Below are 144179 nucleotides of genomic sequence, written 5' to 3' on the forward strand. Positions count from 1 at the left end.
CAAATGTTTAACAAAAGCAAACCTGGAGTTTCTCTGTAGACTTTAAAGGAAGTGAGAGAAGGCTCTGAATTTCCCCTTATGTATAGAAAAAATGTAATACTTTATTGTGAGAATTCATTAGGACATGCTAAAAGAATATAGAGAAAAAGGTGAGGTTTGCATATATTCATACGACTCCAGCAACTAGTACTTCAAGAAAAATACTGGTTATTGTAAGAACTGAGCACAGGACGACCATGAGAGTTGGCAAGGCTGCTTCACAATTAATAATGCATGACAGGTCCAGTAACTAGCAACAGCTACTTGTTATTCTTTTGTTAGCCATGAAACCATGTTACATTTAGATTTAGTTTTCATAAATATCTAAGCTTATGGGAATCTGGATTTGGATTTTGGCTTGGATTCAATTATAATTTGGATGTTATTTATCTGACTAGATGAAGCCTCTTTAATCTGTGTCATTTAATACAAGGCAGCCACCTAACATAAATACTGCTGTGTGATTGATGACATTTTGGTAAAGTGTTTTTAATCCCTAAATATTTTTAAAGACTTGCCTATACTCATCCTTGAATAAGTTCACTTTAAGCCAGCAATTTCACCAAACTTTTTGAAAAGGTTTCCTGAGGAAAACATTTCTCTTTTAATAGGTATTTGACTTCCTTTTAATCAACAATGAATGATTTAACAAAGTCGTCACATGTATGGTCACCTCTGAGGGATAATGTAGGATTGATTTCTCTGATGCATATTTCTTCATTCTTTCCATAAATTTTAGCATATTTGCTGCATTGGTGAGAACGCTGCATGGGTGAGCGCATAGCTTCTCCACTTGTATGAATGCTGAGAATAAAAAATGCAGTCCTCAGGATGCAGAAGGATCATTTAGGAAAATGCAGGGCTGATAGTGCTAATTACATGTGCAGAAAGATCAGAGTGCTGGAGGTGAGCCTGATGCTGCAGAGGTGTGCTCATTCATAAACATGAGAGGCACCTTTCGCATTGCGCTTAATAGCATTTTGTGTCAGAGGCAATGGGGATTATTCTGCTATGTTATCCTGTCAGATCTAGCACAGGGAACAGGGCAGGACTGGCTTGGTATCAGAGGCTGAGAGTTCTTGGAAAACACTTAAAATATTGCAAGAAGTACTTTCAGTACGAATCTCTCAGGTCTGAGAGGTGATTTTATCAGATTTCCTGTACTTCCTGCTTTTCTCCTGTCCTGGTAATATATATTGCTGTCATGCTATATCAAGATATAGATATCGTCATGAAATCATCATTACATCTGTACCAGCCCTCCCGAGCTGGTAATGCATGGATGTCAGAGCTTAAAATGGTACTGTTAGAGCTCCTGGATTCTGGATGAATATTGTACTGAGCTCTTGACCTTGTATTTCTTTAAGTATGGGGATACTAATCCTTTTTTCTTGGCAGAACTCCTCTTTGGATAATTTTATTTACCCATTTAAAATCCCCCGTCATTTCATTTGAAAACAGAATCGTATTTAACTTTCTCTCCTGTTACACTACATACTTCCTTGTTCCAATCCAGAAACAAACCCTACATTTTGGTGATGGTGGAATCATTCTAAGACAGAAATACCCTTTAAGTGGCAGTTTCAGGAAAGCACTTTGGGTATTTTGAGGTTTATCCTCATAAAAGCTGCCCTTCCACTATTTTGATTGTGTGCTTAAGTACCTTTAAGAGAGTATGGGCACAGATCTAAAGCTAAAACATATTAACTGCTCTCCTGAATACTGATGTGTTCCTAGTGTTGGACCTGAGCTTATAAATTGCATTGGGATTCTTAGAGATGAAAGAACTATTGTTCATGTTTCATTGTGTCCTCTCCTTTATGATAAAAGCCACACTACATAATAATAATATAGACATCTGTTAATTTATGTGGGCATGTTAAGACATATGAGCTCCAATAAACCAAAAAGATCAATAAAAATTCAGAAATAATGTGGAAAACATATTCAGAGATGAGTTTGTATCATATACAGCTGGTCTGCCATGTCGGGAAAATTGCATACATTTAGGAAGTGCTATTACATGTATTTTCGAAAACGCTTACTTAAATCAACCTCTACTCCCCCCGCCCCCCATCCCCCAAGAAAATCCTGAAATCCTTCAAGCAAAAGCTTTGAAATTGGACAAATCGTTCTCACGGCCCTCATCAATAAAGCAGTGTTCTGGCTCTGCTTTAAGCAAAGTGCAGGAAGTTTAGAGCCCGAGCTGTGAGCGGAGGCCCTGTGACACGGCGAGGTGTTGCGGCTGATCCGCATCAGGCACCGCAGCAAAGCCAGCGCCTGTGCCTCCGCTGCCAGCGGCTCGTTAGCAGCGGGTGGGAGGACAAGCTACAAACAGAGATTTGCCTTCGTGCCTGGGCATTTTGACTCTGCGGCTCTGATGACCAGGGCCTCACCAGTGTGCCAGCGGAGGTTTAGATTCGATATTAGGAAAAAATTCTTCACGGAAGGAGTTGTCAGGCATTGGGACAGGCTGCCCAGGGAAGTGGTGGAGTCGCCATCCCTGGAGGTGTTTAAAAGGCGTTTAGACGATGTTCTCACAGACATGGCTTAGTGCTAGAGTTAGGCTAGGTTATGGTTGAAGCCGATGATCCTGAGGGTCTCTTCCAGCCTAAATGATTCTATGATTCTATGAAGGGAAGGGCAGTGCCTCTGAGCTGCCCCACGGGCTCAGCTGCACCGCGCCATGACGGCGGCTGCCAGGGCCGGCTGTGACACTTCAGCTAAGCAAGTCATCGATAGAGAGTTGAAAGTGTTTAATAGCCCTGTGCTAGAGAACAACATCATTATTACAGCAGGGCTGCAAAAATAAATACGGGAACATAACCCAAATTACCTCATAAAATGGAAGAAAATGGAGCGCTCAGTTTGCCCTGTTTGAAGTACTGGAGGAAGCCCCAGGGCCTGGCTCTTCCCTCACACGCACCGGGGCTGCTGAAGCCGGTGGTGTTTGGCCGATTTAAAGGTGACTTGAGACTAAACAGGGCTTTTAATGTGAGTGGACACGACTGGGTTAAATTAATCTCGGGTGCAACTGCAGGGACTGGAAGTGGATTAAGCTCTGGATCACTTAGGCGCTGCAAGAGCCAGGGCGCTGGGGCACTGAGCCCCGCAGGCTGCCCAGGGCGCATGGCCGGCCGCGGGCTGCCATGGCTTGGGCTGAGCGGAGCTGGGCCGGCCGGGCCGTGCCGCCTCGGTGCAGTTGGACTGGATCACGCCTGACACCGGCAGAGAGGGAGCAGCCGCGGCTCCAGGCTGTCGGGCCGCTCGGCAGGTTGATGGATGTGCTGGGCTGCGAGCGATCACCACCCCGGCCAGTCCAGCCCATCCACAATGAGTTACAGTTTCCCAGTCTCCCTCCCGCCACCTCCTCCTCCACCCCTGCTTCCTCCCCGCTGCTGCTCAGCCCGCAAAGCCCTGTCCTCACACAGCAGTGCCCGCCAGGGCGGGCTGACATCACCCCACCGCACGGGCCCGGGCGAGGGAGCAGCACTGGGCCGACCTTTCTAATCGGGAGACATTTTCCTCCGTGATTGGACTGAGGTTTATAACTGGAGAGGGGACGGGAGCCTGGCTGGGGAGCAGGACCCGTTGCCATCCCGCCTCTCGTTTCCCCGGCCTGAGGGAGCTCGCGGCGCGGCCATTCTCCCAGGGAAAATGTGCTCCAGCCCCACCGTGTTCCCACCAGCTTCTCTTTTCCCCTCCACGCATCTGTTTTCGTTTTCTTCACGTTTATACTTTAAAGATGATGTTCGCCCCTCCACATCCCTTCCCTCTCCCCTTTTCCACCCCCCCCCCCGCCCTTCCGAGGAAGATGAATTTCATCTGCACCTTGAAACAGGGCAAGAAACAAAAAATATTTATGGGTACCAGGGGAAGGTTGAACTGTAAACCACCACTTATCCCTACATCTCTTATGAAAGGAATTAGCATTGCGAAATTTACATTAGGAAAGAGAAAAAAAAAGAAGACATGAGAGAAGCATTTCTATGATGTGAAAATGCTATGCCTCATACCCATTGAAACTGGAGTGAACAGCCTCTTAACAAGGCCAAATCTGGGGCACAGCCTTTTTACTGTAATGGTCAAATTAAAACAAACGGCCAAAATTAAACACTCCAGGCCTTGTTGAATGTCAGAGTTCAAGTGACGAGGAAATATGCTTATAGCAGATTGCTTTTCCTACAGTTTTATTTGAATGAAGTCTTAGGGTGTTTTTTTGAAACAGTTTTAAGTGTATTCAGAGATACTGTACAGATAAAGATACGTAAGAACATAAAAATACCAATGTATGCAGCCAAGCACAAACAGCTTATATGCCTCTAAATCCAGAAGGGGCCATAACAACAGTGTGTTCAGTATGGGTTGTTAGAAGCCCAGGCAAAGATAAAACTCCAATAAAAAGTACATTCTTTTATGTTCAACGTTAAAGGAAAGGCAACGTAAAATGAGGATTTATGTTCATGGAGGCAGGCAGAAGAATACAGGCCCTTTAATAAGCTGGTTCTGCAGGAGTGGGAGCAAGCCCCAGCGAGGTTTCAAGAGCTTTCGCTGGCAGGGTAGAGGGCCTGAGGGAACCCAGCTCTTTCAGAGTGAGGCTGAAGCGTTGGGGCTGGGTAAGGAGTACAGGGATGCTCAGCATATTGGCTGTTTCCTCGTAGAACACCTTGGTGTAAAGACCTAATTTCTTCATTTTTTCCTTTTTTCATTTTCCCTGTTGAAGTCAGTTTTGGAGTTTGCTTCTTGTGACCTTTACCCTCTGGTTTTAATTTGAGCAAGGGTGATCCCCAAAGAGCCTTCACACCAAAATCATGTTACTGTTGCCTTCAGTACAAGCAAGATAATGTTTTAGAATTGCCCATTCTGGTATTACTGTAGACTTGCAATAGCTCATTGAAGTGGTGGGAGTGCTTAGCTGGTATAAGGAGAATAAAAAAGGCTTTTTCTTCCCTGTGTTGGTATTCCCAATGGAATAGTACATAACTGCTGGGGATGCAGCATTTGGTATTCTAGTGAACTTGGGCTGGTGGATCCTAACAGATAACAGACTGAAACTTGGATTTTCTCTGGCTGAGGCTGTAAAGTCTCCATCTCTGCTGCTTCCTCAGAAGAGGTGGAATTGGAAGAAACCTCAGTTACTTGATAGATTTTCACCTTTGTTTATTCATCATACTTATAAGTTCTCCCAAAATCTTCCTACATTCTTGGTTTTTATATGCATCTAGATACTGTTTTCTTGCTTCTGTGAAAGGCCAACTGAACTGAAACACCGAATAAGTCAAATTTAATTGTCTCAATATAAGATTGATAACAGCATTTTCAGAAGAGAATGGTTCACGAGGAATGGCTGGCAAGGGTGTAGGGCTTGAATAATATCGTGCTAAAAAAGATGGTGTGACAAGGTTTCTTTGTTCCTTCACTTCTCTCCCAGAGACAGTCAGACTTGTCATTTGTTCAGTGGGCTTACTAAATTAGTTTTCCTCCTGAGTATGAAAACAACCGGTAAAATACGCTCTTACACTGAGTCTCTGTAAATCTTTTGGAGGATGGAAGAGGAGAGGAGGTTTTTTGTCTTGTCTTGACGCCAGCATTTTTATCCAGGTCACTTCTTCAGCACAATAGGATTCAACAAGCCTGATGAAGTGAAGCTTCTGGAAATGCAGTCCATGGCAGAGAGCTGAAGCTGATATGGATATCAACAAAAATCATAAATGACAAGAAAATGTCAGAATAGCTGTAGTACAAGATTTTATAATTAAAAGTTTGTTCTCAGAGCTCTTAGGAAGTTCCTGATTGTCTACTGGTACATTTAAAAACAGTTTTCCTAAATTCAGGGCCAATAGGTGTTGGACAACCCACTTACATGTTTGGTTTATTTTTTTTCCCTCAATAGTGTTCATATGAATTTTCAAGGGCTTCAAAGTAGCTTAGGAGACAATGTATGAGACTATTGTGTGAGGACACCAGTTTTAGAGGTGACATTTCTAAATTCAGCAGCAGAGGGAGAAGAGGGTCTGACTCAAGACGTATTGTCTACCAACATCCATCTGCCTAGTGATTTTATTTAAGAGCACAAGTATCACAGGAGAGGTTTTCAATGATTTGTGTGAGTGATGATAATCCATTAAGTGATGTATCTTGAAGTTCAAATGACTCCACTGAGCTCGGTCTACCACTACGATCAGCTGGTAGCCTGCAAGTGAAATGGGGTGGGTGCTTTGATGTTGTACCAGGATTGTTGCACTGTGCCTGGTGCCCACTTGAAACTTAGTGCTCTGATTCTGTCCTGCATTTCTATATAGGAGGTGCTGGTAAGATGTCCACAAAATGAAACAGATTTTATATGGCACATGGAAACTCTTCCCAGTAGTCTTTTCTTTGGGGTAAGATGATCTGGAGAAAGATAGTATAAAGAATTGCCATTTTTTTCCAGCTACATGAGACCATTTATTTGGATAATTTTGGGGTGGTCATTCCCAAATGGAGGCTTTCCCTGGCATTGGAGGTTAACTGTGTGTAAAAATTCAGCTCTGCCTCCAACTATTCCGATGCTACCTTTAAGATCATGGAACAAGAGCAATAAAATCAATTAACTCTCTCTAGATTCAAAGAACTTTGAATCAAGACAGATTTAGTTTGAAGTATCTGAGTAGTCTTGAGTTTGAGGGTGGTTGAAATTTTAGTGCCAAGGCACATTTGCATAGATATATTTATGTGTGTTATATGCCTAATAAAAATCATGAAATAGCAATTTTTCATTTATTTCTGATAAATAATATGTAGGAGTTTTAACTGGTGTGTTTAGTATAAAAACAACTAATTTCTGGCGCACAACTGTACTTTAGAAAATTAAAAAGAATAAGCATAAAGGAAAATGAGTTTAAGATATAATTTACAATTTCAGGAAAAACAGTAAAGTCATGGCACTAGTGGCAAATACTGGAAAAGGAAAAGGTTTCAAATGTTTTTATCAAGATCAGGAAAGGGCATGGAGATTAAGGGAAAATAATTGGTGAAAATGAATGTAGTTTACTTATGCAAGGTCTAAAATATAATAGCAGCTTTTAGTTATGGATATAAGAGGAATGGAGTCTGTTTGCAATGAAAGGCCTCTGCTCATGTTTTGAGATATGTAGAACTATGGGAGAAAAAAGTCCTGGGCAGCTTGATATTGTGAAGAGAGAAGATCCTTGTGCAAGGGGCTCTCGGTGGGGCTGGGATGCTTCTTGCAGCCCTCAAGTGCCGGAGCCAGCAGTAGTTCCTCTGTAGGTGGCACATCCTCACCTGGGTCACTACTTGTGTCTCAATAAGATATAGGGAACATTCCTGATATGAATAGTAATTTTTGGAAAATATATTAAAAAACTTCTTTGCAATTACTAGTCTTAAGTGTTCTGTAATTGTTTCTCTGTCAGTAGGGTTAATTTACTTCGAGTTGCCCTAATCCCAGTTCCACCTGGAATCCTTCTGTTTACCTAATTCCCTCTGAACTTGCAGGTTGGATGTGGTATTTTCCTCACTTTCCTGCTCTAATCTGTTGGGTCATGTTGCTGCACATCATTACACATCTGCTGCTGTCCACTGCAAAGAGGTTGTGTTTCATGAGTTGAGTCTTAATTAGCGTTTACCAAAATGTTTTTTCAGTCATGGACAGCAAAGTGCTATGTTATTACTATAATAATATTTACTATTTAACTACATTTCAGCAATGTCTGTAACGTTTTGGGTATGTTTTAGAAGACACCTTCTTAGGAATGAAATCCCTGAAACTTTTAATGTGATTTAGGTATTCGGTAGGTTAATAGTTCTAGATGCAAGTCGTGGTCCTTTCCACCTTGTTGCACATTGATCCAGCCCACCCTTTAAGTGTTTGTTAAGCCACAAAATACCCTAGAGAAGCAGAGAACTCCCCTGTATACATTAGACGAAGGGCTGAAATGTGGGCACAAGTTATGTGATTTGTTCAAAGTTGTCCAGCAATTCACTGGCAGAGGTGGAAGCAGAACCCAGGCGCTCCAGCCTGGCTCTTCTGGCTGGTCTGCACAGAGGGGGCTGGAGCATCCTGGAGCATCGTGGACATTTTCAGCCTGGCACGCATGGGTGACTTTTAAGAGATTCACCACAGATAACTAAAAAAAGCCAGTGTGGGCACACAAATGCAATAGGCAACGTGTGCCTGCCATGACAGTAATTAATGCTCACGGGGTTGGAAACTATTGGGAATAAATGAGTTTTTAAACTAGCTACCTTGGATACTGGTAGCGCTGTATTCATAATGGCATGGAGCTTAATATAAATACTGACTGTGGCATCCCTACGCTAGCCTGCTTCGCTCCTGTGCCACCGCCACCACTCAGGTATTGCTGCTAACACTAGAACATGAAGTGCGTGGCAAATACTAGGCAAAATTGTCACCGTGCCATGCTATGGCTTGCAATGAAGCAAGTTTTGAAAGCTGATTTCATGGATAAAGGAAAAATATTTTCAAGTGTTTTGGATAAGAAACACAGCATGAAATCTGGGTGGAAGTTAGCCACATCCTCACCTGATAAGGAAGTTTTCTTCAGTAAATGAGTTGTGAAAGCCTGCTTGCAATTAGATGGAGCAGCTCCAGGTTCTACAAGTACATTTTCTGGGCCCTGATTTGTTGTTACCAGATTTGACCAACGCCCCTCTGAGCACAGCAGCCAGGTAGGGATCGGATCCAAAGCACATGCTGAGGGCTTTTAGTTCTGGATAACATCAAGTGGATTGGACTTAGATACTTCTGTGAAAGGGCTTGATATCCAGATAGGAGAGGTCATAAAAGCTATATGAAGGGAAAAAAGCCAGAGGATTGAGCTGGCTTGCAAGTGAGTTTCCAAGGTCAGGGCATTTTATTTAAAAAGCGATTACAAAATTTGTTACAAATGCTGAGGGACCTATGAAGGGATTAAGCAATCTTGTTAGTTGTATGAACCCTCTTATGACAGCAAATCCACACATAGGCTAATAAGGCTTGTGTGACTGTAATATCTGAGCAGAGTGCAGAGTGACTCTTCCCCTGAAAACAATGATAGGAAAAATGTTGCTTGGCTTTGAAGAGAGGCCCATTGTGTTCAGTCAGATGCAAAGGCATCTTGTTTAGATTGTCGAAGGAAGAGTCTCAGGCTGAGAGGCTGGCTGGGAGTCTGGGCAAAAAGCAGTGGGGGAGGAGGCTGAGGGTGCAGACCAGGGCAAAACATCATTAATGGTGAAAACAGTAAAAGGAAGGCAGAAAGAGAGGAAAGGGATCTAAAGATAGGTATATCTTCAGGAATGTGTTCATGGATGTATGTGTATGCCATGCGCATGCATATGCTGTACTGAGCCCGAAAGTAGTGTATTGCTGTTGAATTACTCGAAATATGTATCTAAATCTTAGTTTCAAAAATCACAGCTACACATATTTATCTTGTGGTCTTGTATGCATGATTAAATTTTTCTTTCCTCCCCTGTGTGCGTGGTTTTCCTTGGTTTATAGGCCATGACACTACCATAATTTTTACTAAATCTCCCTTTTGCTGTTGCTCATCATTTTCCAAAATTCTATGTTTGTTTTTACTTTTTCCACCACTGATCTTAGCTAAAAAGAGTATTTGAAAAACTTGCAAAGTATACCACAGGACAGTATGTGTATTTTGGTGTTTATTTTGATCTCTATATACATATTTTCATCGATCTACACATTAGTATTGCTTTCTTTATGGGGACAGAGAGCAGAATCGAGACAAATAAATAAATAAAAAGAAACATGACATTGCTAATATAAATGACCAGGCCATTGCTTCAGTGTCAGAATGCAATTAGATCTGACCTGGGACTGGAATTCACTTCTCAGCAGGCCTGCTTAATGATCAGTTTTATTGTTTCTTCATCACCCCTACCGGGGGGTTCATTTTTACTGGTAATGGAAAACGACTGTTGCCCCTGGAAAAAAAAGCTGGTCGTGAAAGACAAAGGGCTGATTGAGGACTGTGAGGCTTTTAAGCCCACATACCACCTCTTCTTTTGCTGTCCTGGCTGACAGCAGGAAAAACAGGGAAAGGGGTCAAATCTTAAAGGGCCCTCAGGGTAAGGAGCATCACGCTGGACAGGGGAATTAGCTGGAGAGGCTTTTATAGCTTAGAGCTGTTTTGATCGCTGTTGTAAAACAAATTGAATGAGAATCTTTGCAGCAAGATATTTCAGGTGTCAGACATTGCTAGTATGATGAGTATTGCGTCTGAGACAGTAAGCAGGGTTAGCAATATAACTGTGGTTTGCAAACACCTGCTCACATTCCCCATCCCAGCATGCAGGTACAAGTACACTTCTAGCAACAGCTCGAAATTTCCCAACGGCCGCAGCAGGTAAAGACTAGTTTAAATCCTTGGCAAAACTTGTGTGCCGGCTGCTACCTGTTCGGAAGTGTTTCCAAAGGGGTTTATTATAAGCCCTGGCATAAATAAGAATACAAATAGTTCCTGTTTGTTTGCTTTAGTTCACTGGGTACATGAAACATGTAGTGTGTGACTCACAAAGTTGTAGGATCAGTCTGAGGGAGAATTACAGACGTTGTGCTATCTGCTTTTATGAGATGTAACAGGTGTCTGTGAAGGCAGTTTCCCCATCTGGAAACAGCGCTTCGGGGAATTTAGGCTGCTGGCGGAGGAAAGGCTGGTTGGTTTGCACTAATGATGGTAGGTGAGCTACCAAGGGAGTGGAATTGGTGGTTTCTTCAGCTGAGCATCTATAGGCTGAGGTGCGTATTGAAACCACAGTGACTAAATGTCCAGGTTTGCAAAAGCTTCATGACAAAAGATACAACACTGAGAGAGTCTTGCCAAAGAGCAATAACACTGCTCCCTCCCCACACCAGTTCAGCCAGACAGATATAAAAATAAAATAAAGCTTTTAGAAAATCTTGATACTATAAGTACAAGACTATCCACTGGTGTCAGTTAGCGATCATTCAAGGACTTCAGCATAGCTTCACTGATCACATCAATTGTGGAACGAGCCTTTAATGTTTAATAGTGTAATAAATCACTTAATAATGAACATTCATTTTTTATGATAAAATCTGCAACACAGCAAGTGAAGAGGGAGTTAAAATTACACAGTATGCATGTAAAAACAATATGGTCAGCTGTGAACCTCAGGTTTGCTCTCAAATGAACTGGAAATAACAGTGACCTTTAAATTTGACTAAATTCTGAAATTACTCAGAAGCATAGGACCTGAAATTTGAACAAACCAGGGAAACACCGATGTCTGCAGAACAGACATCAGAAAAACATTCTCTCAAGATCTATTCCAAGTGTTTAATTATGCCCCAAATGTTCTAATTTTAATAGATATTCAGCTCTTATAGGTTATTATCATGGTGTCAGTTAGGGCCCATACTCTGCACACACTGGCACATCCATGTCACTTGGTATCCCCAGGCTGTGTGAAATTCACCTCCCCAGCCTGCTGACAAGTTTCAAATAATCAGATTTGGAGTGAAACAGCTGGAAGGGCTGGCAGGAGCTGGAGATCGGCATTGAGCCTTGTGGCAAATTCCCGACAGCCCTTCTGTGGTTTGTTCTGTGTCCTGCGGGCAGCACCACAGCCACCGCGCTGGCTCCTCCTTGCAAGGCATTGGAGCAAAGGAGTCCTCACAAGGCAGGATGCTGTAGGGCATCCCTCTGCCCTTCCTCTTCTGCCAGGGATTGGGCTTTAGGAGGATCTCTGTGCTTTTCCCTTCAGGTCATCTGCTCAAGAGCCTGGACAGTCACTCTTTGCTTTTGATTTGGAGGCTGCCCAGGAAGAACAGAGAGCACATGTCCTTCTTGAGTGGATTGTGCAAGACTTAGAGCCAAATGCTGTTGGCACAGAGATTTGACAAGATATCTGTGCACAGCCATGGCTAAAGAGACTTCTTGTAATGTTTCTTATCTTTTGCAAAGCTAGTGTATCAGGATTTTGGTAGTGTAAACTAGACTCCCTGTGAGCTGCCTGGCTTCAAAAGCAGGTCAGGGTGTGCTGGAGGACTGTTCTGCTTGTCCAGTGCTTTGTGTGACTTCCAGAGGCAAGGTCTTCACTCCCAATCCCCTGTGCATATACACATATAATATTCTGAGGAAGTTTTCAATTGCTTTCCCTCTTCCTCCGGGCTTTACTATGTGCATGGGTGTTAGTGAGTCCTCCTGATCCCATCTAGCTCTGTAGGATCCCTACAGGGAGATGACCTCCAAGACTTTCAGAATACGTTAAGGAAACAAGGTAAATACCTATAGGCCGTGCTCGTGTAACCCAGTACAGAGTCTTTGGTACACCCCTTTTCCATGCAGACATTAAGGCACATGAAGCCTATGGAGGCAAGTGTTGCCTCCTCTTTCCTATGTGAGCTACCTAGTAGGGGCATCAGTAGGCTGGAGTGGGAATCTGGAAGGTGATTGATCCACAATTTCCTGTGGCTCACGTTTTCTCTTCAAGCTCCCTGGGTCCCCCCGGTGCTACAGGGCTATCAAATAGTGGTGTAAGTCAGATAGTGCTGTGTGTTAGGGTTGTGAGGTAGGCATGGTGCAGATAGGATGGGTATAGTGCAAAGCACTAGAAAGGAGTTATTGGTGATGTCACCAGGTTTTATGGGACTCATGTTGTGCTTAAGGATGCTGTAGGTGATTATGCAATGGTGCACTCCACCATTGCTGTAGTGACCTAACAGGGCATGTTTTATATAGCTGAAGAAACTAAGGACAGGTGTTTGTTTGCTTGTTTGCTTGTTTTTCTTTTTTTTTTTTTTCTTCCCACCTACCAAAAAAACCCCCCATATCTCTGGAATAACTGGAGGTTAAGCTCTAGTCTTTGGCATATTGAATGATTGAAGTCTCAGCCTTCCTCTGTCTGCAGCAGTTCATTTTCTGGGATCCTGGTTTCCTGGGGATGAAGAGAAGTAGTGGCAGAAGAAGAGCTATGGATGCTGCCAGAGTGAAAGGAACAAGCTGTTGATCTCTAGCTTGGTGAATGTAGCTAGTCCTGTCCTTACACAAAAGGATGGGGACACTGTGTATAAGTGGTGCCTGTCTCCTCATTTGGCTGAATTACACACTAAAGTCATTTATAACAAAGGGGAAAAGGTGTATTGTTAGTAATTGTTATGTTAAGGAGCGAAGTTAGCTTGCTGATTTAGAATCCATTTCCTCTTATAAAAGAGAGGAGAAAATGACATCGGAGGGTGGGGACACTTGGCAGGGAGCAGTGTAGACGGTAGGAGCATTTCAGAATCACTTCAGCCAGATTTCTGCTAGGTTTGGTGGCTGCATTATCTCATCTCCTTTTTCTTAATTGGAGTGGCAGGCCCAGCACACCGAGCAGGGATGTCACATTAATTCACCATGGAGCACAGTGTCAAGCTCAGGGATGGAGAACAGTGAGGCCTGTATGGAGCATTTGCTGAAAAGCGTGATGGGAGCCGAAGCAGAACTATAGAGGACATTAAGAAATATTCAAATATGAGATCAAAGTGGGTGACCTTAATTTCCTAAACTTAGTTAAATTAGTTGCTGCTTGGTCATTTAATCTTGCATTTTATGATTATTGACGGCTTGCCCTCTAGGTTCCTTTCCTCTGGTTTGTGCACAGGCTGCACTGTCAGAATTTTTGAGCCTGGTCTAATGAAAATTACACTCAGCTCTGCAACCCTGAAGATCACATGAAGGTAACACTGCCTGAGTGGCAACTTCCTCCATGGTGGTGTTGGCATTTCTGACTTTATGGGCACACATGCTGGTTTTATGGGATCCTGCAAAAACCAGATGGGGTTGCTGGTGATTCAGAATGTCAGTGTCATGCTGGCCTGCCATCTAAATCTCTTGTTGACGTACATAAGGACCGTCATACTAATAAAACAGAGGATGCTAGTAACATACCATTCCAGTGCATTTTCATCAGGAAAAGAGTCAGTCAGAAAGCAAGGCAAATGTGAAGGGGCTCCTACTGCTCCAGAACTGTTTGTCTGTAACTGTCACATTGTTAATTAGTGCTATGTCTGATGAGCTCAGCAATCTTCTCACCAGATGGGAAACCATCAGTCTAAGTACATCAGACTGTACACCAAAACGTGGTGATTCATAAGGATGAGTTGGAAAACCCTCACACTGAATAGCCAGCTGTCTAGAGCGAGCCAGGAGGGAGCACTGAACTTTAGCTAGGATGTGCCTGAAGCCATAGCCATCACCAAGACTCAGCAGGGTTTGCGGGAAGATTCCTCTATCTAGCCATGATCCAGAACCCAGCATCCTCTTTGAAGTGTGCAAAAGCAAGCAGTCAACTGCTTTTCGACAGTGTAACCAGATGGAAAACTTGCAGGTTAGAGAGCTTGTCTGGATGGGGGAGGCATGGGCTCTGTCTTCTCCTTAGTCTGTGTGGAGGGAGAAGGAGGAAACAAATCCTCTTCTTCGTCTCTCTCCCTAAAAGACTGTCCTACCAGGTGCGAGACAGGATGACCTGGAGTAGTTTCTTGTTTGTGCCACTGTCAGCTGCTTGCAAGGATCATGAAAGTCACTGAACTCAGAGTGAGCAAAAAGCAGTGTGACTGTTGCTTAGCGCTTTGGGTGCTCTGTTGCGAGGGAGGAATCCTGCTTCCAGGCCCACATCTGTATATCATTAACCTGGTGTTGAATGAGAAGCGCAACGATGTCAGTGACACTGATTCGTCTTCCTTCTCCATTTAAACACAGTGTCCACAACTGGATTTTGTGGAGACCTGTTTATCATTGTGTGCTGCGCTTGTTCTGAAAGCACCTGTTGAAATTGTACGTTGTTTCTACGTCATGACTATATTCAGGAGTAAAGGTGTTTTTCAGCCCAGATTCTGACAATCTTGCACTTTCGTAAATGTGATCTCCTGCAACCTGGTGTATTTCATGTCAAGTAAGAAGAGTCCTAGTGACTTTAACCACCCTCAAATTTAGGTAGTTTTTTTTTTGTCACCATGTTGGATTTAGATGTCTTATATCCACCTACTTCTGACTGCAAGAACCTGTGTCCTCAGGCATATTTGTACAGCCTTTTGCCTAAACTGGTTGCAGTTTAGTAGATCTTTGGCCTCTGAGAGTTTTGTTGCTACTTGATATTTTTAGTGATATTTCCTATATTCCATTATGAATCTTTGATTTCTTGGCTGTTTCTATTTGATTGAAAGAATCAAACTGAAAGAAGAAACACTTGTCCAAAGTGTAGTGTATTTCCTAAAAAAATTTTCCATGGAAGTGAGGCTGTGAAGTGTATGGATGTTTGAGTTAGCTACAAACCCAGAAATACTACAGAAAAAGCTCTCTCGATTGTTGCCTGAACTTCTAATATCAGGTAAAATTAACCATCAGCTCTTTAAAATCTGGTATTTTGAATTTTAAGAAAAGTGTGCTGTCAGTTTTGGGTTGTGTAGTTAACACTGTATTTTCTCAAAAGAGCTTTCTGCCCTCACTTAGAATATGGACATAAACCTGTAAAAAATGGTCCTTTTCTTTTTCCTGATACTGGTAAGAAGCTTTTTTCTTAATTCTTTTATATACTTAGTTAAAATAATAATAAGGAACTGCCACCCACGAGGTTAAATGATCCAAACACAGAAATGTTAATAGAATGTTCTAAGTGACTCTTATTTTCCAAAAATCATGTAATTCATTGACTCATGTTTTATAGGAGCTTAGGCACTGCAGGCTGATGGCTGTCAGGTGTCAGTAATCTGGCAGCTTAAAAATTGCCTCTTTAAGTATTCCCAGTCAAATGAATTGCTCACTGTGAGCAAGGGTGGATTCTGGCCCTGTGTTTGCTGAGACGCTCTTGTTTGAGGCTCTTATGATACTACTGGTGTCTGGCCCTGCCTTCTGTGGTACATTTTTCCCTGCCATGGGCTGGAAAAAGTGGTTAGAGGTAAGGCTAAGAGGGGGTTCCAGAGAGTCAGTGAGTCTGAGGCCTTATCTAAACAAAGATTGTACCAGTTTAACTAATTTAGAAACAGAGGTTGCTGAATTAATGCCACCCCCTATTTTTTCTAGAATGAAGTCTGGGGAGAAATATTATTCATGCCAGTACAATTTATACTGTTTCTAATGGCTTCCCCCCCCGCCCCGCCTCCACTTTGTACTGTCAACAGCACTTGTTTTGTAACTCTTCTGTGCATATTCCAGCATATTTCTGGATGGTAAACCAGAAATGGTGTCCCTTGCTACTTTTGCTTCTTAATTTCTTCCTTCATTTCTTATTTCCTAACCCTCCTAGTGATAGTCTGAACATTTAGCACAACTCCATCAGTATTCACTTGTGAGGACCGGTTAGCATATTCTCCATTAAGCTTATTTAGAGAGATGTTTCAAATAATTTCTCTTAATTTGTTGTGCCGTGTGGTGTATTAAGTGGGGAAAGGGAAAGACTTTGCAGCTGTAGAAGGATCCTACAAACTTAAAATTTACCAGATCAAATGGCAAAATAGCTGGTTTTCACACAGAATTTTCCCTAATGTCTAGATATTGGCTCATGACTTGCAGTAGGAAAAAACTTGTCATATATTGCAGACAGTTCATGGCAATGTATTCCACATAAAGCAAGAGATATAAGGAGGGGCTCAAGTAGAAAGACACATCTTTAAGTATTTTTTTTGTTTGTTTGGTGTTTTGGGTTTTTTTTTTTTTTTCCTTGTTGCCAGAAGCATTCCTGTCGCCTCCAGAAAGACTTGGTGGTAAGGTCTGGTAGAGGTGTGCCCAAGAAGCATCCCTTGTGAGCAGGCTTGTGTGTTAAACCGCATGACTTCCAGGTCTCAAAGAAGGTGTAGCTTCAAAATGGAGAAATCACAGCAGCGAGCTGGAAGAGTGACTTTTTCCCCCTTTGTAATAATAATGTCAGAGCTGTTATTACATTTGGCCCGGGGAGTGGATTGGAAGTGTTTCTCAGAAGGGAAGTGCTTCCAGCTCCATGTCTCTTTCAAGAGCTCCATTCCCATGTACTTGCTGGAAACCTTTCAGGAAACCACATTCCCTTTCCCGTCCCCATTCAGCAATGTGATCCTTCCCAGCCAGAGCGGCTCGCAGACCGCCTCATCAGCCAGGCTTGGGAAAGGAATGTGACAACGAGGGGGCAAAAGTGCTGGCACTTCCAATCCTGTCCTACGCCGCCTTCCAGAAGAAACCTCTTCCCCCTCACCCAACCCAGTCCCCTGCCTTATGAAAGGGTTTTCTACATCCTCAAGCATGTTCAGAAAGATCTGCAGTCTCTAATTTTCCAGAGTGTGGTGGAGGAAGAATGTGATTTTAGCTGGAAACAGTCACGTGGCCAAATCCTCAGCCTTGTGCAAATCCGCCCGATGCTCCTGAGGTCACATTTTGCTGTGCTCATTTACACTGGAGGAGAAGCTGGTCCCGTAATTTGCTCCCTATGGCCCTAAATGATAGCTGGTGTCTGACAATACCCATGTGCAACTGAAACCCCACTGCTATGCAGAAGTGCCCTGAATCCTTGTGCTAGTGCCATTTTCCAGACAATCAACAATTCAGAAAGACAGTAGGTGAAGAAATGCTGTTTATATTACAAGTTTCAATAAATAAGATAAAGGAAGCAGGAATAAGAGACGGGATCAAGCAACTGTTAATGACTTAGAGGACAGAATCATATTAGAGACAGAAATGTAAACTTGTTTTGCTATTGCCCAGGAGATACACATTTCATTCTGCAGAGGAATATTCTGATCAGTACTTTTTTCTGTCATAGCAGCAAACAATTGAGCTTGGATCCTATCCGGGCTTTTTTATCCTCTCTTTAAACTAAACAATTAATTAAACGAGAACACAAGGCAGGATAACTTAGCCAGCTCTGTTAGTTTAGACAGAATGGGTTATTGGGCAACACCATTGCGGCACAGAACAATCACTCCGAGCTTCTGTGCCACAAGAACACTTAAGCCTTCCAAGATGAATTTCCAGCCATTGCTGTTAGGATGATTGTGCTGTATTCTTATTCTTTATTTTTATGCTGTTTTATTTCCTCATCATTTTTACTGTTTGTATTGTGTGCTGCATGGGTGGTAATGATTAGATAGTGATTCTCAACACAACAGTTTCTTGTGAAGGAGACATTTACTCACCCTACAACAACTGCTCTCCAAAACTGAAGCAAAAAAAAGAAAAAAAAAAATAGTGAGGAAAGACTTATAGCCACTGAAGTCAAAGGTAAGTTCTCTCATTGACCTCAGTGGGCAGGAAGACCGTGAGACAGATAGCTGTTCTTTCCATGTTTTAAAAGACTAAGAAGCTTGGAAAAATTACAACGGGCAGGTGACTTTTGGAAACTACTCGGAAGCTGCAGGTGCACAGTAGCTCTAAAAATTACAATACTTGTTTAAGCATCAGAAATGGCTTCAGGGGACATGGTTTCTGTGAAGGAGCTTGTTTTGTTTCTTTTTTTTTCTTCTTCTTCTCTCCGAGTGGTTTAGACTGTGGACATTATGGTTGAGTGGGCAAGGGTTGGGAAATTGCATTATATTCCAGCTCGTAATGCTCATTTAATGTGTCCCCTTGCAGTAGCTGTTAACTCTGTTGCACTTATAACTCATCTGTAAACTGGGAATAACTCAAGTTTTGAAGGCTGACTAAATAGCGCTTGGAAGAAACTATGTGAGGCCGAAGTCATTTTGGGGCTAATCAGTTGCAGAGATGGAGCTGACACACAGGACTGTCTCTAACTTGACACCAGATATATTTCCTTTCCAGAAGTGGTTCCCAACCTTCACTGGCCCATGGGAAGCCCAGTGAGGAAATAAGGGGCTGCATATAACATATGCTTTACTCTTTTTCAGTGGTCTCCGTTAAGACTTTAATTTCTAGGAGCCATCAGCAACAGAGAGGATTTTAGCAACAGAACGGAGGCCTGCTACTTCGCCTGGATTTTAGAAGCATAAATGTTATCTCACTTTGTGTGAATTCATGAAGCCATTAAATAGAGGGTAGGATTTATTTTTTGTGTGCGTGTTCTCCAGTGGGAATGAATTTTGCACCAGGGACTCTTTAGGAAAAAAATGAAGGATTTATTTTTGTGTTTGTGTAAAACATATTGTTTAAAATATCTCATGACTTTCTGCATTAAAAAAAAGTGTCATCACCTTCACTTCATTCCATTAACTGAACTTGTTTTCAGCTTCAGCTGTGCAGATTTATCACCCTCTATTGTCATATATTACACAGCTGCATAATGGCAAGATTTTTTAAAAAACCCCAAAGCAATAAAAGCCAAAGCCAGTCAAGAAGTGAAGCTCCTGGTAGGTGAGAACAGTGTAATGAGTAAAACGTCATTAAGAAGAAAGTGTTTGATGAAGGATTGTAATGTCAAAGTTATGAGCTTGTTTACAAGATTTCAAAGATGAAAATCAGAGGAAAAGTTTGAAATGTTCAGAGTCTGAAGCTTCAGTAATATTTATTTCCCACTAGTGGTCATGAAGATAAATTTTGTAGTTGGTTTGTATTAAAGCAACAAAGAAGGCTAAAAGTGAACTGAAGAGCAGGGATTTTCTGCCCCTGAATTATTGCGTTTGGTGTGGTCCATGTGAAAGGCTGCTGAACTGTAAGATATGAATCCTATAATTTTCCTGCAGCTCTGCAATTCACACACTACCTTCACTTCAGATAACATGATAAATATTTACAACATCCTTCAATTTAAATCACTTGAAATTAGCAACCATCTCAGATAGTCTCAGCCATAACTGCTATCTTCCTTTTCACCAAACCATCGCAATAATAATGTGTAACAGTCCGCTTGGTAAAGTGATTTGAAACCTTCTGGAAAACAAATGCCCTGCCCAGGTAGTCACAAGTAAGTACACGTGGCCATCAGCCACACCGAGGCCAGTGGGACTGCTCTGAAGCAGCTGCTGCCCCTCTCCCAGTACCAGGAGACTCCTACCAGGACCTGCTGGCCAAAGGAACGGCACCCCCAGCTGGGACTGGTGTGGATTTGGGCAACTTCTCAACCATGAGCATTTTGGTAGCCTGAAATATTCTGGGTCTGTGGGCTGAAACCATTCAGCAAGAAAATGAAAAGTTGGTGTCTTTTGGTCCTGCCCCATCACGTGTTCCTCTGAGGATGCAGAACTTCCTAGGATGGGACGCTAATATCAAATCATGTGCAGGAGCCACCACAGGGAGAGGAGATTGTCAAATTTGCTGTGAAAATGGATTCATGTTCATAATTTTAAATGATTAAAATATCCTTGTAGGAATAAGCTGCAAAGTCAGTGCATCTGTCTCAGAAGTGATTTGCCACCCATACTTCAGAGAGACATAAATAATCATGCTACAAGTCATGACTTCTATTAAAAGAGCCTGATATCACCCATTTCAAGCTGAAGAGAAGTAATCTGTAAAAAAATGGGATTATAGGCATTTGATGTTAAGTAAGACCCCTGCCTTTTATTCCTTGTACATTAACAAACTGGTTGATTCAACCACTTTAGCAGAAATAGTGTTTAAATCACATTTTGTTATGATTTGCAAATTGCCTCCTGACTCAGTATGTACAGAATCTGCATTGCTGTGTGTTTTCAAAATAAATGGAATTATTTTTTTCCTCCTTGATTCTCTGCCTCTTTCCTCAGTAGTCTGCATATGAGCAAATACATGTGCGTTTTTTAGTGTCAGGAGTTGTGCATTGGATGTAACACTCAACAAGCCTGGCATTCCCTTACTTTCGAAGTAAGCCTCCAGATCTCTCCATCTCCCATTATTAAACAAAATCCCCCAAATCTGTGCTCTGTTGTTGCCTAGTATGTGGAAGCGGTGCAGTGGATGATGCACGGACTGGCCTCCAGGGGAGCTGAGTACTATTCCCAGCTCTGCCGTTTGCTGGGTAATATCCTGCAACTCATTTAACATTTTCGTGTGTCTCAGTTTCTCCAACTGTGAAAATGAGGCTAGCGGGCCAGCATTTCTCACCAAAATCAATAAAGGATTCCTATTGAGTTCTATGGCACTTCAGTGCTTCGAGATCTGTGGGGATAAAAAAGCTAATTGTTGCTTTTAATACATTTTCCTCAGTTGTCATTCACCAGTTCTACCTCACATGAGCATGGTTCAGATTTATTCTTAGCCTCCTTCTTTATCAATATGAAACATAACCTCTTATACAAAGGTTTGTCAACATTTTTTTAATCGTCAGTTCTGCTCAGTCATTTTCTAAGGTTTTGTAAATGTTTTTCCCCTTAAATTTCTACAGTATAATGCACACATACTTCCTTACTCCTGCGTAATGTAATACAAATGGAAGGGACAAGACAGTATTATTCAAAAATTCTCAGCTTATGAAATAATATGTATTAGCTGACATGCCCCAGAGAGACATGACTGACCAGCTGCTCTGGGTGAAACAATAAATAGAAAAATCCTTTATTAATGATGTACTCTGCAGTAGATTGTATCTGGGGAATTCTGTAGAAACGGACTCGTTCTCATCCTTTCCCTATAAATGAAATAAGGAGCAGGCTGAGTTCTTAGGGGTTTGATAGGCATATATACAATGCACAAATACATAAGGAACGATCATATTCAGGGAGGATTTCAGCTTTGGTAACCACTACATCTTGCATTTTCTTTGGCTTCCTTTAGTCAGCTAAAGACTGTGGGTGAGACTTTCCAAATATAGACAACCGAAATTCTGACCAAAAAATACACACATTCTCAGAAGTGAATTAAAGCGGGATTCATGGATCTGGGCCTTGGGCTTGGAGGGGGCCTGTGCAACCACAATGTTTGGACTGAAGTATCCGGCAGCCTGGGCTCTGGTGTTAGGCAGGGCTGTGGAGGTGGGAGGTAGAGCTGACAGGCTATGGAGGCGGTTGAGTCATGGGAATTTTTGCTGTGTGTTTGGATGGATTTGGTTAAGTTTATTGCACTGCTCTGGCTTGCTCGAGGCGTGCTGTTGGCTTGACTCCAGGTCTTCTTTAGTCTTACTCTGCCCCAGCAGTGGATCGCTTTGTCCCACAACTTGTGAACTCACAGAAAACGCGCTTTGTTTCTGATGTGAGGTGGAAGACAGGTTAGCCATGAAAACAGATGAACTTTCCTATACTAATATAGACTCATTGAACAATTTAGGTTGTGACAATGGTGTTGAGACCCTCTCCTTCATTTCTCCCTTTTCCAGGCCAAACCAACCCTGCTCACTCATCTGTCCTCTCAAGTCACGTACTTCAGCCCTTTGTCCGCCTTGGTGGCCCTCAGCTTTACTTACTCCAGTTTGTCAGTGTCTCAGAATTGGACTTCAGATGTGGTCTCACAAGTGCTGAATAGAGGGGAATAATCACTTCCTTGACTTGTGGGCTATTTTCTTAATAAAGCAGCCCAGTATGAGGTTGGCTTTTAATGCTGGAAAAGCACACTGCTGCTTCATGTTCGGCTTGTCCTCCAGGAGCCCCAGCTCCTTTTTGCAAAGCTGCTTTCTAATCAGTTGGCCTCTAGACTATCCCAGATGCTGGACTTAGTATTTGCCTTTGTTGAACGTATGAACTCATGTATGCCTTTAGGTACAGCTGCTCATTTTGTAGACACAAGGCATAATTCCAAATACAATTACCTTTTTGTAGGTGTAACCACCAGGTTTATAGATACATTTTGTTAGTTTTTTGTTGACAGCCTTGTTGTTTCCAGAGAGCAATAAAACAGTAAAATTCCTAAACTTCATATATATACAGCGAGATTTCTCTGGGTGTGTTTAGAACATTTCTAATGACAAACCTCTCTGTTAGGTAGGGTTCTTTTTTGTTTTTCACTTGCTCTCCTTGACTTTTCCCATTCTTAGATAAGGGCAATAAGAACCACATGAGGTATATTGGCATAATCTGCAACACAGACTTGTCTGGACCTCAGGAGATAAGTCTGCACGGTATCAGCAGACGGCACCTAAGAATGCTTTTCAAAGGAAAGAGTTTCCTCTATCTTTCAAAGGGAGCTTCCTTCTTTTGTCTTTATTGGAGGTCAGATTGCTGATCGGCCTCCTCCAGAGTTGGAGAAATTCCTCTGAAGACCCCTTAAATTGCATTTCAATTATACAGGAGGCTGCGCTGGCAGGACCATTTTATTGCTAAGCTGCCCCGTGGCTTCTCAGAAGCGATGTGGTTTTGGAATCCCCCTTGCAGGTAAAAAAGAAAGCCCTCTCCTGGCAGTCTCCAACAGAAAATGTGCCTGAAAGGGCATATCTAATTGATTTAGAGAGAATCTAGTACTCTCTGTAAATAACGTTTGCACAGTGTAAATCTCTCACAAATTAGGCACCCAGAGGAATGTGTTAATCAGCGAAGAGTTACAGGGCAACATCAATCTTCAGTGGCCAGTAACTACAAAAGACAAAATATTCACAATAATTTGATTTCACAGACTTAAAATGTTCAAAATTTCATTTCACAGTTTACCGCACAAAATAAGTATTCTGTAAGTAAGAATTTGAAAATCAGCTGATTTATCATAGCTGGAGCCTAAGTAAGATCTTCTGAGCTTACCTTGAGCTTGCTTTAAAAAAACCCCAAACAAACAAAACAAAAAACAAACAAACAAAAACCCTGCAGCTACTAAGATAGAATGTGATGGATTGAAAATACTCCAGGATTGTTCAAATGTCAGACCCCAGTCTGGGTTCAGGCCATGTGTGAATTTTGTTTGGTTTTCCTTGGTCCATGAGAGATGAAGTCCCTAAAATTTTTGTGGGAGACTCTGTATTTCATACCATTCTTTCAGAGATCTGGAGTTTCTCCACTATTTCCTGCAGAGAACCCAGTGAAGGGAACTGCATTTTGGTAGAAATTGATGGAGAAGTCTTGTTCCAGTGATTTCATGAAGGCAACACGTTAAATTTTTATTGAGTCTGCCTTATTTCCTTGACATAAAATAAGACTTTTTGCTGCCTTTGATAACAAAACCTTTACCAGACTCTTACTACTGTTGTTGGTAGAAGCCCTTACAGTGTATAACTGTTAGTGCAAGAATGAAAAGTTCTGGGCAAAAGAAATGAGGGAAAGATATGAATGTAAGTTAACCTTTGTTAAGTGTATTTTATATATATGAAAACACAAAATGTTTGTTTTCCAGTTTCCTATCACATTTTCCATCTGGTCTCTGCAAAGCTTTTAAACTTCCACTTCCTCTGTGCAGATTTGGAATATTCCTGTTCACAGGAAGTAAGAGGAAGAGCTTTACGAGGAATATGTTACAAATAGACTGTTTGTAGGTGTTGGGACAAAATAGCGGGGCTCAAATCTGATCTAGTATAAACTGAAGACTCTTCAATGGAAGTGGGAAATCCAGCTCGTTTGTGACGTGTTGCTTCGTTCTGGAGCATTGGATCTTTTTTTTGTACAAGTTAGTGTTATTGTTTCCTGTTGCTTCTCATCTGTGATCTCAAAGAACCTCATTAAGCAATAACGAAGGTCTTTACAGTTTTTAGACTTGCTAACTGTAAATGTAACCTGTGTCTAAGAAATGAATCTCTGACAAAGGCCAGGAGCTGGTAGCAGACCTCACTGGTGTGCTGAGCCAGGTCCCTTTTTTCCCAGTCCAACTCACCAGCAATATGCTGCTTCCCAGGGAAAATGAGTGTTTTATACACATGATGAATAACAGCAAAGCTCTCAAGAGCTTGCGAAAATAAGAATAAATGATCAATTATAGCTTTGAGTCTTGATTGCAAAGAGATTAGCCATAGGACTCATGAATGTGACAAGAACATAAAGGCACTGGTGGACTGCATTGTTCTGCTCAGATTTCCTTCAAAACCAGGAACCCCAGGTCCCAATAAGGAGAGGGCCTATTACTCACATAGTTTTGTAACAGCAACACTGAGGTTATTACAATGTACATGTTACATAGCAAGGCTATAGAAGCCTACATAGAGCCATTTTTTTCTTTTCTTTTTTTTTTTTTTCTTTCTATTTTACTTCTTTCAGCACTGAATCAAGCTAGAGCCTTCTAGTGTGAAATTCAAGAGGAAAGCCAAGCTTCCTCTCCTCCAAACATTCCAAAAGATTGATGAGCACAGAATCTGCATCAGGATCAACATCCAAGTTTTGCAAATGGCATGTCTTACTAATTACCTGATCCAAGCTTCCAGATCTCAAACTACAAATATAAATATTCCATTACTTTATCTCCAGTCCAGCTACAGGATGCTTATTCTGTTACTCACTACTTACAAATTTCACTACTTATTAATTTTACTTTCCAGAAAAGTAAATAAATTGTCATAAAAGCAAAGAGGTTGAGGTTATTTCATTTTTTTTTCTGAAAACTTGAACCCATCCATTCACAAAGCTTTCCTCCCTCTTGTGCTGTCTCCTGCCTCCCCTTTCCCAGTCCACAGGTAAAACAAAACAACCTTGCAAGATGAGCCTCACCAAGTCTATGAACACAAGCTTGTAAATCTGGCGCTTGAACAAGCTCTATTATTTTTAACTGCTTTTGTGTAAGACAAGAGGCTATGTAAAGAACAGGATGTTTTGAACACTGAACTGTGGTGCATTACCTAACACTGCTGCTACAGATTTGATGTGATTTCTCTGCAGGTGTCGAAGGCATCATACAGAGCATGCTACTGGGATGTTAAACATTTGGCATATATAATCCCAGAGGATTTACTGATAGTGCTTTTATGGACAGAAATGCCAAGTTTGCAGTTTATGTTCAATATGACAATTTCAATTGCAACACAGCCTATTCTTCCAGTCCTTTTAGATTTTATTTTCTTTTTAAATGGCTGCAGACAGAATATTTAACAAATTTCTGTCAATTTCCACTTTTTAGGAGAGGCATGAAGCAAACCACCTCTGTGTTCCTTGGAACATGGGACTGTTGCATCTTCCTTAAGTAGGGAAGAATAATTGCATCCTTCTGTACTCCGCAGGATTGCTCTGCAGCCAGGTTCTTGGTTGTTCATGTTGTCTCAGTCCCTGGGGGAAGTTCACTGATACAGAAAGTAATCCTTCCAAATAACGCAGGTGTCAGAGGTCTGTGTAAGAGGGAGGCTTGGCAGAATCCTGTGTGGAAATTTACACAACATCTGCCCACACAATGGCTGGACAGTGCTGTCCTTCCTTCGGTTGTCAGGTGCATTGGAATGTGTATAGAAGAAAAAATGAAGAAAAAAGTAGATCCAAGATTCTAATGCACTGTTAAAAGGTGGCTATAGTCGGAAATATGAAGCATCATTTCTTTTGCAGGCAATTTTTCTTGAGTCGTTTCTACCTGGAGTCTTGCATTGTGTTAGTTGAGCCACCAAAGAAAAAGATAGATTTTAGTGAGATCATCAGTTCATTTTGTCTTGTTTTGAACTTCTGTCAGGAAAATTGCCCTTCATGACCATACACATGACAAACCTGAGGTTAAGTCAATGCACTTATGATACACACGTAAACAAGGACTTGACTTTACATTGTAAAAATGTAGCTAAAACTAAAGTGGAAGAGCACCATTGCTGTGAGTTAGGAGCACAATGCTGCGAGGGGCTGTTCTGAAGAGGGACTTCACTGTTTGCTCTGCTGTCCCTGTGTCTCTCGGTGATTTATTTTCAACACCCTCTTCATGCTTCGCTCATTTTGTGTCCTCGCTTCTAGATTCATTCCTCCATGGTCACTTAACATTGTCTGGTATCATCTTACCATCATACACAGTTCTTTACATACAATTATTATCAGCTTTATGCTCACTTATTCTCAAATTAGCGCCATTATTGTGGTGGATGAGCTAGGAACTGTGCTGCTCTTGGTGTCCTCTAAGTATCAGGTTTCCCCTGGGCCACTCATTCAGCATCGGGTGGGAAAAGTCACATTCCTCAGCTACTGTCTAATGAGACCTGACTGTGTTGCCTTTCTGCATGGAAATGACGGCCATTGAAAACACCTGTTCGATCACCCAGTTTGTATTTCTGTCAGTGTGAGGGAAGTCTCTGTTGTATATTTACCAGTGCTTTGACCAGCTTAATTTTAAACAGACAGTTTTTGAGGTCATTTTTATCCTAATTGTGCCATTCTGATTCGATACACTGGTTTCATATCCATTTTATCCAGCTGTAAATGACTGTACAATGCCTAAATCAATGGCAAGAACCCTCTGTGGGGGCGAGCTGGGGCATGGGCTGGACACTGAGATGAGAGGAAGAGGTGGGAAGCAGCATGTGCTTCCTTCTGGTCAACACGGGAGAGCTGGCAATGCAAACACTTTGTGCAGGGACTTGTCTTCTTTGGCAAATGGATGCCTGCTTGCTTGCTGGGGGCTTGCTGTGCTTCTCTATTGCCTTGCATCTAAGGTAATGAGCTCAGTGCCTCCAGTGTTTGAAAACCCAGTATGAAGGTTATGCATAAGAATAATCACATTCACTTTAATTGTTTAATTGTATATGATTACATATGTTCTTTGCAATCAGAATCAGAGCACCTTGTACCTTGCAGGAATGAATTAACCTAGAGGGAAGAGAGCTTAGCACCCTGTCAATGGAGTGCTAAGAAAAATCAAGTCCCATATACAACTTTCTGTTCTATTGCAAAGTCTCACAGCTTTATTTCAAATCTAATGATATTTGATATTTTTAAGCCAACAGGGTTTAAATCAAGGAGTACTGCAAGAATCTGAGCATTCCTTTTAAAAAAAGTAGCTTACATACTCTTGCAGTGTGTTGGGAAGGTCGGAAAACTCACGAATTCGGAGAAAAGAAAGGGTGCCAAGTATGCCCTTTAGAAAGTGTTACCACTTTTTTTCCTGCAGCCTCATAATTTTTTTCAGCTTTGATTCACAGTTTTTGAAAATTTGGAACAGCTGACAATACTTCTGTCCATCTGAGGTGCTGCCATCTAACACAGATGATACACAGAGGATAGCCTCTCTGGCAAAGGGGATACTTTAAAATGCAAAGCTCATCTTTTACAGCACACTGCACAATGGGACTGGGAGCCTTTGTTGAGAATTTCAGGCGCAACCACAATAAAAATAATGAATAAATGAGGCATCTCATTCTGCCTGGAGATGCTGTAGAGCTGCTGTTAAAGTGCACATTTGCAAATAAAAGCATCCTAAATTTAACTATGACTCAATTACACTAAATCTGACCCATTTTTGTTCTGTGTTTCAATTTAACACTTATTTACATTCTTAGACTTGGCGCTGTTGGAAGACAAGGGAGGGGGAACAAGGATTTTGGTCCTTAGAATTGCCGTTAAAAAATGGTGATTAGGAAAACACAGCTATAGTCAGCTTGAAGCTGGGTAGCTCATTTGAACCCACTATAAAAGAAAAGATTGTTTTCTCATCCTATTAAAACTCAGTTAGCAATGGCTGTGTAGGCGGCAGGAGATCAGAAACGAACGTCCAACTTGGAGTTTGTACAACTGGGGTCAGGTCCAAAGCAAACTGCCTGATTAAAGAAACAATTTGTATTTTACAGTGACAGCAAATAGGTAAATCTCGTGAGCGTCAGGAAATCCTGGAGGATTTTGAATGGGAGCACCGACTGGTTTGCAGGTGGAACTTTGATTAGGAGGTGTCGTTTGCCTCTGCCTTTTCATACTCATGTTGCAGGGACATAAACGAGAGGGACTCAATTTGCTAAGGGTATTTATTTCTCTCTCTCTGTCTGTCTCTCTCTTGTTTTTACAATCTACATGTAATGACTAATTGGCTGCGTTTTCCCAGCTATATTTTATGTTTCTCTTGCCCTGGTTACAAGTCGTACTGAACCAGTATGTCCATGGGGACCTATAGACAGCCGGCATTGCCAAACGATACGCAGCATTCCCCTTTCTCTTTAAGTGTATAACGTTTACAAGTAAATTTACAAATACATTAAGAACATTTCCCCTGTTGGCCGTTAGTGTTTATTTCTTCCCCTTCTCCTCCCAGGAGCAGACACCTTCCAACACCTTGCAGCCCCTCGCCTTTCACACAACACTCTCCCATTATTTGCCTCCTTCCCTCCCCGTTGCCCCTTTCCCTCCTCTCCCTCCTCCTCCTCCTTCTTTTCCAGTTCGGCGGCGCAAACTTCTGTTTGTGCCAGTGGGGCGGCCTGGCGAGACCGCAATGGCTCTACCCCACAGATTGACGAGCCCTCAGATGCCGATTTACTGTACATGGCAGCCACGCTGGAGCCGAGGCACATCTGGAGTGGAGTAAGCTTACTCAGAAACAGGGGCCAGCTCCAGCCGGAGCCAGCGGAGCTGAGCACGGCGCTGAAAGGCAGCCCTCCTCCTGCCTCCCCATCCCTCCTGCCTCCCCTTCCCTCCTCCCTGGGTACATTTCCTAATGTAAACAGAGGCCCGGGGGGGTGGGGAAGGACGCAGTAACTCTTTGCTGCGTGTTTGTCATTTCGTGTTCTTTATCTGCACGAGGTCAAAGCCCAGCTCTGGAAAAACAGAAGCTTTGCTTTTATTCTAAATAGCTGAAAGTCAGCGCTGCTGAAGGAGGGGGGGAAAAAAAAAAAAAAAAGAAGAAGAAAAAGAAAGAGTTTGCTTTTGTGTTTATTTGTTCCGCTTTATGGTAATTTGGGGGATAATTTCATTATCTGCAGCCAAATTGAAAACAAGCTGTTGTCTATGCTAATGATACCAGCGCATTATTTTATGTACAGGAGGCGTGGAGCTCTTTAAACCACAAGTGGACTGGATTTCTGCTTACAGCTGTACCGCTTTAACTTGTTTTTTATAGTTGCGAAATGAGCCTTTCCTTTTATTATCTGGAAACGAAAAAGATTATGGATGGCTGCTTTGTTTTACAAAATAGTGAATACCTTTCACGGCCCAGTGCCAGCCTGCTGTCCCACAAATGCATTTTAGATACGTTACTGAAAAGAAAAAGCATGCTCATTTTGGGGCAGATACGCTGATTTTATGGTCCAGTTCACTGGACTGCTGAATTTTAGTCTCTGTAAAGAAGCGGGAGAGATTTTTGAGGCATTCACTGACTGTCAGCAATCTGGATGAGAACTCTGTGAGTCTTTACAAGTTTTATATAGTTTTTATTTATTTTTTTTGTAATACCAAAATGATAAAGTTTGTAGGTTCACTGTTCAGATGACACTAAAATGCTATACATGCAATTTAAAATGGCTTTTCCACTCAGTATTCCTCACAACTCAATAGATTTTGCAGTGAACGAAGAAGAGAAAACAAGCCTCAGAAGACTGCTGCTGCTAACATACTGATGCATGCTATGTTGATTTAGCTGTCTTTAAAGACTGTAGTAAAATTCTCATTCAGATGAAAGCAATGCTTTACCTGGTGCGGGGACTGTTGAACAATCTCGCGCAGGATATCTATGAATAAACCACTGTGAGTGAGCCCCCAGAACATTTTTGTCTATAGGAGTAAAAAAATGTATCACTGTGGACCGTAGGGTTTTCTAGGGATGTTGGTTCATTGCCTCCCCTTGGTTCACAAGCCATGCTCCATATATTAGCCTTTCAGTGACCTTCCAACTTGAGTAGGTGGCTCCCATGACTCCCGATGGAGGCTGGCCTACCTATTGCTTAGGAAAATTTGGCCTGGTCAGCAAGTGTGGCTGGGCAGCAGCTCTTGTACCATGGTAGTGCAAAGTTTCAGCAGTGCCTCCCCCCATGGAGCTCTTACAATTGTTCATGTGTGTTCTGTATTCATATGCTATAACACTTATACAAGAGATAGCAATATAGATTGCATAATTCTGTACTCATGTTTTTAATAGATATTGGTTTAATTGATTTTAGGAATTTCTTCACAATTATGTTTTCTCTTACTTTCCTAGCAATTCAGATCCCAGCAGGAAAAGGCCAAAATTCCTCATGAACCACCTTGGCCAGGTCTTAGCCTTCTCACCCAGGGAGGCACTGGGCATTACCTCCCTATGGCTGCCTGAAATCACTCAAGGTGAAATTTGGTAAGGAGGGGACTGACTGTGTGGCAGAGGTGTTGGTCAGCCTGGAAAGACTGAACTGTACATAACGTTTCTGTGACTGAAACCTGAAGCAACATCATGGGTCCAGGGACAAATCCAAGGATGGTACACCGTTTTACATGATCTAGGTAATTACCGAGGCAGATACAATGGTTTGGTTCAAATGAAATGATTTATTTGGAAAAAACCCAACATTCCTACACAGCAAAGCTGATGGAACCAGCCTCAAAACCAGAGCTGTTTAGCAAATTTCAGAGAGACCTTGGCAGCTGACTGAAATCTAAAGTTTTTGCAGGGGCAGTTGGATTTTGGCTAAGTTTTTCTGGAAGCCTGCAGGGCTTTGGAGGAGTCCTGCCTGGCTGGCAGACCATTGCTCAACCCTCTGACGGCCAGGGTAGAGGATTGATGGCCTGTCATTGCAGGATGGCCCACCAAGTAGTCTACCTTTGAACTAGAGACCTCGGGGCTTCCAGGTTTCGAAACTGGGACAACACTTGTTTTGAAACTTTGTTGATATGTTTTGATATGCATTGGAAATATTTTGGTTTCAATGAATTACCAAATCCTGACCCCAAAAAATGTTCCATAGGAGTTTTTTGAACAGCTCTATTACAGTCTAAGTTTAATGACCCTGAGGGAAAAAAGGAAAAAAAAAAGATTTCTCCAAAAGCAAAGTAGAAATAAAACAGAATCTAGTGAATGAGTCTGAAGCAGGGTTCCTCTTACTCTGCTTACTGGTCATCCTTGCCTATAATCCCACTGATATCCTTGGTATCCTTGGGCCTCCTGTAGACAGGTCTGGTCTCAGTACACAGTTCTCTTCTTAATTTTAAATGTGATATCCTGATAGTAATTGTTTTGCACAAATGCTGAAAGTGTCCATGAAGTCTCGAAATGAAGTCTTTTTGGTAGATGATTATGCATCCTGCTGGTTATGCTATTGTGATTATATTAATAGTATGTTCTCCAACTTAAGCAATGTGCAGGTGCAAAACTCTCATTCAGCAGTACATAACTCTTTCATCTGCTGTTTCTTGCCAGTAGATTTCCTGCCCATATGAATGTTTCTTGTGAAATTTCTGGAGAATAGCTGCTGGGGTTTTGCCAATTGTAGGAAAACAAATACACAAACAACGCCCTTCCAAAACTCAACGACCTTCCCCATCCCCAGTCCTGTCTTTTGGAAAGTACTACTTCATAGTAGATGTTCTACATCTAATAAAAAGGACCAGTTTTGAAAAAATAGACATTGTCAATTAATGTGGCAAAGGTAAAAGTAAAAAAAATTGCTGGAGCTGAGTAGTGCCAATAATGCCCATGTGTTGGGATGCCCCTTTGGCTCACCTGGGTGCCTCACTTTACACATGTGCCTGTGTCTATGCTTACTCAAGCACTCACACTGTAACACTTCTTTTGAAGCCTATCCAGTTATATTAGATTAAAAGAGAATTGACTATGACAAATAATAATCAAATTTTAAAGAGGCCTTAATGCAGTGGGGTTCTTTTTAAGCAAACAAACACAAATTTGGGACCTATGTGCATCCTCAAGCAGCAGCAAAACCTGTGGAACTTGCATTCACAAACTGTGTTTATTCCAGCAGGCTTTGTACTGTGTGACCATCATCCAGAAATGAAGACAGAAGAGCACTTTGAGAGTCAAAGGAGACTTAAGGGTTTAAAAAGTGTATCAGTAGGTGCTAGTCTGCAAAAACGTATGTATGTGGGAAAAGGGCAGTTAAACTAACTCAGCTATAAATCCTGTACTTTAAAGGGAAATAGGTCTTTAACATCTAAATAAACTGAGAAATCTGCCTAGATGTAAAAAGGAATTTCCAGTTTCAAGTGTGTTATTTCCTCTTAATGTGATTATTTACAGTATATCTGTTCCATGTTTTTTGCAAAGTATGTTATTGACATTTTAATGGTATTTCAGCATAAGATTATGACAGATGTGAAAGAGTCAAACACCAACATTTGCAATATTTTTGACCCCAGGATAAACTGTTGCACTTCAAAAAATTATGCTATGGTACTTCCCTAGCCTGCTTTCAGTGTTTTGTTTTGTTAAAACAGTAGAGGATTCACTGAATTGGAGCCTGCCATTTTTTATTGGCATTTCTCAGAAGAATAAGAACAGTCATCAATTATGTATTTCTCCAACAAAAACATATACTCAGTATATAAATGTTCAGATTATAATTCCACCCCAAATATACATGTATCCTAAAAATAAACCACAATAAATGTTAGACTAAGCAAAAATGAAGAACAGCAAAAGGGGAAAAATGTAGAAAGAAAACCACAAGAATAAAAATACAGGCATTAAGTAAGATAATGGATGTGAAAAAAGAGCTTACAGATGAAGTTAAGAGAGCCAGAAATGAAATTATCCATAAAATTGTTGCAAAAGCACAATCTATTATTACCAGGCAGGTGAAATTCTGATCACAGTCATTGCAGTCAGGTCAGGCATCCTGAAACACAATGAATAAAACCTGAGGGCTTTTAAACATCCATGATTAAATAAAAATTCCAAAGAATTTCAGTGATCATCAAATGATGATTTAAAAATTACATCAGGCCAGAATTTTTTCTCTATAAGGTTTACATTAACTTATACAAAAAAGAATTGCAATTTTCTAAAGAATTCTCATTTTCTCAGATTTTTCTGAAGGAAGAAATGAGACCTGGAAGCTCTGTTTTTGTGAGGAAGAATCAAATTAGTTAGGGATCAGGTTTGTGTTTTGAATTTCTATAAAATGGAGCTGGGGCTCCAAGCTGGACCCATCTATAATTCTGTTGTCCACCAACTAAGAAAATACAATGCACCTCTTAGGCAGACCACGACTGAAATGTATGAGTCTAAATAATTCTTGTAAGTGAATTTGAACAAACTTGATGCTTTTTAGTAAATTCAGTGCAACCACAGGACTCAGTTGTATCTTTAAGTAAGCCTGTACAGCTGTTGTAAAGTGCAATGGATTGTACAAGTGCAACAGTAGGCAGAGCTGTACTTGCTATTTTTCATTAATTTTTTAAAGCGAAGCCCAGTCGTAGTATGAGTATGTTCTTTGTTGGTAATAGCACTACTATATTACTTTTCCGACAAAACTTGCAAAATATTACATTACTTTTTGGTCCACTGAACTACTGAACTGCCAGTTCCTAACAGAAAAGAGCTGAAACTGAATCGCTAGTAAAAGGGGCAGGAAATTAGATAAAAGGGTTACACTAGTTTTACATGCCTAAATGAAAAGGTGTTATTTTTAAATATATACCCTTTCAATATATTTTCCAAACCTTCACATGTCCCTGACTTTCATTATTGAAATGCTGCACTAAATTAGCTGACACTATTGCACCATTGTTACGTGCTGCAACAGCTTAGTGCATGTGATCAGAAAGTAAGGTGAAAATTTCTTATAACCTGGTAGGCACCATGGTGTCTTAGAAAAATAAAAATCTTGCATGATTGCAGCATCATTATTAGATACACGAAGATTTCTTTTCTGATAACTATATAACAAGACATTATTTGGTGGTGTAACCAGACAAATATCCTTGCTCATGCTGCCTGGAGAACTGTGGTAGGAACAGCTTTTGAAACCCATATAACAAATGTGGTGGAGAGAAGAACCTTTTGAAACTTTACTTCTGGTAGGGAGGAGGAGTTGTAAAAGCACTAGAACATGCAAAGTTGGATGGGAGTCTGTGTTGGGCATACCTAGTTTAGGTTTCCTTTACAATCAGTGGAAGATGAGAGATCTCCAGCTGGTGAGCCATATTTTGGTTCTTTGAATTGTCAGCCACTGGAATGTCTCTCTCTCCTTTGACTGTAAACGGCATTTAGGGGTCCTACAGCCCATTCTGCCACCATTCAGGGCCCATATTTAGGTGGGATGAAACTGAGACTTCCAGTATACACTATAAATGTAGGAGGTGGAATTACAGAGCCATGCAACAAATGAAGTTCTCAGTCCAGTCGAGGAAACCCCAAGTTAACCTTCTCCAGGTTAACAGCAAGTCAAACTCCACTGCTAGGAGGGGAGGAGAAAGAGGAAAGAGAATGCATCCTGGGTGAAGAAATAAAACATTTTCTCAGATGCTTACTCAATAGTATTGTGCTTCAGGCTCAGGATGTTGCTTCATTGTCAAATGGCTGATCTTTCCTTGTCATGCTTTCCTATTGTTCTCCATTCCTTAAATAATCCTGGCTTTCAGCTGCCTTTTTTATCCATTAAATTCATTTTCAAACCCCCTAAAAAACAGAGATTAGTTTAGCAGATCAGGAATGAATTAGAAAAAAAAGTTACATAATGGACCTATTTAAATTACACAGTTGCTACTTGCCTTTGCATAGTAATAAAGATGTAGTTAATAGCTTCCACTTTATTTAGCTGCTAAATTCTTCTTTGTTTCAAAGATCAACTCCACCGCAATAACTACATTGTTCTTTGCTCATTAATCACTATTATTTGCTCTCCTTGGAATTGTTGTTAAGTTTCAGAACACGGCCAGTCCTCTGGCAGACAGATGAATGTGCTGATCTATTAGACTTCTTAGGCTCTATGATTTAGATGAAATATTACTATTATAATGGTTCACAGACACTAGTGGCTCATCTTAGGGCTTCACTGTGCAGCCCGTGATATCACAGCAGCTCTTAGGTAGAACATGACTGATGTCAATTTGTTCTATGGAAAAGGTGCAAGAACAGCATAGTGCTGGTTATTATACAGTCAGTATTTGTCAGTAGTTTCCAGACGGCTATACTTGCAGTTAAATCAGAAAATAAGTAGGGGATTACAACTAAAATGTCAGGTTCATCTGAGGTTCATTTAATTTTTTTTTTTTTTTTTAAATTTGCATTCATACCATGTGTGCCCTTATGACACTGTACTGCAGAATGTTGCCACAAACCTACTCTTTGGAGTCTTGTGTCATTACGAGACCTGTCAGCAGGAGATATGCAAATGGTTGTAGACACACTGTAATGTTCTTTAGTAAAAGAGCAGTCCAGTGCAACAGTTATACTAATACAGCAGATTATTCATCATCTTAGCATTTATATAGATATTACAATTTAGAGTGAACAAAGCACCACTTTTTTTTCTTCACATATTTTTAACAAAATCTTGCAGTTAATATTTCATTAAACATGAGTGAAAAATCTCCCAGGCAATTCCATTTACTGAGACCTCATTATCAATAAATTGTGGAGCAAAAGCATTATCTCCATTTCACCAAATTAGGTTCCCTGCAATCCACAGTTCACTATCACCTTTTTTTGCTAAGTGTACTTGCTGCAGCTGATGTTCAGTGGTCATAGTTACAATCTCTCTCCCTGTATCTCTTTAGTCTGCCTTTTCCTATGATGGAGCAGCTCCCACCATTACGTGCTTTTCATTTAAGATGTTCTCGATTTTGGTCAAGTGTGTTTGCCGTGTTTGCTTTCCTATCTTTAGGAAAAACAGCCTGAGGAGACTTGATTGAGCTCCTACATAGAAAACATAGCAGAACGTCTGTGGTTAATTAGTCCTGTATTCATAAGTAGGAGTCCTCGCAATGAAATTGCTTATAGCATTTATGCACCTTTCTAAACATACAAATTGGGGTAGGTGCCAGACTTATCTCTGGGACCTGCTGCACCTACTGAGTAGCTCCCAGCCCACCTGGGATGGTCTATCTCCATCCTGCTGAGGCTGTGTTGTGCCTCTGCCCAGGGAATTTGGACTCTGGCTGGCAGAAGTCCAGAAATCTGATAGTTTAATGCCCAAAGGTCTAGTCTGCTCTTCAGACTAACAGCCACTGTCAAGTGAAGCTAACTTACCCAGTCTGGTTATCTCATTCTCGGTGTGTTTATTTGAATTTGTAAGGTGCTTCCTGTAAAAAAGCTTTTATGAAGGGTCTGTATATGTTGAACCGTTCAGACACCTTGCAATAGTCCTCTTACAGGGCCATACTTAGCTGTCTTTGAACTCAGGAGAATGCGCCCAGCTACTTGTGAGTGAGCACTGTAATTGCACAAACATGAGCTCAAATTTAATTAAAACATTTAGGGGAGCATTTATGAACAATATTTGCACGTTCTCCCATCTTCAGTCACAGCTCTGCCTGTGTCATTCATTTAGAATAGCAGTTCAGACCAGCAGAATAAATAATCAACAGTCACTGAATATGGGTTGTCACTGTGGACAGTTTACTTGGTTTTCTCAGCGTTTAGAAATGGTATTTCTCACCTTCTTCACACAAGTCTTTTCACTACCCTGCCAACTTCTTGAAGGGAAAAATAACTTCAATAACTTCATTCTGGTTTGAGGTGTTTCAAAAGTTATGTGAGAAGCATCTTAGCTTTTTTTTTTTTTTTTAGGAATGTTAGCTCAGGTATGCAGCTGACTTCTTAATGTCTCTACAGCAGGAATGTTCAGAAACATTCACATTTGAAAGTGCTGTTGCACCAGTAGCTTTCAATAGCTATGTCTGTGCGAAGAGCTTAATCTTTGGCAAAGTCCAAAAAGCTATTGCCATGCTTGGAGTAGAATTTATTTTAGCATCTAAAAGAAGTTATGTGTCTAGCTATCTTAGTTTTCTGAATTCCTTCTACAGTCAATAGTGTGCAAGTGAGAGATCCTTCCACTGAAGACGCCTGTGGAGATGTCTGTTTCTGCTGATTATAGAAGCAGCACCTGTAATCTAAACACCATCCAGTAGATGCTTAACTTTAAGCCTTAGGAAGTTAGGTGGAATGAATTCTTCTGCTTACATTTACATATAAAGCTTCTGAAATGTGGGTTCCCAGAACTTGACCTTTCAAGCTTAACTTGATATCTGAGCCAATGACTGGAGCCAGACTCCCTGGCATTTCCCACTGTGCTGCCTGGGAGGGAAAAGGCACAAGGAGTCACATCCAGAACAAGAACATCTACTTACTGTGCTGTGTTCATGTGGACATCAACACTACAAATCAGCGTTAGGCAAACAAACTCTTCTCCTTTAAGAATCACTTATGCTAGTAATTTGTAGTCCTGCCTATCTTCAGCTTTTCACCTATTGAAAGCTGTTCTTTGTTGGTTTAAAATACAAATCTCATTTGCCTTCCCTCCATAGAGAGATCCACAAGTGACTCTAGTCATCACAGTCAATGATGAGCTGCTGAAAGAGAAACCAAGATTGCAGATAGTATCTATAACTCAGCATCAGAGCAATACCCTCACTGCCAGAATTTAGAGTTCCATGCAGTCAACCCTCGAGTTTACTTGTCCTGTCAGAGTTGGATAATTCCATTCAGAAGAAACATAGATACCCTAAAATGTCTATGAACCAAGCAATGAACTGAATTCCTGTCTGAAAAACCTGGTACACAGATTTCTGTAGAACACAGGAGCAGCAACAGGGAAAGCATGATCTAGTGTTTCTGACTTAAACAAAACATAGTACTGTGCCAAAGCAATAGTGTTAGTGGCACACGAAAAATTAGCAGTCTACAGTCCCAATAATGCTTCACAAATAATTGGAAACTTTGCGCATGAGCAGAATTTTGGAAGTTGTATGAACATAGGAATTACCATATTTGATCATACCCAAATCCTGCCTTGGCAAGCATATTGCCTTTGGCACTTTCTATTCTCTTCCTTTGTTATTCTACTTGCATCTCAGTCATGTCCAGAATTCCCAGTAAAATGAAGACTCTACTGCTTAATCGTATGGTCAAAGCCATTCCCTGCCCCAAAGATTTTACAGTCTAAAATTGGGAGAACCTCCAAACGGTTGGAGCTTACCCTATTGCCATGAAATGATCTATCTTTAAAGTCCACTCTGGTAGAACATCCTAAGTATCTACTTAAGAGGTGCTGAGTGACCTCATTTAAACCAATCCTTAGGATTAGGCACAATGTTTGTTTAAAGTATTTTGAGATCCTGAGATATAGGAAGCTTTGGAAGTGCAAAGATTTTTTTAACTGGCTTAATACGTTTTTGTGTTTATTTGCAGACGTAGAGCTAACCAGTATAAAATTTGACAGCTAAGACTAATCATGAAATTTCTCCAGGAAAATAAAAACCTGTTAACAATTTGCTGACATTCATGAAAACCCCTAAATACTTCCAAACCTGTTTCCACGTATTCGTATGCAAGAATTTGCAGTCTTTTGCATTGCAAATATTAGCAAATGCTTTTTAAATGATGCTCAGTTTTCACACACCGTTTATGTAAGAGCTTTTGGAGTAGTAGCAAATTGTAGTCCTATTAAATTTCAGTTCACCTTCACACTGGCACTTGTGCCAAAAATGGTTTTTGGGGGTATGTTATAGACAATCCAAAACTACATGTCAGCCATTAAGGACTTGAATGTAAGGTTACAAATAAGAAAATATGCTATTAATAATGAACGGGGCAAATCCTGTCTGCTTTACCCATGTGAGCAATTCAGTCAGTTTACTAATCACTATGTGAACAGAGGAGACTGTGTATGCTATTTCACTGCCTTTTGAACTTCTCTATTTATGTATGAGGAGTGCAGCAAATAGAAAGAAAATAAACAATTTACTTTGGAGTCTTGGATTAATTATCAACTTTGGATAACATTCTTTTAAAGGCAGCAATTGAATTTTTCAGGAATATTTTTTTTCAGACAGCAGCTATTAATTTTCCAATCATAATAGTTCTCTATGGGTTTATTTCTAGAGTATTCATCCTAGTTTAAATTTAGCCATCTGGAGAGTATAAGCACAAGTGGGAAACAGAGAGAAAATGTTAACCTTTTTTCTTTTGTGCATAGCAAGTTTGGCAAAACCTATCCTGGTAAGTCATGTCCAGCAATTTCAATAATTTAGTCTCATTATTCCTTAATTCACTTGAGATTGTAATTTTTTTTTGATCATTTACAGTTTTGCTTCTTAACAGTTCTGCCATCTTACCCGAATGAGGGTAGAACTGGGCCAGGCAGGGAAACAGGAACATTTACAGTTTTGTAATGTAAAATTAATTTATCTCCTTATTTCCCCTCATTAGTACCTCTTTTGCTCCCTTTTCATCATCCTCTCCTTCTGAAATTGAGCTCCCAGTCGTATGGATCCCTGGGAGATTCGGTGAGGAGGAGGAGCAGCCCCAGCACCCCTGTGTACAGCTGGAATGGGATCCAGCTCCTGCATCCCGGTGCTCTCTTTGGGGACAGAGGAGATGTCAATCACGGCTACCAGAACCAAAGTGCACTGTTGCAAATGTCTCCTGATGGATTATTTTTCACGCCTTCCTAAAAGTTCTACCACAGCTTGAAGCAGCTCGGGCATATAAAGCTTAGCTTTACTCGTCTGACCTTGGCCCTTTCTCTCCCATCTGCTCCCAGGATCTGTCTTTCTCTTTGGGAATCCCCAGGAGGAATATGATAGCAGGAGTTGCCTGTACTCTGTGTATGCACATAAAGTGGCCCTTCATGTTACCACAGGCCAAAAATGAAGGCCATGGTCTGCTTTAATTCATGCCTCTTTCTCCTTCAGCTGGAGTGAGGCTTCTCCTGAGTCTGAACCTACTGCAGTTTTATGTCATCTGTGGCCACCTTTTCATATGCTCTAGACCCAGTAATTCAGAGCAATGCAGTTGTGCCAAACAGCTCCTCCAAATGCACTGGGAAGAGCAAGGAAATAAAAACACCTCTGCTACTGCCTTGCAGAACCTCTTTTCCCTGCCCTTGTCATTTCTATAAACAACTTTCTATGAGGAAAGTGGGAATTTGTTGTGGAGAGTGGGAAGAAAACATCAGCTTGGAGGAGGTGAGGGAAACTGGGAAGAGCAGGAGCCTGGGAGGAGGGGTAGGAAACTGGAGCCTTGGGGGAAGACTAGTTCTGCCTGGAAAAATGTGGAATCTGGAAAAGTGTGGAGCTCCCTGTGGCTTAAGATGTGCCGTCACAGCAAGTGGACTTGGTGGCCCAGGCTTCCCTGCCAAAAACTGAGAGCACACAGTTGCCTAAGGAGCATTGTTAAATCAATTTTATAATTTTCTTTATTTTTTCAAGATATCTTGTTCACTCTCTGTTATTTTGTCTCCTAGAATCTCTTCCATGACGGCTTGGAGGGCACCTTAATTAATAGCAGCAGTAACGGGTGGCAGGGAGGTAGCAGCATGTGCCTCCTTTCCTGCTCTGCTATTTCTTCCATCAAGGAAGTCACTTGCACTTGCTTTCATCATTCCTCCTCCTCCTGTCTCCCTCCCCCGTGTCCTGACTCCCTGCCCTGATTCAAGAGCTTGAAGGTCTGCTGGTGGTAGCCGTGGTGGCTGCAGGGAGGAGGGAATGGGGGGAAAAGCTGAGGGAGTAAAATAAGTGTCAAGGAATTCATTGTCTGTTCTCCACCTGTTGTTATTCTGGTCCCAATCAACCTGCTAGCCAGGCTGGAGCCAGTGGCCATCTGGAAACACTGCTCTGTTTATAAACTTGGCATGAAGCAGCACTCCCGGGCCCTGACCTCCCACACAAATCTGGAAACAATTAGAGCAAGATGATAGGCAGGCAGGCAGGGAGAGGAGGGGAGAGAAAAAGAGCGTGTGAGAGAGGAGGCTGCAAAGGGAAAAAACAGACAGAGAGAAGGGGAGCATGGAGAAGGTGGCAAATGTTTCTGAGATGCAAATATTTATGCCCACCTTAAACGACTGCTGCCTCATTAATTATTGCCCTTGCCAAAACAGCTTTTTTTTTTTCCTTCAAGGCTAAAGCATGCCTCTTTGCCTCCCCCAGCAACACAGGTTTTCCAAATTACATTTTATGTTTTATACTGCTAAAAGTTTGCCTTTACGACTCTTAGGAAATTAAGATGGATCTGTTGGGTCCACATGCTCAGATCCATACATGTTCTGTACTTGGTGGTATTGAAAATTGGAGTCCAAATATTGCAGCTCCCACCCATCTCTACTGGGAGTAACGTCTTTTTCTGCTACTCATATACCCCAGCACACTGCTTTCCAGAAAGGATGGCTCCCAGTCTCCGGCTCTCCAGAGTGTGGGAGTCATTTGGGCTCAATTCTCTCAAGCCTCCTCTCGCCCCACCCTACCCACCCACTCTCATCGCAACTCCTCATCATCTTTACTGGGAAGGCTGTGCTTTTCCTGGTCAAACCAGACCTTCAGTCACCGGGTTACTTGCTAGCTCCTCTTCAGAATTTGGACTCTATCCTAGCCCTGCTCTTGCCTTGCAGGTAGGCAGCCTGCCTGTCACCAACCTGCTCCAGCGGAGCCCTGAGGACAACAAGGAAGAGCCACAACTCGTCACGAAACAAAACCACGCATTTCCCTTTCTGGATACGTGGTATGGGCAATCCTGTCCATGCTCTGTGTGGTTCTAATACAGCTAATACAGATGCCAGTGTGTTCATTCACTTTTCACAATGTGTTCTTGTAGTGCAAGAGCTGCAAGACTGAGTCCTGGATGTGACAATCCTGACATTAATTCCTGCCGGCCTGCCCGAGAGGAGGATCCCCTTTGGCTCACCTGACAAATCTGTTGCTTACACGTCCTGAGAAGCCAAGCGTTGTGTTTCATGTGCCATAAAACACGGCTCCTTCCTGATGTGCAGAGCTGCTGCTGCTGACATTGATTTTCTCTCAGAGTGCATCCAAACAGATCCCTGCACTGGACTGGATATGGCCCCGGACGGCCACGTTCAGAGCTGCTGCTGAGACAGCGGCACCCGAGCCGGCATAGCTGAGCACGCGGTATAACCCGCGCCTTTTATTTTCCTTGGTTTTCTTCATCCACAAGCCTTAGGCCTGAACTTGCTCCTGGGGTACATGAAAGGTTTATCTGCTCTATAATTCAACCACAAAAAACTGTAGCTCAGAATATCCAGGGTCAACTTTTTTTCCTTGACATAGGCTTCGACAGACTCCATTATTTCATGTCCTAGATTCTCTTCCATGAGGACTTGAAGGACATCTTAATTCACAGCAGCGGTACTTGCCTCTGGTGTGTATGTCAGGGCAGCCTTTGGCCTATTGACTCTCACCAGAGTGTATGGCTTGCCTCAGCTATTTTGTGCTGGCCACGATACAGGCATGGCCCAAGTAAGACCAAGACAACTGATAACGCTTATAGTACCAGCGGCTGTGCAGAAAAGGAATTATCAGCTGCAAGATGAGGGCTGTTTGATTTTTACAGCTCCTAACGAGCTGTTTGTTATGCCGTGGTAGCTGAGGTTCGATGGGTGAACCGTTCTGCATGCTATGGGAGGCACGCACCATCCATTCTGTGTCATGTTGTGTAACAGCATGTCCATTATCTAATGCTTATTTTCCCTCAGACAGTGAGCTACCACTGTTGGATATATGCTTATAGTATCTGTGGTCACACTCTTTGGGGTGCTGGAAATATTCTGAAAAGTGCTTAAAAGGACTTTTCCTCTCCAAGGGAGTTCACTGATTCGGACTCGCTAATCTGAATGAAATATTGCTATCATAATTAGTGCTAATTGGCAGCTTTGTTTGCAGCCTCATCAGAGCCAGTGATTAGCTACACAGAATGAGGAGGCTATAAATGTGTGACTATTCTATAGATAAATAAAGGACCTTAAGGTCAATTACTGCTAAACCAGCACTTTTGAGAGCACTGTGTCCATGTACTGCCTCCTTCCCTCACCAGAAATTTGTGTTTCACAACAGCTGGTTACTTTTCTCAGATTTGCAGTAAGCATCAAGTTATTACGTTAATGTCTGGTGTGGCTATTCCTGTGCTGACCCACTCAGGAATGCACTTTGTTTTGACATGACCTTGGAAACTTAAAGGAATACAAAATGCACAACATGTAGGCGTGTAAAAATAAATATAGGGAACCCGCTAGACATGAATAGCAAGGAGGCTAGCAGCAATTCAACTGTAGTGCTAAGAAACAAATGGTTTCTTTATGTGGCTCTGGCTGTTCGGTAGCTGTACTTCAGAGCAATGTAATGGGTTTTAATGTTCATAAAAATGTTCAATCTGGTAAACCAATTTTTAGACTCTTTTGCAGTCTTGTTGAAATTGGATTCATTTGAACTGTAGTATAAAATATTATGTTTACTTAACCCTTGTAAACTGATCTCCTTTGTCTTCGTGAACTAGCTGGGCAGTTAAGGGCCTAACATTCCTTCCACAGTTAATAAAATTTTGCATTTTTCTCTCTATTCATAAACTTAATTACAGTCAGACCTGGTTAATCAACATCAAACTTTTTTAGCGCTTATTCTTTGAGATAGCTTTTGGTTGCAAAATAAATACAAGGGTCATGCATTGAGTCTTTGTATGTTATTAAGATTCCTAAAGTCTACTTAGATTTTTTGTGTGTGCAGCCCTGAAGATAGTGCAGCATGCATTGACTGAGGTCTGATTGTACCTGTGATGCAAGCTTTAAATCATGTCAGAGACTTTGCTCTTTATAAAAGGTGATAATCCATCTCTGTCCTCATCTTTGACTCAAAGTCCTGCTGATGTGAATGGCAGTTCAACATTTAAAGCTGCTCCTCTGTTCTCCTCTCTATCCATTTCCTGAATTTTCATCTGTCTCGCACCAGGCCCCCAGAGACATTTCGTACAGGCATTTCTATGTTACTTGCAAGTGGGCAAGAATAAACTACATTCCATATAGCCATTAGGTAGCCTTTTTGATACATGTACATTGCATTTCCCGAGGCGCTCAGGATTTACAAAAATCCTTGAATGGTACAGTTGATGTTGATCAAAGAGTCCGAGACTCAAGAATTTATGAAGAAGGATTTTGAGGTTTTCTGTCTGCAATTTTGTAGATGATACAGTGGCTGGAATAGTATTTATAAATCCCATAGCTTTTTCTGGGGGTAGGTGGTAGGTAGGAGTGAAATCCCTTCACAGCCTTAAAAGATGATATAATTTGGTGTGCACTTCTGTTAATTAATTTAACAATTAATGCCTAGCACTTGGTTTGCTATGCATGGATTGTCGAGCTCCTGGGGACCATTTCACCACACTCTCAGTGTGGAATATTAGACAAAGTGCAAGAATAGAATTTTAACTAAAAATGAATAGTGAAAGGACAGAGCATGTTGTAACTTCAGCTTTCGCCTCAGAACTGATTAATGACCACAGAAGATAAATGTAAAAGGTCAAACCTATCAATTTTAAAACAAGGAGCAATAACAGAGCTGCTATTTCTTAAGTTCAAGCTTCCTGCTACTTTAAGTCCTGCTTGCAATGGCTTACGCTGAGTGCTCAGGAAGGCTTATGGTGGCACTTTGCATAAAGCCGAGTTTTATCAGGGCTAGTTTTCAGTTGTGAATCAGATATGCTTTTGTGTATAGATTCAATATTCTGATACTAGTAGGACAGAAGTGAAGCTGTGCAGAGGTTTAGTAAAGCAGCTACCAAAACGAGGCAAGACTGTATGAGGCCCTTTTCTGTGTGTGTCTGTGTGTTATTTAAGGAATATAGCTTCATCTCTGACAAAGCATCTGTATTTCATTGGTGTGCTGCTTTTTGCCCAGTTTTATGACATGACTAATTGAAGCACTGAGAGATCTAGTACCTTGCCCAAGGTTACAGATCGATTCAGTGGCTCTGTCTCAAACCTAGACTTCAGCGTGGCTCTGACTTTCTGATAGCACAGCCTCTGTGAACTCTGAAAATGAAGGCAATACAAAATGACTGAGTATAGTATAACAAATACAAAGACTTTTATTTTTATTGTTGTTTGATGTTCTCTTTGAAAAAAATATGTTGAGAAAGAGTACATGAGGAGGGACTAGGGAGTAAGTAAAATAAAACACTGTGTTCTGTGCTCACAAAACAGTAACAAGGACTTGCACAAACTGCATTCATGCACAGGCTGTGAATACACAGCTTGCATGTTTCAAAGTCTTTTCTACATAGTGCCTTGTAATCACTATCCTCAGCATCCTGTTTAACAGAAGCTGTTCACTACTTGCAGTACTTTCCTTCTATTTTTCAGTAAGATAATATGAGGCAAAGGCCAAGAGTTAACGTCAGAATCTGTCCAAAGCACTTTTTTTTTTTTTTTTTTTTTTTTGTAAAGAGGTCTGTTAGTCGATATTTTTGAAGTGGCAGAAAGGAAGCACCGGGGCAGTGTCCTTCCTGGCTCTGCACAACTTCCTGCACGCTTCCCTGCCGCAGCCTTAGTCAGAGCCCTGCAACAATTCCTACTCAGCCTCCCACACCATCGTCTGCCTGGCTTTGATTTTCTGAACTTGTGCGATGGGCTGGCTGGTCTGTTCTCTGACTTAACGATGAGTGTACAGGTGGCAGAGCAAAGAGCCAGCAGAAACATTACTGTGATTCAGAGATTGCAAATGATCTCTGCGTGTCCGTCTCTGAATACACCTGCCTTTTAATGCTGTAGTAGACAGGGTTGCGTAATGTACCCAGATTAAAGTCTACAGGACTCTTGGATAAACCCGTTGTGGTTAAAAAAAAAAAAAATTAGAGGAGACTGATTGCTGACTAAACTGTTTTCACGCGCACATTTCTCATATCCCTGGTGATGAACTCTCTCCAAACTTCTTCCCACCTGTTTATGGCTTGGCTCTCTGGGACAGGTACTGTTCCCATTGGCACAAGTGCAAATCCAGTTACCTGATGTAAATTAAAACCAGTTGGGCTACTTGGGCTTCACATCATTGTAGTCATTGTGGAGCCACGATTTGTGAGTAGAGTAATGTCTAGAGCCATAATTTCCTGCAAATGGTGAAGAGGACACTGATTTTGTTTATAGCAATAGCTGCTGAGAAAAGGAAGAGAAAAACCCTTGCAAGAGCAGGAGGACATAACAAAGGCATCGTACAGGGAAGAGTCAATGAAAGGACCCTGATTATCTTTGGCTGAGTATTTGTTCACTGAAAGAAAGGAGGATTTGCGGGCTTTTTGGTTTTCAGGCTTTTGTGAGTGTGTCTTCTACCACATTTCTCTTTTTTTTAAAAAAAATATAACCAGTGTTTCCCTTCTCTCCTTTTTATTCTAATAGTACAACTATTAGTAGCTTCATCTTGAGAGTCAATGTTGTAATGTCACCCAATCTTTGCCTGTTCTCTCTCTTCACCTTTTAAAATATTTGAGATATTTTTGTGTTAAAGACAAGCTGCCTCCTCAAAGACAGTGCTGCTGTTCTGATCCGTGTTGTCACTGCAGTGAGAAACTAGTTTTTACCTCCCCATGGTCTAGTGCAGCAAGGAAGGCTAATGGAGAACCTCTCAAGAAACTGGTAGGCTTTGACTTTTCTTTAAGAGGATGGAGGATAGCAGAGTCTGTGAAAGTTGTACGTTGCAGTAACAGAGCTAACCCTCTGCACGCTACCTTACAGCTGCTGCTGGGGGGATCATACGGCTCTGTACCCTTGAGACAGATTTCAAGGCAAATGTTTAGTGAGAAACCAGATATTGAAGCCAGAAAGATGAAATGTTATGAGGACAAAAGGATTCTGCTGTTATCAGAAACACCTGGGTCCTTGGATCAGCCAGGGTCAAAGAAACCACCTATGTTCTTCCTGCCACATATATATGAAATATAATTTAAATAAAAAGACTCAGCAGCTCATAAGAGATCAGAGCTTTTTGCACCTTCTCTATTACCCTATTATTAATTTCCCTTGCTGTTTGCGAGTCAGGCTGTATTTGTGCACTTCGGCATGAATGGCTTTGTAACAGAGTTTTGTAGATGACTCTCATAGTTTTGTGAGAATTAACTATTATATGAGAAGAAAACATTAAGAGAGGAGTGGATGGGTTAATGTAATCAATGATTTTACATTATGGACATATTTGCTATACAGCTGTTAAACCAGATTTGGTGCTGCTTTTTTTGTTGTTGTTGTTAAATTCCTTATTTTCTTGTTAATTTCGATACAGCTAGAGAACTGCCCACATTGTTTTTGCAGCTTAAATGTTTGTATTATTCTGGTAGCTTTGACATGTTCCAAAATGATGAGTGACTACTGTTGATGAAATGCAAATGTGACCTATATTAAAAAAAGTTTCTTCAAGCCCTCTCTGACACTAACGCTTTTCTGGTACATCGACTTACTTTTGTACTCAGCAGCTGCTTTAATAACATTTACACTCAGCCATGAAGCAGAATATATCTCAATAAAGTGAAGCGACTATCCATTCTGGTCTTCTTGAACTGGGCCTGAAGTTTCACATTATGTCCCCCAAAATTTTTGCCAGGAGACCTCAGTTGCTCTATTTCTACTTCACTTACAAAAAATGCTTTGCCTTTTGCAGAATGTTGGAGACATATGGCTCTGTCAAGTTACATTTGCTGTTAGTTTAGAAGAAATCCGTGAACTTTGTGAAAAACAATGAAAAGAAAATTTGTGGTGCATGGTATCCGTTTTACTGCTTTGTTCATGATTGTGTTATACACCTTTAGACGATGGATGGTAACTGTCAAGAAATCAAAGCTGGTTTTTTTTATCGTCATATATGTTCAGTTTTTATTATTTCATGATAAAACTCTTCAGTACGCCAAGGTACTGACAGCATATATAACTTTTAAAGTATGCATTTGTCTTTTATATTACTATTTCGTAATCCTAAAGATGTTAACACAAGGTTTCTTGGAATATTTATTAAAAAATAGTCGCTCTGCAGTACATACATGGCTGCGTTTAGTGGTGGTAAAGAATTTCCCTGTATCCTAGTGAAGAAAAATGGTAGAAAAATAGAACTTCAGCCCTCTGAACCAAAGCTTCTCATCTTGAGTATTTCTGACACATGCCTGTGCATTTCCTGAGCTGTTTCGTTCCTCACAGTAGGAATTACCGGGTTTTACAGTTTGCTTTGGTTCAGAGCGACATCCCTGTTACCTTTTCGATTAAGCTGCCCTCTGCTTGCGAAGACCCTAGTGCAAGGGCTTCTTCTCAAGATTTCTATTGCTAGCTGCAGCGTGCCACTGTCTGCCATTGCTGTTTTAAGCACCACGGTGATTAAGACTTCTTTGAGACATTCTGTGTTTTAGTGGCCAGACCTGTTTGTGTCATGACACGCAGCAGCGTCAGTTCTAGAGGAACTGAGCTGAGGCTGGCCATGGTGGGAAGGTTACTTGGACATAATGGGAGCACAGCACCTTCCCATAGCTTTTCAGAAACAGAAATGGGTATATAGGTGTTTTTTTTTGTTTCGTTTTTCTTTTTTTTAAACCCACTCTTGAATTTACTTTGCTGTTCCAAGATAGCAAAACTTTGCTTTTTCTTCTTTGGTGTTTATAGGTTTCTGCAACGATGTAAAGGTGGTGTTTTTTACAAAAAGGTAACAGTTGTCATGCCTGTAAATCAGAATAATATATCATGAAGCCTTTTTTTTTTGTGTGTGTGTGGTGGGCTATTTCTGCCTGAGAGTTGCATTTCCTGTACACTAGAAAGAACATGTTTCCTGACCACTAAACACCTTTTCCACTTCGTGTAAGTTGACACTTGTGTTTTCAGCACCAGAAAAAGTGAAATCAACCAAAAGAAGTAAGGTTTTGTTTTTTAAGTGGTCTGTAGGGCACAGATAATTTATGCATCATCACCATCAGGTTACACACGAGTTTTGTTACTTTTAGCACAAACCAGTTTCTTGAATGCTGAAATAAAATCCATATTTCCAGCAACACCCGAGTTTTTCCTTTTTTTACCTTCTGCTGCCTCAGGAGACCCTCCTTCATGGAAAACTGATTGCAGGAGACACACGTTTTCCATAAGTTTTCTGCTTGTACTTTTACTGCTTATATTACTTTCATCCATGCTCCTTAAACATACATTCATTGATAAGAGGTTTGCTAGTTATTTCTTGGGCGACAAAAGACTTCATTGTAGGTGAGGTTCTGCAGCAGGTATCTCAGATACAGAGAGGGCTGAATTTTGTGGCATTCTTTCACTCATTAAAATCATGCAGTGCAGTTGTCTGAAGACTGAGAGTAAAAGTTATTCTTGTTCTATTTTGCTGTTCCCAGAGCGATTCACCCTCAGCCCCCTCTTCCTAATGCTGGTGCCTAAAGGCACAAAAGAGGAGGCCCAGGGATGTAGTACTGGAAGTGGGCTGGAAGTGGGGAAGAAGAGTATTTCAGGAAAAAGAAATTACTTCACCAAAACTGTATTTGTGAGTTTTCTTGAACTGTTTGTGTTCCACTCAGAGCTTGCTCCTTCGTGATGCAGCTTCTCCCCTGGCTTAGCGCTGCAGTGAAATCATACTTCTGTGCTTCTGACATTGCGGCTGTTACTAGCATAGAAATGATTGTGATAGCACAGATCCACCAGGGATGGGCAAACTACTTCAATAAAAATAGCAGCTACCACGAACGTCAGCCCAAATTTTGAACTCTCTCCCTGCCTTTTTTTTTTTTTTAAAGCTAACATGATTTCAATAAGAACCTCCCTGAAATTAATCATGTGGACTCTACAGTCTTGGCCGTCTTTGCCGATCCAGCTGCTGTCCTCAAATCTGACAATTTCCAATGCTTCCCTTGGGTTAGAGGGAGTAAGTACATTTTGGGATATACCTTTGACCTGAGGAATGCATGGGATAGGAAGACATCAGCCAGCTGAGTCCAGAAGAAAACGTGCCAAAACTGAGATTCCCCTGAAAAAATATAGCTTGGAGAGGGGAGCTCTTGGAAGCCAGAAGGAAGGAGCTGCTTTAGGTGCAGGCGTGGGATGAGGAGGGGATAGAAAGACTCTGATTACGTTGGGAAGAATAAATTCAGAATAGAAGAAAGAGATTTCAGAAGATTTTTGTAAGCCCAGGTCACACTGCCAGATTGTCTCAGCCTGAAGTGTGGGTCCTTAGGGTGAGAGCACACAACATTTCCTCATCCCCTTGCACGCTTTATGCAAAAGTGAAAGACAATTGCATTATGAGTTGCAGATGTAATCTATCTTACGTGTACCCCCGTGGTGGGAAGTTGTCCCAGAGCATATAGGAATGGGTGAATGAATATGGCACGACCGATTTCTTGTGGGGTCCAGCGCAGGGGACTGGCTGAGTGCTCCCAGGGGAACGGACTTCAACATGCCAACGGAGCATGCCACTCAAGTGCCCCTCATAGGTAGGGACCTTGAGAAACCCCTTCTCCTTCTGCTCAGGCCATATGTGAGGCAAAAGAGAGATGTAGGCTTGCTGTGCTGTACCCCGGGGCTGGTCAGGGACAGCAGTGGCCACAAGGAAGATCTGTCCTGGCACAATCCTGTGCCTACAGAACTGTCCGACTTTTGGGATGCAACCGGCTCCTGCCTGGCTCAGAACAGAGAAGCGAGGGTCTGTATCACTATGCAAATGTAACTTCATGGGTGACATGCAGCCCCTGTTCCTGCAGTGGTCTGTGAAAACTCAGCTGAGGAGAGAAAATGGTCTTGCAAGAAAAAACAGCTTCGTTTTGGACACAACTAGCGCGAGTAACTAGCACCTCTGAGGAGACTAATGAAGAGAAGCATGAGGAAGACGAAGGAAATTTGCAGTTAATGATGGTGTGCTGGTGAGCTTTCCAGAGCGTGGAAGTTTCTCTTTAAGCCACGTACATGCTGCAGAGCAGGCGTGTGGGAAAGGTTACAGTGAATTTGCCCTCACATAAGAATCACTTTAGAGCAAGTAACAGTCCCAACATGAGAAAATGATTTCAAGCCATGAGAAGCTGAAACATTGTTCAAGAACTTGTCAGATCTGTTTTCTGCATTTCTTTTTTCATGTGTTTAGTTTAGGTAATACTTACCATTTTAGGCATTTGGTTTATTTGCCACGGCATTCACTTTAGTCAAACTATCACACACTGTATGTGCCTTGCTGTGGTGTCTATTGCATGTAATTAGGGGGTAGCTGTACAGTGCTCTCCCAGCATGAAATGTGCTAGCCTTTAGAAATTGTGCTTCTTCATGACTCTGGTGTTTAATTGCATGCCAAGTGTGAAAAGGAATCTGTTCCTTAAAAAAAATAATAGTATATCTACAGTGCCATTGATCTCGCATTTCAAAATATGGCTACAACCTATATTGAATAAATCCATAGCAAGTACTTCCGACTGTTTTTCCTGTGACTAATGGAGGATTTGCTTGTGCCTGACAGCACAGGAGGGGCTGCCAAGATGATGGGGGAGGAAGGAGGCAGGAGCCCAGGGCAGTTTCCATGGGTCTGGCAGTAAAACGAGCATAAAACACTATTTTTTTCTTTTTTCTTTCCTTGGCAGCCTCCTACTGCCCAGGAAAACTTTGCCCCATCCCTCTCAGCTCTCCCTGACCCTTTGCAGCCATCACAGCTTGCAGGGGGGTTTCACCAGGACTGACGAGAGCAAGGAGGGACAGCAAAGGAAGGCATTGATGGGAACGAGCAGGTGGGTATGTCATTGGCCAAGGAGCCTCCACCCTGCAAAGACTTTCTATGCTTCCTGCAGCTGGTACATCTGCTGGGCTTGCCTAATGGGTGCCAGCCACATCTTCAGGGGTGCCTTCTCTCTGGTGAGTCCCTGGAGTCACCCATCTCTGCAGTCACAGCATGCTGGGACTGCAGCTGTGTGAAAAGCTGGAAGTGATGGCTCTTCCCTTCTCCTGCCTCCTTACCAGCCACTGCCAAGCTCAGCCACGGGGAGATGGTCACTGGACACAGACAAGTTTCAAAGAGCCTGAGCAGGTCTCACAGACAGATGTGATGAGGACTTGTTCATGCATCTGTTTTTCCATTCTGAAGGGTGTCTCTCTGTTAAATAGGTGTGTGCTCACGGGGTGCTCTCAAGGCTCCCTGAACACTGAAAAAGAGAATTAATTTCCAACTGCAAAACTAAATCCTTGCCTAGTTTTACCCACATTTCTCTTTCTTCCTCCATGCCTTAATACTCTTAGTAAGGTTCAGGTGCTCAGTAAACATTTTTCAAGGGGCGGAGAGAGGCCAGCACGTTTCGGCACTCTTAACTCTGCGTGTGAAATTCAAGGATGCTAAGCTGTTAGAAGGACGCTGTGAGGCCAATTGTCTGTACCTGCAGAGGAGGAGTTTGGTGTTTTAACCATAATCTAGCCATTACTCAGGACCTTGGACATTAGACTGTGATTCTACTCAGGGTAATTTCAGAATTAGATCACGGCAGGATCGGTTCTGGATCTCCTTTCCACAAGCTGCTCTTTTCCATGTTCAAATACTCTCAGTAAACCCATGTGGATGTTAATTGTGGTCGCACAAGTATGCTGTTATTGCGGATGGGTAAATTGGGGCAGCTAAAGCCCAGCAGCTCTGCTCTGCAGGAGTACCATGGTGAGAGAGATGGTGGAGGCATCTGAAGCTGGTAACACCTTTAGCTTATTTGTGAGACCTCTCAAGGACTTGGCAGAGTAAATTCTTGCCACTTTTTGAACTCCACTGCCTTGAGCATTCCCAGGCATGCTGCATACTTTGACTAGCACTGTCCTGAATTCAGCATCTTCTCCAGGAAACAACACAGATTTATATATGAAGGCTGAAATTGAGCATTGTGAATTATAATCCTACTGTATGCATAGCACATGATTTTTAGCACAGTGTTATGACAGAGAAATTAGGAATAAACCATAATATATTAGACTGATAAACTAGATCTCTCTCAATAAAACATCGATCTGGTAATGAACTCTATATGGTTTTTAACTTTAAAAAATCACACAAAATTCTCCTTCACCTTAATACTTACTAATCTCTATGGATATCTGCACTTCTGCATGATCTGTAGGTGACAGACACTTCCAGTTGTGGGTGTGGATCCTGACTCTTCTGGGATGCCTGTATGACTCCATCTCTGTCCTCTTTTCCAAAGAACTGTAATTCATCAGAAAGGAGTTCAGCGCTCCATGAGTTATTCTGTTCCTCAAGTTGCTTTTGCTTTTTTCTTTTCTACTAGACTTTCTCTGCAGCATTTTATTTATTTCAGAGACTAAGGGTTCAGATTTTGAAATAATACTTCTTTGTATATTTCTTTTAGTGGTGTTGAGAGCTTGAGAACATCAGCAAGATGACCAAATTGCTGAGTGGCTTTGGCACCTGAATCTCTTAATAAATCCTGTTAACAAAGACATGTCTCAGGGGTAGGGTGGAGAGACTTGGGAAGCAAGAGATACAGAGGAGATAGAATAAATGTGCACACAATATCAGCTCCCAAAGTCTGGCTGATCTGCTCATCATGCAGTTTGAACAGGAAAGGGAAAAATTCACCTCTTAACTCTTCTAGGCCCAAGACTACTTTGTAGTGGGCTGGTCCCTGAGAGTACAGCTGCTGAACCTGTGCTGATTACCAGTATGCTCCCATAGAAGGATGGTAGCCAGCTGTGTAGGGCACACTGCTACTGCCTGATGCCTTGCAAAAATGATACCTCCTGCTGTGATGCTGAGGAACGCAATGTCCCTGCACTACTGTGGCATTGCTGGATGGATCTTCCTCAAATGGTGCAGCAACATCTGCTGGGAAAACAGCCCTGCTGCAAAGATGCAATGCAGAAGCTGCTACTGAATGGGTTTCCTCCGTGATTTCAGCAGAACTCCTTACAAAGTTTGGATCAATAATATTGTGATACATAAAGAAGTGGGTAAGTTTACTGGTAGAGACTTTCAGGCTGGATTGTGTGGTTCTCTATTGCCTAAATCAGAATTAGGCAAACTACATTTGTCCAAGTTTCTCTTGTTACACGGCTCACTGAACCAATTTTTTTTACTGTCCAAGTATTATTCCATGAAGTGGCACTGTTTGAAAAGTAAATCACTATGGCACTACCTCAATAAATTTGACAAAACTCACCAGAGTGAGAAAAGATATAATGTAGAGTCTGGCTATAAATCATGGTGACAATCTCCGTTTTGACTCTTCCCCATCTCTTCTCTCATTTATAAATGACTCACCATTGCCAGCAATACTGGGAGAAAAACTAATATTTTGTACAATTATTTTACCTGTTGTTTATACCTTTTGTATAAAATTACACCAAGTTTCTTCAGCCATACCAATCACCCGCTGGAAGTTTGAAAAATTGTTTAATACAAAAATATTTGATAATATGGTTGAAAATGGATAAACTGATAGGATGGACGCTGAATGACAGGGGCATCCCTTCCTTGCTCAAAGCAAGTGATTCCAGCCTGACAGCCAGAGTCTAAGTCCAAAAGCTGACCTGGAACTTGGACTCCAGCACGGCAGGTAAAGAGTTCCCTGGGATGGAAAGTACATGTCAGCCTGCTGGCTTTTGTGAAACTATTTCTTGTTAGTAAATATAATTCAGTCTGTCTATAACTTTCTTTCTTCAGCCCTGAATAAAGTTTAGTGGAATGAATAAATGTTAACGGAATATAGCTAGACTTGTGTAAGCCATTTGACATGGGATTGTATGGCATACTGATTATTAATAAGACAGACTGAATCAAAACTAATGTGTCAAATGTGAAATAGATGAAGACTTCATCAAGTCATAGAGCTCAGATATAAATTAAAATGGGAAATCATTACTGCGTGACAGTGTTCCCATGGAGGTTCATTAACATTAACAATTTCATCAATAGTTTGCAAAGAGCCCTAGGCATTTGGGGCTAATAATCACTGTTTGTGACAAAAAAAAGGTGGAAATGATGAATTATAAAGTCAGGTCATATTTTTGAATTGCAATTGTATTTAAGGTCATACATCAAGAAACATATGTCACTCTTGCAGAAAGGCAGAGGATGAGTGGTTTATTTTGGAAAGAAAGAAAATCGTAAAATAAGTTGTGTTTTCTGGCCATGGTTCTCATTTAAATGTTTGACAATAAGAGATAAAACAAAGTATGTGAATGGTGATATAGGGCTGTAAACTGAGAGGCTGCATTACCTCTGTGTTTGGTGGAGGAGCGCTGCTACAGGAATGCTGTGTCCAGTTCTAGTATTCACAAGCAAAAAGGCTGAAGATAAGCTGCATGGTTTCAGATGGAAACAGCATTACAGAAGCAGTTCTATAACAAAGGAGCTGCAGGGATTATTCCCAAACCGAAGGTTAGAGGGCCACTTGATGGTACTCTGAAATACCTACATAAGCAATGGGAATCATCAACAGTGGACTCTTCAGTCTTGTGAAGAAAGTTATGGCAACATCTAATGGCTTGAAGTTAAAGTCAAACACATATCAGGTAGAAATAAGGCCTGTATTTTAACTGTGGATATCTGGTAGTAGGGATGAATTATGGTTTTGCATTCTCTATTAGTGGACTACTGGCTTGACTGGCATGATTAAGATCACAACTGTTTTTCTAAAGATACACTCTGGTCAAATAGCTGCTGGTCTTGAAGCAGGAGCTTTCATTGCAAAAACTTGTGGCCAGGGTTAGGGAAGAGATCAGACTCAAAGACACCTTTTCTAATCTGAAAACAGTATATTTGCATGCTTTGCATGTTTTCTTTCCTTGGAGATTAATAATGAGTGACAGTACAAACCAAAGTGAACCATTGCTTGAAACTATGCTGGAGATTATAGTTATTGATAGTCTTTCAGATTTTACTTGGTTGCACCTGCTTTTCACACAGATGAAGAAGGGCTGCAACAAAGTAACACTGTACATTTGAAATCGACTCAAGAGGATGGAATTTTGTCCATTGGAGACAGAAAAGAGATCTTGCAAAGTAGTTGGTGTGATTTTTGGTACAATGAAGTCCAGAGAAGTTTGGCTGAGACTTTTTTTTTTTTTTTCAAGCTGAAGGCTTAGGAAATAATCCTTTTCAGTGAAATTGCACACTAAAAATGACAAAATATACTTTTTTTTAAGAAAAAAAAGCACTTGCAGTTACATTTACTCAACTGACCTTACCATAAGGAGGGGAAACACACTGTCACTGTATGTTATTAGAAAGTTCAACAGCAATGAATAGCAGAAAATGTAAGAATAGGTGGATTTTTCACGCTTTTCATAAGAGTAGTTGCTGACAAGAGTCAGAAGATTATCTAAGTGACTTTCTTACAACGAAGTTTACTATACATACATCTTATTTTTTCAAACAAGTATAGGAATGTGACTATGATCATGAGTTTCTATTTCATGTCAAGCAGACTGTGGAAGTGTCTATGCTACTGTCTTCCTTTTATCCTTTCTAATATGCTACGGCAATGATTGTTACAGCACATATAAAAGGTAGAAGTATTTTTATACATTATGAATCTTAAAATATTCTCATGCTTCTCTGTGGTTTTTAGCATCCAAGTTCTTCAGTCTTTCAGCATCATAAAACGACCTAGTTCTGGCAGAGAAGCCAGTGTAGTCAGGTTGAGCTTGTGACCCACTACATGCATTTACTTTAAATTAAATAAACATTTTCTTCTACAAACACAGGATATACTAGCATTTGTGTAAAATATTTATACTGTCCTGGGCCTCCCCACTGGCACCCATAGGAGTTCTGTATATGAATGTAGGGGATCTTATTCTTCAGCCAACCTCCAGGCTGGTACGTGTACAAAATGCTGTATTTTGGATCAGATTCACAGGGGGTATGAATCCTCATTGAGTTCCTTTATGTTCTGCTGATGTACAGCAACAGAAATTTTGGTCTCCTTGTTATTAAGTTCATTATTTAGGAGATGGTAGCAATGCTCAGCGTATGGATTTGACCAACGAACTGGTTCAGTGAACACACAAAGTAATCAAGTCTGCTTTTTAAGGCATTTGTACCTTGCTGTTGACTTTAACAGAAGTATCCTAAGGCTGAAGCATACATTTGTCCCTTATTAGAGACCAGAGAAACAAGACAGGAGATGTATGAATTCCCTCAGCATGTGTAAATCTTGACCTAGAATCTGTGATGAAGCTCAATTAACCTAGATAGTGTGCTTAGCAATTTAAAAAAAGCCACTAGCTACTTCTTTCATTTATAAATTGCAGGGGATTTTGCCATTTAAGACATTAAAATAGAAGGCTTGTGTCAGCATTGTACCCAAGGTGTTATATCAGCATGGTACCAAAGATAGTCCCCCCATAGAGAATGGTGGGAGATGGAGAGAGAGAGAGAGAGAGAGAGAGAGCGAGACAGGCAGGTTCTGTGGGGCAAGGTGGATGTTGATGGCTTGCCCAGGTCATGCAGAAGGCTTTTAGTAGAGCAAGGAGTCCAATGGGGACTTTTGATCCCCGACTGACAGGTGAACCATTCTTCCTGAGGTTGTGCTTGCTTGCTGAGATGACAGTGTACATTCATCATCATTGCAAAACACAAAACTTGTTCCAGTGTCCAGTGAGTTGTGCTGGCTGAATCCTCCCATACTGTTGCATTAAGGGATCTCTCTTGGCTGTTTTTGAAAGGTAGTAACTTCTTAAATTGTCTCCCATTTTTAACCTGCCACGTGAGTGCTCCTGCACTGCCTGAGGGCTAAGTCAAAAAGGAAAGCGCGAATTCCGGCTAGAAATGACTTCTTGGTGTGGTGAATCCCTGTGTGAGCTCCTAGAACTTCTTGTGCTTGATGTCAGGATCAGGATGTGCAGGAGTCTTCTCCGTGTAGCTTTAACACAGGCTGGGGCAGGGGGGCAGTCCTGGCTCATTATATAGATCTTCTGTGAATAAACAGCTTCAGTTTGTGCTCTAAAAGAATTTGTAAATGTATAAATTGTTTTACCATCTCAACAAGTTCTGCTAGCTGTTGCTACAGTGTAGAATCCCTGCTCAGTAGACCAGAACTGTATCTGGATCCTGGATCTGTTGCTTGTCAAGGGAAGAAATTAAAGGATATATCAAAGCAAAGCAACATTTCATTTATAACTATTAGAATTAGTCAGCTTGGAGCTTAAACCTGCATACTGTGCTATTACAACTGGAACTCAGTGGAAATGGGCCTGGGATCATTTATTTACTAATTAACTGTTGTCATGGAGTGTACCTTGCCAACTATACATTGCCACATCACCATTCTTGAAAGTCACACAGAAGGGAGCATGTGAAAGTGCTCTGTATTAAGAAACACAACAACATTATTTCCAAACCTGCTAAACTGGCATTATATTCCCTACACTATTATATTTGGCTACTGTTTAGGGATGGAAGAATCAAGAACCTATAATTTAAAACCTTGTAGAATACCATGGTATAAAAACTTTTAGTGCATTTAAAGGTTTTATTCCATTTTGGAAAGTGTTAGACAAAGAGAGAATGTTTTTTTCCTACGAGAACTATTTTTGGCTAAAATGATATTCAAAGTAAATTTTTTTAATAGCTTCTGGGAACCCCCAAATTTATTCTGTCTTCTTTTCCACGTTATAAAGTCATCCGGTTTTCTACACAGCAGAAAGTAATCCCATTACAGAGGGCCCCCCTTAATACTATGCATAAATATGTCTTAGGTGGTGTATACAGTCTTTTGCAGGATCAAGACTGAAATTCATTCTCCAACTAAAAATTATAGGAGTGCATTCAATGATTAGAAGTATCAGATGCAAGAGCTGACATCAGCCTTTGGCCATCCCTTACTCAAGGGTATCCATTGCAAATGACAGTTTCATTCTACATAATGCTCTTAACATGTATTTGAAGGATCCGATATTCAAAAAGTAGCAAAAAATCTACCATTGTTGTAAAAAACTGGGAGTTAAGAAAATACTAAGAACTTTTGAAAATCTTACTGTGGTTGTGCCAGCCTCACTCACTATGACCCACTCTTCACTGTGAAATGAGTCAAATTCACTTTGGTGGGCATATTTGAAATAATTCTTCCACTACATCTTTCCTCTCTCAAGGCCTCAGCTGGAGAGTTGTGAACCATTTTGGGTACCGTATGCCAAGACATAAAACAATTGAGAAGGATCCAGACTAGGCTAGGAAATCTAAGATACGGGAAAGACTGGAAAACCTGAGTTTGTTTATCTGGAAAATGAGACTGAGGAGAGACACAATAATAGTATTTAAACACATAAAACATATTTAGAAGCGGAAAAGAATAAACTGTACTCCAGAGTGATTGAAGTGATACATTCAGAATAACTTCCCAGTTGTAAAGATAACTGAGGTCTCAAATATAATGCTGACAAAATCTGCAGAATTTCTATACTGGAGATGTTTAAGAATAGGTTGCACACACATCCTATAAGGATTAGCTCAGGTGGAATTGATTCCAGCTTGTGTAGAGGAGAAAAGTTTTGGATTTTTTGACATCTCTTCAAATGATTTTTTGACATCTCTTCCAACCTATTTCCTATCATGCTATAATTTTCTTTGTTGAAAGAGGAAAGCATGGCAGAACAGGGTCTTTAGTTTCACATGAAGAACGATTTCCAGGAGGAGTGTTTTTGCTGAATGTGGTATTTGGATAAAAGTTTGACCCTAGCAGCAAAGGAATTCAATATACACTTTGTGCTTTCTAACAGCTCACGGTTGGTCCATAGTTGCATGCTACAGCTTTGTGCAGAGAGCTGGGCTGGGGAGTCACTGAGCTGGATGCTCCAATTCAGGCAAGGAGGCCGTGTGAGAGGAACAAAGGAAGGGACAACTGGAGTGAGTGACTTGTCTGTCTCATTCAAACAGCAACAATGATGAGAGGAACATAAGTCCAGAGAGGCTGAGGGAAGGTTACCAAAAGCATCACATACCAGCGGATAGTAAAATTCCCTAGAATTCACAGTGAATGGATGGAGACATGAGAATGGCCTCCAAGAGGAGAGGTGAAAGTCAATAAAAGGTAGATATATATTGTTCTTTGCGTGCAAACATAATAAGATAAAAATTTGTATTATGTAAGCTTGTGTGTCCTTCATCCGCGTCTTTCCTATCCCAGCGAGACTGCCCTCACTGTTAAGTCACGAATAATGCATTGTCTTACTTATTCTATCTCACTAGCCCTTGTGTATTTTCTATGTTGGACTGTACAGTGTCCCAGCTTTAAGAGGTGTGAAGAATATCAGTCTCCAAGTTAGGATGTGTCTTAGCACCCAGGAAGAGACCCTGCTGCTCAGGTTCTTGTATGTGAGCTGTGCTGATGCTTCTTCCAGCTGTGATTCAAGACTAACCATAAGCCTGTTGTGCACACAGAGAAACTGTGGGTGGTACAAGAAATTGAAGACCAGTTTCACACAGGTGCCTAATTCAATGCTGTTAGGTTGAGGAGAGAGACAGGACATAAGATGTGCTACCTCCTTCCTTAACCTACATTTCTCCATGGCTGTCCCTCATGCTGCCCTGTGAACCTTGCTCCATGCTGCCCAGTTTCCTGGTCATGGTGGGACAGATGTAAGGCGGGCGACTCAGGCTTGGCAGTACAGTGGACTTAACACTGGCCCCAAAAGTTAGCTATGGCAAAAGGAAGAGTCCCCATACCTACACCCATTTGTGGCTTTAGCCCCAGGTACCTAACTGTAAATAGCCAGCTGACTTAATACTGCTCTGGTTATGCATGGGATATTTTTTTTTGCTGAGTTAGTAAATTAACTGTATGATATGGACATATTTGCCTTTGCTTCCTTTACATGATTGTTCCTATTTGTGAATGATTACTCATGTTCAAAAGTTATTTTCTATCTTTTGTTGTTTTGAACTTTAATTAAATTTTAATAAATATATTCAGCTTTTCGAAAATGCAAACTAAGCAGCTAACGAGCTCAGCACTTTGATTCACATAATTGTTCTTCATCTCAAATTCAGTGAAGTGCCCTAAATATTAATAGATAATTAAAAAGTACATTGCTGAATTACTCCTCCTCCTTTTTCTCATCCCAGGGATGTATTCTACATCTTACTCTATTCTTTGACTCCCAAAGTAACAAATGACTGACTTGAAAGTAATATCACATTTTCACAGTAAAAGGAATTATTTGGGTGGTCAAAGAGGGTGTAAGTACTGCACAGGGGCAGAAACATTTTCTAACTCTGAGGGTTATTATTAGAATAATTAAACTTAGTAACTGACACTGTAGAGGTAGATCAAACAAAACCCAGTGTGTGTCATTGTGTGTCTTGAAATACACATCTAATAAGGGAATAAAATGCCCTAGAAATCGACTTGGAACAATGGTCGCTTGACAATTTAAGTGAAAGCTAACCCAAAAGTTAACAACTGATTTACTGAGAATCAGATGCATTGTGAAACCTTCTCAACCCATATCCTGTTCAAGGTACTGTGTGAAATGAAACTTGGAATACACCAAAGCTATGTTCCTTTAAGAGGTCCCTGGTGTAGCAATATTAATAGGCTTTTTGTTGTGCTACTTCTGCTTTAATTTGTTCTGGACTTTATTAAACTCCTTTAAAACATAAGCTTTATTAATCTCCATTTATAACAGACACCCGAGCATATGCCAGGCTATTCCTGGAAGACTGAAAGGCAGGATAAGTAGAAAACGTAATTTATTAAACAAGGTAATATTATTTTTTTAATATGGTTAGCTCTGAAGGAATATCAGAATAAATTTTATTTCAGAAAGATATATATTCATGTCATTATTTGTGGTGATTTTAAGGTAATAAACTCTTAGTTACATAGTCTTGCTTCTCAAACACTGGTTAAAAAAAAATAAATAGTATTTTTAAACAAAGGATTTAGGCCCACCAAGAACTTTCAGGACTTTGTGGAGTAGCTGTTTAAGGAGGTAAACAGGGAGACCTGGGACCTAATCCTGCTGTCTTTTGCAACTGACGTCCTGCATTCAGTGCCTCCAGTTGAAGAGTAACATCACTGCATTGACGCATCAGAAGGTCTTCCATGCCCTTGAGAATGACAAGGTTTCTGAGATACTGAAAACAAATTCTTTATGGATTTTCAAATCTCATGATGCCTATCACTTGCTGCATGTGGAAAAGCATCTGAAGTGGAATTAAAGCAAGCTTTAATGAGATTACATTCTACCTTACCACTAATAATTTCAGTAAGAAAGCAAAGAGTAGGCCTAGTTGCCATAAACTATTTTCTGCATTTTAAAAAAATATTGCTTTTTCTGATAAACAGGCAACATTAATACCCTAAGAGCCCACATAATGAAAGCGTGCATAGTTTGATTGCTTTTTTATCTCCATCTGATTTAGACTGTGTACCATATGTGAGATTCAGAAAGAAAATTTCCCCTTTCTCCATGAGAAGCCCTGACATGTGGCACTCATTTAGACAAAGAATTCATGCAGAGACATGGAGAGGTCTTTTTGATTTTTCATTTCGGTTATGAAATATGCCATTTTTGTTAAGCTATTTCATGTTCGGAGAATCTCCTTCTTATTTGTCTAACTTAGTCTTTTCCAAAGTGAAGACATCTTTCTCCAGTGTATGCAAAGAAAGGAGACATTCATGTCTGAATGAGGTGTAAGGAACATGGGACAAATGTATTTGACTCAGTGAAGAAATTTTAAAAAATCATCATATTCCATTCTGCAAAAATGACCCACCCTATCAGGTATTAAGTGTGAAATTATTTTTCCTCTCTCCAATTTTCTTCACCTCCACCCCCTGAAACTTCTAGTTCCAGACCATTAAAAGAACAGGTCATGTTTCGCAGAAATCCAGAGGAAAAAAAGAAAAGGAAAAAAGGAAACATTAGGGACGTCACCATCATAACCCTCTTATCCACACAAATGTGAACACAAAAAGAAAATTCTGTTCTGTAACCAAGTGCTTTATGTCACTCCTTCTTCAGAATTAATTGTGATTTATTTTTAAAGTATTTTTTTCTAAATTAAAGAAAGACTTTAAAGCAAATGCTTATTAGACTGGCATGGTTGTTTGCTCAGCTCATTAAGAGCTATACCAAAAATAACAGAGGACAACCTCATCACAGAGTAATGAAATCCAATTGAAACTGTTACTTTTGGCACTTCACTTAATCTCTTATGCATGCATGTGATGTCAAAGTTTCTGGATTTGAGAAAAAATCGATTTTTTTAAATTTTTTTTTTTTACCTTTTTGGGAACAGCCTCTACGTTCTAGCATGCAAGTTTATGCATCGTGTCCTTCAGTCTTTCCGATGTAATTTTAGGAACAAGCACTGCATACAGGTTACTAATCTCAAAAGCATGAAACTGGATTTCGCAACGTTATGTACTGAGGGAAAGACTACACTGCAGATTTAAAACCTTCTGTCCCTTTTTCTTTTCCCAGCTGAGATCCTATGGTTTGGAGCCTCCGTTGCTGGGTACCAATGAGACTTCTGATGTGAGAGGAGAGTCAGGGCCCACGTGAGTGCTGGGGGGGCAGCTGGAGCTGGGCCTGGGGGTGCATGGGCTTCACACCCACCCTGCAGGTGGTTTGAATTCAACTGACAAGTGCTATCTGCTTCCTGGCCGGTGGCTTCATAGCCCTTGCAGATGCTTGAACCCAAACATGACTTTTTAAGGTAGTGTTTCAAGGTGGCAAGGCTGGCTCCTGCACAACTTCCCTTCTCATTGCTGTTGTATTCGAGCAGAAGCCACCATTGTGCAACGCGGGATATGCTTGCATAGCACTGTGCACTCCCCCGCTGGAAAAATGAGCTGGGCTTTGGATTTTTGTTCCTGTGCTTGCCCTGTCTTCAGGACCTCTGTGTGAGGAAAGGAGTTCAGTGAGCTGCTTGATTATGTATAGTTATATGTTCATGCTGTGAAGGCATCTTACCCCTTTTTAACTGCTTATAAAAAAGAAAAGAAAGCCGTACCAGAAAAAAAAAAAAAAGACGGTATACAGTTGTGTTTGAGCACTAACAGAGATGTGAAGTTGATAATGTCATTAAATCCTATATTAACCATCCTGGGGAAGAGGCCATGACCACAGCCTGCTTCCTCACCAAACAGATGGGAGTTAGGCACTGAGATCCTTGGCTCGGTCCGGAGTGAATAAAGTCTTGAGATCTCGCAAAAATGTGCTACATGCATGGTTCTGGCTATGGCTGCTTGTTGCCTCGAACTTCTCACAGTTGTCAGCAGTGCCGGGCCAGCTCTGGGCTACGTGGTTGTGGTGCTGGGAAAGCAAGTGTGGCTGCAAACCCCAGGGACAACTCCAGTCCCAGCAGCCTTGCATGCCTGCCCTGCACTGAAACAGAGATGCTAAGTGCCTGGCCTATTTACCTTCTGGATCATGTCAACAGACATAAGGTCCCCCATACTGAGATGTGTCATAGACGTGCATAGGTCCAAGTGTGTGCTGTCCTTAGTCTGGGGATGTGTTTTTCTTTTTTTTTGCCTTTTTTTTTTTTCTCTTTGCATAATGCAGAATGCGATCTCAAACTGAGAATGGACCTTTCAGTCATCAGGCCTAAGGATGTGTTAGTTTAGCTTTCTGCTATAATAATGAGTTGTTACAGACAAGTTTTATAAGAACGTAGCATTGTCTCAAGACTACTAAATGATTAGGTCTCATGAAGCTGGTTGTTTATGCGTACCCAGCAAATGCTGCATAATCTACAGATTCTTCTTAAAAGAAGAAGATTATGTTTTTGAATACTACTTTGATCTCAACATTTCAGCTTCAATACCAAGCCTTAAATGAGCTACAGTATATAGTGATCTTCTATGTAAAATATGTGATAAGGACTTGTCTTATTTTCTATCTCAAAGAGGATTATACGAACTGGAACCTCTCCTGTAGTTTCTCATACAGACTTCAGAAATTGCGTAAGTGATAGAAATAGTCTTTATCTAGTATTTTGTTTTAAAATACCAGGCTATATCTGAGACAAATAAAGATGTAGTCTTCCCAGTCTTCTACCACTGAACTACTTTCTAGAGCCACTTTTTTGAGAAGCTGAGAATTAGGCAACAAGAAAAATTCTGATAAACTGAAATAACAGCTAAAAATTGCAACTTACCATCTCAGAGCAGTGAGAACTTTAATTTAGACATGGCCTTAATAGAGAAGAATCAGCCCTGGTGTCTGCCAGTAAAAACAAAATCAGAGCAAATGTGGTAAAGGTTTGCCATGAGGAATTGTTAATTGCTTGTGTCAATCTGTACAAATGCATTCTATGCAAGTGCAGGCTGTACATGTGCTTGCTTGAGGTAGTACAAAGGCCCCAACTCTGCCCATACTTATGTTTAGATAGGACTAGTCATGTGTAATTCCTTGGGAATTGCTTGGATACTTGTAGTTTAAAGGACTAATGTGAAATTCAGCATAATTGAAAGAGAATGGTAATGCCCCGCATTTACACAGCAGTGTTAGTGGAAGGTGACTTAAACCTGGATGATCCAGCCCTGGAAGTATAGATTGAAGTTTTAGGATTTCTCTTTTGCGTCTCCATCTCTTGCAACAGTCATAAACCCCATGCATGTCACGGAAGGCTGCAGTGGGGCAGGAGAGGGTTGGGATGCAGGGGAGGAGGGATGCTGCCCACCCCAAGGGGGGCTGCCAGCAGAGGAGGGGACTCCAACGCTGCTCTGAGCTCTTCCTTCATCCCCTCCAGTTCTCTGGACCAGACTATTAGCTGGCATAGAGAGAGAATTTTCTATGCTGGGTCAGTGTCTCTTGAAGGAGAATGTTGATCCGTGAATCTCCAGGGTTATGGGACAGATTTGGGCCAGGGCTCGGTGAAGCTATAAGCAGCAAAGCCCTGCTGATGTCTTCAGTCCTGTACAGGTGCAGATGAGCAGTCCCAGCACACGGGTGCTTCTAATTGGTAGAATTAGACCCAATGTGCAAATTAGGGGATTTGGCATGAAGGAGCTTTAAAGAGAAGGCACTGCAGATACTTTGGTGGTATGTCATAGGACTGGTGAATGGATGGTTTCTATCTGTCACACTCACGATCCATATTTGGCTTTGCAGGGCCAAATAGCCAACCTGTGGCCTGACCACCCACCACCTTATTTCCCAGGTCCCTCAGGGATAGGGCTAGAGGACTAATTTCACTCCCGCAGCAGTGTGCTCTTTGCTGGTGTTGTCCTTGCCACTCTTCAGCCTGTCTCCATCAGGCAGACATGACGGCATGCCTGTATGCAGGTGTGACCGTGCACGCTGAGTCCTGGCCTCATGAGACAGGTCTGCTTGCATGGAACTGCCTATGTACCCAGCAGAGCACCAGGGCACATGCCAAGTGCACATGCTGCCATATACCTGGACATGTGCCTGTCAAGTGGCAGGCAGAGAGTGGCATGTTGACAGTAAAATGCATGTGTTCTTCCCCACTATGAATTACTCCACAGCTCATATTGACTCTACATCTCCTTTTCACATGCATCAGGGGCTATAATTGTCCAGCTGGTTCATCATGGCCAAAAATTCAGTGGACTGATGGAAGCCTTGGCAGCTCTTCCAGGGGGTTTATCTGATAAACAGCATTTGCTCAGATATATGACTGTGACTGAACTGTCTGCACTTCCTGCCTTTGTGAAAGCAGAGCAAGGCAAGACGACCTTTTTTTTTTTTTAATTTCTCCTTCCAGTCCTGGATGGAGACTTTTTTTTTTCTTTTTCTCTTTTTAAGGAAACCCACAGTCCATCTTTTTTCTTCTTAAAGACAGAAAATTTAGGACTGGGTTTTGCTAGGCTTTTGGATTAAGCTTTCTATTGTTTCTTAGTTTATTTGCCAGATCTTACTTTAGAAGCAGCAAAATGACACTATAATTCTGGTGACCTATTCAGTAGACATTTGCAGGAAAAATTCTGTGTTTAAATAAAGTGAAGGTTGTGACATAGGCTGAAAAAAGTCAGGAAATCCACACTTAAGGCTGACACTAATACTCATGTGGAAAATAAAAGGCACAGTGACTCGAGTTCAGCAGGGAATGCCAACCATAACTCTGAATTTCCAGGCTTTGTGTCAGTTTCTGTCAATATAGTGTTATTTAAATGGAGTTTTATGCCTGTGAATTCACTTGTGTTTTAATGGCAAGATTATATTAAGAGGAATAATAATAGAAAAAACCCCAACTTGTTAGGAAAGGTTGCTTGTAAAATGTCTGCTCTTATACATGACAGGCCAGAATGGATAATCTTATACCAAAGCCATATGTAGGCACTGGGTTAGAACTGGCTTCAATTCCTGGCCCTGCCACACATTTTCTGGGTGATCTTAGTCATTCACCTGCTCCTCAGTTTCCCAGTCTGCAAAATACAAGGAATAGCACCAACCTCCTTCCTCATGCGCTTCATAAACCTGCTGCAGTAAAGTGCTGTATTCAACCCAGGTTTTAACAGAGCAGCACTGTCTGCGCGTGGGAACACAGCATACTTCACACCTCCGATGAGATATATTTCATCCATCTCCTTCTGCCACGCGCATCTGCACTGCGCTTCTGTGGCCGCGGAAGGACCCTGGCCCGGGCAGGGCTCCCACCTGGAGGTCACCGGCCAGCACTGGCTGCAGCCCATGATTCATCATTCGTGCCATCAGCCCACAGGTCATCACAGCCCCGGCACCTGTGAGGACTCTGAGGAGAGGGATGGAGGCGGCCAGCACAGCTGCCCTGATGCAGCTGAAGAGTTTCTCTCTCTACAGCTGTTTTTACAGAGAACCTCTTCCTCTCCTCTCCTCTCCTCTCCATTTCATGGTCTCCAATTTTACACTTCTGCTGAGTCGTGTGCCTTTCAGAAGGCATCTCTGAGGCCTGGAGAAATTAATAAGATTTCTGCTGATTTCAGACAGAATGATGGAGATCAAGGTTTTCTCTGTTTGTAGTATAAATCCCTAGTGTATCCTTGTAAGTTCAACTTCCGTAAGAATTTAGTTTGGAGGTATGGACTTGATGACACCAGCTAAGAAATTGTCCAGGTACCTTTTGCTCTTATCGGAGCTCCATCACTCTTTTCTAATGCCAAGGAAATTTGATAGGGTAAAAGGTCATAGTGTGTTGATCTGGACATAGTGATTACTAGGAAGATCCATCAAAACCTGGCTAAGTACCAGGTCCTGTGCTTGGGTCACAAAAACCCCATGCAATGCTACAGGCTCGGGGAAGAGTGGCTGGAAAGCTGCCTGGTGGAAAAGCACTTGGGAGTGTTGGTCAACAGCTGACTGAACATGAGCCAGGAATGTGCTCAGGTGGCCAAAAAAGGCCAGAAATAGTGTGTCCAGCAGGACTTGGGAAGTGATCATCCCCTTGTACTCCACACTGGTGAGGCTGCACCTCGAATCTTGTGTTCAGTTTTGGGCCCCTCACTACAAGAAAGACATTGAGGTGCTGGAGTGAGTTCAGAGGAGGGCAATGAAGCTGGTGAGGGGTCTGGAGTACAAGTCTGATGAGGGGCACCTGAGGGATCTGGCATGGTTTAGCCTCGAGGAAAGGAGGCTGAGGGGAGACTTTATGGCTGTCTACAACTATCTGAAAGGAGGTTGTAGCATGGAGGGGGTTGGTCTCTTCTCCCAGGTAACAAGTGATAGGACAAGGCGAAATGGCCTCAAGTTGTGCCGGGGAAGGTTCAGATTGCATATTAGGAAAAATTTCTTCACGGAAAAGTTTGTCAAGCACTGGAACAGGCTCCCCAGGGAAGTCGTGGAGTCACCATCCCTGGAGACATTTAAAAGACATGTAGATGAGGTTCTTAGGGACATGGTTTAATGCCAGAGTTAGGTTATGGTTGGACTCAATGATCTTGAGGGTCTCTTCAAACCAAAATGATTCTATGATTCTAAAACAAGCAAGAGGAAATTATCCACCTTTGAAAATGAATCCTTCTATGATACACTAAGAATTAGATGGAAAGACTTTTCTTACCACTGAGAGATCAGAGAAGATGGGGAATGCAGAACCATCTTGACACCACAGCATAAGTAAAAGGAGAACAAAAACAATGCAGCAGATCTGCTGATTCCCACTTTGCGTACCAGGGCTGCTATAAGGAAAACACCTGTAAAGATAATGTAACAATGACTCCCATAGGAAAAGGTGGATGGTAAATACCATTTGTTAAGCTATTGCTTTGGAGGTTTGAACAAGCATTTACAGAACAGTTATGAAAAAAAAATGAGCCAAAACTAAAATATTCAGCAAAACTGATTTTTGCAACAGTGCGAAGCAGCTGTCCGTAATAAAGTAGTAACACTCCTGCTCTTCCTAGCTTGGCAAAGTATCTACTCGTCAATAAGCTGAGCAAACAAGCTCCTCTTTATGTACTACATAGCTGTATAAGGACTTTCCCCCAGGAATTTCTTTGGGGTGTTTTCCTTCTCCTAAGCATGCTAAAATTAAGAGGGAAGAGGATATAGGAAGGCAGAGGCCAATTGTGAAAAACAAGAGGAATTGGAGGAATTGATGATACAGCCTATGAAGGGAATTAGATTTGGGAATAGGTAAACAATGGGAAAGGTAAATCTGGTTCCTTCACGCTGCTTGTCTGTTGCCTTGGTGTGCATTCACCTGAAAAATATTTTTGTCTGAGCAACCATTTGCTTTCTCCCTTATGAAATGCACCTGGGAAACTCATGGTTTCTGGGGAGGGAGTATAAAAATGAGTCATGGGCTCCTACTGAGACTTGAAATGGGGGAGGGGGAGATGTTTTTTTTTTCAAAGACAATATGGGATAGGATGTTGAGTAATGAGGTAGGGAAAGCTCTGGAATGAGAAGAAGCTGTCACGGAAGCACAGAACCCAGGGAAATTGTTATGCGAAGATGGAGCAATCAGAAAGCTGTTGGACTGAGATGTTGTTACGACTCTCACTAGAATTTCAAGCTTTGGGAAAATCAGAATATGTCATGAGGGAGTGTCACTATGTCAAGTCAACAAGAATTATAGGGAGAAAAATATAAATTACAGATTTCTTCCTTTCAGCTATTAGATTCATATGAATGTAATACTGAATCCTGTAAGCTCAACTTAATATGGGGGGATTTGGTTTATATTGAAGACCCAAGTTGGCTTTTGTTGGCATAAATCTTTTATGGAGGAACAAGGAACTTGTTGAACCCTGCTCTACATAAAAGTCTTCAATAAGACCTCACAAAGCTTTCCTGTTAAATTTTTTTTTAATTGCTTTCCCTGAACTACTGAATGGGAGACAGAGGTACCTGAAGAGACTAGTGACAAGATAAGTTCTCTGTAATTTCCATGGCTAAAGTGCTTTAAGTCAGAAGTCTGTGCCGCTTCTGTGGGGCTGCACAACTACCACTGACTGATAAGAATATACACACACACACTCAAGTGCATCTGGCTTCTGTGGACTAGATGTGAAAAATACTTGGGTTGTATTGCTTTGATAATATAGAAGTTTGAACTCATTAAAGCTGTGGACAGTAATTTTCCTGTTTCCTTTATCTGCTACATTGCAATTGTGATTCTTAGGGTTTTTTGCTAGATTAAAACTTTTCAAAAGTGCCAGAGGTGTTTTCTGGATTATCCCTATTACTAACTGTCTAAGATTGTGAGGGACCTCTGTGTCCTTTCCAGTCCTCCTGTGTTCCTCTGTAGATCTGTCAATACCTATCCAAGTGTATGAGATGGCTTCTCTAATGCTGATGCCATTGAGATCTACGTGGCCTAAAATAGTCTGTGCTTTTGTATGTGACAATTTGGTTTAAGCATCCCAAACCTACCAGGTGGTTTTGCACTCGGAAGTCTGCAATCTTCAGCCTTTTCCTTGCTCTCTGGCCCCAGATGGGCTTAGCTCCTGGAGTCTGCCAGGGCAAACTTAGTAACGCATAAAGTGATGTGCCTCGCGAGTCTCACTTAATTACATCAAAATGAAGTTTACATGGAGTGTGGTGTATATCCTGTCTACTGAGACTTTTTTTGTAGTCTGTAGGAAGGCATTTTCTCTCCCATGAGACAAAAGTCCCCTGCCAGACAATGCAAAGCAGCCTCTCACCTTCCCCTCCAGTTGGAGAAAGGAAGCAGGAGGATTGCCAGCTAGAGTAGGGGAGGATAAACACACCACATTATTTTGACCTTAATGATTAAAATGAAAAAAGAAAAGAAAAGAAAAAAAAGATTGTTGTAATATAATTTGGGTTTAATCCCATGGTTTTACAAGAAAGAGTTGATTTCGTTGTCAACATGCTGAATCCTAAATGCCCATTCAATCTAAACTTCAGGTATTTTTTCAAATTAACTGAAGTCCTAAATGAAAAATAAAAAGAATGGAAGACCAGCACCACAAATGCTTTTGTAATAATGAATCTCCATACTCATTTTTAATCAGGGCAGAAGGGTTTTTTGAAAGGTTGGTACTTGATCTTTGTTCTGTAGCTCTTGTTGCTATAGGGCTGTGATATTGAGGAGCATTACTCTTCTTTCATTTGAGAGAATAATGCAGTTAGGGATGTGAAGTTACTGTTGTCAAAAGAAATAGAACATGGATGAAGAGAGTTAAATTTTATATGTTTGTGTTTGCATCCACTTTGTGATGTGTTGACTACAAGGATGTTCTATTTAATTGAAGAAGAAAAAGTGTTTATATTAATCCTTGAAATATTCTTTAGTCTTGGATCTGGAGTTGGGCTTTTTCTATTCCGTCATCTTACAGAGACAGAAGCAAGATGGAAAATGAATATGGAACTGGACGCAGACATCCTTCATGTTTGGCTTGGGCCAACAGTTAGATCTAAACTTCCTCCAGGTGCATCCTATCCCAAATTAATTTGCTTCTTATTTTCCTGAAATAAATACATTTTTGCCCCAGGCGTTTGGAGTAAACAGGTTTTTGTGACTATTTATTAGCTACAATTAGAGCATGGTTGTTTGATAGTTCATTATTTTGTCCCAGTAAAAATCTCTGTTCCCCACAATAGTAAATAAACCAGGTGATCTGTCCCTCTTAAAGTTCATATTGTGAGGCATTAAAAATATCATTGAAGCAGCAGAACATGGTAGCAGCATCCAAAAATGGAAGTTTATGCCTCAATAATGCACGTGTGTTGGGCGACCAAGTGATTTCTGGTGTTTCTTCATTTCCTCTCCAAACACAGTTGTTTTATTGTCATAATTAGTAGTATAAGGAAATACTATTGTATGTTTTGGTAGAGTATTAACTCCATATTAGGAGTTAATCCATTTATGCTCAGAATCACAGAGAACGATCAGTGGGTTATATATTTACTTTGATTGTCCCCAGACAGTCCAATTCAGTCTTCTGCACTGCTGTTAACGGGTTAATGGGCTTTTTTTTTTTTTTTTGTCCTTGATATCAGATCCTTAAATCAAGCTCTGAAAAGGGAAGCCTTGATGACGAAAAGGTCAAGGAAAGTTAAAGAAAACCCCTGTGCCTAACCTTTAATAAAACTAGGATACTGAAAGGGTTAAAATATGAGTATGTGAACAAGGTACCCTGATCCAAGCAATGAGGTATTTTATGTGGAATTTCTTGTAACTAATTGTAAGCAGGTGCATTTGAACTGCCGGATGCCAACCTGCCAAAATGTGTCATGGCTCTAAAACTTAGCCAGATCCTAATGTGTGGTGAGGTCTGTCTGGTGCTGGTGAGCTGGAGCCTTTCCAAGAGATTGTTCAGAATGTCTCTGTCGGACCAGGGCAGGTGTTAGAGAGACACCCGCAACCACTGCTGGCCTGTTGGGGCTCACTGTGGTTGGGGCTGCAGCAGGAATGTCCAGGAATTCTTTCCTCTTTGAGTACAGCCACATTTTGATACCCATAAATGTCAAAATGGCATGAGGCTTCATTCTCCATCAGCAGAAATGATTGTTTGCAGTGGTTTTATTCTGCATGTGACCTTCTGCTTCAGTGGCCCTGCCGTAAAGCAGCTCCTGAAATGCAGAACTAAAGCTGTGTAGGAAATAGCCTTGTCTTCAAGTTCCCTGAGTTAGCCTCACCGTGCCACACAGACCTCTCCAGCGTACAAAAGACTGGCTGACAAATCAACTGGACTACCTAAAAATACACAGTCATAACATTTGTTTTATTAGTAATAAGTACTTAGAAGCATAAAATGGTTTGTGAGTGCTGAGCTTGCTTGAAGCTGTTGGATTGGCTGCCCTTGATGTCACAGCCCTGCCGATAATGTCCAGTAAATCTGTGGGGCTAACTGTTTCCTTACTGTGTATAAATTCCATTTCATGACAGCAATAATACATTCCAGGCAGTGCATTTCAGGGTGATAATTATACATCTTGGGTGGTTAAAGTTACTCCACCTTAGTTGTGTGAAAAAAAAAAAAAAAGTACTGCTGCACCGCTGGCAAAAATGGGAGAATTTCCTGGTTTCCATGAGTTTAAAAAAAGAAAAAAGGGGAAAAGAGGTGTGTGTGTGTGAAATTTATTTATCTATTTATTTATTTATTTATTGGGAGGACCATATTTCAGTGAGATTCTGGCAGAATGAAGGTGAAATGAAAAATGAGTTCAGACCAAGGTAGGGCCCGTGCCAGTATCTCCAAGCTTTTTCAGCTAACCAACCACTGCCAAACCTCAAATTTTTTTGCGGACCACTGTCTGCCCTTACCGTTAAAGTTTTATTTGAGAACCGTACTAAAGACGTGCACTGTTTTGTAGGGGTCTGGAGACTGAGCTCAGAGCCAATCGGTTTTTTATGGACTGTGCTTCCATAGGATTACAGGAATAAAGAGGACTTCAAAATGATGGACAAGGAAAGACAGTATCAACCATATTTGTCCCATGTCTTGCAGATGGTTGATGACTTTTTAAAAATGTTTCATGATGAAGAGTCCACAGTCTCCTTGTGTGCTTACTTCATAGCTTCACTGTTCATACTATTAGGAAGCCTTTGCTAATGCCTAATCTAAATATTTCCATTAATCTAGTCCTATATACCAAGGGCATAAAAGACACGTTCTTTCTCTTTGCAGCTTTCTTTTGCATATTTTTAGACAATTATCATGTACCCTCCATCTTCTTTTCAGTAACCAAACAGTTTCAAATCTTTCAGTCTTTCCTCTAGTGTGTATTCTCTAGTCTTTTAATCTGTAGTTCTCCTGTGCAGTATTCAATGCTTGACATTTTTACTCAGATATGGTAGCTGACACCTCACAAGCTCTGAAAGGAGAGGGAGAATCTTGTCTCTTCCAGACAGTGTGTCTTCTTTTGCAGGCTGCTCCTGTGTGCCATTTGAAGAACAGCATCGTTCACCCTGTGATCCAATACATAACCCCTGGTTCTTTCTGACCTAAATACTTGGGCACCCGTTCTCTATCTGTTGTTCATGCAGGAGTTTATTCCTGTACAGAGGCAATAAATAGTCCTCTCTGCTCTGGGCAGTGTCCTATGGCTTTCTAACTGTTAACACCAGTGTAGGAGGATTAGGGTGTCTTTTCTGTCCTCTAGTGCATGAAGAGTTTGTCTTACTAAGTGTCATCTTCAAATTGATACCTCTTTTTTTTTCTTTCCTGAATCATTAGTGAAAATACTGAATAATACTTGATACAGGAAAGAACCTTTAACTGTTGATTGGTCCCATCCGAGAAGAGAATTGTATTTTCTGTTCACCTAGTCCACACTTCTATAGATTTCCCCAGGACACACCATGTCATACTGTCTGGTACATTTCTTAAGATGAGCCATATAACAACTATGACTTCTTTATCTACAAGTTCTGTTATGTGGTTGTAGGAATTACTTTGGGTTTGTACAGTTTGTTCTGGCAAATGTAAACCAACTCATGCTTATCACAGTGTTTATTTTCTAGGTATTTACAGATGGTTTGTTGATTATTTGTTCTAGCATTTCTCTGGCAACCTGGAGCTGTAGTGTAAAAATTGGCATTTTTCTCCCCTGCCTCTTTTGTAAAGATGGACACTATAATTGGACTTTCCTGGTCTTCTTTTGTCTCACCTCAGCGACATCTTTCCAATGATATCTGCCAATGGTTCCAAGATTTAATTAGTCAATTTGTGATGCATTTTAAAAGATTTATGCATCTTACAATCTTACATGGTCTAGCATCTGAGTGCACTAGACCAACCATTTTAACATGGAAATTATCCAAGCCTTTGTTAACTTCTTGTTTTATTTGAAGCTCATGCTTCATGTCTTTGTAGGAATCAGTAGTCTGATTTTTCTAAAAAAGAAAAAAAAAGTTTGCCTATGGCTATCTAGGTAGAATACTTACGGATTTATAAGAAAACAGGTATTGCCATGCAACCATATTTCTGTTGGATTTGACCTAGGAGAGAGAGCGTACTACAAAGAAACAGTCTGGATACAAAGTGAAAGTTAATACAGATTGGTCTCCTAGCATTTTCTGAGAGAACTAAAGTAAGAATCATATGTATTGGCTGTACTTAAACTTTATTTACTGTCTGCCCTAAACATTGTTTGGTACATGAGGAAGCTAGGACGTGAAACATTCACTTTCCAAAGGTTTTAACAAAATAACTCCTAATCTGAGATCTGTTTATCACTGCTATGCTTCTGAGAAATCCTCTGAGATCTTGCTAATTGGTTAAAAAACACCCCTTGCCTTACTACAAAATTCAGGATATGCAATGGACTTTGCAATCCTATGAAATGAAGAAACTGCTGATCTTGAGTCCGCTTACGCCTTGTGGGATCTTTCTGTGTATATACATGGAAGGAGCTGTGTGCTAGATCCAGGGCATGTCCGTTGCTACTTCTTACATTCAATTTGCAGAGTGATCTTATCCATACATTTGGGAACAGCAGAGAAAATTCTACTTGATGTGGCACCTGTTTAAAAAACAAGCGTTTTTCGAATAAAAGGAAGATATTGCCCCCACATTTAAGCTGAAAATAATACCAAGCATATGAAATTTCTGGTGCAACCGGAAACTATGGAGTAGTGTTCTAATACCATGTATTTCCCTATTCTCCAAATTATTAGGATTGTATCACAAATATTATTGTAATGGTTTAATTTTACCTTCCTAAAATCTTATATCTTACTCTAGTTTCAGAGGCTGCCTACCTGCATATTGCAGACTCTGAAGAGGTCTACTCCATGTGATTCCTTAGGCTTATAATACTACACTATAGAATTATCTCCAAGTTAGTAGTACCTGAGAAATTATTTGGTGGCACTCGTTGCTTCCAAGTCTCCTTTTGTTGTGGTTTCAGTTGTGAAAGGGCACCATTCTCTGAATCCAATTCAAGAGTGGTTTCAACTTTGGCCCCTTGTCTAATCTTGTCCAGGGGTCACACCATCTCACAGGGTGGTAGTCTTTTTGGTGACAACAGTATTAATAAATCATTGCCAGAAAAGTGTATAGATTTATTGCATAACAGCTTACTTCCAACATCAGTGCTTAAATGCAGTAAGTGGTCATAGTAGCTGTAGTTTGAAAACATTTCTCCTGAAGAGCTTTACTAGAATTTGTCATCCTCCCAGAAAGTTGTGTTTGTTAAGAATCTCAGAAACCCATTGCCAAAAATGTAGTTTGTAGTCTTTTGGAGCCAAACTGGGATTAAATATCAGTCAAGGAATCGTGCATCGAAACAGGAAGCTGGGTACAAGTTGACAAGGAGAATGCTACTCTGCTGATTTTAGACAGGCACATTCTATGAACATGTTTTCTCTGCTGCCTTCCCCATCATGTAGAGCTGCTGCATTAAAGTGTGTCAGAAGCAGCAGCATGACACTGCAATGCTGCTGATGGCTAACCAGCCAGAGGCAATCCTACCAGGGAGGCAGGGTCGTATCCACATCCAGCTGGTCCTGAGTCTTCATCTGTGTCCCTACTGCAGCCACGCCTATGTCCCTGTGGTGTTAGGGACTTCTGAGAAGAAAAATAATTGATGAAGGAAGGTGGAAATCTGCCCTGAAACAAAATTTAGGGAAGGCAAGAGGAGGTAGTCGAAGACAGGAAATCGGACAGTGCGGAAAGAAGCCAGGGTGAGGAAGGCAACGTGAGCAGGAGCCAACAGCACATCAAGGTTTAATTGTGTTATGGTGACACCCTGGGACATAATAGTAAAGATGGAGAGGGAAGAACTGTCACCTTCCTGCCTTCTGTATCTTCCTTAGTAAGCATTTTGTGAAAGCAAGCAAACAAATCGATCCTCATGTATCAGCAGAAGAACAAGCTCCATTGACAGTAGTTAAGTTAGCGGATACAAAAGTCCATAATTTCATACCAGGATCTGCAGCTGACTTCCAGCAGCTGGGAATCAGGCCCATCTGCTGCGGCTGTGGGACTCTGGCAATTTTGTTTACAGGAGACTAAAGATTTTCAGAATCTATTTCTGTCCAGGCTGAAGCTATAATGAGGGACACGACTGGTCCCACACTACATGTCAGCTAATCTTTCTATCTAGAAGCTGTTTGATTCTTAAATCAGTTCAATGTGCAAACCTGGTTGCATAGTTTTTTTCTGTCACTCAGGGTCATAATCTGCCTTAAAATTCAAATTTTCCCTCATAAAAAAATAGTGAGTGGGACAGGTTGTTTAAATTATAGTTTTCCTGTTCCTGGGAAAATGAAGATCCAGAAGTTATAGCGTGCAGGTGAAGCTTTTATTTTTTTACTTACAAACCAGTAATTAGCACCTTCACTTCATGTTAGCCTTCAGCATGTGGACCTTATTGCTTCCTCAAGTGTCTGAGGGCCCAGCTGGTTTTTGTCAGCTGAACAGCACTATTTGACAATGAAGGTAAAAAAAGCAAGCTTTTCTAGTAGCAATAATCAGTTTTCCTTGCCCACACCTTTTTCCCCACTCACCCTTTCCAGCAGCCATCTTCTCTTCCTCATCCTTCCCGAAGAAAATAATGCAGATGACTCCAATAACATGTATATAAATCAAGAATGTTCTCGTGTCATATGAGAATAATATATGTTGACAACAGAGACTACCTCAGCTTCTCCAACTGGATTTGTGACTAGAGGTGAGAGACTCATTTTAGGGTACTGCTTGAGAGAGTAGTTTGTGAGCTCCTTTTATGACTTCTCTTCAACGTTTCTTAAGTGATCCTATTCCCTAAGCATTTTCTTAATTCAGAAACTGTCTTTCTTAGGAATTGGATTGAGTTTTCATTTGTTAAACAGAAACAGACTCTGAACACCTAATATACAGACACCGTGCTGGTCTGTGGAGCCTTCTCTCGTAAGGGACTTTGGGGCTTTGAGCAATTACCTACAAATGTCCTCCATGGTCTTGTGGTAACACTCATGCCAAAGATATCAGGTCTCTCTCCTCACAAGATCAGTGCTCCCCAGCAGCTGGATTAGGCCCATCATATATTCCACGTTTAAGAAAATGTTTCTCAGATGGTTTGAACAAGGGTTATGACTTTTTTCTACCCTCCTCCCCTCCCCCATTTAGGCTGCTAAATCAAACACTGAGTGTGATTAATGATGACAGAGATTACTGTGAGCATAAAGTTCAAGAGCCAAGTTGTTTATTTGTTTAAGAAAGTTGTTTTCTGAGTGTTTCTCTATATATCTAGCCACATGCTTAGTCTGAAATACCCCAGCACAGTCACTGGTTTGTACGAATATTGTTTTGACAGCAAAGAATGCTTGTAAACATCCAGGATGGGGAGGGGAAATGCTCAGTGTCTTAGGACTCGTTCCATTTTCATGTGGTCTGTTCCTGTATCAGTGGCATGGGAGGAAATGCCTGTTGAGTAATACTGAGGAGACACTGTGTGTGAAAGTACACCAGATCAGGTGAGTAGCACCAGAACATAGGCAGGAGTTTGGAGTCAGCTTCTGTTCATCGTCTTCAGCAAATAAGCAGTAAAAACAAACTGAAATTCAAAAGTTTCAGTTATGGGAGTAAAACTGAGTTCTTGAAGTACAAAGCATAAGACAGGGGATGTCTGCATCCCTACATTGCCCAGGATCTCTGCCTAATGTCAATGTTGAAAAGTCAAGTCATGGATTTACATAGCTGACTGCATATATCTATTGTCCTGTTTCTCAAAAAAATTTGGATTTGACTTGTCAGGAATGAGATTTTCCTGAACTTTGCTTTATCTTCTAATACCTAGAACCAGAGTTACTCACCAGCTATGAACCTATGTTTCCCACTGATCTCTCGGCTACAGGTGTATCCGAGGTCAAGAACTGATGCATGGCCTGTAGGAGCACAGCTTTTTATTATATCCTGGGCGCTGGGAGGGCAGTGACTCTTCCTTCAATTCAGCAGTCCCCTTGGCTAGCCACTGTCATTTATTGAGTTTGACTTAACAACTTAGATCTGCTTATAACTGAAATACATTTTAGCTGTTAATTAAATTAACAAAAGGCAGGAAAACAAAACCTGCCCAAACTGCTTTCAGGTGAATCTAACTGCTTTTCTAAATACCTCTGGACTTGACTATTCAGTTACAAATTTGCAGCAAAGGTTCTGGGAAAGGGAACGGTGCCTAAGTTATTGCTTCTTTTTAAAAATTATACCCATGATACATGCATCAATTTTTTTATGAGAACAGTTCCTTTGAAAATTATCTTCTTGCATTTTCTTTCTTTCAAATTTATTCTAACCGAGAATAAACTGATTTTTCATCATGACACTCTTTTCTCTAGAGCATAGCATTGTTTTTCTTTTTTTATTTTCTGGTGCAGTCCATTGAAGTCATGCTCCTCCTCCGCTTCCTTACTTCTCTAAGCAGAGTCAGGGGTTAGTTAAGGAAAGTTGTGTCTGAGTTCTGTCCAATTTTAAGCTTCTGATTAAAAAAAAACCACCCTCAAAAACCCACCCTTGATTTCTTGTTCTTAATGGGTTGATTGCCAGATTCTTTCTTTAAAATTATAGCACTTGCTTCCTGTTTTCAAAGGCTAAAATCGGCCACTTAAGCATGACTAAAAAAAAAAAACCACCAAAAAACAGGCTGCCTAAATTAGTTCGCCTAGTTAGAGCAATAACAACTCTATCAGACTGCAGGTGTCACAATACCCACACACACATAGAGAGAACTTAAAAACAGGAGGCAGTCTTACTGAACCCAAAGGAATCTTTTTTAGCAGAGTTCATGCTTCTTAGCTCATGAGGTCAGGCTATAGAAAAGCAGCTGACACTAAGATATTGAAGGCTCCAGTGGTTTTCCTGCAGGAATAGACGGATGACCTGGTTGTTTTATATTGCTGACTTTGTCCATTAAAACAGCAAACTAAAAACTGGTTTTCCTCATGTGGGTTTCTTCTTAATGAAATTTGTTCCTTGTCATCAAACTTATTTGTATGTTTTCTTTCCCCTCTGTCTCCTTTTTCTTGGTAGTTTCTGAATTTCCTGACTTCCTGATTTCGGTTGTCAGGATAGAGTTCATCCAAGGCTAAAGTGCTCTGACACATTCCATGCCAAAAATACAGGAAATATAAAACAATTTATTAGACTTTATATTTGCGCCTTATCATTTCAGTGTAGTATTTAATTCCTATTTGATTTCTCCAAATTCAGAAGAATCAGATATAATCAGGACAATTTTCAGATAATAGAATTCAGGCCTGCAATCAATGCCAGGTTTCAGCTGCAGTGACTGAGTACCGAGGTGTTTATGGGAGGTTGCATTTTGGTCACTTCCCAGAATATAATGCAAATATTTTGAGAAAGAAATCACATCTCATGTTTATTTCCAGAATAATCTTAATATAATTCCTCCCAAACATATGGGTTATGCTTGCTCTTCATTTTTTTTTTCTCCTGCGGGTGACTTTGTGCTCACATCCTCAGACTTATCAGGATCAGAAACCTAGACATGCATCCAGCTTCTCATAATTTTCTCGCTGCTATGATCAGATCAGCCATTGAGACAATGTATCATTGAATTTAAGGATACGTTGTGTCTACTATTTCCCCACTCTTTATTTCAGCCATATCATTTATGTCTTATATGTGTAGACAGAAGAGCTTACTCATAAAAAACTAAATCCCATATTTCAGAAAACAAAAGCTCAGAAAGAATAAAGTGCAACAGCAAAGAATATTTTCAGAAAGCTTTTGTTATGTGATACTAGCTTTGGAAAAGCTGTTTCACTTTTTTATGACCTGTTTATGATTGCAGAAGAACTGTAGGAGAAATATGCTGAGCAGTGCACTTTGATCTGTCTCCTGATAAGAGAGACCACATCAGAATCAGTCAGACTAGAGAAGCTGATTTCTACGAAGTCCCATGCAGGAGTCACTTACCTGACTTCTACAATTTCTGTGTATATTATGCTTTAGGTATTACTTTCTTATTTAAAAGTATTTTTTCCCCCAAACACCTCCATTTTACAGGCTATATATGTACCATAATTCCAAGTGGCTTAATTTGTGAACTATCTAAGCATTCAAATAGACACAAGAACCCAACTTAGCAAAGCAAGCAAAACTGAAATATTTCTTAGCCAGTGTAAAATGATAGCTGAAGTGAAAAACTAACTTGGCATTCCTAACTAGAATCAGGCTACATATTTGTATACTTAAATGTTCAATTTCCTATTGTTTTGGAGTTGGAAGACAGCTGTCTTAAGTGTTAATTGAAATGTGGGTAAAAACTCACACGAAAGATGATTTCAGTAAAACTCTACTATTTCAGATTTGAATCCTATTTCATTTTGCTTTAAGCTCACTTAAAGCCGCTCTCAGACTGTTCCCCCACTTGACTTTGATTTCCAAACCTGAACCCCTGATGTGAACCCAACTCAAAAGCAGCTAAGAACATCCCTGTCCGTGTTCGTGAAAAGCTCTGGTGACTTTGAATCCAGCTGAAAGCCTTGTGCAGGGGAACTGTGTTGCTTTGGGTCAACTACTTTCAAGCAGTTTCTCACCTGCAGGCCACATCTGTGTAACTCATCAGCAGAAATGGGCATATCTGTGCCCAGGACCAAACTGCTTTGAGATGTTCATGGAAAAGCTAGGAAATCCCTGTCACTCCCTATTACTATTAGGCAATCACTTTCCCTGGGAACCTGCTTTTGCTGGAGCAGACAAGCTGTCAGCCCTGCAAGTGGTCTTTTTGTTTATGTATCTTTTCTGTTCCTCTGTTTACTTAAAAGGGACAGAATTGTCAGCTCTTGTAAGGCTGTGCTGTGTAACTGATGGCCTATCCACCTCAGGATTGCATTTTTTTATTTTTACTTTTTTTAAAAAGAAGAATCTTATCCAAACACGAGCGAAATGGGCAGATTTATGAAAGCAAAGAAGAGCAAAGTAGAAAAGGAAGTTTATGTTTTTTGTAGAGACTCACTGCTGTGTAAATGCACTGCAAGAATCTCTTGGCTGTTTGGGCTTTTGCATAACAGCTAGAGACTCAGAGCAATTAGGTTTTCTAAGTATAAGCAAGAGAATCTGTTTTGTTTATACAGAAAAGTCCCCCAAAAGAGAGGCAGGAGCAGAGACATAAGTAATAAGCACATATGTTTGGAAAGACTATAATGTACTTATAAATATTATAGTGGCGTCGCTATAGTTAAGGATCTGGCAAGATTTCTGTTGTAAAGTCTTCTTGCAGAGGTTCAGGATGGAGCTGTAAAAATTCCAGGTTGCAGCTTGGCATGTGAGGGCTCAAGGCAGGAGCACAGGTTTCCCTCCTGCCCCCTCAATAAATTGGCATGAACTGCAGGGAAGTGATATTAGGCAGAGCTCTCGCCTTTCTCTCTGAAAAGCAGATGGTTTGTATTCCTGTCTTGTCAGAAAAGCTGGGATACTGAAAATGCACTGGGACATCAGTTTGTACTGCAGAAAGCCACACCAGTGTGTTGAGGTATCGTAGACAGAAACAAACCATGCAAATAAGTGAATCGTTTCATGTTTGGATCCAGCCAACATGTCTCTAGACATTTGGTTTCACAAAAACAAGATCATGCAATTTTTCAGGAAGTTGTCTTCATAGGCAAATGCCACAAAGGGAAGGAAAACCAATTAATGATTTTAGAACTGAACATTTCTTGTGTCTATTTGTGGTTTACTGGTTGCATTTTGTTAGTAGTTGAACTTAATGACAAAAGGAAGCATCAGGATCTGTTCTGGATCCACAGACTGTAAGGCTGTGATGTTTTTGTGTATTAACTGGCAAATCTGGCACAAGTAACAAAGGCAAAATTAACTAGGAATAAAATGGAATTCATCTGCAATAAATTTAAGCTATCTAAATAACCAGTGAGAAAAATAAGATTTTACATTTGGGCAGTGTATATGCTCTTTAAACAAAAAAGTGATCAGAAAAAGTCCACTGAGTTCTGCTCTGTGCTGAACACTTTAGGATTCCTGCACACAGTATCTGAGCTTGGTCTTTACCAAACAGGAGCTGTAAATCCACATGCAAAGGATCAAACTGAACACTGAAAGTTTTTATATAGGAGATGGTGGATACATATGCAATAAACATATTGATAGCTGTAATTACACAGGGATTTAGGGACCTAGTTTTGGGGCTAACATTTCATGTGAATGTCACCTGATCTGGTCTGCGTTGCTAATGTATATATTACTAACCATTAAATTATCATTGATATTGTTACCTTTTGGTAGTGGCTAAAGAGGAATGAATTCTACTCAGGTATCAGATTGACAAGAGCAATGCCACAAGAGACATCTTGAACTGCTAAGACAAAATAAAAGATCATCAAGGCAATAAATCAGTAAGCTATGCAAAATGTTTCAGTTGTGCCAAAAAAGACTGTAGACTACAAACCAGGTGTTTTTACCATCATGGTTGCAAAGAGAATTTAAGCTGAAAAATTGAATGCTGTTCATTAATTTGCTATAAATGCTTAGTCAGGCCAAAATGTAATTTGCTAAAGGAACTGTCCCTTCAGCTTCCTTGCCCACAGTGTAAATTCAGTGCCTGTAGGCTGACTTTTGTACTGATGTACATCCTGTACAATCCCACTGAATGGAGTGATACAGGGTACAAGGCAGTGCTGGGATTGTCCCTTAGGATGTAATCTGGCTTCAATTAAATGTCACGTGGTGAAGCTACAGTGTCTAGTGAGGTAGTTTCATTTTGGACTAAGGAAGCCAAGATAAGTTGCTGTTGTCCTAAATATCCCATTAAAGTGATATTGGGATTCTGACTTAAATGCAGGAAATCTGGAGCCACGACTGGCTATGCAATCGACACAAAATCTATCTTGCAAAACAGTGGGACATGTGGAAATAAAGTACAAAGTAGGGCACAGTAAAGCTGTTGATTTGAATATAGATCCTTATGGATTAGCTACCTTGTTTCTGCCTGTACAATGACTTGAGAGAAAAGTCTAATCTCTTCTGCTTCACAATAATTCCACTCAGTATTTACTTCTTCTTAGATTTTGAGACTAAGGTAAGAAAGATGTTCCATTTTTTGGCCTTTTAAAGTGAAGACCGAATCGCTATCTGTAATTACCTACATAGATCAACACTTTTTAATACTGAAAGATAAAGGAAAAAAATAGAGATCTAGTGGCTGGAAGCTGCAGCTATATTAATACGGAGAGGAAATAAGGAACATATTTTTAAAGTTGAGGGTAATTACCCATTGGAACAACTTGCCATAAGGATTTGATGGATTCTCCATCCCTTGAAATCTTTAAATCAAAACTGGACATCTTTCTAAAACTATGATCGAAGTCAACTTGGAGTTATGTATTTGCCAGAATTACTGGGTGAAATTCAAAGACTAGTGTTATGCAGGAGGCTCATAAGGCTCATAAGTGTCTGTCTTCTGACCTTAATAAGTGCTATTACTAGAGGGAGAAGAGGTTTTTGTGTTCTTGATTTTGTACCAATAGCCAGAAGCAGCTACAGTCCCATGTTTGAATTTCAGAAATAGAAAATGAACTTTTGGAATAGTAGCTAACTTCACTTTGAAATGCTTTTGTGTCACTCTGTATGTAACATCTTCATTCATATCACTGGAAAAAATATCAGTGGCCTTCAGCATATGTTTTCTGGGAGATAATAGAGAAAAATAAATAGATGGAACAATTTTATTTTTTTTTTAATTTTAATTTTTATTTTTTTAAAATCAAAGAATCTTGGAACTGTCTCTCTTGGCTCTATGCTTTAGTGACAATTATAATTCCAGTGGTAACTACTCATTCCTTTTGCCTAGTTTGCTTTGGAGGGCACATTGACTATATGTAATATTTAAGTTGCAAATAGCTATATCCATATAGCTAAAACAGAAATTACACTCTCCAAAATATACATGAAGGTGTGGAAATTCGTTTTTTCCTCTGTAACTAAACTGCAGCCAGATCATGTCTAACGTCATCCTCGTTGCTATGTAGGGACACTGTGTGTGTGTGCACGCATGTACATTTGTATGCGTGCACAGATGTATGCATGCAAGTGATGTGTAATTTCAGTAAAATAAAGAGAGACAGAAACCATGGAGAATGCAATCCAGTACTACTGAATTCCTGGACAGGTAGTCCATGTATCAATCTCGCCTCACTTCACATTCTCAGGACAGTTCAATGTGCCTGAGGCCTCAGAGGAATTTTTCTCATATGCCTCCAATGTTTTTATAAGACTGCATTGGCAGGAAATACATATGTTCTTAATAATGATTAAAAAGAATAAATTCACCTTTCAAAATCAAAGTGCAAATGGCATAACAGGTGTAATTGAGGCAAATCATTATGGTACTTATCCGTCTCTACAGAAAAAGCTCAAGGGAATTTACTGTCTCCACAAGGATACAATATTTTTGGTAGATCTTGAGCAGATGGTTTGCCAAGAATTCAAAGCTGAGTATAAAACATGCCATTCAAACAATGAATATGAGCATTCAACTGGGGTGAAGAATGAGTTAAAAAAAAAAGAAAAACAATAAACAGAGTTTGAAATAACCCAGGTATAAACTCCACACGCAAAGTCCAACAGGACAACTGAAATGAAAAGGAATGTTCAGTATGGGATCTCTGCAATGCAAATACAGGAAGAAAATGGGTTTTATGATCAGATGGCTAGCCTAATGTCCACCTGATGACATGCATTTTCATGTGATTAAATAAAGAAGATAAGGAACACACACTTCACTTTCAAATCTAAGTATCTTTAGGTAGCACATAAGTACATCTTAGTGTGTAGTTTTTTTGGGGGTAAGGAACCACATCTCTGTAAGCCTCATGCATGTTTCTATGATGTTTTGAGAAATTCCTAGCATTCTATAAAAGTAGTTTTGAGATCAGACTCTCACCTTGCATCACTTCATCCCTTCCAGCTGGCAGTGTACATTAGAACAGTTATGAAGAAAGTAAAAGAGGAACAGACAAGTGTAGGGCCAAAGCAGCACATCAGACCAGCTCTTTCCTCCAAATTGGAGTAAAGAGGATGGAAGGAGAAAATAACATGTTGTTCACAGATTTCACAACTCCGATTCATGGAATATTTGTTATAATTATTTATTTTATTTGCCTATCACCATGGAAGCTGAGTCCTTCATGTATAAAAAGAAAAAAAATTAGAAACACATTGAGGCCACATTTCATGATCTCTCAAATGTTACTTTCTGGTGTGTAATTGTTTGTCCTTCATTGACTAGTAATTAAGCTGCAATATGCCTAGGCTTGCAAATCCAGCAAACTTGGAAAATTCCTTTAATTTTTAAAGTGTGTTTGTTTGCCAGGTGGTTTTTTTTCCTCCAAGCTTGTCCAACTTTGAAAATTACAACTTAAGTAAAACCAAAAACATAAATGTCATGGACCACTGAGGGATTACCTTACCACATTAATATGCAATAATGCCAGCTGCCCTTGTTCAGCACATGAGGGCTTTGATTCAGTGGGGTACTGAAATGGGGCCTGAAATGTTGGTGGAGGGAGAGCAGCTCTTTCTCATGGAGCTAGTCAACTTCATGGAGCTGGTCAACTTTTTTTTTTTTTTTTTTCCCAAGTAGACAGACTGCTTACAACAGTTTGTGGTAGGCAAAACAGTTTGGTAAGCTTCCCCCAAAATGTTAGGATTTTAAAAGCTGGAAGAAAACTCAACCAACCTCCATAATTTTCAACCCTGTCCAATGGAAATGCTTCAAAAATTTTCTAACTTCTGTACTTTTTGCCTCTTTTCTAGCTTCTACTGACAAAAGTCTGCCTTTGTTGTATGTGTATTGTATGAACTACTGAAGCATATGATGAAGGAGAGAGATAGTGGGACACCTTACTATTACATAAAAACTTTTCCAGATCAGACAGTCTCCTGCAACGCATGCATTTGTCAAACCATGCTCTGGTGATAGACCATTGGCATGTGATGTTTTACTTAGCCAAGAGGTTGAGGATGCTGAAGATGAAAACAATTTTTGCTGGAGCTAGCTCAAGAGCTGCCACAAACCAAGCAAACCAGTCGCACAGGTAGTTTCCTATTCACTCACTGGTGAGGAATCACAGAATCACAGGAAAATGAGCTTCAGCTCAGAAGTCCTATGTTGCTTTAAGTCTAAGGCTGTAGGGTAATCCTATTAACACAATGAAGTGTAAAAAGGGTGGTCGACTGGAGTGGAAAGGCAATGGAGGGCTGAGTTTTGCTCTCCTGAAGACTTTTCTTGCTTTCCAGGCTGATTGCTTGTGATTTCATTACTCACTTGGCTGGAGGGATGGGGCCCTGCATGGCTCCTTGCAGAGGAGCAGTGGGACTCAGGGCAAAGGCTGACTCCAGGTGGAGAGTTTTCCAGTCTTCAGGAAATGAAGATTTAGCACCCTGGAACTGCGGGCAGGAGGAATGATCTGTTTTGCCAGGAGCGATGGGAGCTGGGATGTAGTCTACCTGGCTGTGCGCAGGGGGTGCAGGGGCCAGGGAGCAGGCGGGCTGTGGGGAGGGAGCCATGCTGGTGGCCAAGCCCTCGCCCCTCGGCTTCTTGCCCTTAGTGCCTCAGTGCTCCCACGACGCACAAGTGTTTCCAGATGAATGGATCGTGTCCAAATGTTTGCCTTTTGGCTATTAACACTGCAAGAACAAACAAGTTTTCTCATGGCTAACTAACTTCCTTCGATTCCTCCCCCCACCCCCCAGCCCGAAAGCTGCTTCTTGTTTGTCGTGCCATGACAACATCGCAGCGCTATCTAGAGCGAGTGTGTTAATCCAGGAAGGGACAAATCCGAGAGGCTTGACTGGCAATTTTTAAACTCCAGATGGCCATTCTCCAACTACCTGTCGGCTTGAATAGGAAATAAGTCTCCTGACAGCCTCACTTCCTTCCGTTTGCATTGTTTTCAGCAAAAATAGATTTTTAATAACTCCCATAACAACGTTCCTGTGAGATGCGGCCTACAACCGTTGGCCTGAAACAGGACAAATATATTGCAATGTCTGTTGTCTTTTCACCTATCGGTGGCCTGTAGCCAGAGGGCTGTGGCCGATTATTAACAATGAAATAGGAAGTAACCTTAGATTAAATACTGCTAAGAAGTGCCCTATATCCAAAATTAGGGAGCAGAACCTGATCTGCTGCAAATTAGCTGACAGTCTGCTAAGGGTGTTGAGGGATGCTTGTGAAATTAATAAAATGAATTTTGTCACTGATCTTTTGTAATTCATCAAATCCTCTTCATGTTGTATTTATTTTCAGACATTTCATACCTATTTGCTGTATCACAGCTGAGAATGTGTGAAGCAGTTGGCTTTGTTTAGTTTGCTTTTAAGCTGACTATCATTTCTTCAATGACTGCTCCACTGTTCAGCACTTATATTTTCTCCTAGTATGCCTATAATGTCTTACCTTATTCCAAACTTTAGCAGCATTTCTGAAGATTCCCATATATGTGGCAGGGGTACTGGAATTCAAAATCTGCACTTCAAAGGACACTGCAAAGCTCTTCTGATTTTTCCTACTGTCTCCCATACTTCCAACATTTGTGGCAAGAGTTTGATTAGTGCCAGTGTGTGTAGCCACCCATCCTAGAGCTTCTGGGAGTTGAGATTATCCTATCCTATCCTATCCTATCCTATCCTATCCTATCCTATCCTATCCTATCCTATCCTATCCTTCAGTCATTCTTTTGCACCGTGACCAATAAAACATATTTTAAATAACAATGATGTGACCATATTTATTTACTAAACCTTTTGGTTGTGATGGGAAAGATTTTTTTTAAGCAATTATTTCATATGGAGACAAAACAAGCCAGATCTGATTCAATACAGAAAACAGAAAATACTGTTTTCAAGTTATCAGTCTCAGTATTTCCATACTTTGAATTTTGATAGAAATGACTTCTTAATTTAAACAGAAGCATTACCAAAATTGTAGTATTCTTCCCTGCTTCCCAAGATTCACCCACAGCCATGGATCAAATCCAGCACCTCTACAATTTTTATCCTTTATGCGTTATATATATGTGTTCATATATATATGTAAAAGTTTCCAAAAGTTCCAAAAGCTCCCTTCATCAGAGTATAGTTTTCCACAAAACCAAATCAGATCCAGTAGCCGAACCTGGTAGAAATTGTTCCTTCACATTACAGTAGCCTTCCTATGAGCTAATTGCACTTTTCCACAGCTAGTTGTTTCTTTCTAAAGTCTGTGAAGCATTCCATATGTTCTCACTAGCTCACACTGTAGCTAGGGATTTTATTTTGGTCTATATATAGCAGATAAATAGTCCAGATATGCTCAGATTTGTTTTGAAAACTTTAGTCTGGGTAAAATTAAGGATATGACATTTAGAAGTGAATTTATGAAGCTAGGAACAACAGCAAGGAGCAGCTGGGAAGAGATTCAGGGACAGAAATATTATCTTTTAACAGTCTCCACTTGTACAGAGTTCTGATTACTTCAGAAGAAATCCATGGCCAGCTATCACTTGAACTTGGAGCAAGAAGGATTGAAAGAAAGGGGCAATGGTAGGCTGTGAGCATTGGTTCAAGTGCTAACCGTAGAGCACATTGCTGGGGATCATTTTTATGAAACCATTCATTTAATTTACAAAATCATCAGCACAGCTACATGTTTGCAGCGCACTCCCCTCTGCCCCTCCAACCCACCCTAGGATTATATATGATATGCAACTACACACAGCAGCTGTGTAGGGGAAAGCTTGTGGGACAGCTGAAGAGAGGGCAGAAGGGACAATGCAAGGAGAGACACAGGCAGAGAAGTAGGCAGCAGGAGAAAGAAAGAGAAGAAGCAGCTGTGCATAGGAGGACTGTAGAGGTGGGGTAGAAACCCATGCTGGGTCAGGCTGTATCACTAGAAGAAAGGCCGAGGATACAAGGGGGTCTATTAAGTGATTTCTTACGCATTTAATAATACTGCTGAGGAGTGAGTAGGAGGGTGAAGGAAAAGGGAAGCCTCAGGAGCAGATGATGTAACGGGACGGGAAGTCCCATTTAGAGGCAGACAAACACAGTCACAGAAGGCAGGAAGGCAGCGATGAGTTTGTTTTGGGGAAGGTATGGCATTACCTGATGGGAGAGCCAGGATGTGTGACATCGTGTCATTACTCCCACACTGTCCTGCCAAATGTCCTCTCCTCTGGGGGTACCTGCACACCTCTGTGTGCCTGTGCTTTTGCGTTAAGTGAAAGAGCTGGGGAAAAGGCTTGGTGTAGCCCAGTTGTGTTGTATGAAGACAGGAAGCCCACAAGGAACCAGTTGTCCCTTTCACATTCGTCTTTTGGAGAAGCCCCTCTTTATGCCCCTCTCTCTAACTGACAAGACCTTCTGAGATTTTCAGATTTGTCTCTGGAGAAATGAAAGCCCCAAATCAAATCAATCAATAAATATAATACCAGTAGGAAGGATATGATGGGAAGAAGCTAATTAGAGAAACTTTAGCTGACATTTCATAGAATTGGTAGCTCCAAAGTGCTTTTTGCTCAATGAGGAGGGACCAACTACATGTAGTGCAAATTGAATTTATAAAACTTGGTGGTGACTACTGAAGTTTCCTTTTGCAGTTGTGCTGAGTCTCAGGCAGGTTTTATATGGTGCAGAATGAGTTAGAGAAAATGCATTGCAATTGGAGTGGCTTTATTCTTTAAAGCCAGCCCAGCTGTGTACAAACAGAGCCCACACTGCAATGATAGCACCTGGTCGCTACTGTGTACACCAAACTCATATCCTAGCTCCAGAACTGGGCTTTCCTGTCTACATGAGCCCTGAAGCTCGGTGCTATCTTCTCTTATATGCCTTATATACACATGAACTATGAATCTAGTTTTATGTTGATCTAATTCCGTCAACTTGTATGGAGTTGCTTCCAATGCCTTTTAAAGATGCAGCTAGGCTTAAGCATCGTTTTCTCTCTCTGCAGTCTTAAAAAGAATGTAAATGCTCAATAGGTGGCCCTGGACTTTTGTAAAAGCATTTTAATTTTTGTTTTGTGATATTTAAAAAACATAAATAAGTTGATATTGCAAAGTGTTACAATAATGTTTTAAATTTTCTTTGAATGGTAGAGTTGATAGTAACATTTTCTAAAAAGTTAATTTGTCATGTTGTACGAACAGTGTTAATTCAGCTACCAAAAAATGAAACCTCTTTTAGCAAAACTTGAATTGGGTTTTAATTTTGAATCTTTAATTTCATCTGGTATCCAGACCTCTACTTTTGCTCTCCCCATGGTTTTTGCAAAAGCTTTTGTGGCATTTTTGATGAATGGGAAGACTATTTTTCAAATAATTCAGAAGTGGACAGTATCAGTCCAGAACCTGATCATCTCTACACTTTTAAGTCCCCACAAAGATCTGAAAGTTTGCAGTAATTGTAAATGCTCATTTGGACAGAAGACTAATCTAATCTGTAGTGCTCTCAGTGGAACTTTGGTCTGGATTTAGTTGAACACAGCAGTCAAGAAAAAAGGATTGTACCAAAGTAATTATGTAACAGTCACAACATTAGATATGGTAAAGAAGTGAAAGCAGACAGCAAAACCCCTCAATTTAAAGCAAGTTAATGTGGTTGTCGAAACGCTCCATCCTTTTGAGCTCAAGTAGGTAAAGCTTTTGGGTTATAGGCACAATGGGAAAAGACTAATTAAGGAAATGAGGTAAGATTTCTTAATATTATACTAGTGACATAAAAGCTTGTTCCATGCCATCCCTTCCATATGAAACACTTCATTTTCCTGAAGATTCAAGTGGCAGTTACTTCACTTAGTTCACTTTTAATCATATACTATCCCTGTGCAGTTGTTCAAGTGGGTTCTGGTAAACTGACTGCACAATGTATATGTGTGGATATATGTATGTGCATACATCAAGTGTCTTTATACGTAGATACATATGCATCTACAGAGGGATGGAGGCTGAAGCAACAGGATCTTTTGGAGTGGGAGGGCAGGGGAGGGGCACGCAGCTGTGACCCCAACACACGCTGCACAGTGAGGCTGAAGTGATCAGTGTGCTAAGAGGGAAGCCAAAGCCCTTAATAAATGTCCACGCACTTAAATGCATGTACACGCTTCTTTCACCTGACGTTTTTCATTTGGTAAGTACTCAGTGTTAGGAAGACTAAATAACTGGGCAAATGGAACTGTAGCAGAAGAAATTTTTGCGCTCTGACTAACATCAAAATACTGTATGAAAATGAAAATATATTGTAGATTACCACCTTAAATTTTGCATTCATATTTCTTATGGACAGAGAGAAAGAATATACTCTTGTCTTTTCACTATGTGGCATATTCCATTGATTTTCACCTGCTAATTCCTACAGTCTACAACATAAATAAAATTGCAGATTCTCTGTCTTTGGGGCTTAATGGGAGTGGTTAAGAGGATTGTCTTTGCTTTGTGATTAGTACTTTTGGTGTTATCTTTGTCCTTTGTTACAACGTCTTACTTGTATTTCATTTCCTAGATAATAAAGACTACCATATAATTAAGGTCATTTGACTATAACCAAGAATTCAAAAAAAGGTGAGTGATGAGGAATGTGTGATTAATGTACAAATGAAAAAGCAGCCCTATTCTTTCCCTCTCTTATCAGCTTTTAATCCCTCTGACGTACTTAACTGGCTCCAGTTGATGTCACTGGTAGTTTTATGTGGCCTGTGAATTTTTCAAGGAGAAGCTTCAAATTCCCTTGAGTTACAGAGATAGGAAAGAACAGATCTCCACTGCAATAAAAATGCTATCACAAGAATACTAACCATAAAGGCTGTATAATACCTACTGTTCTCAACAGTAGTATTTTATACAGGCGTACGATCTGAGAGCCATGAGATGGCGAACAGATTTTCTTAAGAAGACAGCAGCAGATAGATAAACTCATGGCAGGATGCAACCAGTTATGATCATTTAAAGCATAAATGGGTAACTTACTAAGACTTGGTGGAAGTTAGTAAAAGAGCTGGAGAGACAACTGGTGAAAAAAGGATGGCATCTGTCACAAGATGTATAGGCTATCTATCTATCTATCTATCTATCTATCTATCTATCTATCTATCTATCTATCTCATAACTTCATACCTCCCTCCAAAAAATGAGTGGGAAAAAATGGCCTCATAACTTCTATGTTATCTTTCTGAGGGATGTTCATGCATCTTGGGGAAAGTGCCAAGTACACTGGAAGTGGGGGAGTGATAGTCGTCTCCAAAGCGCCAGAAGGAAATGGAGGAAAGGGATAAACTGGCCCAAACAAGCAGACAAAATTACAATTTTGTGGCAGGTCGCTCTAGGTCTCATTGACCTTGGCAGTAACACAGGGGTCATTTTTTATATGAGTGAACCATCCTTGAATAATTTCTGCAACATCTACAAACAAGCTTTTCTCCCACATCAAACATGCTTGTCATGTTCTCCTTTCCAAAAAGTGACAAATAACAAGGATTTTTTTTTTCTTTTGTATGCTGGGAAAATCCAGCTTTCATCTACCATTCTTTTACGTAGCCCTCCTTGAAAAACCATCTAGGCTCCAGCACATTAAGTATATGCTTCTATTTTATCTCTTGTGGAAAAAAAGATACAGTTGTGGAACAACAGACAGTTTGAACACTTTATAAGAGAAGTTTAGCTTCATAAGTGAGAGGGGAGTATGACATTTGAGACTGGGGTGAAGTAGCAATAATGCACATTTGGTACAAATACTTCATTAGGCTTTTTGAAAAATACAAAGAGCATCTAAGGAGATAGTCATTCCTCCTTGTCCCTCCTTATTTCCCACGCCAACTCCCAGCTTTTTTGGAGTAGAGACCTATCTTTTAGGTACTCTGAACTGCCTTCTGGAAGCCTCTCTCTCCTCTGCACAGGAAGTTAATCTTCTAAATTAAACATCTACATCGGTGGCTAAAAATGGCAATACCTACTGGTTTTCAAAGGGGGATTTGGCAGCCTAATTTCCCTTATTCCTTTGAAAATTTCCCTTTGAATAAACATGTACATTCTGTAGTGTATGTAACGGGGGAGTTGTGTGATCCCTCCTGCTCCACCTAACATTCATTGCCTTAATTTGGGGATTTTGTAGATAACGGCTGCTGGCTGTTACACTCTAAGCAGTATCCAGGGCTAAAAGACCATCTCCATGATGATTTTCATCTCCATTTCATCCTTCAAAGGCAGAAACCTCCCCCAGACCTCTGTGCATACTGGTATAGGGGGCAGCCAATAGCAGGGGAGCAAAAAGGGAAAAGCTGATGGGACGCACCTGAAGGTGTTGAGGGTGCAGACATGATTGCAAGTTTGCTGTCTGTCCCCAGTGAAAAATCGTGGTGGCTAAGGAAAGTCCCTGATAGCTGGAAAAAGATCAACATAATATCAAGCCCATCTTTACAAAGGAAGAAGAGGATCTGGGGAACTACTGGTCAGGTCTATTTCAATGTCTGGAAAAGCCATGGTGTACATAGTCCTAGACCCCATTTCCAAACACATGAAGGACAAGAATGTAATGAGAAGCAGTAGACATAGAAATCCAAATAGCATCATGCTTCAACAACCTGATTGCCTTCTATGATGAAATGACTGTGAAGAAAGAGTAGTGAATGCAATATATCTTGGAAGGCTTTTGAGATGATCTCCCATATCATTTTCAGTAGTAGTTTGAGGCAATGCGGTATGGATGGATTACTAGAAGAGTTGAAAATTAGCAGGATTGGCAGGCTCCAAGGGTGGTAATTTATGGCTTGAGGTCAGCTTGGTGTCCAGCAACAAGTACTGTACCCAAAGGATTGATAAGAGGCCTACTTGTTTAATATCTTCATCAGTGACCTGGATGATTTGACAAAATGCACTCTCTGGAGATTTGTGGATGGTGGTATGTCAGGAGGATTGGTTGGCACACAGCATGGCTGAACTGCAAGGGCTAAGCAAATTGAGGGAACTAGCTCTAGTTGGAATTTGTGAGGCTGCATCTGAAATACTTTGCCAGATTTGGTTTCTTCAGTTAAACAGACATACTAAGAAACTGGATAAGATTCAGTGGCATGCTACAAAGATACTTAGGGATGTGAAGCACATGACCTATTAGAGAAGTCTGAGGGACATAAGCTTGTTTCACTTTACAGAGAAGAAAAAGAGATGATCAAATGTAGCTTACAACTTCTGGAAAAAGAATTATAAGGATAGGAGAGCCAAACTCTTTTCAGGGTTTAGTTACCAGACAACAAGGCTAGTTACACGAGCAAATAGTTAAACTTTCAAGGGCAAAAAACTGCAAGCTGTGACTAGGCAGGTTCTGTGGACCAGAAATTACGTAAAGTTTATTCATCAGTGGGTAGTGTGGGTCTGGAACAGCATATCTGAACAGATGGTGGAATTGCCATCTGTGAAGGTTTTCAAGACTCCTCTAGCAAAGCCATGTCTGACCTGACCTAGTGTTGGCCACAGACTCATTCTAACTGGTCTAGACAATCCGCAGAGGTTTTTCCTCCAACCAACATTTCTAAGAAACTATGACAACACTCTCCTCCAACATGCAAGGGAAGGGATGGTAGCTGACATTTAATGGTTCCCTTTTGCAATCCTATAAAGTTGGTGTTGCTTCAACCTTCCGTAACCATCAGCAAGGCAGAAAGATGGTTCAGATGTTTTCCTGGGACTTGGCAGAAACTTGTTCAGTTCTCTGAGAAAGCTGCTTATACTCAGATCTGAAAGGGTACTCAGTTCTCTGATTTTTACAGGAATATATAGAAATAACACTCTAAAAAGGGCCACTCCATATTTGTTTTCTACAGGGAGATATCTCGTTTGTTTGTAACCTTCTTGTCATATAAGACAGGTTTTAGCTGAAGACACTAAACTGTGGAATGGTCTTACACTATAATTTTCATATAGGTATGACAAAGGATGAAAAACCAGAGGTAAAGATGTCTGCCATCCTGGGGTCCTAAATCAGAAGAAATGTGGTCTTGTCCTCTCCTTTTATCTTATCCTTCCCAAAATGTATCTTTCCTGGAATCTTTAGCAGGAGACTATTACTTTGTACTCAGTTGCGAATTTTAACTCCTCAATATTTCACTGCTTTGAATTTTTTTTATTTGAAATACCAAAAGGGATTAAAGCATAAACTGGATTTACTACTCGTCAAATGCAATTTTCCTAAGTGAAACTGTATTTATGGGCATGGGATGGCTCAGTGGATTGATGATAAGATACCATTCTAGGTCCTTTGTTCAAAGTGATGTTAGTCTGGTAGTGACTGAAAATACATTGCTTGCCATCTGGAAGCTTTCTAGCAATGAAGCCAGTAAAGAACTAGTTGCAGTCAGGTCCTGAGAGAATCTCCATATTCTACTATATGCACCAAAATGGCCAGGAACTGCCTCTCCCTTTCACAGGCCTAATAGAAAGAAAAAGTGCTAAGAAGGGACAGAACAAGATCTGACACAATAGACAATAGTTGTAAAGCAACCTCTACAAATTATACTTGAAATACTTTGGCAAGGCAATATCGGGAAACTTGCACTGTGGAGTTCATAATGCAGACTTATTTGTCTAATATTTCCTTCAAATGCTGAGATGCTTTTCACAAAGGCTAAGAAGAGAGAACGAAATGTCTTTTGAATTGAAAAGAGAGCAAACTTTTAAAGTCATCTGAATGTCAAGAAAAACATTAGAAAAGCAAGGCGATTAGGCTGAGTAATTTCCAGAGAAATGTAGTGGACATGCCCTTACTTGAGTCATGTAAAAGAAAGATGAACTCCTCCCATTACTGTTATCTAATTACAAGGATGAGTAAATAGGTATGGGTAACATTCTCAAGCCTGGGTTCTGAAAGTTTGACACAATATCCAAAGGAAGATATGAAAAAGGTGGGGTGGTTTTCACATAGACTGTCATTAAGAGCAGTAAAATCTTAAGGTCTCAGACCTGATTCTCAGAGAATAAATGAGATTTAGAATAAAAATTAAATTGCCTACAAATGTGTGTTAAAAACCCCTTATTCTTTAGTGTGTGTTAAAAACCCCTTATTCTTTACTGCATTGTACTACATGTAAAAAAAACCCACCCAAATTATTATCAAAGCAAGAGAAAATGGAGTTATTCATGGTTGACTGAGAACATCCAACCAATCTGTTGGAATTCTTAACTGGAGACATGCATTAAAGGTCTGTTGGTAGCAAAGAAAGTGTCAGCAGTTGAACAAGTGACATTACAAATGTCATCACCAAGAGGTTCCATGTAACAGAACAGAAGTGACTGTTCCTCTGCAGCTTCCCAAGGTGTGAACCAGAACCTACAGCCACCCTCAGAACAAGTGGGTGGAAAGATCAGGAAGAGAGAGTGTTGATCCAGACTTGAGCAATTTCACTCTTCTGAAAGAAGGGGAACTGAGGGCCTTGATTTCCAAAGCAGGTGACAGAAGTAAAGCTGAAAGGTGACAGCCAGGCCTTGTAAAGGTCAAAACTTCCTCCTTTCCTTCTCCAGTCAGCCTCAGGGCAAGGACTCTAGTGGAGTTTTGCCTGTGGGCTAAAGCAGCCTTCCACCAGGGAAGACCATGTTGTGGCTCCCCTCTATACTGGGGAAAGGAAAGTGGTATCCAAGCGCATGGCCTGATTCTCCACTGTTTCACTCCGCCTTGCTTCCGCTGCCATTATATTCAGTTAGAGAAAGAGCTACAAGATTGTTCAAGCTTAATTCAGAGTATCCCAGTCAACTGAGGAATTCTGGTGACCCCCTCTCTTAGAAGCTGTTATCACGTTTGGGCCCCCTTTCCCTGTCACCCAGTGTTGAAGAGCACAACTTTGCTGAAATTGGAGATGAATGGTGGTGGTGACTCCCACTCAGGTGCTGCCATTCACACACTAAGCTCCTCCACCTCAAAGACCTGGCCAGGCAATGCTAACAATAAACAAACCATAATAACTCACAACCGCGGCTGAACCCAGCCCTTAATGACATTGTTCAATACTGCTTCAACACTGTGAAGAGCCTCATCACTTCGTTCCCATGCTCTTAGGAGCATTTCCAGATTGGCTTTACCAAGGGTGATTCCAACAGCTTATTCTAATTGTTTTGCTGGTACAGTACAGGGAAGCTAACCTGCCGTGAAACCTGATGCTTTCTGCAGGAACACGTTATTGCAGGGTAACAAGTGGCTTTTCTTTCCTAAGCCTCAACTGACAAACTGACAGCACAGGACCACAGGAGGGCACCCACATGAACACGTACACCTCCCAGAGCTGCACACCACCTTGCAGGTGTGCACAGCTGTACAGCAGAGCTCAGAGAGGGCTTGCAGGGTGGCATGGGCTTGGAAATGTGGCTGGAGCCACCTTACGTTGTCTGCGTCTCCATGCAGCAAACAGTTGGTTTGTGTTTTGCTTTGCCTTTGGGGTAAAAACAAAGCCAAAGCTGAAAAAAAGGGCAAAAGTCTGAAAAAAAGTCTTCTAACACTGTTTGGTGTTTTGTGCATGTGCTAAAGAGTTTCAGCCCTGGGAAAAAGTTATCAAGAAAGTCTGAGAGAAGAGTGGTGAAGGCATCATTTCTGATTTCCATCAATAAGAAAACAACTTATGGAAACTCCTCTCCAATCACACGGTGTGGCAAAGGAAACTGTGCTGCAGACAGATATTGCTGGCAAGGCTTGAATAATAACTGTTTGAAAGCCTTTATCTGCCAGTGACTCCCAAAGTGTCTGAGAACACTGTGGCTGATTCAAAAGACTGCTTTCTGGCAAATCTGTGGCTATTTCAAAGCAAAGTATGAACTTACAATCAAGTTGTTTCTCCTTCTTGCTGCAAATGTTTTGATCAAATAAAACATGCACCACAAAGCATACGTTAGAGCCAGAGGAGTCAGAACTTTGATGCTTGCCTCCATATTTTAATTCTGTTTATGAGGTGTTTTTGGATTATTAAGTGCTGCAGATAAAGGAAGTGCAAAATGAAGGATATTTATTTCCCAAAGTTTTGTGCTTCTCTGAAGCTCAAAGCCAATATCACAAGGGGTTGAGGGAACATCACAGGGAGATGTTACCAGCTTCTCAGATCTGAATAGTCGAAGAATGAGAACATGAGAAGTCCAATGCAAACAGTGGCAGAGATTACAAAATTTCTTTGTTTGTTTTGTTTTGTTTGTTTGTTTTGTTTTGGTTTTGGTTTTTTATTATTTTCTTTTTAGTCATCCCCTTGCACACACACCACCAGCCTCAGTCTCTTTCCTGAAAGTCCACCTTTTCCCTTGAAGTCCACATTATTTAGTCTAATATTAGTATTTTCTAAAAATTTCACCTCTGGAGCCCAGCAGCACTAGATAGATAAATGAAAGGGGAATGTGACATTGATCAAAATCTGTCTGGTCCAGACAGATAAATATCAGACTACCTTGAAGGTTTTCACCTCTTTGCTGCCGGGAGTTATATTTTTTTCATGGCAGAGCACTGTGGGCTAATTTCATAGCTGGCGTAAATCAACATTGCACAATATACCTTAGTGGAATGATGCTGATTTATACCAGCTAAGAATCTGGCTGCTTTTACTCCTACCAGCACTGCACTGATTTAGAAATCTTCCTTTTAAAAAACTATGGATGAACCAGAGGAACTGTTGCTGAGAGCTGCATGTTTCAGAATTGGCCTCAGGAAAATAGGAAAGCCCCAGTTTCAAATCAGGATAAAAAAATTGCAGACACTGGGGCAGGCTTTTTACCAGAGCTGCTAGTTTTACCTCTGTGGAAACCACAATCTCCCCGCACCTGTGAAAACCGGGTTTGGAATCAGGAATTTAGCTGTTCAGTTGTGTTCATCTTGTATTTGTCTTGAATTTTGAAGTGACTCACCTTCTTCTCCATTAAACATATATATTAAAAAAAATTATGCTATTGCTTAACCACTGCTCCTTCCTTCTTTAGTTCTTTCTTCTCTTTTTTTTTTTTTTATGTACGTATGTATACCTGACTCCTTGGAGATCACTTTGTCTGTCTCTGTGATTGCTGGAGTCAGCCAGCAACACGACAGGACTTGCTTGTTTACATAGCTCTGAGGGTTATGACAACACATCAGAATGTACAGGTGCCATGTAGAGATGCAGCTTGCAATTAAGATCAGTAAAGCTGACTATTTAATAAAGAATTCCTTCGTTTTATAACAACCCGATCTCATTATTATACCCACAACAAATCAGCTCCGTAAAGCACTTTAGAAAATTTGTCCTCCCCTGGTATTAAATATTTGAGCTAAAGTTAAGAATTAAAAATTGCAAAACAATTGTATTTATTGAACAGAAAATTAAACTCATAAAACATGGTTAAATGCAATTTCTTCATAATTGCAGTAAATGTGCTGCCAAGGTAGTTACAAAACTATTTAAAATATTTGTTTTAGTCCATTGGTGGCATTTCCCCCTTGCAATGTAGCAATCAGAGATGAGCAAATCAAGGGAGCACTCTTTAGATACCAGTTTGATTTGGGTCTTTAGTTAAAGTGTGGCTTCAAGGCCAAATCAATGCTAGGACTAGCCACTCAGCAGAGTAGAGAAGACTTCTTGCAAAAAACCTTTCCTCAGACTTGAACACTAAGCAGGGGAAATATCAGGAGTAAGCTGCCACTTTCAGTAGTAAAAAGCTTGTCAGAGCAGCTCTTCATAGAGAAATTCCATCCTCTCAGGTTGCTGTTGAACAATAGCTTAAGAAAGTCTTTTTCCTTTTAAACAAAGCTCAGAATATCTGCCACTTCCTACTAGCCCAGGATCTGGATGATCTGATGGCTAACTATAACAAAATGGGGAAATATTTTATTCTTTTTATATATTTTTTAAAATTTATTTCTCATCATACAATAGGCAAAAGTTCCTGCTGCTTTTTTTTTTTTTTTAAATAAGGCAGTCCTAGAATCACTGTCAATCAGATGCTCTGTTTTTACCTATAGTCAAGTGGAATGTGTGGGCTCTGCCCATGTCAGTCCTTGGCTAGATGGTGGGAGATTCCTGACGTGTGGTATGCCCTTTATCCCAGAGGAAGGCGACGACATGTTAACATGTCATAGCTTTATCCCTCCATCTTAGAGAAGTGCAAAGTACAATAATGACACATCAAATACACACTCCTCTTTTGGGTTTATTCTTTTGGATTCAGCTTTGCCTTTTCCCTTGAGTTTTTTACTTTCCACTGTTTGCCTGCATTGTCTCTCCTTCAGCGTAATTTGAACGATTTTCTCTGGAGCTGTTTCTTTCATATATCAGCCAATTCATCCACACTGGATGAGCTTCTCATTCCCTGGGAAAGGGATGAGATTATTGACCTAAAATCATCCTTGGCCCAAGTTACTGAGTGTGGACAGGCAGGCTGGGAATCTGGATGGAGATCCTGCTCTGAGAAGATCTTGGATCACACTGTAATTCTGAGTCCAGTATTTTCTTGTGTCTCCTCTGCCAAGCTATCCTACTTTGTGCTGGAAAAAAATCCCCTGCTATCAGCAAGGGTTCACATCTTCCTTACTTGGAGCAGGCCTCACTGATGTATCATCTTATTTAAGCTGTAGAGAGTTCTGTACAAAGGTGATAGGAGACCTTCAGAGTTATAGACACATTTGTCTTTCATATGTAAACAGGGCTTTCATGGATGTCCTGTTCTCACACAGCCTGTTTCCATAATTTCTAAGATCTTGTGCCATTCCCACTAGTTTTGTTTCATGTCGTTATTTATTATGTATCTTTTTGGACGGTTTATTAACGTTTTTTTCATACTGCTGATCAGCCTCTGTGAAGATGGTAATGAACACAACTTTTTTAGGAGTTTTCTTGTTTCAAGTGTTTATCCCAATAAGGTTGGCTGAAGAAAGGTATATTCTTCTGGATTTGTGACTCTGAACTCACATCTGAAAGTGCTGGAGTTTGCAACCCCACACAGACTGTAAGTTATATCTACATGCCTTTAAAAGCTCCGAGTCTTACATGGAGTAGACCCACAGCAATGCAGCGACTCCTTTACCTCAGACATGACTGTAGGCTGTACATCTTTATTCTCATTTTACTTGCCGAGCTCCTTCCATCCACCGGCTGCTCTTTGCACTACGCTGAAGCTCCGTTCTCAGCTATAGTCCTTGGCTTATGACGGACGGCCCAAGTCCAAGCAGTCACCACAATTGCTTTCTAGCCGGCTGGTAGCTACAAGCTTGCAGACGGTAGAGCTCTGCCAAAAGAAAAGTGGTATTTTTGATCTCTTTCTCTCTTGGCCCTATGGCTTATCTGGCTCGCAGAGGGAGACTCTGATCGGTGAACTATTTCAAAACACACACCTGGAGCGGAGAGGAACTCGGGATGGGAAATGAGGGGAAAAGCATGGCAGGGAGGTAGAAGTCAAGCAGTGTTTGGGTTTGATGTGGAAAGATCAAGTGTGCTGCGGCCTGCCTCGCGAGGAAAGGAGCGTGCCTGGAAGGCTGATGAACGGCAGGCTAAGAGGAAACCACTGCAATAACCGTGCCTCTCCCCTGCACACTGTCTACCTGTAGGCACCAAAATTCCTCTCTCTGGGGAAGCGCTGGGTGATCCATTTGCTTCAGTGGCTGCCAGGGAGAGCGAGGAGCTGCTGGGACAGGAGGAGATGCATTACTGAAGGGCTCTCCTACACAAACCTGCTCCTGGCTGTGTGTGTGAGGGAGGGAGAGAGACAGGTGTGTGTTTGTGTGCGTGGGGATTGATCACACAAACAAACAAACAAAACTACATCCAGGAGGGAAATTTCTTCCTGGCTGAAGCACCTCTGCCATCTGCTTTGCAAGGAAGTTTGCTAGATTGTACGGTCCCCGGTGTGCACCAGCTGCTGAAGAAAACGACTCACTCAGGCACTTCTGTCCTTTCAGACTGTGTTTTTCAAAGCTTCTTCTGTTTTCCTGTCTCTTACTCATATCATCAAGGGCTGGGGCTGGAAAAATGCATGCAGGTCAGTGCCTGCTTCTGAGTCTTCCAGGTACTGCCGAGCTTGAGCAATAAGGTATAACACAAATTTGGCTGCTTCCATTTTTTTTTTCCCCTATCATAGCGAGAAGTTGAACTTGTTTTTAAGTACCTTCAATTTCCAGTCCAAATTAGTAATTTCCTTTCAACTTGATCCCTACCACTTCTTGCTTTCAGTGGGAGTCTCTAACTATTTCAAAAGAAGGCAGCTAGCAAAACAGATATCAATGTGCTATCACACAGTGATGGGTTTGGCTGAACAAATTGGCATCTCTCAACTGCTCTGGTATCTAATGAGTTCCTTCGTCTGTTTCTGTGTTTTCCAGCAGCTTTGAGAGGTTCATCACTCAATGATTCACCAAATCTTAAGAATTTTGCTTTGCAAGAGCTTCCACTGCATCCAGTGTGACCTTTTGCCCTTACTTTATAGGCACCAATCTGAACAAAAACTGCCCTCCTGGTGCCAACTGTGGTCTGCTGAGCATGTGTGAGAGCTGGGCTTGACCAACTGGAGGGGATGGGTGAACCACATCTCACATGGTTACACTTGGGTCCAAACTTTGGGCCATTTATTTGGAAATCCAAGGGGGTGAGAAAGTCCTACTGGATGTGACAGGCTCTTCAGTCCCAATGGGGACTGCTGTGGCTTCCAGGTCACACCTATATTGTAGGTAGAGGCTAAACCCTGGCTGGATCCATGCTCTGAGTTCCCCAAGCAAAGGGGTTTACTTAGCCCCTGGAAGATGCGGGGGCCAGGAAGCTGGTGCAAACCAAGGCATGCTGTGAGATGACAACATAGATACATGCTGAGAGCAATAGGGGTAAGCGTGTCTCAAAAGCAGCAGGAGGACCTGAACACCTAACAGCAAGGGGAAAACAAGAAAACCAAGCACTGAGAGTTTTGAAGTGGCAGCTGAGGTGAGGTTGACATTTTTCCTTAAACTCATGAGCAGAGTCAGGCAGACGTGAGTCAGCCTCAAATATTGTCGTTCCTCTGGTTTACAGCAGACACATACTTTAAAGCTCTGCCATGTCATCTTCGTCATGAAAAGAAATCTGATTCAGAGACTTCTCTAAACCGCTCAAGATTTTTGTGTGTGCTCTGCCTCCCCAATTGCTTGGAGCCCTGAAAACCACAGCCTTTGCTGGCAGACAATAAAGATACGACCTGAAGCATTTGACAAAAAAAAAAAGAAAAAAAGAAAGGTGGAGGGGGGAAAGCAGAACGACTGTTGAGGAGGCTTAGAACATGTCCCAACATTTTCTGCAGGTTTTTTCCTTTCTTGAGGCAATCAGAGCACTGCCTAAGTTTTGCACCTGCCATGGGCAAGTGCCTCTGTCTTTTAGTGAAATAACTTTATGCATTTTTAGTGCAAGCCCTGGCCTGCTTCGCATCCTGCTTTACCTGAATGATTATATCTTCTTTACTTCGTTAACTTTTCAATAGGCTATGGAAACAAAAGCTGTCACTCTGATACCTGCCATTTGATATTCAGCAATGCCTTCAGTACAAAAAGAGCCCCTCCATCTCCGAGACCCACCTCCCAACATCACTTGGCATGATCCTGCTTGTAGCTGTTCGCTCTATCAATACGTAAAACCTTTCGCTGTCAATGTTTCTTTCAACAGCAATTCGATCCTACTTCTGCAAGTATAAGCTTTGCAACACTGGTATGGATGAGTTTGATAGAGAAATCAAAATCTACTATCCAGTGAAATATCAGTTTGCTGTGACTGGTAGGGCATCTCAGGGAAGTACTCCTTTGGACAGACACAGCCACAAGGCCCACAGACTAAAATGTTGTAATTTGGTATGATCGGACTTAGGGACTCCAAGGATTCCCATAACTACATTTCAGATTTGCAGAGATCATAAAAATTAGTTCTGGGGTTAGCTCATGTTCTGTGGCAAGAAAAGAAGTCTTCAAAAATCCATTTTTCTAAGATATCTGGGCTTTTTTTGCCTATGTATCTGCATGATTAATTTGAAAACTTCTAGGGCTAGTCATGTTAGTAAAGGAATCCCTTTAGACTTTTGCAGTCCAAAGACAAGCTTTTGGCTCTTGGTAAAGGCCAGCTCTCAGAAGACAGATAGGGAACTTAGGGTGGGTGGGCTATATCATCCTTATTTATTCAAATAATCTTCACTCGAGAGATCCCTTAGATTAGGAAAATCTGCCTGGAAAACACAGAGACCACATAATAGAAGAGTGTACAGCTAAACAGGCAGGAGGGAAGGTAAAAATAAACAAAAGGATGTATATTTTGGGGGAGGAATATTTTTTTTGGATGGATTCAAGCTGGAGGTGTAAGGGTACACAGAAAGCCACAAATTGCGGAGGACAGAGCAGTTTGCAGATCAAACGAAGCTAATGTTGCTTTGGGATGTAATGGCCCCAAAGAAGTGATTTTCCAGCACTTTCTCCTGAGAAGAGACAGGAGAACGACTCTGAATGTGTTTCTGGTGGACTCAGTTCTGATGATTCAGGAAGCAGCTTCTCCAGTCACTGACTTTTCTTCTACTCTAAGTTCACACTTGGGTGCAGAGACTAGGGAACTGAAAATTTGAGTTTTCAAATGAAGTGAATGCTTCTGGGTATGCCAGTTTAGGGTGAGCAGCTCTAACTCTGGATATTAAGAAAGCTGGGGTTTGGGCGAGTGTTGAGCTTGTGTCCCCTGAACATGAGTATTTTTATGTCCTCTCAGGTTGGCCATGACAACTGAAGAACAGAAAGTTTTGATAACCTGTGTTCTGGTGCCAAGGTAAGACAGTTATGGAAATGTAAATTCAGATATTTTTACCGTATCAAGTTCCCAGTGGTGCGAATGGGAACTAATAGGACCTTGAGTTCTCAGGACTTCTCAAAATCAGGCTATTTCTTCTTACTGGTTTAACCATGGATCAGCATTTCAGCATTCCTGCTTCTCTGTTTCACATGCTTCTCTCTAAAAGCCGTTTTTCTTACATCTGTCAAAGAAGGTTGCAGACATAGTAACAGCAAACTTCACCTTAAAAAGGGGGACAACCAGAGTCGTTATTTAAAAAAAAAAAAAATCCCATCTTTTAGTTCCTTTTTGAGAGATTTGGGGGGTATCTCTGGATAAATTTGACTTTTCTTGTAGGATTCTAGCCTACCCAGAACCTCTGGAGGATCTTCTGCATAAGCATCAGTGCACCTCTGTACAAATCAAGCACTATCACAAGACTGGGAATTCTGATTTCATTTGTTTTTAGGAAGTAGCCTTTACAGCTACATGCTCTGCAAAGGCTGAAGAACTCTGAAACTGGACTTTGCAAAGCTTATATTTGTTACTTGCAAAAATATCTCTTAAAATATTAAAGTTCTTGTCCAGCTTATTTCACTGGAGTTAGCACATCGTAAATGGTTCAGACATGAATCAAGCATCTCCCTTTCCCCTTGGCTTTGAAACTCTCTTCCTGGAGTTTGACTGGGTCTGTATAACCAGTGCTATTAATTCCCAGTATAATTTCATGTAGTGCATTTTGTGCAAAGAACCTGGCAGTTTGACAGTGAGTAATAATTCCAGGTCAAGAAATATGCTCTTAATTATTTCATGATCTCACTGCCTTTAGGGAGGGCATTGAACAGACCCTGGAGCAAGGAAATAAAATGTTTCTTTAATTCAAAAAAAAAATTCCCTGAATTAATTTCTGGGCTTTTGATAGACAGGAACCATTCTGTTCTTCAGGGTTTCAAACCTGTGTTTCCTTGGCCAACTCTGAGCTGAAGTACACAACATAATCCAAATAAACGCTGCATTTTCTGGAATAATGTGAGCATCTACTAAGTTTCTTGTTAAAATGGGGAATATAGGGCATATTTCAGGTGCTTCCACTTGAGTTTGGAGGACCAGCATGTGGCACATGATTTTGAAAAGTGTGACTCTGGCATTTCAGGGGAATGTGATTCCAGTTTTCAAGCTCCACTGTTAGAACCTGTTGCAAGCTAGTGGTAAAACTCCTCTTTTGGCCTCCAAAATAGTGGCCCTGCCTACAGTACAAAACATTCCTAGTTCTATCATCTTGGCATTAATTATCCTAATCTCTTTTCTAATGTTCAAGCTGTTAATTTAACCACGTTGTCTAAACTTGCATTGGAAGTGGGGCTGGATTTGTTTCCATGCATGTGCAGACAGAAAAGCTGAGGGTAACTTATCAAAATAAGTATAAGATAACATAACGTTAGGTTCGTAGAAAAAAAAAAAAAAAGAAAAGGAAAAAAAGAGAAGATATTTGTAAGCTATTTTCTCAAATTGCAGAATTCTGTGTTTATCTGAAGTTGGCTTTAAAAACAGGTGGAGCTGCAAGACGTCTGCCATCCTGAATATGTTCTCTAATAAATGTGAGGGTAATTTTTTAGCTCCGTCTGTGGGGAACTGAACACTGAGCACTGAGATATAAGCAGGAGTAATGAATATTTGTTTTGTACATCTTACACTACCTTTTTTGGACCATGAAAAATTGTTCCTGTTGAAATAGAATTTTCATACAAGTCTCCGTTTGCGCACAGACATTTTGTAAGCACCAGTGAACTAATTTAACCCCCTAACTGGCTGGCTAAGGGCTCCAATGCAATACAGACAGAGTAACTTAAGCTACAAGAAACTGGCAAAACTCAATAAAAATCCTAGTGAACGGGTGGTTGTCACAACACTCATTAGAAGAAATCTTGTGGGCCACCTTGGTAGAGGTGGCAGTGACTGTGCAGGGCGTGGAGTGACCTATCATCTCCCTTCAGAAGGTGACATGTTACCCACGATGCAGCTGTCCTCCAACTGCCAAAGAGACTTCAGTTTTCAGTGCCAACAATTCACTACCTTGCCCAAGCATTAATCTAGAAGACTATTGGCTTTTGGGGGCTGGGACTTCAGACTTATAATTGGTGCAACTGAGGAAACTCGTGTGTGAGAATGCAAGAGGTCAGACTGGACGGGTACAATGGTCCATTCTGGCCTGAGACAGTGTAAACTGGGAGGAGAATATGGTCTCCCCTCTGCTTGTTTGATGATAACTTGTATGTATATCTGTAATCCCATGTAAAGAATAGCTGATTCTAATAACTATACATAAAGTATATGGAATATACACTTATACTACCATGTAAATAATGGCCTGTATCAATAATTATACATAAAATATACGTTCACATCAAACTGCCTGTTGTTTTATGTTATACAGAATAAATTTTCTGCCAGCAGTATTGACCAAAAATGAGTGAGGATAAGAAGGAACTTTCAATGTTAAAAATTCCCACATCTTTCCCTTCTTTTTCCTTTCTTCTCCGTCTGGTTGAGAGCAAGGGCTCAGGGTCTGCCATAGCAGTCTGTGTCCTAGCAGGGCTTTTTGAACGTGGGTTTTCACTCCTTCAGTGCACTCCTCACTTGGCTGCCATTCCATCTGACTCCAAAAGAAGCGAGTAGAAATTAAAGAAAGAATGCAGCCCTAACGCCTACACCCAGAAGCTTTCAAAACAGAAGGCTGCTACACCTGTGGGGATAGAACAAGTGTATCAGTGTCCCGGGCTCTGCCTCAGCTCGTCCGCCTTTGTTAGCTGGAATGTGCCGATGAAACAATCAGGTGCAGTAGGCGCGTGGCAGCCTGCTTAAAAACCGATTCTTTGGAGACAGGGAGTGGGCTGTGAATCATGCATCCACATAATCTGATGATAACAATTTTAAATGTGGTGATTAGTGTATAATGGAAAGTATTGTGCTATTCGGTATGATTTGTCTGCCACTGCACTACCGAGTATTTAAAAGGTCCCTTCTTCTATGCAAATCCTGATTCATTCTAGTAGCAAATGCATAAAGTAACTTTGGAAGCGTTTAGGTACTTATACCTTCCTTACTCACAGAGCACATGCACGCATGTATGTATACACACTATTACCTTTTGGTTCACTGTACCAGCCTAAAATCATGGACATGCTGCTGGGCAGCTCACAAGGCAGCATTCCTCACTGTGGAGCTTACAGGCTCGGTTGTGAATGGCAAAACCAGTCTCCTAGCAGCGTGAGTACATCCATCAGTGCAGAAGTAATGTTGAGAATATCAGACCAGAAATCACGATGCGTCTAGCTGTTCAGCTTAATGAATAGGGCCAGCAAGATGCAACTTCATGACTGGTCCTTTGCTTCAGGTACGTCCACCAGACTGCACCTTCAAGGATACAACTACTCCCTGTGAATGCCAGGAGAACAAGAATAACCATCAGTGCAGATGAGGGACATCAGTGTTAAAAACATTGAAAGTAGACTGGGTTTCTCTGGGGTTTGGTAGGAAAAGTGTGAGGCTGCAAGGCTGTGCTTTAATTGTGACAGTGATTAAAAGGCACAATAAAATTGTCTCACTTTGAGACTAGACGTGTTATGTTTGCTTTTGGTGAGATTCATTTTGGTGATATCTTATAACATCAACTTTCCATTTCAGGTCTTAGCTCACTGGGCATTTATAATCCAAATAGATTCAGGGCAAATATGCGTTGACAGGGAAGGAAAACAAAGGAAGCAAACAAAAATAGAGGAGAAAAGCCGTGGCAAAGCCAGGTGCCCTCGTGAAGTTCTTTGACAAGATGAATCACGATTTGGGAGAATTAATAACTGTAGACAACATTAGATTGGTAAGTTTTTCCTTTTCTTAATCACGGAACCTCCGCATGTCCTCGCCATGAATATATAACAAATGGGATCAGGAAGTGAATTAATAGATCACTTGCTTCTATTTACCCACATAAAGGAGTCCAAAAAGAATAGCTATTTTTCACACAGCTTTAGTGCCAGTCCTAGTTCTTGCTTTGGCCAAATTATCCATCATGTATGACATGCATAGGAAACCTGAAAGTTAATTTTTTTTTTTTTATAATGAAGAGATAAACAGAATACATGAATGCAATTTATGCTTATAAATTTCAACTCAGTTTTAATTCTGAAGAATGCAAACTCAGGTGGAATATCTCCATCCAACACTGGCATCCTGCTTCTGTTAGACTGATTGATGTGGCTAAAAAGATGTCTCCACAATGAGGCTTTAGATAGCCCACTGAACTGGCTGGCTGGTTGCTCATATGAATCTGATTTAAACTGTAACCAGGTTTGAAAGGCCAATGGCCAACTCTTATACAAGTTGCTTGGATTGTAGACAGAATTGTTACTTTCCTGGAAGCATTTGCAGTGAAGCAAATCTTCAGTGTACACACACACACACCAAAAAAAAAAAAAAGAAAAAAGGGAGAGACTGTGTAAAAAGGGCAACTGTTGTTGGCAATGGAAAAGACTCCTAGGCTCCACCTGCCTTGCTCGTGCCAGTATCTTTTAAGTTCCACCTCCCCTGACATGCTGAATACACATTACTGTCAAACCTGAGGATTAGGTGGATAGATATGCAAGCCCACACTAGCAGCCAGCACATTTAGGGGAAGTGTCAACAATTTTCTGCAAACATTGTACGTGGTATCTTGCTGGGAGTTTGCTCAGGAGCACATGCACAGTGTGAAGTAATGTGCTCTTATTTTACAAGCTACAAGTTGAGCGCCAATCAGCTACACTGCCTGGCAATGGAAAAAGTGATATAGATGGGGGATCTCTGACAGCTAAGGATCAGACTGCTGAGCCTGATGCCAAACAATAATAAATGTACATGTTGAGAAATCTCCCTGGATAACTGAGGTTACACTCTGACCTAAATGATAGAAAAGTAAGAGAAAAAATTCTTCCGCACGCTAATCTCTAAATCCCCAGGCCTCATTGCACTATAATAAACCTGACTTGATAATACCAACATTGCTTGAGATCCTGTTACCTATTGGACATGAGGCTGCAGTTGCACAAACATTTCAAGCAAGCAGAGGTCAACTCTGCTGCTGGAAGAAGGGATCCTGCAACCCCTTGGCAGCACCCCAGCGCAGAGTCCAGGGCATGGCACCCCCCTTTTGAAGGATCCCCACAAACACTAGCCAAGACTGTTAAATACAGCTCAGTCCTGCTTTGTTCATTGGGTTGTGAGCTTCAGGCCTTGGAGGGTGAAGGTCTTTTGTCAGGACATGCATTTGACTTGAAACTTTGCTGGTGAGGGCTTGTGAGTGGGACAGAGCACAAAGTGTAGTGTTGTGAAGCGAAGTTGGAGTTAACCTCAATTTGGGACCCAGTAGGAGAGGCAGGGTGGGGCGAAATTGTGATGGGCTTTGAAGATAAGGCCAAGAAATTTGTGCTGGATACGGTGAAAAAGGGGAAGGGCTTACACTGAAGGTAGCACATAGCCACAAATAAGAAAGAAGAGGTTAGCAGCAGCATTTTGAATTATCTTCAGGGGGACCCTTTTATGGCTGTTGATACCAGAGCAGAGCAGCTTACAAAAAATCTGGCATAAGCTGTCCAAGGCTTGGACAAGAGCTCTGCCCTTAGAGTTGGGCCTGGAAATGCTTGTGAGTTATGCTTAGCAGACGTTGTAAACATGCAAGGATAGACTTGTTTCTTAGCCTGGGGAGCTTAAACAGATACACAAAACCCTAACAGCTTTTAAGTGTAGCACTCCTGTTTGTACTAATCACTGCAGCCCACTCTCACTGTTTCAAACCTAATAAAATGAGGAAATGAAAATGAAAACTAGTTCTGGTCTATGACTATCTTATCTCCTTGTCAACTACAAGCATAATCTGGCATTTTAAAACAATAGCTACTTGCTTATAGAGCCCCTTTTAATTAATGGAACAGGAGAAACTCCGTCAGAACGCAAATGTTAACCCCTTCGAAGTAATGTGAGTAAATTCGGCTGCTCATGATGATGCACAGCTCTCCCAGTTGGACAGAATCATATACACTAAATACCAGGGTGCAGTTAAGCCCAAAGAATGGAAATAAATCCACACCTGTTTCTAGCTCCTCTCTGACCACTCTGACTCTTTGTTTTTCTCTGGGGCAGAAAATCATCCATAGAGCAGAGGCGATTTTTTCATTTAATAACAACAGTACTACTAAAAATACTTCCCTTATATTATATAAGATACCTATCACAAGGGAAATAAAGATGATATTGTTTTCCATATGAAAGCAATGGATTTTAGTTACATTAAAAGAACTGAGACAATCACAGTCTTCTCCCTACAGATATTCCAATGAAAATGAGGTAGGATACATTATGTTGCAATCTTAATGCATTGTTTTGATGAAGATACAGAAATGCACTGGCAACCTGTATAAAAACTTACATACCTATTTTTGCACAAAATTTTATCAGGGATAAGAGATATCCAATATTTGTAGCACTATACATGGAATGGAATAAGTTGACAGTGTCTATGGTGTTATAGAGAAATATATTTCTATTGAGTCCACATATTTTTTACTAACTATTATCAAACCACACTAACTAGCACCAAGGGTTATGTAAGCTAAGGTGGGAAAATGGATTCTTTGTGCTGGAGTAACTGGAATGGGGAGATCTTATTGAGAAACCCTGTAATAAACAAGTTTGAATAAAGGCAAGGCAGTCAAGATGTACAGCAAGAAAATTCTCAGTAAAGCCAGACCTTAGGGAAAAGGTGAATGGTAAGCAAACTTTGCTAGCTCTGTGGGAGGTGGGATGAGGCCAGAAGTGCCTACTCATTATATAGTGTAATGCCTAATTTGTACAGGCCTGGCCCCTTGAGTGAAATCTGGACCCCTATGGTAGTTGCTGAGGCTTCAGAAGGGAGATCAAAATTCCCCGTGATGGACAGGATGCAGCTCTTTGACAGTGTCCAAAAAGGGAATACTGAAACCATGATCTCTGCCTGGAGATTAAATGACCAAGTCAATGCACTGCCACCACCTGGAACCCATCAGCTTCTTGGATGATTAATTTTTGCATTGCAGAGGGGTATTATTAAATGAACACTCATACGTGGTACTCTTTCTGAAGATCTGTGCTGGGCTTACCCTTTTCTCCTTCCTCCCTCCCTCCCTCCCTCCCTCCCTCCCTCCCTTTCTTCCTTCCTTCCTTCCTTCCTTCCTTCCTTCCTTCCTTCCTTCCTTCCTTCCTTCCTTCCTTCCTTCCTTCCTTCCTTCCTTCCTTCCTTCCTTCCTTCCTTCCTTCCTTTTTCTTTATTTCTTCCCTTATTTTCTTCTCTCTTGCTTGTTTGCTTCCTTGCTTGCTCCTAGTCTCTTTCGCCTGAATAAAGAATATGAAATAAATTTCCTAAGGAAAACAGATACTCAGTGGTCAGATCAGTGTTGTCCATGACAGGATAAAAGAAATAGCTACTGATTAGATTTCATGTTTTCCAGATTTAGCCAATGGCAGCACATTAGAGTGGATCAACCTTTCTGGAGATGGCCATAGTTCTGAGGGGATCCTCTTTCCTCGACCTCTCTCTCCCACACGGCATCAGGTCCACAGCGAGGTGGTGGCTGGAGTGCACTCAGAGGCAGCTGCAGACCCACAGTCCTGGCTCCTTTCCCTCCTTGGGGCAGGCAGAGCTTCTCCTCCGGCAGATCAGATGGAAGGGACCAAAGGCAGCAAAGAGGACCTCAGGGCACCACTTGAACCACCTGCCGGCAAACACTCTTCCTCACATCAGAAGTAGAATGAATTCAATTGCTTTGCTGTCTTTTGAGTCCAAGCATGTCATCTTGAATAGTAAACTGTAAGAAAACTACTTGTGCTGTTCTTTCTTAGTAATTTAGCTGCCTCAGCAGAAATGTTATTTACAGGTGACTATGCAACCCAAGGCCCCATGGAGGAACTGCAGCATGGCACATATGTAACAGACTAATGGCCCACTAAAAAGGAAAACAAAATTAAAACATGTTCTCTTCTACCCTTATGCCAATGCATCGTTACAGCAGAGTGATAGTAACAGTCAGGAGGGGCACTCTTGAATCACTTAATGCTGGTATATGACTACACTGTATGGTATTTCTTTTGTTGGGCATGCTATGTTTGAGTGCCATATTTTCCTCTTCAGATTCTTTTATGATTTTTTTTTTTCTCTTTTCTTTTTGTTTTGGTTATTTTCCTCTGGGCATTAATACCCTTCCCCCTGCTCCTCTCCCCACCCCCCACCCCTGTCCCCCTATCCAAAGGAGGAAATAAAGAAAAACCCAAACACCAGCAAGTTGCAAACACTAAATGTAAAATTTCATTACACATGGTCACAAACAGAGCTCTTCGTTTTGCTTATCTTTATATTCATTCCACATACGTAATGTTCTAAGTTTTGATTGCCTTCACACAAAAACATTTGCTCAAAGAAACAAGCTATTCAATGTATTGTGTTCTAGTGAGAGCTGTCTAATTTTGGGTTTGTCATTTTGCCGATTTAGTGCCCTTAGGAAGTATGATACATATCCATTAATGCATCATCTGTAAAGACTTGTGGATGTACATCCTAGCCTTTCATTAACGTTAATGGTGCCCAACCCCTGAACGTACACTCTGTCTCAACACAAGTTAACTGAGTTCATGCCACAAACATCTTGTGCTCATTTCTGCAGCACAGGCTTTCTTGGCGGGCAGAAGTGGAGCACGGAAGTGCAGATCTGCAATCTCACTGTGCACCTGAGGAGTTATTTCCAGCTCTTAAGCTGAAGAATTTTCTGTGGATGCAGGCATCTGCTGTTCTGTCAAGAAAAATGCAATATTGTTTGCTCTGTTTTCAAGCATCTCCTTGCAATCTTGTTAATTTAGCTGCTAGCAAGCATATTAGGCATGTAATTTTATTTACAATGTTACTGTAATGAGATGGATGTTTAGTATCTTATGCAGAGTGCTGCTTCTACAAGGGCAGGATTGCATTCCCAACTGGAACAGTGTATTTATATTATATGTGGTTATTGCAGTATGAAATATCTGGAGCTACTGAGACCTTGAGAAGTTTTGTGTCACACCTTACCTTTAGACAGCTGAAATCTATAGATATCTTGGGCTTCTTTTTTTTTTTCCTTATAAAAACCTCAACCAAACAAAATGTTTGTTATCAGGCTTATAGAATCTCCCTTGGGATTAAGCCAAAAATCAGCTGTAGTGGCAGTTCAATGCAGAGGTAGCCAGTTGTGGTATCGCCTAGTATAGCAGGGAAGAATCTGATGTGATCATGCCACTGAGAGCTTATTTGGCACAGCGCTTGGTTGTGTAATTCAGAACTGCAGCACAGGGTTTCTTTAACAAAATATTGATTCTTCAGAGGCAAGATAACTTCCTCAGCTTGGTTAACATTGGCCTGATGAGAAATGGCAATATGTTTTTCCTAATCCTCCTTCATCTCTGCAGAAATCATGTTTTGATTGAGGTCAAACTTTTGCTTTGGCAAGTCATACAGGTTCTCATTAGGCTCTGATTGCATGCATATGATTGTCTAAAATGCACAGTAGGCGAAGGGTCAGGGATACAAAGGCTGCTGTTGTTTTTTCTTCTTTTCCCCAATGCATCAAGCATGTGGAAAATATTTATCAAACTTCGGTCTGTGTCCCTGAAGCTTTGCTCTTGATGCGCCTTTTTAGTGTCCCCCAAGGAATCCAGCTATACTTGGATCCAAGCATCCATGAAGTGATGTGTGACTAATATTATTTTTAAATTGAAATGGGTTGCAAGGTGACAGTGTCTCAGAAAAGTTAAATCTCTTCATACTCCAATATGTTTATGTTATAGTGTAACCACAGCACACGTGAATATCTGAAATACATTTAATTGCTGCAAGTAGGGATGCTCTTTAGACACAAGCTCTTATTACTGAGGAGCAAAAGTGTTGACAGTCCCAGTAGGTATTTTGGGACTGAAGCCTCTGTAGCTGGGGGAGAAGAAAGAAAAAAAGGCTTGTGTTAGTATATGAGTCCGTAGCATCCACTTTGTTACATGAACATCAACAGTTGTGACTTACTAAATATGTGACAAACCTGCAGATGAAACTGTTAAAACCAACTGAGTGTGTTTGCCTTGGCTTGGCTTGTTCCCACGAGCTAATGAGAGGAGAAGGAGCTTCCATATGGCAACCTAGGGACATACTTCGCTGTCTGAGAAATTTTAAACTGTGTAGCTAAAGACACACACTGTACAAGGTCTTCACATCAAATACATTAAGAAATACAGTCCTAACCTTTCTCTAACTAGGGTTGATGAAGAAGCTGCATTTTAACCTATTCAGTGTAGTGTAATTGTTACCAGATAAGCTTTATTGGCTTAATTGAGGTCTGTTCATTTTCCAAATGGCAACTGTTCTTTTTGTACTATTTTTAGCTTCTATTTTTTGAGAAGAGGAAATAATGCCCTTCAGAGCAGTGCTCTGGAGAACCAACAAACTCAATACAACTCATAGCCTGTGGGAAAAAAATAGCACTTCTAGGTGCCAGTGAAAAAAAAATAAATTACAGGAACCCTGCTTTCTTTTTTATGTGCTGTTTTGGGCATTGTATCAAAAAGGAAGATAAAATTTTTGTGATCACAAATATGAGTATTTCAGACTGAACAGAAATACTTTGATAGCACTTTTTAATGGGGTCTGTGTTCTCCTAACAGTTCATGAAAATTGTCATTTAAGAAGAGGTCTCCAAAGGGAAATTTAAACAGGTTTTCCATAAAGAAAGTACCTATTCGATTTGGCTATTCTGTGACTGCTGCCATTTTTTTTTATTTCTCCTTTCTTTTCCTCCTTTCTTTAAATTTTTCATGGAATTAAATAAGTTATTATTTTATCTTTAAAACTCAAGATATTGGTAACAATAGTCGTTACGCTTTTTCTCATTTAGAGGGGCATTTTTAATTCCTATTTGTTGAATAAATTCCTGTCTAGTTTTCCTTTACAGATCTTATGCTTGTATGTACCACAGATGTGCTCAAACTTTTGAAAATAATGCAGCTTCTCTGTTCCTTTATTCAAGTTGAAGAATCCAGAAGCAACTCACCAATAGAATAATCCAAGTGTTGCTCTACTGGTAGCCAAGACATTCTATAATTTCAAACAAAAATTCAACCCTGCAGATTTTACCCACAATTTCTTTCCACAAAGTGGTTTTGAGGGAAATTACAGTAATAAAAAAGCACACATTTTCAGTGAGTTGGTCCTGACTTAGCACGTGGAATACAAGTTGTCATACATGTGTGATGCAAAGAAACCTATGTAGCATGAGACTAATAGGAGTACAGTTCCATAATTTGTAGTGATTCACTCAGTCTTTCTTTAACACGCAGGCTTTCATCAAATAAATAAATACATTCCAATTTTATCACTCACTTAAGTTAATTTGAAAGACAGTGCTTTCTTTCAGAATAAGATGATCTGCAGCCCTAATTTTACTCCCAGAAGGAAAACGCATGTTGCTTCAATGCAGATCTATTTGTTAAAGCATCACTTTGGTTTGCAGCTAGGAATCCTTGAGTGCCTTTAACTTTGACAGCTATTAACAGGAGTGGAGAGCACTCCAGGTGACAGCCTCCTTTAGACAGATGTGAAGGGTTTAAATGTGACTACAAAGAACAAGCTGTCATAAAACTGAAGCCAAAGCTCTTTTAGCTGGCTCTTTTAGAGTCTCATAACCCCTGTGGATCAGGCTCCTGAGACTGGGAGCGTTTGTAATGAACACTAACTAGGGGGTGACACGCTCCAAAGTGTCTCATCCAAGTATGTGGGACCACAGAAGCCTGAGTCTGAGATAGGTCCCAGTTTATCTGTCAGCTGCCATCTTATTGACATATCAGGGACCCAAAGTGAACAGCACAAGTTTTAGCGCCTGAGTTAAAAGCCACGTCTCTGCAGCTGAGGCCTTTAGCAACATATGTCCAGGGTGCATTGACAAAGGACAGAGGATTCATAACATGCTTACTAGTGGTTACCTAGAGAACCTTGGAAAAATTCAGTTTTAGAAAAAAGCATGTAAATATCCATGTAGAGGATTTGTAGGTGATTATTATTTTCATACAAAATTGTTTCTTAATAGCATAAAACCTTTTTATTTTTTCTTCTCATTCTTCAGATTCTGCAAAACAGTTATGCTCCCATTTAACACTAAATATAGAGTTACTTGGTGGAGAAAGTGAATGGGCTTGATATGCCTTTTGGTGGTCATCAAAGGATTTCTTTTAATCAGAACCTTTATCTTAGAGAGATTATCAAGATGGATTATGTTAGACATCTTTCTCTCATACAATCCATAAGGGATTTAATGCTATAGTTTCACTGGATAGTCACTATACTTTTGAATGCTATAAGAAAAATGTGTATAAAAAACCATCATGACTAACTGACACAAATACGTAAATCCATGCTCATATTTGCTTGACCCTTCCCTCTATTCTTTTAATTGTGAATGAGAGCCTATAATACTGAAATTGATAAGCCATATGCTGTATTTCTTTTTGGTAGAATAGAAAATAAAGTAGTATCGCAGTGTGTTTAAATAATATAGGCAATAATGTCATTCTTTCCATGTAGTATCTACTTTTAAAATTTAATTTCTCAATCTACATATATGCAAATGCCAGTTGGCAGGTACATCAGCCATGATTCATTTTTACAGACTTACTTTTTGAATCAAATCTGAATACTTGGTCCTTGAATTAATCTATTTCCACTGAATGTCATATTACGATTTTTGAGATGGGTTCTATGCAAATGGGATTTTGCACCCTCTTTTGGGAGACTAGCAGACTCCAGAGAAATCCTTGTGATTCAAGCTTAGTATTCAATGCTTAGTATGCATTGTTTTTACGTTCTCTTGAGTCTTCTGAAGCAATCCTGGATTAAAAGAGGTAACTTCCTAAAAACATTGTCCATCTGATGGCTTCTCTTGGGGAAACATTTGTGGAATTGTCTGAATTATTTCGATGTCATGTCTTGTTTTTGTGAAGACTATACCTAAAACAGGTAGACAGAGAGATGCTATCCACCTATGTATTCTGGAATACATGCCCAGAAATGAAGGAAGCCTCAGCTTTTCTTTGTATGACCACAGCTTATTGTTCTTTTAATACTGTAATCCTTTTACTATCTACTGTGGAGCTGACTTAACTGTAAACAAAGTGGAACCAGAGCAAATAGGTTTCTGAGTATTTTGGTATTCAGCTGCTTCTGAGAGTGTTCTCTCATGTTCCCTTTCTAGATGCTGTGGTGACGGGTTTGAGAAAAGTCCTCTCCACCTAGATATTTCTTCTTGGTTGATCTTTCTGGTTTTTGGGGTCCTTGAATACAGACTTATTTTAGACCTGAATATTTCTTTCAGTGCCAAGTATCTTCTGTTGTTTTTCATGTAATAATTTAACCATCCAACCAAAATCAGAAATTATGGCACTATCTACAGCAAATTAACCTTTTTTGAGGTTAGTGAAAGATGTATTACTTTCCATGCTGGAACTCTTATTCTCTGTCTGCATCTCTTCCTTTCTGGTTTATATTCGAGTGTGGCTTTGTTGAAGCACTGCGATAGTTCTGCTAGTTCTGGATTACTCCATCCCCAACTGGATGCAGCTTTTCTTGGTTTCAAGCTTAACATATAATATTAACAATCGATCTGTTCTCACGTCGATAACACCTTTAAAAGCTGTCCAAAACATTTGAGAAGAGCAGAAGAAATAATAGAAGAAAACTGAGCTTCTGCTCCTTATTGTTGTCTAACCTGAAGAAGAGTTCAATAACTATCCTAACTAAGGAACAGTGGCATTTTCAAATGCAATGAATCAGTTATATTGAAATGAGATAACTGAGGTAACTGTTCATTTGTTCAGAATCAATTAATTCAGCCTTAAGCATGATTAGAGAACCATCAGTAGCTTTGGCACTACAAATATTTCTGGTTTTCATCAAACATAATTATAATTCCAAAGCATATTGATATTTTCTCACAATAGGCAACGCAGACTTCTGTGTTTGGGGAGCAGTCTGCTGAAGGCACTTCCATAAGATCCAAGGACAGAGATGGTTTGGCTAATGATTGCATTTTCCAGGAGTCAATAAAAAATACTTTTTTCTTTGTCTCAGAATTGATTTATTACCTATGCTAACCAGCACTGTGACTGTTTCTTCTCTAGACCAGACTACACTTGGGCTATGCTATCATTCTGCTGCTGTTTTCTGGCTTTTTTTTTTTTCAGTTTCTCTTTCTATTTGTCTGAGGGGATATCTGTCTCATGAAAGAGGCACTCTGCACAAGGTGAATACCTGGTTTTTGATTGAAAGGTAATGTTTTGTTTTGGTGCACCCCAGAGACTTCATGTTTTTAGTGCATAATATGCATATTTACCTGTTTATGCATATGTATGTGTCAGATTGTGTACACATACACGTGTACATGCACACGTGCACTCACACATGTACTCTCTAAATGGAGTATCCTGGTTTGTGTCTCAGTGCTTCTTACTGTTTGGGGATTTTTTTGTTTGTTTTACTTTTTTGGCAAAGAATAGCATTTAACTCTGGGGTGACTGAAGCAGAGTTCAGACTGGAAGAAATGAGCCCTTCTGTGAGAATCTACAGGAAATGTGCCACCTGTAGTCACCTAGGAATCTGGTAGCTGTCATACCTATACAGAGTCTAAACCTCACCTCTGCGGGCATTCTCTGGCCCTTTCTGTGGCAGCGCTAAAAATAATTCCTCAGGATTTTTTCACATAATGTGTTTGAGAAACCTCAAGCTTGATTTAAAGAGTGAATTTGGAATTTCTAAGCAGTGAGTGTAGTGTGACAGAAAAATTATGTCCTAAATATAAAGGTATCCAGACTTCTCCAGCAGGCAGCAGACCACCTATGTGGCAGACTTAAGATTCCTCCAGAGCCACTAGTTGAATTTTCTGTGTGCGCGCCAAGGGAAAAACTCTGAAAGGGTATTTTCTATAACTGCACATTAGGGTCTTCTGCTCGCTGCCCAAAATGAAGGAGTGATATTCAGCAAACAAGATTAATTGCATATCCTAGGGATGCTCAGGAAAGTGCTATTTAGCAGCAGTTTGCCACCAGAAATGTTGCTCTGTGAATGGTTATGAAGTAGTGCACAATGCAGCACTATGATATTCTCCCAGCATTTGTACTTGTAGTGGACTTCTGCCAGGTTTCTAAAACAGCAAGTGATTTTTTTCCACCTCTCTATTTGCGTTTTTCTATTTGTGATCCAATTACATTGTTGGCACATGCAAAAGGCATCTACAAAGGCAAAACAGTGGGCTGTGATCTCCAAGTACCTTGTACACTAGTGGAATTTGAAATATGTTTTGAGCTTTGGCATTAACAGAAATGAAAGCACAACTTTTTACATATATTAAACATTCCCCCAGACTCCAAAGTATGTGTTACAGTCTGTGCCAACTCACCTGAGGGCAAAGGGTTCCATAGGTCTTTGGAACTTACCTAATTTTGATAAAAAGCTGTGTGCACCCCTTCACTGTTCAGTGTGTGGATATTACAACAGTATCCTGACCATCATGATATAATTTATGTTAGGATGAAACATCTGTAATATTTTGTACTGATATTAATCTACAGAAGAAAGATGATTGTATGTATACATCTGAAATAGGGACTATATGCAACAGCCAATAAACTTGGCTGATATTATTAAAAAGTAAAAAGTATACCGTATGCTAGATTTCATCTTATTGGATATTTACAAATCACATACCTTCAAATTATTATAGTTATAAACATGTGAACTGATCCAATTAAAATAGGAACCAACTTGGAACCAAAGCTTTTTCCTTGAACCAAAATTAATATTTGTTAGGTTCAAAAAAAGTTTGAACCAGACAATCTGTTTCCTCAAGCCTTTGACTTGGTCTTCCTGACCCCAGGCATCCACTTTTCCACTACTTTTCAGCAGTGCACTGACTTCCCCTTCCTTTGTGTGATGTCCAAAGGGTTTTCCTCAGTTTCCTACTCACTGGAAACTTCTGTAGTTTTATTCCATCTGACTGGAAAGTTTCTACAGCTCTACTCTCATCACTCTCTTCAGTGACTCCCCTGTCTTTGGAGAACCTCGTAGCCGATAGATCCATCAGGAAAACTACTGAATGCACGCTCTTCCCTCACCCCCATCTACAGCGAATGGGCTCTTCGCTTTCTTTGATCAACCACATACTATAATGCACTGTCTACATCAATTGGGAAATCCTTGACTACCCATGAAAACAACTTTGAGGGAAAGACTGAGATGGGCGGGGGGTGTGAGTAGGAGGAAGCCAATCATGTTTTTAAACTCCACTGAAATCCTCAGATGGGTGACAGGAAAGGCAAGGGTAAAATGAGTCAAGGAATATCATACTAACACTTCTTAGAAGCTAGAAGGTCTGAGACATACAAGGTTAAATTTTTCTAGTATGGGCAATGCAACACTATGCTGTGCAGTTATTTACATTAGCATGGTGGAGATATGTAACATTCACAGTCTGACGCAGCACAAGAGGAATGGCAAGATACCTGTAACCTAAGCAAAGTGCATCTCCAACACAACACTTCATAGGACTGTAGGATTTTTGTCTCCTATTGGCATATATTTTCTCTGACCAATATCTAGTCACAGACTTTTAAAATGTACTGTATAGGATTTCAGATGAGTTTTTTTCATTTTTCTTTTTTGAGCAAATCTGTCATTGATAGAGTTAAATCAGGATGAAGTAAAGATGAAACCATGATCTTATGTACAATATACAGAGTCTCTGTGTATGTGCATATACAGGCACACACAGCCTAGCAGTGGTTCTCAGAAACTAACTTTTAACGGTAACCACTGGGTAATGTATCCATGTACCCTACTGACCACAGCTGAGGTTCTCACCAAGAAGCTCCTGACTTGGTGTGGGAGGTGGTGCTTGGAACGGTGATATAGAGCTGACTTTGTTTCCTGTGGTGACTATTTTCTAGGCCAGTTCCCCAATTTAAGTCAGAAGACCACAAGTAAACAGTGGCATAATGTATTTGACAGGGACCTGGTGCTAGGAATTAAATAAACCTGCCTTGCATCCCCATCAGAGCTTTCTACACCCATCATCCATTTCCACAGCCTGGTGTGCTGGGCCCCTCCAGCCCATGGACCTCATAGCATTTGCATGGTCTCCACATCCAGACATACATCCTTGTGAACTGGGTTGTGTTTTGCTGCTGTTTAGAGCTGTAACCTTGACTCCATGGAAAATAAGATTAGGATATTCATAGTTGCCAATACACCATCTAAGCTTTCTTATGTGTCTTAATAGAAAAGCAACCCATAATCTTTAATGAATGTTTTCTGATATGACCCTTGTGAGTTAGGGAAGTAAGGACTAGGAAGAGAGAGATCAGTTAACATTAGCCATCTAAAAGTTATCTATCAAGTCTAAACTATCTGTCTGGGCTCACTCTTTAGGCAGGACAAAGGAGAACAGATATATAGGGTAATTCTGAAGACAAATTGTGTAATTCTGAAGATAAGGTGGATTACCACCCAGTTGCATCTATAGGAAGCCTGTGCATCTAGTGTGGCACCAGCTTTTTAGATGGTTAAAGCATGAGGAATTCCTTCCCAAACAGTGTAATAAGGGGCCTTAGGAAGCGTATGAAATTAGGCTAGGTTTCCCAATACAAAGGCTAGAGTCTTCACTCTTCGTCTAATCTTTATTCACATGGGCCTGTGCAGGTCATTTTAAGGGCTTCTCTGTGCTAGTAGTGCAGCACAAAACAGCTGCACATCAGCACTATCTGGTATCAACATCTACCTCATATTTTGCACATAGAAATTACACACAAACACAGATGCGCATATACTTTTGGGGCACAAAGGGAAAAGGTTTTTAACTCTTTGCAGTTTTTGAGAAGAGATGAGTCGACAGAAGAAATACTAAAAAACAGAGAAGACTTAAAAACCACCGCTCTGCTAGACATGATTAGTGGGCATTTCATTTGTCAGTAATTCATTCTGAGTTGTTGATCTCTTCAGACTTTGCTCTGGTGCCCTGCTCTCTGTAAATACAGCATGCAGAATTAATATCCTCACTCACTCTTATGCATTTGGCAATATGCTCTTGCCCAATTTTTACTGCCCCCCTAAGGAAATAAGAGCACTGTGTATTCTAGGAAAAAAACACACTTTTAAAATATTCATATTTCCATGGTTGTGTGTGTCTGTTGTGTAAGTTTTCCTTGGTGGCAGCGAACAAAGTGCTCTTCTGTGGAGCAGGCTCTACTGTCTCCTCCAGCAGACTCGGTGTCTGTACAGGGAATTCCTGTTCCTGGCCCAAACCCACAGGCCCTCGGCACTGCAGGACAAGGTCGGCCATCTCACACACTTTCTTTCTCTTGGCTTGATAGCTGATCTGCTCACTGGAGAAATGGGCTCTGGAAGACAAAAAGAGGGGGGCTGAAGAGAAGAAAAGGAGAGCACGTGTATGCGTGTCCAACTTGTCTTGGGAACTTCAGCAAACATTTCCTCCCTAAAGCGAGTTTGTTCAGCTTTTGCAGAAGTCCTGATAGTCTCTGATTTACTCTGCTCTTGATTTATTAATGAATGAGTTAGCGGTACCTGGCTCTGTTGTTTTACCAGCACTGTGACAGCATCATCCAAGCCTCATTTCACACCTTCCATCATCCGTCCTCCTCATGAGGGCTTTTTCTTTCTTTACTTTTTTTTCTCCCCTGCAGTAGCAGTGACTGAGCAACAGCATCTACTGCGAGGCAAAAGGCTGCTTACAGAGAGCTTCCTCTGTTCAGACTTCAGTCAAAGGACCCACAAAGCATACTTTGTGGCTACTTATGGTCAGGGAGGTATGCATATTTTTTAAAAGTTGTGCACTTTCAAGACAGATAATTGTGTAACCTCAGCTGCACTCTTTCACTCTTTTTTTTTTTTTTTTTCCCTTTTTTCCCCTAAGGGTGGAGTGGCACCTTGCATTCCAGCTGGTGCCTACGGCATGGTGTAGCTGCACTGCTCCACAATCAGCTGCAGTCTTTCTATCTCATGTTCTCCTGTCCTCCACAGAAAAGGGAGGACGATATCAGCTCTTTCAGGGTCTCCCCACCTGCATCTCCCTAGCTGACTACTCTCCCTGTCATGCACAGTGCAGGAAGCTATGAGGTATCGTGTATAAGGCACTTTTATTATTCTGTACAGCTATACTTTCCATGAAGAGAAGGGTTAATTATTCTATTTCTGTTTCAGTGTCAGGTACCACATGGTTTATGCATTTGTCTCTTCGAAAACATGTTTTGCTTTGATGTTTGCTTTTCTAATGGGGCTAGTTTGCATAATACCTTCTGCTGCAAAAGAATGCTGAATCTACAGATGAGCTATCACTTCTCAAAATACTGATTGCTATCAGATGGATTGCCGAAGGCTTTGGCTGTGGCTGTGCATGCGTGTGTCTGTGCGTGTGTGCACAGTCGGGGGAGGGAGGGAGGTTAATTTCCTGTCTTTGACCAGTTTTGACATAATGCATGAGCTAAAAGAGCTGGATACATCAGAAGATTAACGATTACCTGCTTTCCCAAAGCAGCGTAGCAAGGTCTCTACCTGCAAAGGGGTGGTTACATGTGGAGAAGGAGTGAGATGACAGGGAAAAGGGAAATGCAGTATTTGTGACACTGGTTACTACAGTGCAGTGATCCTGACAGCATCTGTCACATCACAAATCTTTAGATGACTTTTACACCTGTGGAGTACGTCCAGTGTTTGCTTTTAGTAGTGAGGATGGCTGAAGTCAGATAGGTAAAGTATACAAACCTGTATAGATCCAAATGTCAGGTCAGGAGACATGAAACAGAATAGCTGTAGGGAGTGTAGGGATACATATATACATAGACACACAATTGTATATGAGTGTGTGTGTGTGTCAGATTTACAGCATGTTTCTTCCTTTTCCCAAATGATGTGTTACCATGCTCAGGCTGACCTCCCCCAGTGAAGTCCCTTATCTGCTGCCTGCTGCTACCTGCTCAACTGACCTCGTTGCTTTTCTGTGCCTGGACCTGATGCCTGCCTAACTCCTAGGAGGCAACAGGGGTGTGGGGAGGGAAAGGATGACTCCTTTCCTTCTCTTGGCAAGGAACCTGAACCAGAGCCACCTTTTCTCTGAAAGTGCTCTGACATATCAGGGAGCAGAGCTTAAATAATTCCTGCTGGCATCAGAGTTTGAGAGTCAAATTTGAACATTTTAGTCTCAGCATTTTGCTTGCTAGACTACTGGATCTAGGTGTTTTTTATGAAATTCAAGAACTATCCTTTCTATAGCATTGCATACTCCTCTGCTTTCAGGATGCATGCAAAACCCCCAAAGATTCAGGGGCTTATTTCAGTAAATATTTCCGCGTTCCAGTGCCATCTGAATTTGTCTGTTTCCATGTCTCTTTGGGTCAGAAACAGGGTCTGATCTCCAGAGGAGAAAGGTTCTCACGAGATTTTTGGAACTTCTTGGCTTCAGTGAGCAGAGACAATTGGAAATACCATGAGAATGATAATAACTAAGAATAATTTGTGCTTACATAATGCCTTCCATCTGTAAATCTGAAAAAGCTTTATGAACATTAATGAATTAGCCCCCTTACTACCCTGTGAGACAAGGATATTGTTATCCCAGCTTTGCAGGGGGCATAATGAGAGGGCTGTTAGGAATCTAAAGGCCTGATCCAGCATTTACTGCAGTCTATGGGAAAATTCCCAGTGACTTTACTGGGAGCTGGATAGGCCTGTTAGTGGATTTCTCAAGGCCACACAGCGAGTGAGCGATAGTTTTGGGAACGGGACCCAGAGCCACTGACTCCTCGTCCTGCGCGGTGGCCACAGGACTGCTTTGTTCCTTTCCAACCCTCAACTTTCTTCAGGTCTTTCATTACTTTTCTGACTGAATGAGGTGCCTGAAGTTGAAAGCATAAGGCAACAATATAGAAGGTTCATTTATAGAGTTTCAAAGCTTGGCTCCGGTCTGAGGGAGGAATTTTAGCAAGACCCAATTTTTAATGAGGTATCTAAGCACTCAGTTACCATTTTTATGGGTAGGAGAGCCCTAAGGACCTTTAAAAATCAATCTGTAAATAACAATATTGTTCCAGCCAGGTACAGTATCCCTCTTGCAAGATTCTGGAGAAGCTGAGAAGAGCTAAAGCCTAGCTGAACCAAATCCTGCAAACAGGTCAGCTCCCCAAAGAGCATCCCCACTCGAGTATGCCCACAGATCAAAGCCACATCTGCTGCTCTCAGGAGACACCTGTCCCACTCAACGTAACAGCCCGATGCTCCCCCTAACCCAGGGTGGCCCTGGCAGCACCCCCCACAAGGCTCATACCCTCCTCTCCTGGCCTGCCTGCTGGCCTCCTTCCCTTTCAGGCTGGGTTCTCTTACCATTTGTTTAATAGTTTTTGCAGCTGGGCTGCTTTCCACCTGCTCCCTGGCTTAACTCCTTCCTTGTCATTAAAAACCTCATTGCAGATGCATGTAGCTGCATGCACATGAAATGCAGATGCATGGAATCTGAAGTCAGCACTGGGCAATACAGTGTGACCTTACTAAACACCCTGGTGTCAATGAGAACAGAAAACCAAGTAAGATTTCTGATTTGTACAAAACAATTTTTTTTTTTTTTTTTTTAATAGTTTGGGACGGTTTGGGGATTTTGAGATCACCAGGAGAGACCCTGCAAGGTAGGAGAAAGGCTGGTCTTCCTGAGGCTGAGGCTCATGCAGCAACCCAGGGCTAATCAGCCCAGACCCACTCCAGGGCAGGGCCCATCAGGCGCTGTCCTTCTGTCTTGCCCTTTTCAAGCCCCTGGGCATCCAGCAAGAAGCTGAGCATGGCAATAGGAAACCTGCCCTACCCTTAGGAAAAGTTTGTAAAGGTAGAAACTTTCCTAATGTAGTCCTATTCAGTTGAAAGTGCAGAACAGGTTTGAGCCATTTCCATGCTGAAAGTTTGTATCATGGTGTTTTTTTTTTTTTTTTTTTTGATGAATGAAGTCAAAAAGAGTAGCGTAGGTTTTGATTTGAGACTCTGAGCTAAAGGCAGAGGTAATGGAATAACCCTGGAGACTCCTTGAAATTGAATTTGGTAACAGTCTGTATAGCTGTTTTTTGAAGGATTGTAACAAAATCTCACTACCCATAGGGCAAGTACTTACACAGACTCCACAGTAGTCCCTTTCTGAGACACTTCATACAAGAGAAAGTTGTTTAAGAGTGAGCTATGTTGCTCAGCAACCCTATGTATTTAATTTTTTTTCTTTTTTAACATTTCATAGCTCATGGGATTTTAGGTACTACGGCTAATTTATAAGAAGGCTCCACTGTAGTTTTCTGAAGTTTATTTAACTGTATGAAAATATTTCCAAATAAATTATGTAATCTACAAGATATGTATGTTATTTGTGTTCTGCTTTGCTGGTATTTCTACTAAAGTGCTGTTGAATAGGGCTTGAAGCTGAAATGAGATATCATCTGTTCATTCACTGATTGAAATTATTTGGGTTATTTTACCTCTCTCCATGATGGCCACTAAGAGATAAGGAGAACTCTTTTACAATTCAGCCCATTAATTATCTTTATATGTTTTATACAGAGCAAATAACAAATTGGTTGAAAAGCACACAGGTGAAGGAAATATTTGTGGCTGTACCAGAAAATTACACTTACAAGCATTCAACCTGATTACAAGGACACGGTTTATCCTTTCTTTACCCCCTTCCATTTAAATAAATAAGATAGATCAATCCCAAATACTTTCTCACTCTTACATACCATGTTTACGGAATTACAAGAGTTATATGGAAATATATATTCCTATGTTCACCTTTGAGTCACAGGAAAATTAATTCTCAAGGAAATGAGCCCTGGTAAATAGTTTTTTCTTGAGTGACCATTAAGAAATACAAATAGTCTGAGAAAGCTTCATGGATACATATTGGTAGGGCAAGTTTTTCTCCACCCAGCTCCCTCCACTCCTGGACAGCTTCCACACCTTCTGGCCTCGTTACCCATGTTCCTAGTTTCCTCATTACTTGTTCTCATCTACTGCTGGGCAAATCCTACAAACCAGTATTCATAACATCTGTTCAAAGACAGCCCACACTCTAACTGACATGACTCTTTAGTGCACTTTCTGTGAACAGGGGGACAAGCAAGTATTTATTCACAAAAATACTCCTGAAAGAGAAACTTCCATGGGTAATCACTGATGTCTGTAATTGCAGAAGAACTGAGGCTTGGGGGTTGAGAGATGGGGAAGGGAAGGTGGGTTGGTATGGTCACTTTGAAAGCACTTAGGAAGCAAGACCATTGTTATGTGATGTCTGCTGTTCTTGCTGCTTAGTCAAATCCCCAAATCCTTCCTTTAGGAAGCAAATCCCATCCCAGAGGAAAATGTGAGGGCAATCTGTGGGTGGAAATACATAGCAATAAATCATCTGATGAATAATCAAGAGTAACAAATGATTCTGTACCAACCCAGATCTTTCCATGGGTCAGTTACAAGTGAAGTTGGAGGCTCGGTGAAACACTGTTTAACACAGAAAATACATTCACTTCTGTTCCTATCACTTAGAAGAGTCCCAGCGCAAGGTCAGTTGTAAGCTGGCTGGTACTTCAGTCAAACGATCTCATAGCCATTATCAGGGTCTATGATTGGTGATAAATTAAAGAAAGCTGTGACAGCGGCGGAGAGAATAATTTGAAGCAGGCGACAGCCATCGCAATGTGATCAGAGCTTAAAATGTGCTTTTTTCCAGGGAGTTTAGGATATGGTTAGCATTTATAGAAAAGGAGTGTTAGTTGCCTGAAAATGAGAAGGGTTATCCTTAGTAACTGTGTATTTGCATTTCAAAGTGGTAATTATAGGCATGTGTACACACCATTAAATAGGCTGCACAGAGTGAAAATAAACAAATAATCAGTGTTATTAGCCAAGCCTTAATGAACATTTTTGTTATAACACAAATTAATATGTGTTCTTTGAAAAAACAACAAAATGAAATATTCCTGAATGAGATTCTCAAGGATTATACCAACCACAAAAGAGTAAAAAAATTTAAAGCCGTGAAACCCTTTCACACCAACGTGTCCTTTTAAACATTCAGCAATTGGACCTGGCCAACTACTCTGATGTAAGCTTTTTCATTCCCGTTGGTAATACATTCAGCAAGTTCCTCTGAACTCCAGGCAATCAGACACATAGATGGCATACCTAAGGCTTGCTCCAGCAGGCTCCATTGACGTTTGCACTGTTGGAAGCCATTCTAACACAGCTATTTATGAATATGTAACATGCAAACTGGATCTTGCCCAAGAGCTGCTCCGGTTTTAATGACTCTGCTCCTGTTTGCACACACGCACTGCAGAGTCTTTCTCCATAGGTGAGCTGAGCAGCTCCAGGAAATGTTAGCCATTTCGGCTGTGGGGTTTGGTGACAGGATCTGTACGCAAGCTGCTGTTTCTTGCAAACATTCCTCACATTTCTGACACACAGTAGGGTGGATACATGTTGTGTAATAGCATTTTAACCTCAGCATTAGACTGGTCAAGTGACAAAATGCTGAAAGAAAACTAGTGTGTTCAAATCATATTGGCCAATACTTATCTCACATACCAAATAACCACTCTATTTACTGTGGCTAGTCCTGGAAAAAAAGAAAAAAAGCTCTCTTTTTTTTAAAAAAAAAGGGCTTTGTAAAGTGTTGTCTTCACTGTGTCATACTGCCTGAGGACAGCGGCAACAGCCAGGTGACCTGCTCCTGCCACATGCCTTAAAGGATTGTCTCAAGAAAATTAGTGTTGCTGAGTCTCTGTGCCCATTCAGTCTGTGCCTTCAGCACTGAGAAGAGTCTTCTGTGCAGATTGTGCTTTCTTGATTAGCTCTGTCCTGATTTTAAATTAAAACCTAATAACTAGACAATTTTACCCTCTCTCATAAAATATTTCTCAAGGCAGTTTCCTACTCCCTCAATTCACTTCTAATATTCCAATGTCTTAGTTTGGGGTTCGATGTTGAGTTCAAATATGCTTCAAACTTGTTTGCTAAACCTCATCATCCTCTTGCATTCTCAGCATGCTATTGTACTGCCTAATCCTTGGTGGTAATCTGCCTTTTCAGATCAGTGCTTGCTTGGTATTATCGGAGAGATCAAAAAGAGTTTTCAGCCAGCTGAAGGCATCATTTAATGCACTAGGGATATCTGGACCTGCATCTACCTATGTGTCTGCAGTTTTAAAAATGTGAAAATTCCTTTTGGAACAGACCAATAAAAATAAATCAGAGTGGTAGCTAAGCTGAGCTCTTAGCAAATGCAAAACAAAATAGAAGATGCAGAAAATAATTACTCTGTTATTATATCACTTTCCAGACAGCACTGTATTCCAGTCCACCAATTAGTATTTCTGTTTCCAATTCCAGGTCCCTACAGAATCTCAGGAGGTGGGACCTTCACCAGATGGTTTAATGGGCAATGTGTGATTTTTCTGTTGCCTTTGAAAAAAAAAAGATGATGAAAGCATGTTGTCGGTCCTCATCAAAATGCTACATAATTTGCTCCCCCCTCCTCTTAATATATCTTTATGTGTAAGTTTGAAATATTTCCCTAGAAACTTTTGGGTTTTCTTTTCCTTTGGGGAAAAATAAAAACAATAGTTTATATAAAACTTGCAGTTTTCCTTCTGCTAAAATGCAGTTTCTGGGAAAAAAAAATCCAGAACTTCTTTGACCAATGCTACCTTTATTGAACATTTTTCTTTGTTTCAATGTTCTTATCATCTTTATTCTTAACACAGCCCCGAGTACATAAACTATCAAAAACCGATAGTAGCGGCTCACTGGGATAGAAATCAAGTGGTTTAACTTCTTCAGAAGCCAGCTGTGGGATCTTAGAAATTTTACATGGATTTTAACGTAATTTATGATACCTTCCAAAATTATGTTTACATATCCCCAACCTTTAAGGTTGGCTGTGCAGATGCTCTGATTTTGCATACTGTTATGTCAAGTGGCATCAGCTCCACTACTAGATAAAGGTTGAAGATACGCTGTGCAGGGAATAATAGTTCATTCACATGTGAGGACATAACTGACTTGTATGTTTTGGACCACAAGTAGCTCCTTAGGAAGTCAACTGCAGCTTCTGTAGTGGCAGTGAGGCATGGGGCTGTCAGCTACGTGTGCTGTCAGGGGAGGCGAAGCGCTGAGTGCATCTTTCACAAGCAGTGCTGGGGTCCCTGGTGCCCATTGACAATCTTGGCCTGGCCTGTGCAATAGTGAGCAGGGAAAACTTGTGAAAGCCCTGCCAGGTCACTCCTGCCGCTTCTTCTACAGCTGCCCCTCTCTTTGGTGCTCTGAGTGAGCTGTGTCACCTCTCTCTTGCACTTACAGACTGTGTAATACTCTTGGTAGGTAGTTTACACAGTTGACAATGTTGCCATGACTAATGTAGGAGGACAGCGATTGCCTTAAAGATTTTGTAGCCAAAAATTCCTAATAAAGTGGTGCTGTATAAAAAATGGGGCATATTGGGAGATAAAAACTGTTCATTAAACCTTCCCAGACTGGGTTGAGTTTGTCACTATCAGCTTATGCCACGGCCCATGCTCCTGCAGTAAGGTGACAAGGGCAGAAGTTCATTCGGCCTGGCCTAACAGGAATAAGCTTTATGCTTAAATAGCACAGAAAATCTGGGGAAGAAAGGGCAAGCAGAATCTAGCCCCAGTAATTCTGATGTTAGAGCCTGATTATCTCTAAGACCACCACATTCACCCCTAAACTTGATGGCTGCTCTGGAAGGACCAAGCGAGCAAAAGCCAGCAATACCAGTGTAGAATAGAAGGACAATTGAAAGATGTGACCTATCCATGAGCGAGGTCTTGTTGTCTTCGGGGGTCTGTCAGGATGAAATACTTTGAAGTCAGCACTTGCTGCTCCTCATGGTGCGGTACAACCTGTTTGTGAGTTACATGTACATGTACATTCTTGTACAAAGTCTGTGAACATGCACTGAACTCCTCTGCCTTTTCATCGCTTGAGCAGGGTACTTGCAATGTTGTTCTCATTTTCTAATCAATTGCACTTGTTGCTTGGGGCCTTTACCTTGTCGTTGCTACACTATACTGTCTCTTATGTCTGTTTCTAAACACCCAGCATTATTGTACTTGGTAGAAGACACAATTCAGAAGTCCTTTTCCTTCCCTTCTCAAAGGCTGTTGTGTTGTGTGAGGGTGAGCTGTCCTAGCATTCCTTCTTACTGTGATAATAATCAATTGCTAGAATACTGCAATATGTATATATATACAGAAATATTCCTGAATTGCTTATGTACATTAAAATTGCCTAGTAATTAATACAATTTGGATTGAAATACCACTCTGTCTTCCAGTTCTCTCCAATGTCTCCTTTTGATGTAACATGTTGAAGTTAAAAACAGGACAAACCAAAATGAAATCTGCCCATTGTGGTGATATTGCAGCAACAAAGGAAAAAACAATTAAATTGGTCAGTATGTTGAGACTGATAGAGTAGGGGAGAAAGGATCCTTGCCTGAAGAAGCTAATTGTGAGATCTCTTTCAAAGTAAAGTATTTCTACTCAAAAATTGCCCATGACCCTGTAGACAGAAGCATGAGTCCATTTCTTTCTCAGCAGAGATAGCCTGATTTTTTTTCCATATGTGGACTCAAACATCACTATTCCAGACAAAGATATGAAAGTGACAGTTAAATAAGATGTTTCTTTCAAACATTGTACTTGCTGTGTTAACTGAATTTCTCTATGTCAATTTTTTTTTGGCAAGAGGATTACATCACAATTACAGGATACAGTTACCAGTATATTTCCTCAGTACCTCTGAGAGGAGCAAAACTATAATTTCTCTTGGCCACTCACTGGTTCTAAATGTTCTTCTGAGCCCTTTATTAATAATAGTCCTGCTCATACACAGGTCTAAGATCCCTTCAAAGGGATGGGCAAGGAAAATTTATTTCTGTAGTTTGTAGAACAAAAAGGGGCAGAAGTACAGAGTAATAGTAGGAAGATATGTGCAAGCAATGTGCCTTTGTGTGGAAGTTATGCATAATTTGGTTGAGAAGCAGACACACGTAAGTTGGTGTTACTGCCATGATAGTTACCCAGGAGAAAGTTGGCCTGGACTCCTCTTGCATCTCCTATTTCAGCAGTATTTTGCATATCCTGTAAAGGTAAACCAAAAATGGTGCTGAATATGTCTGGGCAGCAAACGGTGATGCTGGGGACCAGAACCTATTTATTGAATTGAAGAACTGTCTTCAAAAGTCTTCTACAACCAAGCTTATCTCTTACCTGAAGTATATTACTTCTATCCATTAGACCTTACATTCCTGAAGTGAAACTAGATGGATGGTGGTTCTGTTACTCCCTTAAAAATGTTTGCAACACATCCTTTTTGTCATTCTGCAGGAACACAAAACCCAGTCCTTAAAATTCTTGTACGTTAAAGAGTCCTCCTCTGGGCTAGTTAAAGGTCAATAGAAAAGACACTGATGTAGGAGACATCAAGCCTCTATCATCAAGACTTCAAGCCTCTATTCCAATGAAAACTGATTTTGTAGACAGAACAAAAAACGCGTTAGCACTCCAGAGAGTGCTCCTGTGGCACCGTTCATCTAGTGGACATAATACTTACCTGAGAGTTAAGAAGTTCCTATTCTGAAGCAGGTAGAACTGACACATAAACTCAAAATTTCCCATAGGTAGGTGACCTAACCAAAAGAGCAGCCTGGGACAGTATTTCCACAGCAGCTCCCAGCTATTTGTTTCTCTCTCAGCCTCTCTGCCAACTTCTCCTTGATATTTTGACCAAAAATTGATCATCAACCTGAGAAACTTTTGCTAAAACAAGCTCAGCAAAAACTCACACAAATAGTTTTGGTTTCAAGGAATCTGTTTTTTTAAAGAAAAAACAAACAAACAAACAATCAAACAAACAACAACAAAACCAACAACAAATCCCCAAACATTGAACGGAAAGATTTCCAACAGTCTCTGCTTTGGTGTTTGGTGACTGGACTATTCAGAGGCAACATGAAATTAGAAAAGTAATCTATATGGCTGCCATACACATGACTTCCACTTTACTAAGTAATACACAGCTTTTTGTATACCTGGAGATACACTGGGACTCACCAAACTTCTATGAAATCTCGTGTATAAGGAAGCAGAATTCTGCCCTCATTTGCAGTGCACTAAACTGTATATTTGCCTTTTATTTTAAGAAGCTGAGGGAGAAAGAGAAGCTGATAAAATGACCAGAAAGTTTTCAAAGATGGATCTGCTTTCCAGTACATCACGTTTGAAAACCAAATCATTAATGTGCTTGTAAAGAGTTTCATTATTATCATTGTTCTCCCAGAATAAGATATTTTAACATTTTTGGAGATTGTGGCCTCTTTTAATGATATTGCATGTGACCACTATTAAATTATAGCTTTGACTTCAGTAAGGTGTGTTAACAGAATCTGACAGAGTCATGAAACAGGCCATTTTCCACTTGTTGTGGTGGTAAGGACAGGAGCTTTCATCCCTGAAAAGCTGAAGTAAAAATCAGATAAACACCTGTGAAGAGGAGATGTTGGAAACCCCCGTGTTCTGGAAGACACGTGAAGTCCCGTGTGATATTCCTGCAGCTCTTCAGAGTGGGCTTGGCCAATCGTCGCCCCAGGAAAAGCTGTTGGATTGAAATCTGAAGAAATGCTCTTCCTGTATGTGTACTGTTATTGCTAACAGTCACGAGAACCAGAAGCAAGTCATGGGATTTCTGGTAGGCTTAGAGGAGAGAGGACAAGCAAGGTATCCCATCATCTGCCATTCATCGCTGCCAGATGTGTGCTGCTCCCAATTAGAAGTGGTTCCAACCTATGACTCACGAGATGTCGTTTCGTTCTGTACTTGGTGCAAGGTTCCCTGAGCCTGCCAGATTTCCCTGTGACCAATGCACAAGTGTGATTCCCTTCTAATTTTTTCCCTAATTAGCAGTTTTAATAGAGTGTTGGGAGTTCCACCCATTTGTGAATGTCAGAGCAAATATCTTGACCCTCAGTCATTGTTAGCACTTAAACTAAATATAGAGCAGGGAAAAAAAATAAAGTGGCTCAGAAAATTTTACTTTGCTCTGTTTTTGTAGGAGAGATTCAGCTTTACATCCAAACAGTTTACGCAATAAAAATAAATGAACCATGTTAATAGAATTTGGCAGTACTACTAAGATTGTCATATGCCTTCAGTAATGGTGGTCATATGAGAAGGCAGAATGAGTATTGTCTTGTCAAAGAGGGAGTGTTCATGTAAAATTAATTAAATAGTAAACATTAATTTGTTATTCAACTATTCCAGCTAATTTTGAGCTCAGAAACAAAAAAAAAAAGTCAAACACAGGTGTAAAAGGTCAGACCCTAAAAGTATACAGATGAGTGACCAGGGTTCAGACATGGAACATGGAACATAACAATCTGTTTCTAGGTTGGGACAAAATCTACAGCTAATTTGGTTTCCTTTTATTGAGTGTTCCCCAGAGAACATTTCGAAATTTAATGCAATCTAAACAACTGAACATTTAGACTGAGAAACAGAGAATTAATTTTAAGTGATGCATCACAATATTTGTAGTTTGGGTATTTTATGCCTGAAGTTTTTGCTGTCCGCCAGATTTCTTCACTAGCATGCATCCCAGGAGTGGACTCATAGTATCTCTTCCTTCTTGCCCCTTATAGTACATTATATGAGCCCTTGGCCAGGAGGTCTTGAAGCTGAAAACTGAAAATTATTCCAGGTTAATTTTGTCGCTGGATGATTTTTCTGTCTGGTCATTTGAAAGCTGAGATTTTCTGAAGACAGGAGAAACTTCAGTTGTAAAAGCTTGCTTAATCAAGAACTGTAGTTATCTGCCAGAATGTATTTTAGATGGAAAATTTTTTGAACTAGCTTCAGCTAAATTCTATTTCTGTGCTGGCAAAACTCCTCATAAGAATGAACAGAGTGTATGTAAAGCAATAGTCCCAAGCACTTGATAAAAGGGTCTTCTAATGGGTTAAATTAAATTTAAAGTTTGCTTGCCACTTGGAAGGTATAATAAAGCATATCCCCAAACCAAGAGAGAGCTGTCGGGTCTAATTTTAGGGTTACCAGCTGTTTATATTTGGTGATGTCTGTCATTATAGAACAATTTCTGTGTCTGTGGCTAGACACTCTAGTGCCAGACTAAGAGTAATAGCGAGAGAGGAGTGGTGTAGATTGGTTAATCTTTTCTTTGTGGCAATGAGATTGTCTGCTCGTTGGCATTACGCTGTTAATGGTTATTGGCCATCGTCATAGTTAGTTGGCTAAAACTGATCCCCAGATCAGGTTTTCCGCATGTGTGAGCAAGACTGGCCCTTCTCCTTGAGATCTTACTGGGGCTCTGTGCATAGTCCTATGAGGTCAAAGAGGCAGATAGGCAAAAAGGAAAGAGGGGAAAAAAGGAAATTTGGATGGACCAGATATATAACTGAGTAACTCGCTATGTGAGTTGCTTTAGGATCTTCATTGGCCTTTCTAATGCCTAAATGAGCCATATATGTTGCCAGATAAAGTGTTATCTGGTACTTTTGTGGTATTCCCACAACCTGGGAAACAAAGTCTCGTGAGGAAGCCAACTGTCCTATTTTGTTAGCGCTATAAAACACCAGAATGCTGCACAACTATGAAGAAAACATAAAATCGTAAGCTCTCCTGTCTTTTCACGGTTATTGTCTTCCTTGACAGGGCACATTTCTGAGAGGCTTTTGGTATAAGCCTTTCATGAGACATTTACAAGAGCCCTCATATCAGTTCCCTCTGCCACAGTTAATACTAGGACTTTGCTAAGAAAGCATGTTGCTTCAGCCTCCTAATGAGTTTTTGGAGATACTAAAATTTCACAAAGCCCTTATCCCCCAGCAAAATGCTTGTGAGATGCTTGCTGCATGTGCAAAGAACTGGGTCATCCTAAACTTGGCTGAGTGAGAAGACTCATGCAGAGCTAGTAGTTCCAGGGTAGACATTTACCATTTTGTGTAGAGTAAAAAATAGCAGCCTCTGCTTTAAATAAAAGTGTATCTTTAAGGCTCTTTAAAAACATCCGAGGACTCATTACTGTTGTTGCTGTTATGGTAACATATGGATCTGTCACCCAATGTGAGTCCTAGCATACTAATGAGCATGGAAAAGGGGTGTGTATTCAAAAGAAACTGGAGTTTAAACAGACAAACCATGCTCAAAATGGAGGAGCAAAGGCGATCCCTATTTCACAGCTGAGGACCTGATGTAGAAAGAGACTGAATAATTTTCCTCAAATCTTTCAGAATAAGTTACCAGCAGGCTAAGAAAAAAATCCTGATGTGCATCCTGAGAAGTAGCTTTGTGGAGATTTATGAGATTTTGGAAATGAGCATTTATCCTTAATTAATATTGTAATTATTCTTTTGCCTATCCCGGAAACGTGTATTAAGCCTTGTTGAGTATGTATTGAAAGCCTTGATGTTGTAAGAAAAACACTGATTCACCCAGGACAGTGAGGCAAAATTCACTGTGCTTGCAAAGAATCTGGTTATAATGAATTTTCTGTTGCAGTGAGAAGAATAAGAAACTTGCAGGTGTGGTTTTCATCGTTTGTTTTTGAAGATGTTTGAGTGGGGAAGTCTCAGGCTTCTTTCAATGCAGCAGAATGTCAATGTTTCATTGATGTCCACACAAACATGCAAAGATAAATATTGCTACCCTATTCTCAGAACACACAGCTGAAGCATATATTCTGCATACTGTGCAGAGCAACCAGCATTAGATAACCAAAGACTCCTACTTAGCGCTGCAGTTGTGCATTAGTAGACGACTAATTTAGCCTTTTTAGAGCTTTGTCTTGCATGGATGGATTGACACAGAAGTTCATCTGTTCTGTCCTAACTTAACGTTGATTTCTACTCATCCTCACAGTGAACAAGGTAGAAGATCTCTTTAAAAACGAAGAAAGGAAAGCAATTTATGCAAGTTGATGTGGAAAGTCTAGATCAGATGACTAGGAATAGACTTATACTTTAATTACAAAATCATGTTGTCTCATGTTGTAGGGTTAGAGTAGAAAAGGAATCCATACTCTGATGTGAAAACCTCCTGCTACAGCCAGCAATATTAAGAACTGTTTCTAGCAAAGGATTCATTACTATTCTATTTGGTGGCAATTATAAATGTAGAAAAATAAATAATTTGCACTAGGTACATTTTTTTTCTTTTTCTTTTCATAGTCTCTTTTTGTTTTCTGCTTTTATATGCATTTTATGTTGGTTTCTCACACCCTTTCTTACTCACTTGAACTTACCTTGGATGTCTCCAGTGACACTGAATTAGATCATTGTGGCAGCAAGATTTTGGGAGTTGTCAGCTGTGTAAAGAATGTCAGACAACTAGGGAGCTCGCTGCCTTTGTAGTGGTTTATAGCTGGAGTGTGCCTGGCATGTCTGTCTAATTTCCACGGGAAAGGCACAGTATGGCATGGCAGGCGGGCATGGTCACAACAGGTTACAGTGAGGTATGTCATTTCAGAGCATGCAATTTCCTCTTTGAGTCATTTTCCAAGAAAGGATGAATCACTACATCCTCCTCTGTAACTGTGGTTCTGCCTCTGCACATCAGTTCTGTGACTGGATCTGAGGTGGATGCACCTTTTTAATGCTGACAGGAAGTGAATGCCACACATCACAGCAGAACGCTTGGCCCCTTTGCAAAGTTTGAGGAAGGAGGCAAAAGGGCAGGCAAAGTGCGTTTGCAGCTTCCACAGCTGATCAGGCATGAAAGCTGCCAGGCAAAGAATATGGGATCTTAGTAATGAATAAAGAAATGAAAATAAAATTACTAATCTGCTTTGTTTTGCTTTGAATTCGACATTCAAAGACCTGAAGAATTCTGTCTCACAACACGGTTCAGGGAACCAGAATCAGACAACACTGACCTGCTCTATCAAAGGACAGATTCCCTAATATTAGCAGCATGATTCTGCTGTTTTCAAGTACCCTTATTCCCCAGGAAAAGCTCAAATAGTTAGCTTTTTCACTTGGCGGGGTTCCTTTTTGTTTAAATTTTTAAGAATTTTTTGTGTCACTGAAACACTTTGTGGGGCTGGCAGCTTTGACATCCGACATCCGTTTTTTCGCAGCATTTCCACGGAAAGGTAGCAGCAGTTCCCAGTGGCAGCTTCCCAGAGCAGAGAGAATACCTCAGTGGATAGTTCATTTGTTATGTAGCATCTGGGATTCTTTTCAGCATCTCCAGTTACTGGCCTGATCCAATTCCCATTAACATCAAGTAAAAGATTTCCATGACTTCAGTAGGGACCAAAACTAGATCCTAAACTTCTGTCAACATCAAACATTGGAACAGAAAGTGGACAATGTTGCTGAGTTTTGTGTAGAAGAAAACAGAACAGAAATCTGTGTTTATGTGCTGTAAAGTATACAGAGAATGCAAATGACTGATGTCACTTTTTTTTTTGCCTTGTTTTGTTTATTTTTTACCGTGTTTGACATCTAATAGATTAAAAAAAGAAAGGTTTAATAGTTTCAGCATTATGAACTCTGCATTGTCATACTGTCTTCCTACACGTGAGGCAGGACTGTATCTGTTAGTATTCTGATGCCTGTATAGTATATTGATGACAATGGGAAAAGACAGCACAATTAGAAAAAAATGGTTGTAATGCAATATCTAACGACAGGTATTTGCAGTGCTTTGAAGGCACCATTTCAATCCAAACTGCGATTATACATGATATTTAGCAAAGGTGACTTGTCACTAGTAGTTGAAGATAATGGTATTGAGCAAAAATTGGCATAAAAGGCATTTAGTTTAAGGGCAACCTTGAAGTTGAAGCTGACTTTTATTAAGTACTGTCTTCTTAATGTATACAGCTACAGCCCTGCTCTGTATGCGGCTTAAAACCCTGCTGCTTATTGGCAATGTACAGAATCATGAGCAGTGGCAGAAATACTCTCTTTACAATGTCCTTGGGACACAAGCAATGTGATCATTATAAAATGGTGCACTTACAAGCTTAACACATGCAGTATAATTTTGGTTTGATGTACACTGTATAGGAAAAGATTATGTGCATAATGAGAGTGAAGTCATCTAGTGCTTGAACAGAGAGTGCTTTGCCAAGTGAGCTTGCACCCTCCCAACAGGGATCCTCCAGAATACAACTGGGTGAAATAGTTTGCACAGAGCCTGTTCTTGAGAAAGGAAAAAAAAAAAAAACCAAAAGAAGAAAAAAACCCAAACCCTGAAAAAGAATCTTTCTGGTAAAAGCCTTGAGAAATGTAATAATGTAATAATTATAACAAAAATCTGGACTTAAAAGTACTACTCCCTGTCCTGGAAATGGAGGAATGCAAGTGGGTGTTGATCAGGATCTGGTCATTCTAAATGAAAACCTGGTCTTGCTTGCTTAGAAGATAAATCGCGAATTGGGCTGACCTAAAACATGTTGGTTTTTTTCTTTTTTTTGGTAGTTATTAGGGTTCACTCACTGAACTGAGAAAACAATTTTGTGGCCTAGTTCAGTTCAGCTAGCCTCTAAAAAACTACTGCTTTCCACTATTCTCTGCACTCTGGCTTTCCTCCATAAACCAGTAGAGAGAATAAGTCTCTTTCTGTGCCCTTTAGTGCACTTCAGGACCATCCTGGTTGCAAAAGTCCCGTCCTCTCCTGAGCATGCAATGTGTACTTACGTGGGTCCTTTTGCAGGCTGAGCAGAGTGGGAGCAGGTTAGTGTGCTTTTGCTTCCATGTTATGTACTCCAAAAAGCAATTAAAGGCTTACATTATTGTATGGAATTCTGTTGGGAAGGTTATAAAGATAGGGGCCATCTGCAAAATTCGGGTCCAGGCCTGGCTTCATATTTCAACCATGTGCTAAGTCCAAGGCTGTTTGGAGCAAAAATTTTGCTCTGTTCTCTCACTGCTCTTTGCCTCTGTCTGTACACGTGCATGTATGAATACAACAGAGAGTCCATACGGTGTGTGGGTACCTGTGTGCTTATTTATGCCACTTCTACGCATAAGCACTTCTGTGTACATGTAGTGAATACCTCAAATGCAGAGACATAGCGGCATTTTATTCTTATTATAAAAGCAATTGAGTCATCTTTGCTCTATATGCCGCTTAGCAGTAGACAACAGATACACAGGATGTCATGCGATGGCAAGACCTGAACTTCAGTCCTTCTTTAAGCAAATGGCTCTTGTAGCTAAACCAACAAGTAGAAAGTTCGTTCAGACAAAGGGGCTCTTCAGAGCCAGGCCTAACGAGTGCCTCTGAAGCGGAGGAGGCGGCAACATGGCCGGGGGGGGGAGGTGAAGCGGGCCCCCTGTGGGCTCCTTCTCTGCAGAGAACCACGCCGGGTGGCACGGTACAGCTGGCTGGTGTTTGCTGAAAGGGCAAGGTGGCTGCTGTCCGTCCCTTTGCAGTCTCTAGCTTGCGTCAGTGGCTGAGACGAAAGCAGGAGGGGATGCGGTGCAGCTGCCTCCCCAAGTATCATCGCTTTCAAATTCCACTTCTTATCTCAGCCCTTCTTCCTTGTTGCTAATTACCACCTACTCCAAGATGTCAAGAACATACTCCCAGGAATAAACTGCTAGATAAACAAACCCCAGACAAACATCAAAGCTTAAAACAACCTGATAAGTCCCTTTGATTGATTTCAAGGGTCGGTAGGGAGAGGTGTATTTGGATTGGAAGGTGCAAATGTTGAGCGGAGCAGCACCTGCTGTCTTGTGATCTGACCAAACCATTTGGCTTGAAAAGGCCAAGAGATAGGGAATCAGAAATCCATTTGGAGTTACAAAAGCAGCAGGGGAGGCTTAGATGAACAAAGGGGCTCCCTCGGCAGGGCCGTGTGCTGCTTTTTGTCAGCTTGGTATCACATTCCCTGCCCCTGTGTGACAGACAAATGCCAGGCCAGATGATGTGATACGATCAGCCTGTTTGGATTCGGTCTGTACCTGTATTATGTGATTGCAGCAGATGCTGATTCAATATGGAGGCAAGCAGAGAGTAAATCAGAGCCCAAACGGCTCAGCAAAAATTATTCAAAAGTACCTGTATCAGCAGGTGTGAAAGGTGTTGTTCAGAGGACGAAGGCTTGGGATGTGTCTCTGTGTGTGGATTGAGTACTTCTGAAAGATGCTTAGTTGGAGAATAAAACATGTATACAACAGCAGAGCTCCAAAACCCATTCCTGGGGTCTCAAGCTCTCAGTCCCACTCCACGGAGACTGTGCTTACACTGATGATGTGGGAACGGAAATCTAGCTCATGCCTATTAATCTGGGGATTAGTAAAGAAAGCCTACAAAGGCCTAGGTATGCTTAAGACCAATGTGATATAATTTGCTGTGATAAAGCAAGATATCTTTTCCTCTCTAAAGTCCTAATG

The sequence above is a fragment of the Caloenas nicobarica genome, chromosome 2 (genome assembly GCF_036013445.1).
Source record: "Caloenas nicobarica isolate bCalNic1 chromosome 2, bCalNic1.hap1, whole genome shotgun sequence".
In the NCBI taxonomy this organism is placed as follows: Eukaryota; Metazoa; Chordata; class Aves; order Columbiformes; family Columbidae; genus Caloenas; species Caloenas nicobarica.